Source organism: Haliotis rufescens, unplaced genomic scaffold, assembly GCF_023055435.1.
Source record: "Haliotis rufescens isolate VD_foot unplaced genomic scaffold, xgHalRufe1.0.p SCAF_11, whole genome shotgun sequence".
NCBI lineage: Eukaryota > Metazoa > Mollusca > Gastropoda > Lepetellida > Haliotidae > Haliotis > Haliotis rufescens.
In genome coordinates, this window is record NW_025963791.1 from 26,809,699 (window position 1) to 26,953,789 (window position 144,091).

At 39.1% G+C, this 144,091-nt stretch overlaps 9 protein-coding genes across 12 annotated transcripts in view; 7 read left to right on the forward strand and 2 right to left on the reverse strand.

The window, feature by feature from the left end:
• Positions 1-9,594: 9,594 nt before the first annotated feature.
• Positions 9,595-32,828, reverse strand: LOC124132729. Its single transcript, XM_046496798.2, has 4 exons — positions 32,499-32,828; positions 27,279-27,396; positions 21,137-21,460; positions 9,595-13,634 (listed from the first exon to the last, which is right to left on the reverse strand). The coding sequence occupies exons 2-4, from the start codon at positions 27,375-27,377 to the stop codon at positions 13,020-13,022; spliced, it is 1,038 nt and encodes a 345-aa protein (XP_046352754.2). The 5' UTR covers positions 27,378-27,396; positions 32,499-32,828; the 3' UTR covers positions 9,595-13,019.
• Positions 32,829-33,085: 257 nt separating this feature from the next.
• LOC124132728 lies at positions 33,086-62,536 on the forward strand. The gene is made up of 6 exons (XM_048392473.1): positions 33,086-33,405; positions 34,965-35,046; positions 40,516-40,915; positions 50,271-50,472; positions 53,300-55,017; positions 57,431-62,536. Exons 2-6 carry the CDS (start codon positions 35,022-35,024, stop codon positions 62,529-62,531), a joined length of 7,446 nt encoding a protein of 2,481 aa, XP_048248430.1. The 5' UTR covers positions 33,086-33,405; positions 34,965-35,021; the 3' UTR covers positions 62,532-62,536.
• An 8-nt stretch (positions 62,537-62,544) lies between these two features.
• Positions 62,545-79,483, forward strand: LOC125377995. 3 transcript variants are annotated; one of them, XR_007219962.1, is made up of 4 exons: positions 62,545-69,293; positions 69,898-70,022; positions 70,176-71,777; positions 74,062-79,483. XR_007219962.1 is itself a non-coding variant. In XM_048392475.1 (3 exons), exons 1-2 carry the CDS (start codon positions 62,595-62,597, stop codon positions 70,012-70,014), a joined length of 6,816 nt encoding a protein of 2,271 aa, XP_048248432.1. In that variant the 3' UTR covers positions 70,015-70,022; positions 70,176-79,483. The 3 variants fall into 3 exon arrangements, 2 of the variants coding, with proteins under 2 accessions (XP_048248431.1, XP_048248432.1); XM_048392475.1 differs by having other exon boundaries at positions 62,595-69,293; positions 70,176-79,483; XM_048392474.1 differs by having other exon boundaries at positions 69,898-79,483.
• Positions 79,484-89,725: 10,242 nt separating this feature from the next.
• Positions 89,726-98,251, forward strand: LOC124125066 (phenazine biosynthesis-like domain-containing protein). Its single transcript, XM_046488384.2, has 8 exons — positions 89,726-89,948; positions 90,573-90,672; positions 91,236-91,334; positions 92,788-92,897; positions 93,998-94,027; positions 94,880-94,968; positions 97,244-97,494; positions 97,998-98,251. The coding sequence occupies exons 1-8, from the start codon at positions 89,853-89,855 to the stop codon at positions 98,114-98,116; spliced, it is 894 nt and encodes a 297-aa protein (XP_046344340.2). The 5' UTR covers positions 89,726-89,852; the 3' UTR covers positions 98,117-98,251.
• A 12-nt stretch (positions 98,252-98,263) lies between these two features.
• On the forward strand, positions 98,264-106,237 carry LOC124129127 (phenazine biosynthesis-like domain-containing protein 1). The gene is made up of 8 exons (XM_048392477.1): positions 98,264-99,668; positions 101,071-101,170; positions 101,982-102,080; positions 102,214-102,323; positions 103,372-103,401; positions 103,631-103,719; positions 104,320-104,570; positions 105,940-106,237. The coding sequence occupies exons 1-8, from the start codon at positions 99,570-99,572 to the stop codon at positions 106,047-106,049; spliced, it is 888 nt and encodes a 295-aa protein (XP_048248434.1). The 5' UTR covers positions 98,264-99,569; the 3' UTR covers positions 106,050-106,237.
• A 2,729-nt stretch (positions 106,238-108,966) lies between these two features.
• Positions 108,967-114,215, forward strand: LOC124129126 (phenazine biosynthesis-like domain-containing protein 1). 2 transcript variants are annotated; one of them, XM_046492619.2, is made up of 8 exons: positions 108,967-109,165; positions 110,495-110,594; positions 111,282-111,380; positions 111,513-111,622; positions 112,516-112,545; positions 112,772-112,860; positions 113,317-113,483; positions 113,905-114,215. In XM_046492619.2, the coding sequence occupies exons 1-8, from the start codon at positions 109,067-109,069 to the stop codon at positions 114,012-114,014; spliced, it is 804 nt and encodes a 267-aa protein (XP_046348575.2). In that variant the 5' UTR covers positions 108,967-109,066; the 3' UTR covers positions 114,015-114,215. The 2 variants fall into 2 exon arrangements, with proteins under 2 accessions (XP_046348575.2, XP_046348573.2); XM_046492617.2 differs by having other exon boundaries at positions 108,969-109,165; positions 113,233-113,483.
• Positions 114,216-118,907: 4,692 nt separating this feature from the next.
• LOC124149309 (phenazine biosynthesis-like domain-containing protein 1) lies at positions 118,908-126,417 on the forward strand. The gene is made up of 8 exons (XM_048392476.1): positions 118,908-119,082; positions 121,568-121,667; positions 122,021-122,119; positions 122,249-122,358; positions 123,213-123,242; positions 123,704-123,792; positions 125,400-125,650; positions 126,115-126,417. The coding sequence occupies exons 1-8, from the start codon at positions 118,984-118,986 to the stop codon at positions 126,222-126,224; spliced, it is 888 nt and encodes a 295-aa protein (XP_048248433.1). The 5' UTR covers positions 118,908-118,983; the 3' UTR covers positions 126,225-126,417.
• Positions 126,418-130,514: 4,097 nt separating this feature from the next.
• On the reverse strand, positions 130,515-136,452 carry LOC124149312 (glycoprotein-N-acetylgalactosamine 3-beta-galactosyltransferase 1-A-like). Its single transcript, XM_046520813.2, has 3 exons — positions 134,921-136,452; positions 132,486-133,105; positions 130,515-132,021 (listed from the first exon to the last, which is right to left on the reverse strand). The coding sequence occupies exons 1-3, from the start codon at positions 135,144-135,146 to the stop codon at positions 131,890-131,892; spliced, it is 978 nt and encodes a 325-aa protein (XP_046376769.2). The 5' UTR covers positions 135,147-136,452; the 3' UTR covers positions 130,515-131,889.
• Positions 136,453-137,670: 1,218 nt separating this feature from the next.
• LOC124149313 (glycoprotein-N-acetylgalactosamine 3-beta-galactosyltransferase 1-like) overlaps positions 137,671-144,091 on the forward strand; it is an 8,978-nt gene continuing 2,557 nt past the window's right edge. The window contains exons 1-4 of the mRNA XM_046520814.2: positions 137,671-137,833; positions 140,687-140,881; positions 141,115-141,734; positions 143,679-144,091. The exon at positions 143,679-144,091 is cut by the window's right edge and continues 2,557 nt beyond it. Of these exons, the coding sequence (XP_046376770.2) occupies positions 140,698-140,881; positions 141,115-141,734; positions 143,679-143,861 (987 nt within the window). The 5' untranslated portion in view covers positions 137,671-137,833; positions 140,687-140,697 and the 3' untranslated portion in view covers positions 143,862-144,091. The remainder of the gene's footprint in view (positions 137,834-140,686; positions 140,882-141,114; positions 141,735-143,678) is intronic.

Sequence of the window (144,091 nt, forward strand, 5' to 3'; positions counted from 1 at the left end):
TGCCATGTTCCCTTCTACTCCATTTTGTGCTAGTTTTGAGAGGAGTCCGTCATGCCATACTATGTCGAAGGCTTTGCTGAAGTCCAGAAATACTGCGGCTAGGTATTGTCTGTTTAATTGAGCTTTTTTAATTTCATTTTCCAGTCTTAGAATATGATCTAGACACGAGTGTCCCTTCCTGAAGCCACTTTGGTCAGGTTTTATGTGGTTGCCAGTTTCAAGGTGGTGCCTGAGCCTTATCATAACCATGGCTTTACACATGTTTGAGGTCGGTGAGATCGGTCGATAAGAGTTTGGTAGGGCTTCGTTTTTCCATTGCTTTAGCAGCAGGATAACTGCAGCATGTTTCCATGCTTTTGGCAATGTAGTAAACTGATAATTATAGCTACATACCGAGCATCCATACCAAAAAGTCAGTGTCTTGACTGTGTCTTTTCTTTGATGAGAAGGTTTCTCGCCGACCTTAGCGTGTAGGGGTGTGATGTCCTGGGCACTTACTTACTTTGGAGATTTAACGTGAGCTTTCCGACTGATGCGTATTTCGCACACGGGCCCAGCCCAGCAATTTAATGTGTTTCCGAAAGGGGCGAAAGTGGTGTGTGCAACCCAAGAGGGGGCTTTAGGGATTGCTTATATATAATTTGGGAATTTTGAGATTTGGAATAGATGCCGATGTGGTTGGGGAGGAGAACTAAGGGAGCTGGGTATGGTGGATGTTTGTTTGTTTATGTGATTTTGATTTGGTAGATTATTGTGTTTTTAGATACATTTTATTAGTTCCGTTTTGATTAAGAATACGCCTAAGGCCTTGAAGTTTTCTAGTGTATTTTGTGGGTTTAGTATTGCTTCTAGAGTGAGAGCCTTGTTTAGATTGAGGGTGGTTTGTAATGCGGTTCGATGTGTTAGGTAGTGTGTGCAGTGGATGAGTGCGTGTTCTGGGGTTTCTAGTTGTTTGCAGTGTGGGCAGTTAACTGTAGTGTTTTTTAAAAAAATCTTTAGGTGGTTATTTAGGTTGGTGTGTTCTGTTTGGAGTTTAGTGATTACTCTGTTGATTTTTTTTGATGGATGGAGAATTTTTGGTTTGGTTAGTGGTTTCCTGAGTACTTTTTTGATTTGGCTATTTGAGTTTAGATATAGGTTATGCCATTTTTTGGTGATTTTTTGCTTGTTTACACTATTAATTTCTGATTTTGAGATGGGTAAGTTTAAGCTTATTTCTGGAATTTTGAAGGATAGTTTAGCTGCTTTATCGGCGTTTTCATTACCGTATATTCCAACATGGGCGGGGATCCAAAAGAATGTTATATGTTTGCCTGCCTAAGTTAGGTCGTTGGAGCTTTTAAGTATTTGATTTATTAATTTAGGTCGGTTTTTGGTATTTTTGTTTTGGATGGCTTGCAGTCCACTTAGGGAGTCGGTAAGTCTTAGAACTTTTTGTGGTTTTTGGATTCTTGATTATGGAGGGCTGAGGCTTAGTTCTGCCGTGAATATTGATTGGTTGTTTGGGAGTCGGAAGGATTGTGTGGTTTTAGTTGGTTGTATGGTATGGACCCCGAAACCTGTGTGTTAAGAGGTCGGATTTGAAGATCCGTCTGTGTAAATGTGACACCAATTTGGCCAATTTTCGTGTATGTATGCTAGTGTGGTGGTCTTAGCTATGTTTGGGTCGGTTTGTTTATTTATTTGGCTAGTTAGTGTTGTGTCTATTTTGGGTATTTTAAGTTTAGGGGTGAAAATATTTGACTGTTTGCAGTTATGTTTAAGATTTTTAATTTGGTGTTCATTCAGGTAGTTTGTTATTCTTTGGGATATTGGGGTAAGTAAGGGGTGTTTACGAGCTAGAGCTTGGTTTTTTTGGCTGATATTTTGGTTCAATAAGTTTGGGATGAGAGAAATTGAAGTTCAGCTGTTCCCTGCGTAGACTTAGTGGTATTTCTCCTGTTAAGGCCTGAAGTGAAGTGTAGGAGGTGCCATGTTGGGTGCGTGTAATTAGTTGGAAAGCCTGATATTGTATTGAGCCAAGTGTTTTAGATAGAAAGTTGTTTAGGGTGTTGTATATAGCGCAGCCGTAGTCTAGTTTTGATCTAATTAGTGATATGTAGAGAGAGAGGAGGGTATCTTTGGAGGCTCCCCAGTTAGAGCCAGTTAGGCATCTTAGCGTGTTTAGGTCTTTACTGCATTTAGTTGTTAGGTTTTGGATGTGAGCATCCAGGAGAGATGTTCATCGTAAATAAGTCCTTAGAATTTCAATCTCATTAAAATCAGACCTTAGTTCTTGCTACCGCTGCACAAAGATCTGAGGACATCACTTTAAGGGTCGAGTCAGAACGACCTTTCATCCAACCAATTAGAGCGTCGCTTACCAAATCATGAAAGTGACAGTCGGAATGTGTTTTCTAATCATGCAACCACGAAATATTTTACACAGGGTATTACGAACGACAGTTACGGGTTTTATGAATATATCCATACAATCCAGGCCATCTATACAGGTTCTACTACACCAAATCAGTACCAGTTTGGAGAGTGCGGATTTCGTAGGGAGCCTTCAGTGCAGATCGAGAGATATCTGCAGGCTGTGATTGGAGGATATTCTGTAAGATTTTTATGTCTTTCAAATGTACATCCATCCAGTTATTAAAACTGACCATGTTTTTCTATATTTAGTACTGTCTTTTTCAACATGATGACTTATGCTGAATGTGACCACAGCTATTTTCAAGTAGGTGACATTTGGTGCGAAACTGGGGGTGGTGTGTTTAGCTTCCGGTACTCGGAAAAGGAGCTGACTAAGCTAGTCATTTTTATTTTTTTTATTGCTGCTCTAAGGCCAAACTGTGCACACACGTACAGGTAATAGCTGTTGAATGCTTAGTTATTTAAAAAAAAATCACAACGTTACTATAGAAGTCTATGGGAAAACATTTGGTTGTGTGTAACCTGTAGGGTGAGTGCACATTTCAGTAATTCATACTTTACATGCTTTTCTGTTTATATTTCACCATGGATACACCATGGAGGCAAATTTAAAAATAATGACAGCGAAGTTGGGGACATTTTGGGTTGAATGGAGCATTTGGATGGGCTGGAAATGAATGTTGCTTCGTATTGTGGTTGAACTCAGCACGAAACGCCCCAGGGTACCTCTGTCCAACAAACCCTCCTCCTGCCTTCTGAATTTGTTGAAACTGATGAATGTGACAACAAATTAGGATAAAGTCACCACTGCCACAACAATTTCTGCCTTGTGTCAATCGCTTGCCAGTCAAGTTACGCGATGCCGTTATCTTGAATATGAAGCATGTACACTGCTGACAGCAGAATATGTCAAACATCCCCTTATTTATAGTAAACAATGTAGCATACCAATATGTCTTTCTGTTAGGTGCTCTTGTGTGAATGAATGATGCTATTTTTCTATTAAGTTTCTTAAAACAGACTTATTTTCACTCATATAACTTTCAAATAATTATTTTGTCCCCTCAAGAACTGACTCCTGGCTGTTATATCCAAACTGGTTTGCCATTTGATATTGTCTGAACACTTTTTTCAGCCTGTCACATGCCTGATGTTGACTGGGGAGGTATATGTGCACTCACGCAGAAGATGTAGGAGTTTCGACATTGAATTTGGCATTTGGAGAAGCTGATCTGAAGTCCGGTGTTGGCAGTGTGTGATCGACAACCCTTGTTTTGCCTCGCTGCGCTTTATTACCTTGTAGAAGTTGTGGAACTTGGACATGTAGGTACAGTAAGTACATTTAAGAACCCCAGTCCACTTGAGGCCCCTCTGTTGTTCACTATCTAGTGCCATAATAAGATCACCCTCATGCACTAGACATTTCTGACAGTGCTCCCTTAATGCCTCACTGTGCAGTTTTTTAGTTTGCAAACATGAAGTAAGGGCTATACACCAGTCCCAGAACCTGCTTAGATGAAAATAATATCCACTGGCTCTTTTGGAATGTAACATTATGGTTCTGAAATCATCTGAAAAGAATGTGATAGTGTTCGACAAAACTAAATTATCTCCCCTGTTTAGTAAAATGCATTGTATCTTTCATTCCCCTATAAACCCATAAATTATTGGAAAGAAACACTATTTTAAGCTGGTATTGCATGACACTGTTAATTGTGAATAAAAAGAATTACATTTATGTCAGGATAAGCTGTACATTTTCAAAATTATATGGAATTTTAACTTTGTTTCATTGAAACTGGCAAATAACTGAAATAAGCAAGTTTAGCCACCTTGAAACATTAAACAGTAAGAATGTTTGATGTCCTGTGAGTATTTTAAAGTCTTAACTAAATAAATCAATAGAGTTAAGTGTAATTTCCTTCCATGTTGTGGTTTCAAAAAGCTTTTTTCTACTTGAGGGTCCATTTCAATTTCTCGGCTTTAATAGGCGGTATGGTTCACTGGTCAGTGTTTGAGATTGCTGTTAACAATGCACCCCTTTACTTCCTATTTTCTGGTAAAGTTCATTATCCAGCCTTACATATATGATGACTTTAAAGCTGCTTAATGTGTCCCTTGCTTATTGTTGGCCTGAATTCCATGCTCTCTGTCCAATTTTGAGATTTTTTTCTGATTCCTTTCCATGTGTACTTATGTCATCAGCCTTTATCATAGAGGATTATACTTTTGATTTTTGGAGTATATGAAAGCACAAACATTTGTGATAGCCCCTCCATAGATGATTTACCAAATGCTGACAGCCATTTGAGTGTTTAATTATATAAACAATGGATGGTGTAAGTTCGAGCAATCTCAAACAATATCAATCGCATCATGTCATGAGTGTCAAAACCATATTCCATGAATGTAGCAGACTCTGCTATGTTCTGATGATGTCAGCAAAGGAAGGCAAACAACAGACCACTACTCAATTTTAAATATGTATTGTAACTGGTTTTGAGGTTTAAAGATTTGTTCATTTTTTTTAGTCGAAAAAATATTTTAGGGTGATATGATCTATGCAGCCTCAATCATTTATAGAATTGACCCCTGACCACCATCTTTTATGAAATATAAATGAACTTCCATGGTCAGTGCATGAAGGTAAAAACTTCTTTATTAATACAGAAATACCTTTTGTAAAACATTGATGAAGTGTACATCATTAAACTCTCACAACTCTTTCTGTGCATCAAAACTATGTATTCTGGTGCCATATAGACATGCTGGATAGGAACAAGTAGTGAAGTTTAATCCAATTTCCATTTTTTTTCTGAGAAGCTACATATATATACAATATATAAATCACAGATTTGACAAGTGCAAATATATTCTGATTTGTCTACAGGTTCTACTACACCAAATCAGTACCAGTTTGGAGAGTGCGGATTTCGTAGGGAGCCTTCAGTGCAGATCGAGAGATATCTGCAGGCTGTGATTGGAGGATATTCTGTAAGATTTTTATGTCTTTCAAATGTACATCCATCCAGTTATTAAAACTGACCATGTTTTTCTATATTTAGTACTGTCTTTTTCAACATGATGACTTATGCTGAATGTGACCACAGCTATTTTCAAGTAGGTGACATTTGGTGCGAAACTGGGGGTGGTGTGTTTAGCTTCCGGTACTCGGAAAAGGAGCTGACTAAGCTAGTCATTTTTATTTTTTTTATTGCTGCTCTAAGGCCAAACTGTGCACACACGTACAGGTAATAGCTGTTGAATGCTTAGTTATTTAAAAAAAAATCATAACGTTACTATAGAAGTCTATGGGAAAACATTTGGTTGTGTGTAACCTATAAGCCATTCCAGAATGTTCTTCTTAAGAGTTTTAGTTTTTTAAATCAAGAATACGTCAAAATATGTTTCAAAGCGTTGTCGCCAGTTTGAAACTAGTGTTGTAAAGCTTGAGAAAGCTGCCTTCTGTTTGGCTAATGTCGATTTCTTGTCAGTCATTTCATTGGTCAGTCAAAATTCGCGAAAGGTCGTTCTGATGTGACCCGTAATGGGATGTCCTCAGATCTTTGTTTAGCGGTAGCAGAAAAGGAAGATCTGATTTTAATGAGATTGTTAGAATTTGGTTTGTTTTTGAAATTTGATTGTTTGGTTGTTTAGCTGGAGGATTGGGGAGTTAAGGGAGAAGCCCCATTTGTCTGCCCATTGTTGTATTTTATTTAGAGAATTTTGGAGTAAATTTTCGGCTATTTGAATGCTTTTAGTGTGGATCCAGAGGGCTCCATCATCCACGAATTTTGATGTGTTTAGTTTAGGGTATAGGCCCTCATTATATCATTTATCTAATATTGAAGAGGGTGGGGCTGAGGATACTGCCCTGGGGAGTGCCATTTTCTAGGGGACATTGGTCCGATAGTGTTTGGTCTATACCCACGGTTATTTTATGATTGTTTAGGAAGTCCTGGATGTAGTTTATTATCGGACCTTTGAGTCCTATTTTTTAAAGTTTTTGTATTAGCCCGTCATGCCATACCATGTTGAAAGCTTTAGAGAAGTCTAAGAAGATGCCTGTGGTATATTGTTTATTTAGTTGTCCTGTCTTAATATCTTGCTCTAGTCGGGCGAGGTTATCTAGGGTTGAGCGGAACCTGTCCGTTTAGGAAGATGAGATTGTATAGTTTGAGTATTGCCTGGAGTAGTTTTGGGGGAGTTTTTTAATTATTTGGTAAGAAGTTAGGTCTAATCCAGGGCAGGAAATGACAGTGTTTTGACTATTCTGCTTTCATTAATTAATGTTTTTGGCATCCCTAATTAACCTTTACTAATTCATGTTAAACAAACACAGTGGATATTCGCGAATGTCATAGGGATGACACCACACATGTTAATAACTGTCAAAGCACTTCTAAAATTCCAACACATACTTTACATCTTTAGACTTATATTATATCTACCTATATAAAACTTTAGTGTCTCATATTGCGGTAGCAAACACGGTGCTCAAAGTGAAGCCCTTTTCCCTCTACATTCTCAACTTACTCTCTATCAGAAGTGTTTGGCTTGAGTTGGGTCCGACTTGGTCCGGGCTGTCAAAATTTTCTATATACACACAGATGTATCATCAAATGTGTTTACATCTCTAGATAAGTATTAAATCTACCTATAGACCACTTTATAATGTCATGGTACATCGTATTTAAAGACAACAAGGGGCTCAAAGTGAAGCCCTTTTCCCTCTACATTCTCGACATAGTCTCTATCAGAAGTGTTTGGTTTGTGTTGGGTCCGACTTGGCCCGGGTGGTCAAAATCTACTTTACACACACAGATGTATCATCAAATGTGTTTACATCTATAGATTAGTATTAAATCAACCTATATACCACTTTATAATGTCACGGTACATTGTATTTAAAGACAACAAGGTTGACGTAAGTAATGTTGAAGAATGGGATCGTCTTAGCCCTTGGGTCGCTTTGTGGAACAGGAGCCAGGTGTCATCAGTGTGAGTTTACGGGGGTGTATGTGTTTTATTCATTTGTTGTTACGTGTCAGGGAGACGAGTAAGAAAATTGGTTGGAAAATGTATAATTGACCCGAAGCAATTATACCTCTTCTTGACTATAAGTATTCCCTTGTGTGTTGCATGGAGTTGCCAAAGTGACGAAGAAGGACGTGAAATGCGCAAGCTCGTTGTCCATACTGTGAAATATTTGGAGAATTATTTTTCATTCACAACTATTTCCCATTGCGTGCAATGAACAGCCAATTGTTTGCACATTGCATTACATTGGTGAATGCATGCAATGTGCAGTTGCACAGAATGAGTGTAACATATACTTCCCCAAAAAGGAAACATGTATGTGGTTTTGGAGAGATGCATTCTTAGGCTTCCACAGGGCTTTTGTGCGTGTTTCGAAGATTAAAAGAAACAGAGATAAAAAATGTTAATGAAGAAGACTTTACAAGTGCTGGTTACCACACTATTTCCATTTCTAGATCAGAACTCCAAAATCGTTGATTATGTTTTTTATCCCCCGCCGCGCGAAAGCGCGAAGCGGGGGATATAGTATTCACGACCGTCCGTACGTCCGTCCGTCCGTCCGTCCGTCCCACCTGTTTGTTGCCGCGATATCTCAAGAACTAAACACTGGATTGTCTTCATATTTGGAACTATGGTGTATATACAGACTCCGCAGACACCAGTCGGTTTTGGTGACCTTGATCCCATTTTCAAGGTCACAGCAGACAAATCTGCTTTTAGAGTTGGAAAACAGTGTTGCCGCGATATCTCAAGAACTAAACACTGGATTGTCTTCATATTTGGAACTATGGTGTATATACAGACTCCGCAGACACCAGTCAGTTTTGGTGACCTTGACCCCATTTTAAAGGTCACAGCAGGCAAATCTGCTTTTGGAGTTGGAAAACAGTGTTGCCGCGATATCTCAAGAACTAAACACTGGATTGTCTTCATATTTGGAACTATGGTGTATATACAGACTCCGCAGACACCAGTCGGTTTTGGTGACCTTGATCCCATTTTCAAGGTCACAGCAGACAAATCTGCTTTTAGAGTTGGAAAACGGTGTTGCCACGATATCTCAAGAACTAAACACTGGATTGTCTTCATATTTGGAACTATGGTGTATATACAGACTCCGCAGACACCAGTTGGTTTTGGTGACCTTGATCCCATTTTCAAGGTCACAGCAGACAAATCTGCTTTTAGAGTTGGAAAACGGTGTTGCCGCGATATCTCAAGAACTAAACACTGGATTGTCTTCATATTTGGAACTATAGTGTATATACAGACTCCGCAGACACCAGTCGGTTTTGGTGACCTTGATCCCATTTTCAAGGTCACAGCAGACAAATCTGCTTTTAGAGTTGGAAAACGGTGTTGCCGCGATATCTCAAGAACTAAACCTCTCGATTGTCTTCATATTTGGAACTATGGTGTATATACAGACACCGCAGACACCAGTCGGTTTTGGTGACCTTGACCCCATTTTCAAGGTCACAGCAGGCAAATCTGCTTTTGGAGTTAGAAAACGGTGTTGCCGCGATATCTCAAGAACTAATCGCTGGATTGTCTTCATATTTGGAACTAAAGTGTATATACAGACACCGCATACACCTGTCAGATTTGGTGACCTTGACCCCATTTTCAAGGTCACAGCAGGCAAATCTGTTTTTGGAGTTGGAAAACGGTGTTGCCACAATATCTCAAGAACTAATCGCTGGATTGTCTTCATATTTGGTACTATGGTGTATATGGCGGGGGATATTTCGTCACTCTGTGACAAATACTTGTTTGAAACTTGGTATACAGATCGGGACATGGAACACATGATGATGGTCTGACTGTGATTTGCACAAGTTCCCATTTGTCTGCTCCGTTTTTGATACCATGATAGGTTGAGGCTATTCCAAGCACTGAGGGTGAAAATGTATGATAAAAGTAGGAACATTAAGTTTGGCTTTGTATTGTGTCCAATTCGTTCAGCATGTTTTCCTGACTGTTGAAAGAAGAATTGAAATTCCTCTTCTTTGTGCTTTCAAAAATCAACTATGCCACTGATTGTGTCTGCAACCTAAACCGCAATATAGGAGATAATCTCGCTTGGCAGAGCTACTACTGTACAGGACCAAGCAACACAATAACACAAGACGCGAGTAAATATACAGGAGTTTATTAGTCAGCTACAGAGTCAGTTAACATTAACAATCAGTTGTAGATATACATGGATATATGAACAAAGAACATCGAGCGTGACATAAAGTTATTTACAAGGATTGATAAAGATTGATGAGTACATAGTGCAATCATCATATGCCTACAACAATTTGCATATGATTGAATAGTAATCAAATAAAAAACATTGACACTTGCATTACAGGAGTAGGCATTCACACAAGATACAGTATTTGTTAACCATGATACATATTCCAACGTAAAACAACATAATAAAGTAAATATGACTGACATAATCTATTCACAACAGTATTACAAAAAGTGAGTGAGTGAGTGAGTAAATGTTTTACATCACATTGGCAATATTTCAGCAATATGGTGACGAGTATTACATAGAGAATATCTAAATTATGATGTGTTCAAATAAACATTTGAACTTGCAGGCATTGCCAAACTATTAGCAAATACTAGTTGTTCAGATTAATGAACATATATTGTACAAGTAAGTAGACCTGAGTGAATAAATTGGAGATTATTAGTCAAATTGTGCAAGTGGTGGGTGCTACTGGTAGAGCAGGACATGCCTACCCTTTTTGCCACTGGCCAGTGTTATCACTGATGTTTGGTGTTCCATTCATTATAATTCCGCCACTGTTTTGCCTTTCACACCAAATGGAAACTGTTTCAGCAGACAATCAAGTTTGATTGTTCTCTGGTATTGACGTTTTATGTTGTATGTGGTACAAGAAACTAATAATTGAATAGAGAAAAATATGGATTGGACCTAAACTATGAACTATGGATATCATGTGCCATAACATATTTGGTCAAAATATACTTCCATACCTTTTGGGGCAGTCGGATAGCCTATTTGGTTTTAAGTAGTGTTGTTAAAGATACTTCAAGAAAGGTAATCAGTCAGCTGTAATTCTTATGAGAGGAAATATACTTCCAACTTTCTCTGTGATGACTGCTGGTTAGAACAGGTCCATACTGGCTGATCAGACTGTGACTGGGATTATAGCATGTCATCATACCCGATTTCAGTGTATCATTGCTCATCCTTTCAGTCACTTGTTTTTCCTGATCATGTTTCAGTAACATTCACTTACTCATTCATGTGGGGGCGGGGGTGAGCTTTAGGGTGTTAGGGTGAGCTTCACACAATTATCATGCATTTGGTGTATAAAGTGCATATGAGGGCTGTATAATGGCAAAAACATTGTATTGCAACTTAAGTCACGTATAACTCTGCAGGTTATTACACGTTTGTATTCAATTATGCATGAATAAACATGTTAAAACAGGAAGTGATAAGAACTTGACTGATTATTCATTTCAAGTTCAACCCTTCAGGCACCTGATAGGGCGGTCGGGTAGCCTTGTGGTTAAAGCATTTGCTTGTCACACAGAAGAACTCGGTTTGATTCCCCACATGGGCAAAATGTCTGAAGCCCTTTTCTGGTGTCCCCCAACGTGATATTGCTGGATTATTCCTAAAAGCGGCATTAAACTATACTCACTCACTCATTGATAGGACTATCAACAGTTTTCTTTACAGTTTACGTTGTTAAATTGTTCACCATATAAGGAATAATTACCAGTTGATTACTAGACAAAGCCTTATCCGGGTCAGAAGGGTCCCCCGGTGGGTGACCGTGATAAGGGTCACTAAACCGGGTACTTGTGATGATCCGGAGTAGAATAGTCTTCAGTGCAACCCATGCTTGCTGTAAAGGCGACTATGCTTGTCGTAAGAGGCAACTAAGGGAATCGAGTGGGCAGACTAGATAACTTGGTTGATGAATGTCATCGTATCCCAATTGAGCGTTGATCGATGCTCATAATGTCAATCACTGGAATATTGCTGAATGCAGCGTTAAACAACAAACAAACAAAGCTATTACATGTTACTGAGTAGAGGAATTATTACTTATTATTGTATAAACAACAACAAAATAATATAGAACCAGTCATATCAATTAACTATTTTTGAAATCAATGCAATTTAAGTTCGAATCCATTGTTGTTCATACAAACCAGTTCTTGAGCTGAACAGAGGTGTTGATACATATATGACTGTATTAACTTTTATATTTTCTTTTAGAGATCAATGTAATTAACATTAGACTGAGTCCAATGTGTCAATCTATATCACTTCCTTTATTTCAATCCCATCACATTGAAACGTATAAAACAAACATCCCAACAGCTTCCTGTTCGTAACTCAGTAAAGAACCTGGAAGCAGTGAACAGGGCACAGCGTGCCCAACTGGTTCTCGGAGCCCTTCCCCAAATCCGAAACCGTGTGTTCAGGGAACTGGACTGAAGGACCATCGCGACTCCGAAAGAAAGACATCCATGCAGTTCCTAGATGCCACTGGTCACCTTATCAAATTTGGACAATAATTTACATGTGGATAATTGATTGAATGTAAAAGAATTGCCAAAACTATTGTTATATTTTTCTTCTGTGTTATATTATAAATATAACATATCCGTGATTTTCATTATGTTTTATGGTTTTACTTCATTTAAACAAGTGTTTCTCATTGTGCCTACATTGTTTTGTTGTCTCAGTATGGACCAGTTTATCTCCTATCACAGGTGAAATAGGAAACAGTCCTGTTCACTCGTGGATCACTTTCTGAGTATCAGACCGTTTCATTTCATTTCATAGATATAGGCAGACTGATTCTGTAGTGAACAGGTCATCCAAAGAAAACAACTATTCAAAATGACCATATTTGCTAAAATCACCAGGGAATATATCCTCTTATGATGATAAGATCAATTTGTATATATACAAACATTCAACACAAAAACAACAACATTTCTAACCTAATCATGTGCAAGAGCTCATGCACAGATTCATAAATTGTATACTAACTGCCCATTTCTAAAATGAACTTGGTCTTTTCCGTCCTTGGAATAACTCTAGCCTTCACTATCTAAGTACTTTCAACAACACTTCAGTACTGATGGACGCTTGACAAAGTATTCCAATGGTATAGCATTGTTATTTTACTGCCATAGGGATACCTCGACTTTATTGTGACAATACAGGTAAACACAGTGACTGCAAATATGAATCTTACTGATAAACAACAAAGTGTCTAAACAAAATATACTTCTGCTAATGAACTTTTCCCCCTGCAATACATGAAAACAGTGCTGTCAATGTTTTGTGCTTGGTTACACTTAAGATATATATTGTTTCATTATCGAAGTACCAAACTGCTGACTTGGACTTAACTTAACATAACTGCCATACTAACAAGAGTTCATATTTTGGTTTAGCGAAACATAAATCAATCAAAATGCATCATACGCATATACCCATAAAAACTACAAATCATGACCAAGTTTACTATTGTACATTTTGCAGAAGGTGAAACATTCTTCGGTTAGTAACCTTGTGAAATTAAAGATCTAACAGTGCTGATAAGAGGATTGTAGTTTTTTGCATTTCCAGCTGAAAGTTTTCCAGATTCATATATTGTCCAGCCACTTGCTGACCTAGATACTGAGCACATGATGACAGCCTGGCTATACTTGGCATGGGTAAAGCTAGTTTTGCATAGGTCATTGTGTGGTTCTTGTGCCTGATAGAAACTCAAACTAGGGTTTGGGTATTGTGCGATGTTTGGAGAATTCCATGCACTTAGGGTGAAGAAGAGATGTGTGATATTGGCAGGTATCTTTCTTAAGTACACATGAATTGTGTGATGCCCTATTCTTTGGATATCATTCATTATATCACCAGAATGCCTGATTGATCCATTTTCATTTTGTGTTCGTCCATAGTCAACTACATGCTGAATCGCCTGGCCACTGAACTGAAGGCAGCTTGCATCCAGGTAGTCCCGTCCTCTGTTCTGTGGGTAACCCCAATACAGGTCAAACACAACATGGTCAAAACCTTCAGGAATAGCAAACATCAGTATCACCAAATGTATGACAGAATTTGGTTCCACAGAATAGTCAATCAGTCGCATTCGTTGTCCTGAGTCCCCATATACCTGCAAGAGAAACATTTTTATTCACCAGATGTCACCTACAGTTAAGTGTTTTTCTAAAAGCTATATTTTCAACAAAAAAACTCCAACATGATGACATGTATTGTTATATTTGTCAAGAGACACTTTCTTAATCATCAATCAATAGCTATCATTCTTTATAATTCTATGAATTCTACCTGTATTACATCATTGCCTGTGTTTGGGCTGTCATCACACTAAAACTAAACCTTCATATACTGTTAATCTTGAAATGAACGCGAGTGTGAATTAAATGTGAAAAATGCAAGCGGTCTTTGCTCACATTAACTAACTTCTCATTTATGTCTCCAAAATGACTATCAACAATAGGACGTCTCACTGCACACTGTGTGTTGTTTTTAGGAAAACACTGTTTATTTTTTGTATGGAAGTGCTAATAAGCAGTGCTATTTGCTGTTTGACTGGATTAAGGTAAGGATAAGTGTCTTTCCACTAGGGATGGGGTGGGGGAGTCACATTGATATTAAGCCACATTTTTGGATAGTGGTCAGCAGTCGTTTTGATTTGGAGATGCATTAATTTCCAGATTTGCAGTATTCAATAGAAGTCATTTTCTGTGTCTGCTACCCACAATTAGTTGTGCCAGTAATAGCATCTTGTTTACTTAGGAAAACCTCACTTCTTTCAAATATCCACTACCAGATGCAGATGATTGGGGAGGTGGGCATCTTTCCGAGGCAAGAGAGTTAACTGACTTTAAAAGTACAGTTTCCACCCTTGCCGAACTAGGCTGGAATTCCTGGGCTTGATCGTAGCACCCCCAGTGGTTATTACATGTTATGTCCCTTCAAAGCCTCTCCTATTGACCAATCCGATTCCACCTATCGTATCACTTGCATTTGTTTTTTTTTAAAATGGCGGCGCCCAGTCAAGACGATCTGATCGATAATCAAGATCTATATTGTGATAAAACGGGACTTACATTGCGAAGTGCATCAAATCATGTGACCACCTTGATCAAAAACATGAAAAGACTTGGAAAATATCTGTTAACAATGAGTTGGCAGTCCACATGCTTTGCAAATCCTGCAATCGACCGAAATCTGCACAACAGTTTACTAACCAGATTTCGATTTCGTTGCGCAATTTTGATTGGACTATGCATGGACTCGGACAGCTAGAGTTTGCCCGGTGGAGATGAATATATGGATTGGGAGGTGTAACTATTTGAGTGGGGGTGGATTTCCTTCTGCATTTATGACAAGAGAACAAGTTTCAACAAGGAACGATAGAATGGTATTGTTCAGCCTTAGCGTCTGTTTACAACATGATGGATCTCTTGGGATCATCCTGTACTCAACAGACTTATGAAATCATTTCGCTTGGAGGATGTCCAAATGCCTAGACTTTTCCAAAATGGAATATCTTTGTCGTCCTTTCAGCTGGCATAACCGTATGAACTACTTGCAAGAGCTTCTCTTCTCCCAAATTCATGGAAAACTGTTTTTCACCTAGCCATGGCCACAGCGGCTAGAGTGTCTGCAATTCACGCTTTGGATTACCCAGGACTCACTCACACTGACTACCCGGACCCGTGAAGGTCAGGTGATATATTGTTTAATGACAAAAATTATCTAGAACACTATGGTTACACTACAAGTTACTAATGTTCGCATTTCTTTCTGACTATGTCCCCATTCCTTCTGATTTTTCATATGGTTGAATAAAGATATAACTTAATTCAACTTCAGTGTATGAATGACCAGATTGTTTAATACATGTATCTAAATACGTTTTGCGCGGGCCATGCTAAAAATGTTCCCAATAGGACATTTTGAGACATCTCCCGAGACTTACAGTCGGCAGTGCCATAGCCAGCTGGGGGGGGGGGGGGGGGGGGGGGGCGCGAAATACAAGTTGGGGACAAGTGATACTTGTACAAATATTTGACCCCCTGTCAAAAAAGTTAACTACGGCCTTGGTCGGTAGACAGGTAGGGTCGGGTAATGGGGGGGGGGTATCTGGGTAGTAAATTTGGACTCGTCCCAGCCCTAGCGCGTACAGGACACAAAATATCTCTTCAGGATCCTCAGGACTCAAGATGGAAGTCAACGACGGGACAGTACATAATCAAGCAGGTTGTCAGGGAAGTTGAATTGTGGTGGTGATTTCCCATTGCATGCACAGAAAAACTTTCCCGTGCAGAGCACATTTGAAAAGATAACTCTATTGACGTCTAGTGCATGAATCTCTCACTCGAGCAGTCGTCGTGAGATCCAAAAGTTTTAAAAGTGATATTTTCAAGCTCCTTTTGGGCAAGAGGCTCGTAATCAGACAAAATAATGACAAAGTATGATGTTAAGATCCCAGGTCAGTGGGTGGAAAAGAGATGACTGGTCTGCCAGCTTGTAAGAATGAATTAAGGATTACAATTCCGCAATCATAGACACCTTGGCACCTGTTGTAGTAGCAATGACAGAATTGATTACAGCAAAAAAATGCAGCTAAGGAAGAACCCTTAAGCTTACGTGATGACCGGAGATGCTAAAGGTATTCAGCAATTTGTTGTGGAGAAGCAGAAGCGGGTGTAGAAATATGACCTGTGCGACAATAGGCCTCAAAAGTCTTCCACTTATGGTTATACAGAGACTTGGCTGACTATCTGTGAGCCTCTGGTCTTGGCTACCTTTCTGGAATAAACCCTTGCAACAAGGAATTTCTGTTAATGCGCTGCAACATCAACAAGGGATTTTGAGTGAGTCAATTAGCTGAAAGAATTCAGAGCAAAACACAGTAGTGACACTGACTTGGTGGAGCCCATGTTGTTAATGTACCAGACAACGGATAGGCTATCTGACTAGATCATCAGGCTGGAAGCATGAAGAAGTGTCGCCCATTGTGACATGCCAAGATTTCTTGGAGAGACCACCACTCTGCCAATTGTAGCTCAATACATTGAGCTCCAAAACCCATGGTATTGACAAAAACATGTAGAATCAGGATAAATGGCTGTGAGGAGACGCCTTCACAGTCGTTTGACGGTACCAGTCACCATTGGAGATGTAGCCAAAGGTGATTTGGCAGGGAAATTAGAACCTGACAATTGTTGTTCTGAAGATAGGGCTTGAGAAAACACTATATCGGTTGCAGGGGCAGTTGTCCTCTCCTTGTAAGAGCTTGTGCCGACATCAGTAGAACGAGAAGTTGTTGCCATTGATGCAGAGAGAGTGGCTGAGTGCCTTCATCCTTGGGCATGAACATCTTGCCTAGGCGTGAGTCGAACAGGGCCCTGATAAGTGGAAGAAGTTGAGTGTGAATTGTCTCGGATATTTGCGTGAAGTTGAGATGTAGTAGAAGAATGCCTGGATCTTCGTAGGCCTGAATGCAGTTGTCAATGTATGATTCGAAAAAGATGCCTCCAACGTGTAGGAATTTGAGGATGAGGTGAGTAAATAGCCAGGGGCCGAAGAAATTCCAAATGAGAGCACTTTCCATTGGAAGTGGCAGCTGAAGAAAGTGACTGAAGGAAGTGGCTGTGCTCCCTATGGACGAGAACGTGTAAATATGTAAGAGCGAATATTATCCTATCCTATTTTTAATCCTGAGGATGAAATTCTTCCCCGGAATAATATTTAGGTAGGATATAATCTTTGCTTACAAATACATGTCTTGTAGTTCCAGACTGATCCTGAATTCGCCGGGACGAAAAATTGGATGTAGTAATGCGATATGACATCATACTGAAGTGTGGAGGTATCTCTAGATATAACTTGTTGAAAGGTTTTGTGTTGAAAATGAGAGATCCTAAGGACTCAAGACAACGGGACAGTACATAATCGATCAGGTTGTCAGGGAAGTTGATTTTTGGTGATGATTTCCCAATGCATGCACAGAAAAACTTTCCCGTGCAGAGCACGTTTGAAAAGATAACTCTATTGACGTCTAGTGCATGAATCTCACTCACTCGAACAGCCGTCGTGAGATCCAAAAGAAAGACAGTTTTAAAAGTGACATGTTCAAGCTCCTGGGCAAGTGGCTCGTAAGCAGCCCAAATAATGGCAAAGGTATTCAGCAATTTGTTGTGGAGAAGCAGAAATATCACCTAGGCCTCAAAAGCCTTCCACTTATGGTTATACAGGGACTTGGCTGACTAGAAGCTGAAGCTCTAAAATGGCCATAACCTTGTCCTGGATAAGACCTACAGCACCTTGAAATTTACTGACAAAAACATCATGGTAACACATGTACGGTTTTTGACCTGAGACAATACCTAAAAAAGTAAATGAAGTAAATGAGTTGCGTTTGATGTTTCATGTGAAAATGTTCCTTAAAGTCTCTACTTGACATGACACGTGAAACAGTCAGACGTTGGATCTGTTGATGGGTCAACAACAACCACTCCTGATGCAATGCTACTTCCCATTTGCAAAAATCTTGTACAGGAGGATCTCATGCCTATATGTGCCACCCCAGAATATCCCAAACATGTTCAAAGGGGTTCAAATCTGGGCTCATTGCTGGCCAGGGTAGAGTCATTATTGCATTGGCCCTCATGTAATCCACGATTGAATGTGATCGATGAAGCCTGGCATTGTCATCCATGTACTGAGGTCGAGTAGCAAGAGGGTGGTTGTCAAAATGAGGAACGACGACTGGCCTCAAAACGTCCCAGATGTACTGAGCTCCTGTTAAGTTGCCCCTTATGGTAACCAAATCCAACCTGCTATCATGAGAGATACACCCCAAAAACCATTACCAAGTCCCGCTGTATGTAACAGTCGGTTTATTGTTCCTGGGGGTGTAGGTCGTGTTCCGGTGCCTCCAAACTCTCGTTCTTCCATCAGTGACGTGGTGCAGAAAGTGACTTTTGTCTGACCAATGGATCCGTCTCCAAGTTCTCAGATTCCAGTTCTGTCTCGCAGTACTCCATGCTAAACGAGCAGCTTTGTGGTGATCTCTCAACATGGGACGCTTTATGACTCGTCTATGGGACGCTTTATGACTCGTCTAGCCCTCAGTCCTGCTGCTTTCAGCCGGATCCTGATGGTTCTGGTGCTGAAACGATGATTGGGCAACCACAGCTGTTTCAGACGAGTACTGGGGCGGTCGGGTAGTCTGGTGGTTAAAGCGTTCGCTTGTCACGCTGAAAACCCGGGTTCGATTCCCGACATGGGTTCAATGTGTGAAGCCCATTTCTGGTGTCCCCCGCCGTGATATTGCTGGAATATTGCTAAAAGCGGCCTAAAATCAAACTCACTCACTCACTCACTCGATGTGTTGTCACAGGAGGTCTTCCGGATCTGGAACAGTTCTGTATACGTACATCATAGGTCTGAGCATGTTTCTTGACTAAACGGCTTACGACAGTGTAATGATACCCCAAATTCCGACCAATGGCATTACAAGACATTCCTGCGTTATGCATGCCGATCATTTGCCATCTTGTTGTGTTTGGTAATAGCCTTTGTGCCATGGTCACACAATGTCATGCAATAACTGTTTAAAACCGAGCTTAAGAAAGGAATTTTAACTTTTGGATATACTGCTTTTAGAGATACTCGAGGGTAGCATGCTGCCTGGGCATACCATGCATGGCACGTGAGCTTTTCGTCACGCATGACTGATGACATCATCTCGAGAAAACATAATTCTTCCCATAATTTTATTTTTCATGACTGTAATAAATATTGGGACCAAACAATAATGAAATATATCAGGGTGTGCTTAACTTTTTTCTTTGTGTATAGAACCAAAATCAGGATTACCGTTCAACTGCCTGAGAGAGAAGCAGGGTAGGCATGAAAAGTGTGCATGACCCAGATTGTTGGGAGGTGACAATGGTGATGGTAGTTGTGTTCGGGTTGATTGCTGTATTAGAAGCTGGAAACCTTTGTGTGAGATAGGATTACCATTTTATCTTGAGTATTTTGCGCACATATTTCCCAAAAAACGCAGCTGTGTTGAAGGGGTGCACATTATACACGCCATAATGAGTTTTGATGTTTTCCCCCCCAACACAAAAACATTACCGTGAGCATGTAACTACGGAAATACCATATCAACAAATCCAAACTGAAGTATTCAAATTAATCATGTAATTACACTGTCTGGTTATTAAAAGTGTTCATTGTATATCTGTTTGTAACTTATTTCATTAATTTTATTCAAAATTCCTTTTAATATTGTTTTAATTAATTTCGGTGAAATCGTGTGTGAAGCGATTGGAAGATCGCACAACTCACCGTTATTAACGTGCTCAGATTACCGCTATTAACGCCTATAAACAAACTTTAGTCGACAGAGAATGGCTACATATATGGCTTAAAAAAATTAAAGAATTGGTTCTCGGGCAATGGTTTTTGAAAATATAGTGTGGACAGGCGGTGTCTTTTGTTTTGTTGGGTTGTTCAAACTAGTATATAACCAATAAACAGTTGTGTAATCAATAAAACAATTGTGTACAATCAACCTGGGAAAGGGCTTCCCTACATAAATGTATTCTTTGATGAGTAAAATACTGGAATACAAGTTGGACTTGGAATATTTAAGGATTTTATAGATATATTTTTTTTAAAATTTGAAACAAAAATGAAACGTGCGGCGAACTTTATGATGCGGACGGTGCCTATCATAAATGCCATATTTATTGTAGTTTGACGATTCTATGTCAAAATGTAGTTCTTGCAATCATGTAGCGGGAGCCTCAATGGTGACTGGTCAAATTGTTCCATGTGAAAAAAATAACCGGTAATTGCAATCTGCTGCACCAAAGTGCTACGCTTAGGGTTATTAATATTTTAAATATAATTAATAAAAGCTGCAACTAAAATAACATGATTAGGAATATATTATTCCTGATAAAAAATAGTTTAAAATACAATTTTTCTTGATCCTTGCATTAAGAATTATATCATTGGTTTAAGTTTTAACCGAATCACCGGTAGATTCCAAGAAAACATGTGTACAGGTGATTACTGTTTCTGGCTTAGTTTACAAGAAAATATGCAAGGTAATCTTAATCCCTGGATGTGAAACAATGCCTAGCAGAACAAAAAATAAAATTTAAACGGTAGATCAACATGTCAGGTGATTCTATATCTCAAATTTTAAATTTGTACTGATCAGGTTTCTTATCACCTGTTCGTTTACCTGAATTCGCTGAAGGGGTACGATGTAAATTTTTTCTGTGTCAAATATTCATTTTTTTCTTCTCCAAAATACTGAATCTGCTAGAGGGGGTGACGCATTATACTTTGGTGCGCACCATACTCAAGAAAATATGGTATTAAAAAAGATAAGTTTTTTTTCACGGTCATATTAAGCACTGGATTCAACCTCTTGAACAAATTGAAGGGTCACCATTTGGTGGGATCAAGAATTTGAAGTATAAGGTGCCAGTGGTTTCTTTTCAGATGCAAGACAAGCAGGCCACAACATAAGCTCATTTAACTTTCAGGTGAGATACATGTGAATGTTCCATCAGTTGTTGCATTCTCATTCTAAAATAGTGGATTTACACCTACCTTCAACTCTGTTACGTTATACAGCAGCTTCTGTTTCTGGACCTCATGCCCAAGCTTATTCTTAATTTCTTCCTTCATCTGAAGAATGGTCATGTTGGGTTTGAAAGGCAAGGTCATGGACTCGCCATTTAAGACTGTGACCTGTATGACACCTTCACTTGCACCTTGAGAAACGACATGTGGGGTGTATGACGAATCATATACTCTGAACATTTCTTTCAGGGTGTGTTGTAGGATCTCCATCATTTGACTATCGGTGGCAATTGTCTCTCCACAATCTGGATGAGGACAGGCCTCATGTTGATGCACATATGCCACAACACACTGCAATAAATAGAACCAAAATCAGGATTACAGTTCAAATGGGTTTATGCTTATATGTTATAGTCACCATAATGTATCTCTTGACTCCATTGATATTGTCTAGGATCACACACATATTTTTAGTTTCATAAACCCTGTTATCTTCCCGAGGCAAGAGAGTCAGTCCACTAGCCTATATCAAAGCCAAGTGTTCTCTTCTTCCCGAGGCAAGTGAGTTAACTGACTATAAAAGTCCAGTTTCCGCCCTTGCCGAACTAGGCTGGCATTATGGAGTTACATTTTGGCTGGACTAACGAGTCTGTGCATAGTCCAATCAAAGTCGAAATTCAGTTCGTAAACTGTCATGCAGATTTTGGTCGATTACAGGATTTGCAAAGCATGTGCAACGCTAACTTGTTGTGAACAGATATTTTCTAAATCTTTTCATGTTTTGAGAAAGGTGATCACGTGATTTGATGCATTTCGCGATGTAAGACTCGATTTATCACAATATATAGATCTTGATTATCGATCATATCGTCTTGACTGGGTGCAACCGCCGTTTTGTTGGAAGCAAATGCAAGTGATATGAGAGGTGGAATCTGATGGGTCCATAGGAGAGGCATAGAAGGGACATAACTCATAATAGCCACTGGTGGCGCTACGATCGAGCCAAGGAATTCCAGCATTGTTCGGCAAGGGTGGAAACTGGAGTTTTAATAGTCAGTTAACTCTCTTGCCTCGGGAAGATGAGTGTTCTTGGCTCAATAGTTTTGCCACCTTGTGCAGAACCCGAGTTGTGCCCAATGTGATGAAAACGTGATATTCAATCAGATCACTCTTCTCATTTTGACGAAAACAAATGACGACTGCCATAGCAGATAACCTATCTATCAGATAACGAAAAGATTTAAGATTTCATCCCTGACTGACAATCAAAATGACAGATTACCACAGTGAAGATAATGATTGCTGCCACATTTTGCTCTTAAAATTTCAGGGGTATAGAAACAACACTGTATCAATTTTACACTGCACATTGCGGCAATATTCAATCATTCAATTTAAAAAATGATGAAGTTAGCACTCAAATATATTACAGTACTTGGATGGGTTGATTGAAAACTCTGAACCACTTTGAAAATATTTGTCTTCACTATATTTTTGTAATAATCAGTGCAAATTTGATAGGCGATGGCTGTGGCTACAGCAGTGACCACATTTTTGGAACCCAGATGTTGATTTTGTAAACTGTTGATATGTGCAATAATCCTCTCACATTTTAGTACAGAAATGTAGGCTTGAAATGTAATAACACACATCATTAACAACGTTGTGGATAAGTTGTTGGAATGCTACGTTGCATTACAACCACTGGTATCAAGTATGTATATATTCATTTTTGTAAACAAAGTATTGCGAATCATTATTTACATTTGAAACCTAGTCCTTGGAATGAAATTTAATATACTTTATACGTTTAATATATACTTATATATACTAATATACTTTTACATTTGTATACTTATCCTGCATTATTTGATGCATTTACTGATGTTTCTTGACAGTAAGACGAGTAAGTTATTCTAACCTGAAGTGAGAAAGTACCATCGCACAGCCGCCACATGACCAGGAAGAGGTGACGTCGCATACAAGCACATTACTGCTTTGAAATGTAGCATCTGAAGACTTTGTGTGGAGGTAACACTGCGTTGGAGGGGCACTTAGATGAAGTAATACAGGATAAGTATACAAATGTAAAAAATATTTAGATTTGACTAAATTTTTTAACTTATCTTGCATTACTCCTTAATGCATATTTATCAGATGGTACAGAGGTGGGCATACCATCAGATGTGAGCAGAAGAAATCCATGACAAAGTCTCAGAAACTCCCTGCACGATTACCGGGAAACAATGAGTGAAAATGAAAGTGTGAGGAATATAGGAAAACTGAGTAAGGGAACAATAATAGGAAAAAAGCGTGCGCTAAAATCTAGAACTGACCTACCGAGGGAATGCTAACAGCATGTGAGCCCTCTAATCTGGGGTGATAAAAACAGGAGAGGTAGATGGGCCCGCTCAATAGTCTATGATGATCAATGACGATGAGAGTTGGTGACTTGTTGAGCCACCACCAGAGGACCGAAACTATGAGCACCAGTGACATCCTCAAATGCCACATCACATAAATAATGATTGGTGAAGACAGTATTGGAATGCCAGAAACACCCTTCCATAATAGACTTGAGGGAGCAGCTACTATTGAGAGCCATTGTCAATGCAACCGCTCTAAATTTTGAGTGGGGTGTTGGCCTTGGGAGGGACTAAACCGGCTGCCGCATACGCCTGAAGAATAATTGCAAGTAGCCATGAGATCGTATTACTGGGTAACCTCTGTCTGTGAAGTAGGAGAAACCAGGATGAAACGCTGATTCCTAGACTTGCGTTGAACCTTAGATCATCTGAGGAAACATTGCAATGCATGTACAGGGCGCAATAAAAGCTCCTCTTCGTCATCTGCTCCCACGATCAACTAGAGGGGTGTGATGGTGAAAGTCTTATCTGGCTATCCTGGGAGTTGATTCTTGGCAATAGAAATCCCAGCACAGCCCAAGATGAACAGCTCCAAGAGTGCCATGCTCAAAACAGACAGAGTGACGTCTGAGGCATGCAGTTTGCTGACCCGCCCCGCTGTAGCGAGAACCAAGAAGAAAACCATTTTCTTAGTAAGGTCGTAAAAGGATGATGAAAGTAGGGGCTCAAACAGATCCACAGGCTGGGTTCGGGACGTGGCTTCCAATTGAAACAATTGCTGCAAAGTAGACATCATCAAGGGTGGTGCAAACACTGTAGCCGCATCAGAAACATAGATCGGCGCAGACTTCACCGGTGAGATCGCTGTACCGCTGTAGGACGTAACATTAACCATCAGCTAAGCAGTTGACATAGTAGGGGTTGTAGTAGTTGTCAACTTCAAAGATGATGAGGTGGTCAACTGCAACACAGTCGTAGAGATTGGCGCAGCCGAAGTAGATGGTGTAGCTGCAAGATTGGACATCCCGGGGTGTCAGTGAGCATGCTGAGTACGGCGTTTTCTAATGGCTTTCAAATAGAGCGTGAAGTCGGCTGGAGACAGGGGAGTACAAAAACAACACATGGACTCCGTCAAGCAAGGGTTTGTGCAGTCTAAGAACAGCGGATGTTGTGTGACAGCTTGTTCGAGTGACATACAATACAACAAGGCATAAATCAGTAATATAAGCAAAGTCATATTGACAAATGTGTAAACACACAACGAGCAATGGAAAAAAACTTATTCCTCAAAAATGCAAAACATGCTAATAAGAGATAAATTTCATGAAATAAACTTCTTTCCATAAAAATTGTAAAAAATAAAAATTCGTAAAAAAATAAATTTCAAAAGGCACCACTTAAGTATGTGCCTGATAGCTTTGCCAAGTTTCGATCAAATACACTGAATGGTTTTCGAATTCTGCCCCGGAAACGAACCCCATCCCCAATTGAGTCTATGTCCAACTTTATTCCATAAAAATTGTAAAAAATAAAAATTAGAAAAATCCCAAAATATCAAAAGGCAACACTTCAGTATGTGCCTGATAGCTTTGCCAAGTTTCGTTCAAATACACTGAATGGTTTTTCGAATTCTCCCCCGGAAAAGGAAATGATTATGGACGGACGGACAGACGGACAGACTGGCTGATCGCTATATCCCCCCGCATTATATGCAGGGGGGATAAAAATAGATAAAAGTCCTAAACAGCAAAAGGCACTAGTTCAGTATGTGCCTGATAGACATGCAAAGTTTTGTAAGAAAGTATTAAACAGTTTTTGAGTTACGCTCCAGAATTGAACACCAACCTTATAGAACCTAAGTTCAACTTGTTACCATGGAAACGTAAAAAATAAAGATTTCTAAAATTCATAAATAGCAAAAGGCACCAGTATGTGCCTGTTACACATGCAAAGTTTTGTAAGAAAGTATTTAACAGTTTTTGAGTTATGCTCCAGAATCGAACTCTACCCTTCTCTAAGTCCATCTTGTTGCAATGGAAATGTAAAACACATTAACATTTCTAAAATTCCAAAATAACAAAAGGCACAACTTCACCACTTAAGTGATATAAATGCAAAGTTTGATGAAGAAATATTTAACGGTTTTTGAGTTCTGCTCCGGAAACGATTCAGACAAACAGACAGACGGACGGACAGACATGCCCATAGCTATATCGCCCCACATCAAAGCACAAACCATAGACAACAACACAATGTGATATTAATAAACAAGAGATGCTGAAAACTGTAAATCTTTTTTCTCAAAAGACACATCTCTTGTGCTTTTATGTGACGTCACTACTTTCGGGTCACGCGGAGGCTGTGCGACGGTACTACCACACTTCAGGTTGGAACAACTTTCTTTTACAGCTGAATCTCTCACAGTTTGTCTTTCTGACAAAAACAGTAGTAAATGCATTAAGGAGTAATGCAGGATAAGTTAGAAAGTTATACCTTTTCAAACCTGAAACATATCTTTAGGCATTTTCATTTATTTAACTAAAATGTGTTGATAATCCACATGTTTCAGTACAGCTGACTTTCATTCACTGGCTTTTAAAAGGAAATGAATGAAAACAAAACTCTTAAAAAAAGTAGGGGAAACTTGGAAATAACTTCAAATTTCCAAAATTGAAAGAGATATTAGTTTCTAGTAATAGTTCTATAATGATAATGAATGAATTGGGAACAAATAACTACTGGTAGTGAAGTATGTCAGCAGATGTAACAACTGCCATTGATTTCGAAGAATGATAGGAGTTAAGATCGGAAATTTCAAAACTGAGATTTTTGTTATCAGTAGTGTGTGATACCACCATGATTAATCAAACATTCATTCATACTGCATATGCGTCTCCCAATGATGATTTGAAGGAGTCAGCCCCACTCCTATTGCAGTGCCTGGCTAAGTTCAGACCGATGTGGCCGGCAGCCTATGACACTGACACACACTTCTTCCAGTCATGTCCCTGACGTGTTCAAAGGGACAAAGGTCTGCGCTCCTTGCTGGTGATGACTGATAGATGTAAATATCAAACTATGAAATTCAGAAACGATATCCAAAGCAATCTTAGTCATCTTATCATCCAAATAATCAGAAATCTACACAGGCTTTCACTTTGGGGAGATATCAAACAATAACCATCTTTTCCCTCAAAATGCATATTTCCAAATAACGATATCCAATGATATTACACCATTCTTTTTGACTGGGTTTATGTTCAATAAATTTATTAACATGTGCCCTTTATATAATAATATCGAAATTTTCACAGATCATGGGTAACCAATCAGTGTTCAGACGTGCGTACAGATATTGCCTCAAAGTACTTCTCTGTTGTCCATACAGATGGTAGCCTATAGTCTTTTGCGGTGCTCACTTTTGTTAACAAGCAAATTGACGCACATAGCAGAAAAACCCTATAGCAGAAAAACCCTATAGCAGAAAAACCCTATACCGGGTGGTGTCGGACAACAGAGCAGAAGTCAGAGCCTAGTGCTCCTTTAAGAGGCAAATCAAGGCTCAGAGCCAAAGGTATTGATAATCAGTGTCAGTCAGGTACATGTATGGTACTCGACAACTGACACCACAATAGGAGTGCTAACATACAATTTTCCGTTCTAGTTAAAAGACTTACACTATAGTTACAGTTAACCCGTTTCAAATGATCATAAATAAAGGAGACAGTTGGGATCACTTCTTATCTGTATTGTTTCTAGTTATTTGGTTTAACGAGATTAACCAGATGCAATTGTATATCTACCCTCATGCAGTGCAGTCTTGGATGTCTGCAATTTTCTGTTATCTTCCTGGGAGGAAATTCATTTGACAACTTGACAGTTTTGCACATTTGGCACTTCATTTCCACAGCAAATAGAAACCTGAAATAAAACACAAATAAGAACAATCATAAATGATTTTGTATTTTAAAACTTTAATATATCAAGAATATATTTTTGGTAAAGTCATTTAGCATAGTGACATTGAATGCAAACAGTGAAGTCTTGAACAAACTTGGCTCTTCTTGTAGATATTACTTTCACACAAAGTTTAAGCCATGTGATATTTTGCGATATTTAAAAACAAAAAAACTTACAATAAAATCACATTGATTTAAATAAGATACATGTTTTCATAAGAAGGAACTGACATGACAAATTTCACCTTCAGGAGTCAAACATTATCAGAGGATAAGATATTTAAGGGCATGGTAATGGGTAATGGTCTTTCAACTGCAGAGATCAGTGTCTGGGTTAAAGTAGTCCAGTACAAGAAGGAGACCCATGCTTGAAGTGCTGTAGGTCCCTAAGACTTGCATTGGCTTTGACCAGTCAAACTAACAAATTGTCAAAAAATGCTGGCCTGATATCCATGGACAGTTTGGGCCTGTTGAATTTCTTTTTCTATTTTCTCCAATATCAAAATGTGCCCTGTCTGGACCATCTTACCAACAGCCTCTCCCAATGTCACTGGAATCTTTCTTTTTGTAACCAAAGCAACCATATGCAAAAACCTACTTGCCATTGCTCCTGAATGTACACAGTTATTGTATGAAACATGGTGGCAGGCTAGTGTTTGTTGGGGTCTGCACCCATTTTGATTTTTATTGCCCATGACAGCATTTCACTTTGGTGGCACCCACTATTATGCCATTAAGGACAAAATGAAACACAATGACACATACATGTAAGGCCCTACCAAAAACTACAGTAATGCCAAATTGCAATACATTTTGAAAAAAAATTGGCCGATTAATTGCCATTAATCTGATCATTTATGCAAAGTTTCAGTTCCACAGGACTTGTAGTTTCAGAAGAGATGTCACAAATGCATTAATACGGTAAAAACAGAGATATGTGAGAGTTAAAGGTCTTAACTGGAACAAATATCAAACTATTTTCACATACATATATGATATTTTGAAAACCACCTACTTGCCTATCTAATTTCTTAATGATACATGCAGTTATGGCAAAAACTTTTATGTTCAACTTGAGCCCCTTGACTTTCAGTCAGGTGAGCTAAAAATGGCCATGGCTGAGATATTGAAAATAATCTTCGACCTTCTGAAAAATTTAAGTTGTAATCATTAGTGGGAACAAGACTGAAATTTCAGCTTCATTAATCCAGTGGTTTATGAGGAGATGTTTACAATGGATGACTCATGATTTTCAGATTTTCAACAAACGTCCTCTTCACTGTCAATTATGCACAACTAGTTGTCACCAAGTAGTCTCATTACTACCCATGCCATGATGTCATAATGGCAGCAACCTCACCTTTTTCCCTCATCACCTACTAGAGGTAGATGAATTGGGGAGGTGGGAGGGAGTAATTTTGTATGTAATAGAGGTAGTATTCTTAGAATTATTAACAGTGCTATTAACTATTGTTCGATAATTCTTACGAAATTATCAGCAATCTTCTTTTGGAAACCATAATGGACTGATTCTAATCCTACTGAGATAATTTCCACTGAAATTCCCCTTGAGGACTTGAAAATCAGAAACTATGTCAACAATCAGTCAAATATGTATCAGTCAATATATATTTGCTGATTTAGACCATAACAAGAGTTTATCACTAACGTGGCTGTATCCCTTGCCACTGTTGCAGAATTTATGACATAATTAAATCTAAACAAACCAAAACCTTTTTTAACCGAGGTGGAACTTGTTGTCATGGAAATTGTAAAAAAAAGAAGAGTTTGTCACTAACCTGGCCAAGTCTCCTGCCCAGCAATGAAGTGTATATTATGTCAACAACAGTGAAATTTGATCACACAAACACATACACTTTTTTTTAAATATCTAAAGAATCTTTTCTATTTATTTCGATCTACTAATATATTTTACAACATTTATATGTGAGCCATCTATCATTTATATATAACTGTAGTATTATAAATTTGCACCTTACATTGATGTAAATGACCTAACATGATTATATTGTAGCATATGTATGAAAGAAATGAGAATATATGGATGTCAACTTCTTTATTATGAGGAACACAATGTTTCTGAGTATATGCTTGATCCCCCTGATGATAGAGTAAGCATAGACTCCGAAACGTTGTGTTCCTCATAATAAAGAAGTTGACATCCATATATTCTCTTTCTCATATGTATGTTGTGTTCGAAATATAGCTGAAACACCCCTCGTTATTGTAAATTTAAATACATTTATATTTTCTTTCTTTCAATAGGTATTTTTTCACATTTTTCATGTGATACCACTTACATTCATGGCCTTGATGGTTGGTCTTGAACCCGACAACAGGTTTGACAGGAATGCAGTGTAAAATCAGAATGCAAGAAGTAGTGGATACACAGAGATGTGATGTAGGTGCAGAGGTGCGACCACCATCACAGAGACTAGTAGTCTGAGATATTGCCGGCGTCATGTCGGTTGTGTAAGGAGTCAGTGACTGAGGTTTTTAGCTCAATATGTAGGACAACAACGTTATCAGTATAACCCTATTTTACACCGAGAGGGTGACTCATGATGCCCCAACTAGAGGCGGTTGTCATAAGCAGGACTATATTGTTTTCACGTTTTGGCTGAGAGGCATATTGATGAAGAACGTATTGAACGCCATCATACTGCAGGGTGCTTATTCTACGTTATAAGTGTAGATTATGATTAACAGCTTACCATGGGTGACATTTGATCATACATTTTAGAGATCATTCATATTAATTGTTTACCGCAAACGTTCAATAGATCAACCAGCTATGATAAACTAAGCGCCTGAAAAGCGTCAGTCATGTATAATACATCTTAATAATGAGGTGCATGTTTCAATGTCACCATTCCATTCTAATTCCATTGCATTTATAAACAAGAGGCCCATGTATCGCTCACCTGGATATTTATGCAATCATGACAAAATATACATTTGCATTGTACATATATATAATACTGCAAATATTTCGTAATTTTGACTCTGTCAGCATTTAAAGAAGGTGGATGGCAAATCTGACAGCATGAACGTGTATTTCTCTTGATACAAACGTAGCATAAAGATCTGAACCATTTCCATGTTATGATCCAGGATCTAAGTTTCCAGAGGCATTGGCATAAATGTATTATTCTCTTGATTAAAAAATGTATACAATGTATCTGTTAATCATAGGGTGGGGATAATATGAGTTTGCATGTTATGGTCAAGGTTCTAACTCCTTTGGGAGCGCCGGACAGATGAACAGAAGGGCCAGTCCTGGTAGCATATGTGCATTCCTCTCATTATACTCAGCAATTGTACATATGTTTATACAGTGGGGAGTTATAAACGCTTTTTGGCCCTGTCCCTCAGCCCCTCCGTTTGTACAAATGTGAATTCCCACCATCTGAGAATATGGTTGATATCTATCTCTTAGTTCCAGAGAAGTCATTTAAAGCAATATTGCCAAATTACCTTTTTAGCCTCACCCCTCAGTCCCCAGAGGTAGGGGTGGGGTTCAGTCCCTCCATTGCTCCAATTTGAATCCCCACATTGGAGAATGCTTCCAACCAAATATGGTTGATATCTATCTCTAAGTTCCAGAGAGAAAGTCGTTTAAAGCAATATAGCCAAATTACCACTATTTGGCCCTGCCCCTCAGCCCCTTTGGGGGTGATCAGCCCTTCCATTTGTACAATTTTGAATTCTCCCCAACAGAGAATGCTTCCAAGCATATATGGTTGATATCGATCTCTAAGTTCCAGAGAAGAAGTCATTTAAAGCCAAATTACTCCAAATTGGCCCCGCCCCTCAGCCCCTTGGGGCGTCAGTCCCACTACCGGTATTTGTACAAGTTTGAATCCTCACCACCGGAGAATGCTTCAAACCATATGTGGTTGATAAGTATCTCTTAGTTTCAGAGAAGAAGTCGTTTAAAGCAATATAGCCATGTTACCCCTATTTGGCCCCATTTGTAAATTTTTAATCCCCACCACCTAGGGATGCTTCCAATCAAATATCTGGTCAGGCTCGCTGACTTGGTTGATGCATGTCATTGATCCCAACTGAGTATAGATATTAATCACTGGATTGTCTGGTCCAGACTTGATTATTTACAGACTGCCCTCATAGAGCTGGAATATTGCTGAGTGCAGCATTAAACAACAAACCAACCAACCAACCAACCAATATATGGTTGATATCTATCTCTTAGTTCTAGAGAAGAAGTCGTTTAAAGCAATATAGCCAAATTACCCCTATTTGGCCCTGCCCCTCAGCCCCTTTGGGGGTGATCAGCCCTTCCATTTGTAAAATTTTGAATTCTCCCCAACAGAGAATGCTTCCAAGCATATATATGGTTGATATCGATCTCTAAGTTCCAGAGAAGAAGTCGTTTAAAGCAATATAGCCAAATTACTCCAAATTGGCCACGCCCCTCAGCCCCTTGGGGGTTCAGTCCCACCATTTGTGTCCGAGTACTACAGGCGCTGTCGTCTAGCTCACATGTACAGTATCCAGGTTCGGGCTGAGCAAGATGTTCTTTGCCTGTTGGTCAATTTTGAAACCACCAACAGTTGTCTCCCTTTGTATATGCAATATTTCCGTTCAAATCTGACGATACATTCGTGTGTTGTATTGCGATGATTGTTATGTCTCCGGGTACTGCCTCCCCCGCTCTACATGTATTTCAAAGTGTAAGCGCTTGCTTTTTAGTTCTTCGTGGTAGTTACGCCACTGTATTATGGGGGGCCCTTTCAGCCTTATTAAATTACAGGTCTGGCTACCTGCCATAAATCATTGAGATTACAACGGCCTCATAGTCATAAGCATTGATAGGCGGGCACTCGTTGTGCACACTGTCAACAAGGATCGAGGGCCTCGTACTATATTTTTCTGTAGTTAGAGTCACAAATGAGCGCAGAGAATAACATTGCATTAATTTATCATAATGTACACACTGATAAATCCTGAGTTACTACAGAATTTAAATCAATATTTTTTCTCTAGTTTCCTAATGATTACAATATCTGCATGTCTTACCTTATGTCAGGGTAAACAACAAATAATTTCCATCAACATAGGCACATCCCACATGGACGACACGATAGGGACGTCAGTAGAAAGGGTAAGAACCTGCAAACATTGAGGTATATTATCATAGCATCAATCAATACATACGAAACATCAAGTATATATGAAATAAGTGTCGCAGCATGGCATCTGAGGTAGTCATTAATATTTTTCTTGTTCTTATTCAACCGGAATAAAATACTCCACTCCATTAACCTTTCCAGCAATGGAATGGCCCATATGACGCAAATTCACGTGATACAATTTCCAGGAAGGATACAATTTCCAGGAAGGACTGTACTTCTAGTTTCGTTTTGATGAAACAGTATCTGGAATTTACGGTACATCAGTAGGGCCACAGCGTTTCATTTTGTAACTATTATTTCAAGATATATGTTGAACTTTCAACTTAAAAACTCGAATTTTCATGATAGAAACGCGAATTTCTACTTAATTTCTTGAATTTTCATGACATTATCTCGAATTATTAGGAAAGTCTGTTGCATATTCTAGGTAATTAAAAAAATATCATTACCTTAAAAGGTTTCCGTAGAAGATTCTCTGCGGAGTTTGATCATCTGAATATTGATTGTGTGGTGTCTAACGGCAGTAACGCTCCGAGTATGGACATGCATTCAAGCATTTATGTTCGGATACATTGAACACTTTTATACTTTACTTATCTCTGAATTGTTTATTTCCTAGAATTTAGGACAAGAGGGAGTGGGGCTGTATAGCAGTCGTGGCTGTGGTCAGAGGACCTTTGGTCAGAAGTATGTGCATGGTGACGTGTCGTGTGTAACCTGCAACTCCAGGGTCGACATCGTCTACATCGCCACTCGAGGGAAATTAACAAGTACGAGATAATATCCACCAGGTGAGTATTAGAAAAGTAAACCACAACACACTCTTTGATTTTGTGACCATGCAGGAACGAGGACATGGTCTAAATTCTAGTATCCCTGAGAGAAAAACCTGCAATTTCGTCTCCTCAACGCGATCTCAGTGCTATGACGACTGCAAATACCATAAACTTTGTCATAGCAGAGACCATATACCGAGGGACACTCCTCAGCAGTAGATTATCATTAATGATCACTGCCGCGGTAATATGCCGTCAGTATATGGCCTCAGGTCATAGTGTTACAAATGTGGTAGCGCTTCACTCTCTTTGTGCAGGTTGACCATGGTTTTAGTGACTTTTACCCTATTTTAGCTCACCTTGATAAGGACATTGTCATAGTGAGCTAAATGGGTTAAGTTTGTCCTTCCATCCTAATAACTCTTCTGTTGTTAAACATGTCAATAACTTATTTCTGTAACATGTTCTAAATTTTATGTCTTTGGCTTCAGATTAGTAGACTTTACATTGATTGTTGTCAATAACTTATTTCTGTAACATGTTCTAAATTTTATGTCTTTGGCTTCAAATTAGTAGACTTTACATTGATTGTTGGAATGATTGAAGAATGCAATTAATCAAACATCACAGTTTTGAAGTTCAATGAAATGCTTGAGTCACTTGTGCTTTGTATGAATTCCTGATTGCAATAAATCTATGTTTTATTGCCTCCTCAGGTGCTATGAATTGCTGTGCAGAGTTGTGTCCCTTAGGCATGCCAGAAACCTATGATTGTGGGTTCAAATCCCTGTTCGCCACAATTATGTTTCTAGGTTTGTCAGCACCATACCCGTGCTCTTGGGTTTCACCGAAGCGGTAAACGTCTGAGACCTGCACCACTTCAGGCTTTCTTCCCACATTAAGCTGACACGCCGTGATATAATTGGAATAATGTTAAAAGCGGCTTTAAACCCAACTCACTCATCAGATCTCTCAATCTCACTGTTAAACTTCTCTGAGAATCAAAAGAGATTTCACAAAATGTTAATAGAACATAAAAAGTATTAATAAAAAGTTTGTGTGTATTTGTAAGTATGGTTTTAAGACATGTTAGCAACCCTTGCTTGCCGTAAAAGGCAACTATGCTTGTCGTAAGAGGCAACTAATTGAATCGGGTGGTCAGTCTCGTTGGCTTGGTTGATGCATGTCATCTGTCCCAATTGTGTGGATCAATGTGCATGACGTCAATCACTGGATTGTCTGGTCCAGACTCGATTATTTACAGACTGCCATCATATAGCTGGAATATTGCTGAGTACGGCGTTAAACAACAAACCAACTAACCAACCACATCTTTAACCACTCATTTTTTATAACAGAAAGTAAAGGTGATCTTCTGTATCTCTGGTACTCAGGGTCTTTTCCAAACATTTTTGACATCATAATTTTCCTGATGCCTTTTTTGCAGCAAGAATTTGATGCTCTACGTCCCTGTTATCATTAACTTGTATTGATGTCTTGGATACAACATTAAACCCCGATTCACCCCACATCTCGATCGGCTTCAGATAGTTTTCCTCTTTCTTTTTTTTCAGAGGATGACTTTAATTACATATGGTTAATGCTATCTAGCATTTGGAACAAATAAAGAAATGGCTACAAAAGGGAAAGGATTAAGTAAGTATACATATCCCTTTACCTATGTTTAATTATACCCCCGTTTACGAAGTAAATTGGGGGTATATAGCGTTCCGTCTGTCTGTCCGTCCGTCCGTCCGTCCTTTCCTTCCGAGCTTTTGTACGGCCCATACCTTTTTAACCATGCACTCTAGCTTCATCAAACGTGCTACACCTATTTACCACAATGAGTACTTGTGCTTTTGCTAGTTTGAAGATTCTGAATTTTTTAATTTTTGCCGTTTCCATGGACACATTAAGAAACTTTTAGGGTGGGTGTTTTGTACCGCCCATATCTTTTTAACTATGCATCCTAGCTTCATCAAGCTTGCTCCACACATTTACCACAATGAGTACTGTATTTCCTCATATGCCCGGCTTTCAGTACCGTAATTATGGCAGACCTTGATACAGCAGTAGAGATCAGAATGTAATGGGGGATTGAGATTTTCATTGAAACTCTGTAATCTCCCAACATTTATTGGAGACAGATTTTTGATAGATAATTCTCTGTTGCTCTTTTTCGTTTAATGTATAATAAGTATGCGTCATGCTTTGTAGTTAATTTCCAGTATCAAAGGATTCCAAGAATGTATGTTGTGCTAAGCATTGATTATCCCACACTAGATTGAATTATATTTGCAAAAACATGTGTTCATTTCAAACATAATGCATCCTCATGGGGTTACAAAGGAAAGGGCAGTTCCTCTGACTTAAAGCAACAGGTATATTTCATTAATTAACAAACTATTTACTATTTGTTGTTGACCAGCGGGGATAACAGGGGTATATGAGCTTTGCTCACTTCTTTCTTGTTCACTTAAGGTCAAAAACTTATACTACTTATACTAAGGTCAAAGTGAGCTAATACTACTGTCTATCTGTCTGTCTACTTCACCTCAGACTGCCATCATACAGCTGGCATATTGCTGAATTCAGCATTAAACAACAAGCAAATAAACAAAACATCCCCTCTGAAAGGTGGTGGGTCAGCTTAGTGGTTAAAGCGTTGGCTCGTCAACCGGAAGATGCGGATTTTGTACATGGGTAAAATGTGTAAAGCATATTTCTGGTGTACCCTGTTGTGATATTGCTGGAATATTGCTAAAATCACCCTCACTTTGTCAGCACCATACCCGGGCTCGTGGGAGACCTGCATCACTTCAAGCTTTCCTCCCACATTGAGCTGACACGCCACGATATAACTGGGATATTGTTAAAAGCAGCGTTAAACCCAACTCACTCACTCACTCACCATCTCACTCACTCTCTTCACAATTATTTTCCATTAAACGCACAATCATGTGTTGAAGTTGGTTATTAATATTAACAAATAATAATCAGTGACCTAACTAAAAATACTAGTTTTGTAATATTTCATGTCTGATTAAAAGATATTTTCTTTGTTACCATGTACATTTGTGACAGGTGACATGCAAGATTTAGTTGGTTGGTTTGTTGTTTAAAGCCGCACTCAGCAATATTCCAGCTATATGACGGCGGTCTGTAAATAATCGAGTCTGGACCAAACAATCCAGTGATTAATATCACGAGCATCGATCCGCACAATTGGGATCGATGACATGCATCAACCAAGTCAGCGAGTCTGACCACCTGATCCCATTAGTCGCCTCTTATGACAAGCATAGTCGCCTTGACATGCAAGAATGCTTGTTGCATGCATAACAACCCTAGGTCATCCCACACCTGCGTATTCCAACAGTGTTGGTATAGGCGAGAAATCTTGTGTAACGTGGAGGAGCTTTGATGTCAAAGGATGCTGGTTGTATTATTCTTTAGGTGTATTGTTTTTTAAACGTGAATCAAATTTTTAAAAATAATATCACAAGGACTTTATTCTGAATTGCCTCCCCTGATAAGTGTTTGAGCCTGCAGATGACAAAACAAATTTGGCCTTCCCCAAACTCAAGAAAGAGGAAAAGCTAGACAGTTTTGAAAGATGTCATTTCACTGATCTTATTGATGACGCAGACATTGAACTCAGATTTTTCTGAAAATATTGCATCTAAAGTAATGTCCTGACGTTCTAGTATATTATTAAGTTTTCATCTACTGAGGCAGTTAAAATCTTATTTCATGTCATAACTCTTATTATTAATGTATTTACATGTCCTTGAGACATTTCCTCTTCATAGGGCTGGTATTAAATGTTACCTTGGATCATGCATGCAAAATTATGTTTGATTTATATTATGTCATTGTTGTCAGGTGTTAAATCGTCTGTTATTACCCCAACTGCAAGGTCATGTCAGTGGTCACAAAAGTACTTTGAAATGAATAAAATATTTTTATTTGGACATGAAATATTGCAAAACTAATACTTTGTAGTTAGGTCACTAATTGTTGGTTGATCTTCACCAACTTTCGTCACATGACAAAAACGGGTGCCAGAATTATGATTGATTGACTAGATGGTGTCTCTAACAAATGCACACAGAATTACTCAGCCATTTCTACATGTGACACTATGGAATTGGTGCAGCCAAATTGTAGCATGCAGAATAACGTATAATATGTTTTGGGAAATAACATCAATGGAAAAAAAGGCATAAGAAGCTGAAACCTTACCTTAACATACAGAAGTGGATAAATTCATTTTAAGGGTCCTTGCAGGCAGTATGAGGGTCCTGTAAAGTAATGAATTGGTGTAGTGTACTGTATGTTTAGATAATTACTTTAGAGCCTGGAATGAATCAGTGATCATGTGGACTGTGGTCATGATTGATGGTTCAAAATAATACCCACAGCTGCTCTTTTTGCGCTATAGGTACTATAAAGATTTTGTGAAGTCCCTCAGGACACAGTATATTTTTATGTTATGGATCCAAAATCTATTTCACAAACTGATCCCAGAACATTGAAAGAGATATTAACTAACACACCAAATCAAAACTTACTGTTGAGGCATTCAGGAAAACATCTTCCCGAGGCAAGGTGTTAGCTGACTAGAAAAGTCCATTTTCCACCCTTGCAGAACTATGATGGAACTTCCAGGGTCGATCGTAGCGTCACCAGCAGCGGCTATTCCAAGTTTTGTCCCTTCTATGTCGATCCTATTGACAATCATATTATAGAAATTGTAGTTACTTGTTCCATGTTTGTTCATATTTTTGGCATCAGTATTTATGCAGAAATGCAATGCTGACAGCAGCTTCATTTAAGAAGCTGTCTCCGGTAATATTTTTAGAACTGTTCACTTCATATCCAGGTGTATGGGCTACAGTCATGCCTGGGACACCCATGCCCTGCCCCCCCCCCAAAAAAAAATAAATAAATAAATTAAAATAAATTAAAATAAAATAAAATTATCATTGAAAGTCCTAAGGACCTAAGTATATGCTTGGATCATTTACACTAGCAAAGGTAGATGAAGTGATGCATGGGACTCAAAATGTTTTTGTTGTTTTGACTGTTGAAATTGATATCATAATATTGTCTTAAGTTTTAAAATCTTTCCTTTCTGCAAGGATTATCAATGTGGATGAATAACTATCAGAGATGCCAACCATTACGCTTCTAAGCCTAAAATTACGCAATTATGCTTGTCATCCCCAAATTTTGATTTTTGACATTTTGTTCACGAATTATTTACATGCATAAAATATCACGGAGGTCAAATTGTTAATGCACTGGTCACATGGTGCAGTCTACAGAGATCTAATTGCATGTACACCAATATTTCTTCTGAACTCAAAACACTGTTTTTCTGCAATTCAGTTAATGCTTTGACCACATGTTTCACCAATAATGCAGGTATACTGGACAACTTCCTTCAGTTTTTCCGACACCCCTTTTTATCCCCCCGACATATTATGATGGGGGGATATAGCCATCAGTCCGTCTGTCCGTCTGTAATCATTGTTTGTCTGGAGCATATTTCCTAAACAGTACAACCTAGCTTCACAAAACTTGGTACACTTACCAGTCAGGCTCAGTAGTAGTGCCTTTTGCTACTTAGAGATTTTTAGAATTTTATATTTTTGTCGTTTCCATGGAAATATGATGAACTGAGGAAATTTGAGGGCACTGCTCTTGTCCAGAGCATATTTTCTAAACCGTACAACCTAGCTTTGCAAAACTTGGTACACTTAACAATCAGGCTCAGTAGAAGTGCCTTTTGCTATTTAGAGTTTTAGAATTTTATATTTTTGTTGTTAACATGGAAATATGATGAACTTAGGAAATTTGAGGGTAGTGCTCTTGTCCTGACCATATCTCCTGAACCATACAACTTAGCTTCTCAAACGTTTTTACACCTATCAAGCAGGTTATGTAGTGGTGCCTTTGCTATTATCTTTTTTCTTCTTTTTTCAATTTAAATTGAAAATTGATGAACTTAGGGTAATGTCCTCATCTGGAGCATATCTTCTAAACCATGCGACAGAGATTCACCAAACTTGATGCACATGTCAATCATGTTCACTAGTAGTGCAGTTTGTTATTTATAGATTTTAATCTTTTTAATTTGTAGCCACTGACATAATTCTAAGGTGTACTATTTACCGATATCATAGAGTACATTCTGTTTATGCCTTTGTGTCATGAAGCTACTACAGAGCTATTCATATGCAAATCTGCGAAGTTATTGTTATTACAATTTCATGAGATCATCAGAAAGTGAGCTACATGAACCAATATTTAATAACCTTCATTATATTTCTGGTTTTGGCATCAAGGAAAAAGATTTCCTTGCCAATCTGAATACATTTGAAGGTACACACAGTTTACCGACATGCCACGTCGGGGGGATATGTCATCTTCGGATGACTCTTGTTTTAAGATTAAGGGGGTATGGGTGGGCTTGGCCCCACAGCTTGAATTAAATGCTTTTGTAAGTAAATGTTAGCTTTAATTACCAAAATAATGCAAAATACTATGTGTTTTGTTGAAAAATGGCCCCAATGGATGCCACTGATAGGGTTGTCACACCTTGTTATGGGACCTTGTACTTTTTCAATGTTGATGTCCATTTTTCTGATGTTTATGGATTGCTTTGATATTCAATTTCGAGGTTAGTCAACATACTCCTGTTGTAAAACTTATTGATTTTAGTCATGAGCTAACAATATTAAATAGATTGCTGTGTATGTAGAAACCACATGTGAATAAAACATTATTTCCTTCATAGTTAAGTTTTGCCACATCTTCATATATATATTGAGTTGTGGTCCGATGAGACTCGTACGTGGTACGAGTTGAAAGCGCTAGCCAATTAAAACTGTGTTCAATCTTACTCCACTTATTTAATTATTACTATATATATATATATATATATATATATATATATATATATATGCCTTCAAAGTCATTACAAATGATGAATATCAAATTGAATTTATGTAAGAATATGTAACAGTAGATGTTAAAAACTGAACAGCTGGATGATCACAAGTATATAAGAATGTAATGTTTGAAATTTTCTGATGTGTACACAAATTCTTTCTTCAGCAATTGATGTTGGACTTTACCCTTGGGTAACCACAAGTGAAGGGGGAAAGAGTGACATCAGTGACATCAAGGCAGTGTATGATATCCTGAAAGATGTCCATTTACTTCAGACTCATTTAAGAGATGAGAACTATTTCAAATTGACGGGAGTTGAATCAGATGGCAAGTTTATAACCCTCAAGTGTTTGATATTTGATTTATGGGAGTTGAAAAGCCTGTCCAAGTCAGTAGAAGATGGCTCCCTTGGAAAGAAGCTGTCAAATTATGCTACAGAAAAAGGACTAAAAGTATGTCTTGGACTAGAAGTATGTCTTGGACTGAGGAAAACAGAAGTGTCATTTCAGCTTGATATCACAAAACGTGACTTCATTGATGCGGAAAGGTTTTTGAAAAAAACCAGGTATGAAAATATGTTTGACACTATTTAATTATGATTTCAGAACTATGTTACTAACCTATTCTTGACTTAATCCAAGAAAAGCATTTTCATTCAAAGTTTTAAGCTGTTGATAGGCATGCAGCCCCTTGTAAGGTCATGTCACTCAGTATGAACTAGGCGTAAAAAAGCTTTTGTACATGATAACTGGAGTATTTTTATCCCCTGCCCAACAAAGTTGGCGGGGGATATGGAAACGGGCTCCATCCGTCAGTCCGTCCGTCCGTCATGTTTTGTTTCCGGAGCATAACTCATAAACTGTTCAATATTTTTTCATGAAACTTTGCAGGTCTGTCAAGTACATGCTGAACTGGTGCCTTTTGCTATTTAGAAATTTTAGAAATTTTATTTTTTTACGTTTCCATGGCAACAAGATGGACTTAGGTTCTGTGAGGGTAGGGTTCGTTTCCGGAGCATAAGTCATAAACCGTTCAATATTTTTTCATCAAATTTTGCAGGTTTGTCAGGTACATGCTGAACTGGTGCCTTTTGCTATTTAGAAATTTTTATTTTTTACGTTTCCATGGCAACAAGATGGACTTAGGTTCCAAACTCCTCTTTTTTTTACAATTTCAATGCGAGTTCCACCTCGGTTTAAGAAGGTTAGGGTTTGTTTAGATTTAATTATGTCATCAATTCAGGGACGGAGGACATAGCCACATTAGTGGCAAACTCTTGTTTTTATAGAAATTGAACAAACTTAATATGCATGATCCCAAGGTGGGGGTCTCGATCATGTCAATTTTGATTCATGAGAATGCATTTTCCAGTCACTTATGATTGACTCTCAGTGATCAACTTAATGCCTGTCATATATCATGGCTGTGTCATATGTCAAATTTGCATGAAAGTCATTCACTCATGAATTGATTTGTAAGTAGTTTCATTCAGAAAGTATTGTCAGTTTGATATGGAGACACAAACTAAGTTTCAAAAAAGCATTGTTTTGCATGTGATTGGATGTCACTCAGTGGACAGTAGACATTCCGAAAAGCTTGCATAAATACAAATGTTACTTTATAGGGACTCATACTAATTGCTTATCTCATCCAATCATTATCAAATTCCAATCGTAAATGTATTTATTAGGGTAAAAATATACGTTATACTTATCCCAACTCATACTAATTGCTTGTCTCATCTCATTTCGAAAAGGTAGTGGAAACTCCTGTGCTGTGTTCGCAAGAACAGAGAAATACATCTCACCCGAACACACCCTTCAGTCACGCAGCCGCACTGGAAGCATGTGACCAAGCCAGGCACTCTTCACTCTCTTATTTTCACACCAACTGTGTGGTTGGATACAATTTCTGTGCTTTCATAATCCAAGCCATACTATCAAAATTAATAGTTTTTATCAAATTCCTTTGCTTGGATTATCTTTTTCAAACATTTCTGCATTGTACTATTAGTTTATTTTTATACTTTTAAGTTTTAAATTAATTTGAGTTGGACCGTAAAAGACGTGATTTTGCCAGGTTATATTCTTCAGCTGAAGCGGCTAGTGTTTCACACCTAAAAAGAAGGAAAAGAAGAGAAGTCCTTCGCTGCGTCCCTAATATAGGGTGATGGGAAGCAGGCTAAGGTGAAGAAACAGTCATCGACGAGGAAGAAGAGCAGCTCTTCATTGGTTCTGTGAAGACGTCCATGAAGGCAGCCATGAAAGCAGCCATGATGTCGACAGTATCATACTTCCATGCATGAAGACACTGACCTCCACGCAGCTCCCGTTGCTAGTAAACCAGATGTCACGCAGATGCAGACCCTCTCACACCTTCAGACCTGCATTTAACCTGTTCACACACCCCACAGCGTACACAAGCGCAGTCGTTTGCATGGCCTCCTACATTCACGTAACTAGCCTTTTGTCAACAAGATACCATACCTCCTTCATCTAATGACTACATTTGCTGATGTAACACAGCTCACATCTTTCATCAGAGGCTTCCAAGGATTACCTAAAGAAATGCCAAAAGAGGAATGTAGATCGCAGATCCAAATCAAAGGACACATAGCACGGACCTTCATCATCAAAAAAGCCTAGATGTACACCCCCAGCCACCATAACATAGCTTACAATTTGAGGATGCTGCTGTTTCAGACAGTTTTTTAGTCAGAGTTTCCCGCCAGTTCCTCCCTATCAACAAGTACCAGCGATCCATCCACTGCTACAATTTCCCAGGCTGAGAGTTGCATTTGAAGGGTCGACTTTCTCAGGAGAGATCGAGTCTCCCAAAGTCGACAACCTTAGGGACGATCTTCACGAGACTTCAATGTCGCACCAACCCTCCTAGCAGAAGGCACTTTGTCAGGAAGAGATCCATTGTATTCTTTGGCCTCAGACTCTCAACATCATTCCTACCAACACTCATCACGATGTTATGGATATGACAGGGAGATCGATAGGGATTGACATCCATCTATATCCCAGCGATACCAGCCTATCCGATACTACCTGTTACCCGTACCAAATTGATATTGGGATCATTGATATCAGCCTTACCCAGAACACCCTGCAATGCCTGACGATTATCGCTATGTCATGCCTCCCCATCGCCCTCGAGGTCGACCTTCCTCTCATTAAGGTTCTGAATCATCGGCTGATACAAATTCAGACTACCGAGCACCTGATAAGTTGTACTCTTCGGCTGTGTCGCATCCCTCTCAGACCCATGTGAGGGACCCTACTACTAATGCTGTTCCCCCAGTAACTAATCCCTTGCCGACTTCATGGGATCATAGAGATCAGACTCCACTTTGGCCTCACAGATTGGATTTCTACTACAGTCCATATTGGCGGCTTTACAGCTACGCAACAAAGGGTTGGGAACAACTCAGACTGGTACTGCTATCACGACCTCATTACAGACGACTCCTGCTACTACAGCCGTAGACAGGTCGGATAACACACCTACTCCTCCAGATAGCCAGGCTTCACCTCTTTCACAGGCAGCTATACCTAGGCTGAACCCTCTATGATTCTCCCCTGGATCGAGGACTCACTTAACCTACCTTGCAATACATCCAAGGAGGATTTACTTCAGGGATTTGTGATGACAGCTATCACGCTACTACCAGTGGCTATCATGACGGACCTCGCTAAGAAGTTGGACTTGGTCTTCGCGGCCTTGCATCGGCAGAAGGACAAGCGATCGACAAACATTTCATGTCCAAGATCTTGCGAGACTGGTATCGGCTGTCACTCATAGGAGTCCCTCCAACCACGTCCACGCCACTCCAGAGGGTTATCCGGCCCGTCAACTGACAACACTACAGGACATGATAGGTACATTGATATCAAAAGATGTCCTAGATTGTTTCGGTCACAGAACCCTGGGGTTCTACTCGCTGATATTTTTTGTTTCAAAGAAAGACAGCAAGAGATTTTGCATGATTTCAACATGAAGCTGTTCAATGCGTGGTTCTTAGAAAAAACGGCTCATTTTTGCATGACGTCAGTCGCATTCCTTCACACCCTAATTCGACAAGGGGACTACATGGTCAGCCTGGATCTACAAGACGCCTACCTGCATGTACCCATCCATCGCGAGCACTGCCATTACCCCCGGTTTATTTTCCAAGGTCGTCACTAACAGTGGAAGATGCTTCTATTTGGAATTTCTTCGGCCCCGTGGCTTTTTACCTGCCTCACAAAGCCCATCTCAAGGTTTCTATGCATCCAGACCCATGCCGACTGGAATGTTCTAATCAAGCATCTTGCCTTCACGCACAGACTACTTTGGCTAGTCAACATAGAAAAGTTGGAAACTCTCGGCAACTGAAGTTCGTCGGAGCTTCCTTTCTACACAGAAGATGATGAAGTTGTTTGTTCCGGCGGACAGGCAGAAGAAGATACAACGATTTGTTCACTCAAACAGAGTCTACATCTTCAACTTCGTCAACAGTTGCTTGGTCTTATAACGTCAACCCAACGTTTTCTCACCGAAAAAGGTCGACTACAACTACAGCCAATTCAGAGTTTTCTCAGACCTTATCTTCAAATTGACGATTGACGGGTCCCAATTCACCTCCCGATGTGCCTGTACAGACATCTGCAGTGGTGGCTATCCAAGATGAACGCCTGCTCTGGAGTTCCCCTGGAACCCTTTCTACCAATGCTTCACCTGTTTGTGAATGCATCGACAGTTGGTTGGGGATTGACCTGCAAGATCATCAGACATAAGGACTTTTGTCAGCAAACAGAATCAAACTTCCACATCAACAATCTCGAATTCAAGGTGGTCATTCTAGTGATCTCCCATTGGGCAGAAGTACTTTGGTCATCTCAACTCATGATACAGTCCAAAAACGTTGTTTGTTTGGTACAAGATGGGATCCACCATGTCAGCCTCCCTGCTGACCCTAACGATGGACTTCTTTCATCTGATCGATACATTCCGGGAGTCTGGGATCGATCTATTCAACACACAACTCCCAAGATTTGTCTGTCTGATTCCGGATCAATAGCCGTGGGAGTATGACACTTTCGACATAGTGAGAGAATCTCAAAGCTGACGCCTTTCCACCAACAGCACTTCTACCACAGGTTATTCAGAAGAGGGTCACCAGGACTCAGCTTTTCTGGATTTTGATTGTGCCTTACTGGTGAGCTCGCTGCTGGTTCACCGTGTTGGTACACCTTGCAAGAGGAAACTACTATCCACTTCCCTTGCGAAGTGATCTTCTCCTTCAACCTCACTCCAGCCTACTACATCCATCGCTGTACAACCTACATCTGTGCGTCTGCCCCAATTCCAGAAGTCCTTTGTCACAAAAGGGTACTCAAGGCGAGTAGCGAAGACCATTACACGGGCACATCATACTTCGACCAAATCCTTGTACGGACATAAATTGAAAGCCTTCGAGGGATACTGGCACGGCAGGTCTTATCACCTCTCCTACTACTGCAACTCCACTGCATGTTGCAGAATATCTTCAGCATCTTCGCTCCACTAGGAACCTGAAGGGTTCAACATAATCTACATATTTAGCAGCTCTAAATTTGCTACCACAACAAGAGTGAAGATCACTTGAGTCCCAGAACTTCTAGCTCTTCTCCGCTCTTACAAACTCGCCGACCAGTCCATATTTCGTCCAACCAAATGGGATTTGAACGTAATCCTTCGACACTTGTTGTCAGCAGAATAAGAACCACTAAAAGAGAAAGACTTCGAGCATATTACTCTCAAAACAGTCTTCCTCCTTACTTTGGCTACTGCTGCAAGGTTCAGCGAGATACCCGCCTTGGATGTCATTGGATTCGATTTGAGAGGCACAGACATGGAAAAGTCCATTTGGGTCTGCGATAGGACGTCATCGCCAAGAACCAACTCCGGGGACAGTTGGACAGGCTATTCACCATCCCATCTTTGGCCTCTATTCTACATCCTCATGATCGCCAGGCCATCTCGCTATGTGCAGTCAGAGCCTTGCAGATCGACCTGCAGGCGTCATCGACATTCCGACGATCCTGGACGAGATTGTTCATCCCCATACCCCAGGTGGTTACCTCAGAGGTTTCCTGTTCAGCGGTCTAATTTTAGTTAGGATCTACATTTCTCTGTGCCTACAACTTAGCAGAATTGCCTCCACCTCCGACATCGAATCCTCACAAGACGAGAGCTGTTGCATCCACCATGGCTCTACATAGCAAATGCTCCCTCAGTGCTATCATGGACGGATGTTTCTGGAAGTCCGACACAGTCTTTGTCTCCCATTATTAACGAGATATCCCTGTAACCGATGTTCAAGGGCTACTCCACTTTGGTCCGCTAGTCCTGGCTCAACAATTCACGACAGTCCGTCAACGCAGATGGAATGCGAGTACCACTCACGCAGTCGAGTATTTTGTATCGTGTACAACATGAATAAATAATTGTGCTACAGTCTGTCAGTACCTACGGCACCACCTCTTACACTCAACCCTCCACAGGTACACTATTCGGAGGTACTACTTTCCAAACTAACAGATACAATGGAATCACTTCTCGCCAAGGGAGCAGTAGAGGTTATTCCGCAGGATGTCCTCACCCCAGGGGTTCCATTCTCCGATTTTCTTGGTCCCAAATAAATTATCAAACGAAAACTTCAGACTGATCTACAACACGAATATTTTTAACAAGTATTATCTACAAAAGCCATAGAAATTCAGCATGCTTCTTCTACCTCAATTGCGACAGATGATAAGGCAGACGATCTAGCCAACATAGATCTGCGAGACACATGTCTACACATCCCAATTCATCTGGATTCCAGAAAATACCTCCGTATTCTTGTCAACGGCCGTCACTTTTATGGGCAGTCCTGCCTTGTGGCATTCCATGGCCCTGTTTTTTTTCCACGGATAACCAAACCAATCGTGACCTTCCTTCACAACTGGTCCTGGAAGATCACTGGATTACAATCCCAAACTGGGAATTTCAACATGCTAGCTGACCCCTTATGAAGGCCATCCAAACCATTGCTGATGGAATGGATGCTTCACCCAGAAACATTCCAGCTGACGATAAGGCCAGGAGGTTGCCCGGCAGTGGACCTATTTACAACCAGATTCAACAATCAAATAAGAACCTTTGTCTCCCCAGTTCCTCCATATTCTCTGGCATGGACAAATGATGCACTGTCAATATCATGGGAAGGACTTCATGCTTATACGAGGGCTGGCTGAAAAGTGGGATATCTCAATCGGATTGAAACAAACTTTTGCCACCAACAAGTACAATCATTTAATGAATCATAGACATAGAACTGCAACTGTAGTGTTATTATTGTCTTTGTACCAGACCATCTTGTGAACCTACCCATTGAAATCACCAGAAATGGACAAAACTGGCTATAGGGCAGTCATCAAGTACCTGCAACTGAAAGGGCTAACTCCAACACAGATACATGCTGACATGGTCTCCACTTTAGGGGATGATGCCCCTTCCTTTTCCACTGTAAAAAAGTGGGCTGTGGAATTCAAGCGTGGCAGAGAGAGCCTTGACAATGACCCGCGTCCAGGAAGGCCTTCAACAGCAACCATTCGGGAAAACATGACCTGGGTGCATGACATGGTGATGGCTGATCGATGATTGACCACTCGACATATTGCCAGTGTTGTGGGCATCTCTCATGAGAGGGTTGGGCACATTATCACCAACGAGTTGGGAATGACAAAAGTTTCTGCAAGATGGGTGCCAAAGCTCTTGACAGCGGATCAGAAACGTGTCAGATTCCTGACGTCCCTTGACAATTTATGCCATTTTGAAGCAGATCCCTATGAATTTTTGGCCCGATTTGTAACCATGGATGAGACCTGGATTCATCACTTTCAACCAGAAACCAAAATTCTGTCATAACAATGGAAGCATCTGGAATCAACCAGCCCCCCAAAAAGCCAAGTCGGTTCCTTCTGCTGGAAAGGTGATGGCTTCTTTTGGGATTCCAATGGTATTCTGCTGATTGACTATCTTGAAAAAGGCCAGACTATCAATGGAAGATATTATGAGACAGTTGCGTGAAGCTATCAAAGCTAAGCGACGGGGAATGCTCACTAAAGGAGTCTTGTTCCACCAAGACAATGCTCCTGTTCACAAATCGGTGGTTGCCATGTCAGCGACCCATGATTGTGGCTTCGAACTAATTGACCATCCCCCTTATTCACCTGATTTGGCCCCGTCAGACTTCCACCTGTTTCCCAAAATGAAAAATGAACTAGCCGGTCGCCATTTTCCTAGTAATGATGACGTCATTTCTGCTGTGAATGACTTTCTTAGGGTGGCTGAAGAAAATTTCTTCTTGACCGGCATCCAGGCCTTGCAGCATCTCTGGCAAAAGTGTGTAAACCTGGAAGGGGACTATGTGGAGAAATAAATGAAAACCATCGACTTGGTACAGGTCTTTCACAGTTAGGCTTAGAACTTTTCAGCCAGCCCTCGTATGTTCCTAGTTCCTAGTATGTTGCTAGTCTAAGGTAACAAGAACACATCTCCCAGACACACTATTCAATAAGACAAAAGTTATGTCTGGCGTTCTTTATTGTCAATGTCCTTTCGTTCTCACTGATGTTCTTTATTGTCAACATCCTTTCGTGCTCACTGACATTCTTATTTGAAAACGCCCTTTCGTGCTCACGGACGTTCTTTATTGAAAACGTCCTTTCGTGCTCACTGACGTTCTTTCGTACACATTGTTCTTTCTTTTCTTATGACGTGTTTTCGTAACATTTGACTATTTATATTGTATTTTGGCCTTTAGTAGTAACATTTAGTTTTAGTTTTCAACTTTGTATTTTTTTACCGAATGGCCGCCGATACAAATGACTTCTTCTTCTGAACCACTAATTAGAAATTAATGAAATTTGACTGGTTGGTGGGGATTCAAAATTGTACAAATGGTGGGGCTGACCCCCCAAGGGACTGAGGGGCGTGTCCAAATAGGGGTAATTTGGCTATATTGCTTTTTGACAACTTTTTCTCTGGAACTAAGAGATAAACATCAACCATATTTGGTTGGAAGTATTCTCAGGTGATGGGAATTCACAATTGTCCAAATGGAGGGGCTGAGTGTAATGAGAGGAATGTGCATATGCTGCCAGGACTGGCCCTTCTGTTCATCTGTCCGGCCCTCCCAAAGGAGTTAGAACCTTCTTTATGCATATCTTTATGCTATTCATGTATTTTTCATGCATCTTGTTTGTACCTGCTACCAATAAGACGACATGCTCACCCTTTTCGCGAACACCTTCCTGGTGTCATCACAGGTTTTCAGTGATCCATTCATATAGTTTTCACGGCTGTTTTGCCCTTTGTGTCATATGGAATCTGCTTCAGTGACTGTTTATTCTCTTTCGTTGACATTTTATACTGAGCTGGGACCCTGCTTTTGAAAGGTTTCACTCAAAATAAGTCAGAGGTCAATCTTATATCATTGTCATTCTTTTTAGGTATGGTTACCACTACAGACATTAGACTATATATTTGCTTGTATCGTTAGGAGCTTAGGGTATATAGCAGTGAAGGGTTTGCTTCTGTATTTGCAAGTATTTGCAAGTACTTGCAGGTACAATAAAAAACCTCTAGCTTTCACTAAGTAACTTGAGATTGTATGTTATAAGATATGGGGCAATCAGGACTTGAGCTGAGCTACAGAACCTTCTGAGTCTATTTAATTAACACTTTAGACAATTTAAAGAATGTTTGAGGTTTCAGTAACCACTTTTAACTTCATTCCAAAGTTGGATGACTTTATTATCCTAATTCCAACAAATCTGAATAATATTGCAAATATGAAATAAAAGATAAGCAAGAAAGTCAATTTCGTGGATATCTTTCTGTAGGTGTGAATATCAAGATAATTCTCGACAAAAGGACAATTCAGAAAATCAAGGCAGACAGGAAGAGAAAATTTCTGATGGGGAATCACAAGACAAAAGACAAAGATCATTGTCTAAAAGTCAGAATGGGACAGGAAATACTTCACAAGGAGCAGAATTGACCACATGTCAACAGGGAAGGGACACTCAACTTGGCAACACCACTGTGAGTATGCATGTATAATTAAAGGAAAGACGCCTTAGGTTAATTTCAAATTTGGTAAACAAAATTCTGTTGTCTTGGTAGTACTGTTAATTGCATTGCCGTAGCAGTCATAGTGATCGTTCTATATATTACATATTGAAATACAGTGCAATCTTACATAAAAAAATCAGAACAAACAATTTGTCTAATTATACCCCCGTTTACGAAGTAAATCGGGGGTATATAGCGTTCCGTTCGTCCGTCCGAGCTTTTGTACGGTCCATAACTTTTCAACCATGCACCCTAGCTTCACCAAACTTGCTACACACATTTACCACAATGAGTACTTGTGCCTTTTGCTAGTTTGAAGATTCTGAACTTTTTAATTTTTGCCGTTTCCATGGAAACATTAAGAAACTTAAACTTTTAGGGTGGGTGTTTTGTACGGCCTATATCTTTTTAACTATACACCCTAGCTTCACCAAACTTTCTACACACATTAACCACAATGAGTACTTGTGCCTTTTGCTAGTTTGAAGATTCTGAACTTTTTAAATTTTTGCCTTTTCCATGGAAACATTAGAAACTTAAACTTTTAGGGTGGGTGTTTTGTATGGCCTATATCTATTTAACTATGCACTCTAGATTCACCAAACTTTCTACACACATTAACCACAATGAGTACTTGTGCCATTTGCTAGTTTGAAGATTGTGAATTTTTAATTTTTGCCGTTTTACATGGAATCATGGTGAACATGGTGAAACATAAATTTTGGGTAGAGTTTTTGTGCGATCCATGCTTACAATATTATGTGTCCTAGCTTCAGCAAACTTGCTACATTAACCGCTATGATTGTTTTTTTATCTTTTATAACATTCTGAAAGTTTTGTCTTTTGCTGTTTTCTTGGAAACATGATGGAATTTAGAAATTTTGATGATTGGTTTTGTATAGCTAATATATTGTCACTGGAACTCAATCTTAGTTTTTAAAACATTGAAGTTAAAATCAGTTAGAAATATGTAATATTTCATTAATTAACGAACTATTTACTATTTGTTGTTGACCAGCGGGGATAACGGGGGTATGTGAGCTTTGCTCACTTCTTTCTTGTTTATCTCTTTTCTTCTGTATATGTTTCTTTCTATTTCCTTATTGGACAAGTAATCCTTTGTCATCTTGTGACACATGTAAATAATGTCTGTAAATATGAAGAAGGGTGTCTAAGTTCGACAACATGTTCCTAATCCTTTTCAATTTGTGAATGAAATATGTTTAAACTAAACTGTTAAGGCATTACAGCGTTCTGTTGAGGTCAGGCATTCATTGAGGCGACAGAGAAAGCAGTTGTTTCTCTCAACATCACAGTCGTCTATTGTTGAGATCTCCAAGAATACTATGAATTCCTGGTTAAGAATTCCTAGTCTGGAGGCTATATGAACATACTGGTCTACAGCCTTAGAATAAGGGCATTGACTTCTATGTTGGCTCTACACACTAACTGTTCGGTAAGAGGGTTGCTTCTAGGCTATACTGACACTACCTTCGACAACCAGTGATGTCGAGGACATCCATGGTTCAATCCTCGAAGGAGATGATGGGTACATTGTTACCATCTCTCACTGCACTCATTTTATACCTTTCATTGCTTGCCAGAGCGAGTTGATGGAGTTATTTACTGTGTTAGGGCTGTGGTGTATACTTGGTAACGAACTGTAGTCTCATTGTAGTGCCTACCATTTGTTACTGGGTACATCATTACTCCCAAGTGAATAGGGGTTTAGATGGAGACTAGTGAAGAGCGACTTACATTCGGACCTAGGATGAACATAGTCCAGTCCATAACATATGGACGTAACCACTTGGGCTTGGGTATGCATTTGACAATCCCCGCCGTCTGCTGTGAGATAATTGCAAACGGTCTAAGCAGGATAAGGAATTATTTACAGTTTTCTTATATTAATGATATTAAATACCTATCCTGCTAATATCCGTCTAACCATCCCTGCTTCTGTGGGCCTGCTTTGTGAAGTGCTCGAAGTAGGAAGAGGAAGTGGCATGGCATGAGCTGGCAGTGGTGACCACGAGTAAGGGAGTGTTTTGGCACTGTGTTATGGGATTCTTAAACAAGTGGAAATTGCAAATGGTCTCTAATCTGAATAATGCTTACAGGATATCTCCATCTTTAATTTTTTGTGTCTCATTGAAGTGGTTCAAGTATTATGGTGAAAGTTTGGGTACATAAAGCAAACATGCAGATAAAAACTGATCTTCACTGGTCTCTGAAATTGACCTTTAAACCAACGGAAAATATGAGGCTCAACCGATGCCACATAACTGATCATTCCCATTCTAACAAAAGAAGAAGAATTAAGATAAACCTTGTGTCTTTTCAACCTATTGCATTCTGTTTCGAATAAAATTACAGGTGTCAAATCTATGTTAAATACCTCTACATTGAAAACCCACTAGGTTCACCTTATAAATGAAGTTTGATACTTGTTCCTTATTTGTCAATCTTCTATTAAACAAAAACTATTTGATTGTTTTGTTTGTTAACATCACACTCAGTTATTTGACGGTAGCCAAAATGTTCTGAGAAATGACAAAATGAAAATCAATTCATGCCAAGACAAAATACAAGTTTAGAAAATCCTTCCCTTCAAAGTATATATCACTGAAAAAAGGTGAAGTTCTGTACCTCTAGGGGGATCTGGTACTTTGGTTCTTCAGGTTTATCTAAATACTTACAATAAAGTCCATCTTATTGGACTGATAAAGTGAGGTGAATTACAGAGCCTGTGTTTTTTGTGGATTAATTGACAAAATTCTTGTTTCTTCATTTTCAGGTTGTAGACACAGAATTCTATGTGTTTGTGGCATCACCAAGTAATAACAAACGTATCATCGACAAGGTGGAAATTAATGTGTTAACAATTGGATACCAATTCTATAAAATGGATCACTTCAATGGTAACATCTGGAGGTTTGCAGCAAGTTTACCATCCAATGTGGAAACAGTTTCTTACATGTATCAAGTATGTTATTTGGGAAAAGGTCGTTTTTGGAACTCCCATGAATCAACTTCTGGACTAATTAAGTTTTGCAAACGTGGAACTGTTAACCGTGACTTTTTTGATCTGTGTGATATTTCAAAAGGGTACATTGAACACGTTGCTGCCATCATTCTGCGATGCACCTCTCAGGGGTTGAAGGATTCAATCATAGAAGTTGATAACCTTTCTGACTTCCTTCATAAATGCTCTTTTTGTGTGCATTTGAAAGACATTCTTGAAGAGTTAAAAGAATACATTGACAGGAATGAGAACAATGTTTCAAGAGATGCATATGCTGTCTTATCATATATGTTTGGAAAGTTGATAGTTCTATTCAGCATTTCAAACAGAACAAAACATTTGAATACTAAAATATGTATGGAAATTCTTCACAGTTTCCAGGCAATGATGCCTGAGTCAGTTCCGGAAAATTCACTTGGTGTATTTGCAAAGGTTGCAGAATACATCATACACATTACTTCCCCTGAAGAGAAGTGTAAGGTGTTGAAACTCCTAGAATTTGCCTTCCCATTCTTGCCTACAAAGATCTTTATCAGACAAGTTAGTGAATGTATTAAGAACTTACGATCTAAGAGTTTGTGTGAAGATGTTGATTATTTGTCACAAATCATCAGAAAAATATCAGGAAATCTTTGCAGAGATAGAGAAGGTTGCCGTGAACTCTTGCTGAAAATTCTCACACACTCAACAGTACAACAGGTGAAGAAGTTGAAGGATGAATGTGCCACATGTCTTTCAAAAGAAGAAATAGAAGACTTGTTTGAAATGAAGGTCATGCAAGAGATGAAATATGCAGGAAAACAAAGGCATTTTGTGCAATTACTTGATCTGTATGTCATTATAGGGGAATCCTCAATGACAGATTCCATACATGGCCAGCTAAAAAGGACATGCTTAACTATGATAACAGATTCACAAATCAAAGATGATTTGGATGTGGAGGCAGCAATGAAGTTGGTCACATTCCAAGACTTGTTCAGTCAAACAAAAGATCGTACAGAAGTATTGAAATGCTTGGCTGGCTGTAAGAATGTTAAGCTACATCAACTGTTCATAAATCTGCTCAGAATACAGTATTTGGACAAAGACAGTACCACAGATGTCATTGCAAAGTGGGCCAAATGTTGGTTGGACACAGCTATTAGTAATCTGGGTGTGAAAAGATCCTATGGGTGCAAAGTAGATGACCTTGAAGAAGTTTACTTGAAGCTAGAATTGGCCTTGTCACTACCACAGATTGCTGAAATGGAAGATTTAACAAAGTCCCTTAAAAACAAAACATTTGATTTTCTCCAACAAATAAGTGTTCATGATTTGCTAGACAAGTTGAGCAAGGTAGACGTGTTGCAAAATTCAACTGTTTTACCAGTTTTTCAAGAGCATCTGCAAGGACACCTTTTCAAAGGAAACAACAGGTCACATAGGTCTGGAATTCTATCTGATATCACAAATAAGTCCACTAAAGATGGCAAGGTGTACGTCTGTAGAAGGTAAGATTGTCTATAATCATTTGATCAACTAGTTATAGACCAGTATAGATCTGTCTGCCCTACCTTCCTTCTGTCAGCACCATTTTGTCTGGAACTGGACTGATCCTAACTGGTACCATGCACCATTAATTTATTAACTCAAGTTTGACTGTTGCAATTGTTTTTCTCAACCATATTTGCAACAGATATTCAGACTTCATATCTGATATACCTCCTATGTAACCCTGGTTAATTTTTCTGACATATAATTTAAAGAAAAATAATGGTCTATGTCAAGCCTTCAAAAAAGCTGATATGATGTCCTGAGTATTTATGGAGTGCCATCATGGATGCTTTAACATCACAGGAATGTTTAACTGTAGCAATAGTACAACAGCCTTACTTATGTTGACACCCCATCAAAATTGTTAGTATTTGTGATTTCATTCACCTTATCAGGAACTCTTATTTCCTTGATGACTTTTTGTTGTTTGCCCATCATTAATTTTTGCATCTTCCACCTGAAACTTTGGATGAATTATCCCACCTATGGTGTCTCTGAAATTATTCACAGGATTCTGATCGAATTGTGAAACATGGTTGTCAGTTTGGGCCATAACACAGCCATTTCTGCATGTATCATGAAATTTCATACACAGCAAATTTGTGGTATGTGGAGAAACATTTGATACAATTTGGCATAGTTTGATTCCAGCTGGGTTGTCATAAAAAAAATGCACACATTGCAAATATTTCTCCGTTATTCAGGTGACCTTATAAGGGACTATTTTCATTGTTTGATGGGACTTAGGAAGACCTCAAAAGTAGAAAATCTAGAAAATTTACAAACATCACTGGTTTGCATATGCAACCAGACATCAGATCATGTCACTGAATTCACTGCATCAACTCTGATCCCATATTTGACTCAAGAGGATTCTGCCATAATGCTATTATATCTACAGAGAACAAGGATTTTTTCAAGCATCTTGCATGTTACACCTGCTAAGCAGTGTAGGGTTGCTTACAATCTTTCTAAATGTGGTGGAATCTGTCCAATTCAGACTTGTTTGGGACCAGTTAAAAAGTCTGGTTTAAGACACAAAACGAAAAGAATTGATCATTCATATTTATTCGCATACACATGTATTTGTTAATGAAATATAGACATGGGCTGGCATTAAATACACATTGAAACACTCTTTACTTGAAAAAGTCATTGAGAACAAAATCGTGTCCACAGTCATAGTTTCGAGGTGAAGGAATTGGTCCAATAAAAAAAAGAAGTCTCATCACAGCTGAAGACATCAGATGGGTCATAACCGGCTGGACTAGTACCTGTGAATGTCATTGTCAACACTAGCGTTCTCACCACTCACACTTGATTTGGTAGTGTTGCTTCCAAGGAGTAAGCCAGTCATTTGATGCCTTGAAATTGTCAATATTCAGCTGACGCAAATTTGTAAGCCTTCTCTTTTAATGTGAGACCAGATAGGGGTAGATTTTTATTCTGAACACAGAGGATACCACTCATACATGCTGCTGATAGCATCAATCTTTCCTTGAGCTTGTCTCTTCTTGTCAGGATTTAATGTCCTTCAACCTGCTGCTGATAGTCTTCAATATGTTTAAGAATATCTGAGAAAGTCTGCTTACTGATCACATATTTCTCAGCTAAATCTTTCTGCTTCAGTTGTGGGACAATTAAAGCAACTTTCTTAGCAAGTGTAAGTTTGATATGCCTTTTCTTTGATGGTCGCTCAGCCATTGCGATTGATAATGACAAGCTGTGTTTACCATTATTTATTAACACACTCACGACAGTGACTTGATCTAATTAAGCTGAGTCTATCATTAACAGGTGTGTAAATTCTAATTAACTTAGCAGACATCAAAGTGTTAAGATCAATAGGATGCAGGAGTAGGATTGTTGTTTTAGATGACAATGTTTGTTTGGTTGTTTTATGTCTCACTCAGCAATATGCCACCTAAATGATGGCAGTCTGTTGATAATGAAGTCTGAACCAGACAATCCAGTGATTGACATCATGAGCATCAATCCAAGCAATTGGGATACGATGACATGCATCAACCAAGTCAGTGAGTCTGATCACCCGATCCCGTTGGTCGCCTCTAACGACAGGCATAGTCGCCTTTTACGGTAAGCATGGGTTGCTGAAGACCTTTTCTACCCCGGATCTTCACAGATCTAGATGACAATGACTGATCTTATTTTAAATTGAGAGAACATTCGAATAGCTTCTTTTCAATCGTAAATTGATTGTTGGGAACGTAATTTTAGTCTGAAGTCCAAAGTGTACAAGTCTGAATTTGTGTACATTTATAAGTGCTTTGAAGTAAATACAATTTTACATAAATTTTCAGCATTATTCAAGATAGTTCCCCCAAATATACTCCTGTTTATTCATTTCAGGTTACATGCAAGAATCATTGTTTTGGGTGTAAACTACTCAGGTCTTGCGGAAGATTTAGATGACATTGATGCCTTGATATTGATGCTCCAGAACTGGCAGTTTTGGAGTTTGGTATTCAACATTGAAGGTGAATTCCAGAAAGACATCATGCAAAATCCACTTGCACAGAAAGCCAAGAAAATAGCAAGAGTTTTCAAGTCAAAGCTGGAAAATAAAACCCTGTTGCTAAAATTCATGAAGAAACTTATTGATGCAAAGAACAAGAACATTGATGGATTTTGTAAAATATTAGTTGCTTCAAGTTCAAATACTGACTATGAAACAATGAAAGGTGAACTAACTAAGCACATAGAAGCAATTACTGTTGCTGAAAGGGATCAACAATTGTTGACTAAAGTGCTAAAAAAGATCAGTTCTTTCGATGGCATTCATGTCCCAGATGCAAATCTTGCTCAGGATATCCTCAAGATGAAAGTATTAGAATTTCAACAAGGTGATGTACCAATGCAAAGTATTTTCGATCAAACACATTGGGAGCCATTTACAAGTTTCCTTACATGCTCAGAAACAGTGGCAACAGTAGTTCAGTCTGGCATCTATTGGCAAGTATGCATGGAATCAACAAAGGAATGGCTTTCAAAGATGGATGTTAATGAAATTGACACAGCTGCAGATCCAGTGGAGGACATTTGTTGTCTTTTTGGAAACACAAGAGTTTCAGAAATACCTGAAGTAACACTAAGAATATGTGGTGAACTTGTTAAAGATGGACTAAGTAAATACAAGAAGATCTGGGGTCCTTTATTCAAGGAAGAGGATGCAAATTTAGGTTGTCTACAAATTATTGTAGACACAAAAGATATGAAAGAAGAAATCAGAATTGCAGAAAGAATTTTCAAAGCTGACTTTCCTGAATGGATAGTGCATGCATTTGAAATAATCCGAGCCTACTCACAGTATGACAAGAAGTTGAAAGTAATCAGCAAAGTAGTATCAGTTCTTCAACATAATGCTGTAGAAGATGAGTCTTTTACTGAAACAGTACATGCATTTTCAGCACTCAGAGATGAGAATTTTGATCATATTTCCCTATTTAAGCTACGTCACATAAGAAAGCTGTTGGATGAAATTGAAAAATTAGTTACAGATGACCTCCAGCATGTTCTCAACGAACTGTCAACATCAAAACATCTGATAGACTTCTTAAAGGACAAACCCATGGATGATTTACGTAATCTTATTGATGCCGTTGAGGAACACTCAGAGCAGTCAATTCAAGAGTCGACAGTATCAGCATTGATAGCTGTGAAACGATTCCTCAGTCCCTTGATGCATTCAGGATCAGAAAAGACAGTACTTCAAGTACTTACAGTGCTGAGTAAATCCGTAAATGATTCTCAGGTTGAAAAGCTAGCAGAAAAGATAAGTGTTTGTAAGACGCATTTGCATGGCCTTAAGGCTCTGTTCAATAATGTTGCCAATAGAGGAGAAATGACAAAAGATGTTGTGAAAAACACATTGAAGAAAGGTGCAAAATTCTCATTCATGTCAGATGAAAAGGGATGCAGTGTACGATTAGCATACAAAAGTCATGGTGTTCATACAACACATACCAGAACAGATTTGAATGATCTAAGAAGCAGGGTATTACTGATGGTGAATACTGAAGCAAATAGAAAAACTCCTGGACATCAGAAGGACAAAGTTCAAATGGAATATGAATCATTCATTATGAAAGTGGATGAGGCCATCGATATTGGTAACATATTGGACAGATTGCGTCAATCAGGTTATCCAGATTGCAAAAGTTTGTTGAAAGGGACACTTGACATCAGTCATCTTGAGGCCCACCGTGAGCATCTTGAAACCACCTGGACCATCTGGCAGAGTGCCTTATCTAATTGCAGACAAACTCATTACTGGTTAAATTTTTTCTATCCTGAACAATTAAGAACAATTCACTTGTTCTTGGAGGAAGGGACTGATGAAACTACGACAAGGAATTTGCTTGGATATACTGGTTGCAAAGTTGAAAAGCTAAATTCTGCCAGAATGACCTATCAGACGGTGTCTTCTGTAGATATGAAAGATACACAAGATAATTTTGGTTTAAAGACAGTTGGGATAACCTTAGATAGAGTACTATCAGAGCTGACTTGTCAGAAAATGGCATTTCCAAAAGACACATCTGCACCAAAACAGCCTGTCCGTATAGCTGATGCTGTTCAGCCAGGAAATATCTTTGTTGCTAGTTTAGATGAAAACAGCAGCATGGTCATTCCAACAGTGCTTGCACTATATCAAAACACTACAGGACTCCTTCCTCTCCCTCATCAACTTCTCTTTTGTCTGGAAGATACACATTGGGGAGATATTGAACTTCTATTAAACAGGTGCCATGGATCCCAAAACCTAACATACCCACAGCTGTTTGTAATCGTGTCTGTTGAAAAATTATCCAATGATGTCCAATTTCAGCTTGTTGAGTGTTTGAAAAGGCTAGCGTACAGCAATGTTTTAATGGCAGTGGTTTGTGAAGGGTCTCATCACCCATTTTTGGATCATTTTGGAGAGAGAGTGAATCAGGTTCAACCATTGTCTGAATCATCAATGGAAACATGTCTTCAGAATTTGTTTCCAAATGTAATTACTGTTACTTCAGATCTTCCTGGCCAAGGCAAATCAGAAACAATACAGGAACTAGCTCACACAGAGAATCTGGACGTCTGTACTTTACACCTCAGTGGGGATGTTACACCACCAGAAATGATCAGAAAGTTAAGATGTCTTGATTTGTCACCATTCCATGTTCTCCACATTGATATTGGTTTGATTTCAAGCCCATTTGACTTAGAAAAGCTGCTTTTTCAGCTCATTGTTCTGAAGACGATTTCTCATAAATCTGACTTGTTCACTTTGGTGACAAATCATGTTTACATCGAAATTGCAAATACAATTGATAGTGTTTTGAGAAATTCACTTCAGACAGTCACATTTTTTAAACGGGAACATGTGAGATGGCAAAACTATGACAATTTCTGTGTTAGTCAAGAAATTTGTAGTCCAGTTCAAGTTGTTTGTAATTTCCTGAATGTGTATGATAAAGGAGAAATGGACATTGTTGATTTGTACTTCAGTGGTGAAAAACAGTGTAAACCACTGAAAGAACAACGTTGCCAAGAACTGTTGAGATACTATTTCTCATATGACACGGATCTGTCTTTTACAATTGTTCAAGTTTTCTTAAATCTATTGGCAGATCAGTTAAAGAAATTTTCCTGTAGTCATTACTTTCGGACACAGACTGTAGCAGGAATGCTTGGAACAAGTCAGGTAAATGATGTGAAAACCCAGGTATTGAAAGCTTTGCTTGAAATGTCCAAGGAATTTGCTGCAAGATCAGTGCAATCTAGCAGACAAAATATTAGTAGTGACCATGTCAGTGACAAGCAGCAAATAGCAAAAACATTGGCAACAGCACATGCAATGACACAGCGCGTAGACAGTATGATTCAGTGGTCACAAAGCAATCACTTGATTGTTGCCTTTCATAATCAAGATATCCATACTCTTACAGCTCTCTACAGGTCAAAACAGATGGTGGAAGTTAGTGTCAGGAAGTTATTTGAAACTCAAATAGGAAGGAAAATGCCAGAGTTTTCCGATTTGCATCAAACTGAACTGCAAAAGATATTGCAGCATGTTGCTCGCTTCAAACAAGAGTTAATTCCACAAGAGGAGTTAAAGAAAATAGATGAAATGTATGCTTTGACTCCAGATAATCTTTTGAAGATGGTATTGATTGTCCTTCGAGTGCGTGCACATATCCCAGTGATACTCATGGGTGATACAGGATGTGGCAAAACAAGTCTCATTCATTATCTGTCCAAAATTTGTGGTGTGGTTTTCAGAGTGCAAAACATCCATGCTGGTGTTGAAGAGTCTGATTTAGTTGATTTTGTGCTGGCAAATAATGCTTTTGCTTTGTCAAACATGAATGAACATGTATGGGTGTTTCTTGATGAAATCAACACATGCAATCATCTTGGATTGATTAATGATATCATATGTCATCACTGCTGTCAAGGACGAATGTTGGCACCCAATCTTATAGCAATGGCAGCCTGCAATCCTTACAAACTGAGAACTGAAGAGAGTATTTTCACTGCCGGTTTGGATAACAAAGTGGTGCCTGATGAGCAGTCAAAGCTTGTGTACAGAGTGAATCCACTGCCAGAGAGTATGGTTGACTACATTTGGGATTATGGAAGCCTCAGCAAAACTGATGAAGAATCATACATTAGAAGGATGATTTATGATGCTGTTTCAAAACACCTTGTATCTTGTCTTGTTGAACTTCTGACAATGTCACAAGAATTCATTAGAAAAAAGGAACAATCAAGTTCCTGTGTGAGCCTACGTGATGTTAACAGATGTAGAATTCTGATAAAGTGGTTTCAAGAAACACTAAAAATGAAAATTGAACTTCTGAATAAATGTTTGACTCAAAACCGACAGAAATTTGAAATAAAGGCAGTTATTTTGGCTTTGGCACATGTATATCACTCAAGACTGCCTGATACCTCAAGTAGGAAGGAGTACAGGGAGAACATGTCAAGAGTGTTTGAGAGACATGGAGACAGTGAGAGTGAAACAGACATATTCAAGATAATACATGAAGAACAAAGAGATATTATACGGAGAATGGAATTGCCGGATGGCATAGCAAAGAACACAGCTCTTCAGGAAAATGTGTTTGTTATCATGATAAGCATTCTCAATAGAATTCCAATTTTTGTTGTTGGAAAACCAGGCTGTAGCAAGTCATTATCATTGCAATTGATAAAGAGCAATTTACGAGGCCATGATTCAACTGATCCATATTTTCAGAAGTTACCTCAGTTGTACTGTGTGGCTTTTCAAGGATCAGAATCATCTACTTCAGATGGCATCATCAAAGTCTTTGAGAAAGCAGAACGTTACAGGGAGTCAACTAAGGAAGAAAATGTCCTACCTGTGGTTATATTAGATGAAATTGGTTTGGCAGAAACATCAAAATTTAACCCTTTGAAAGTTCTTCACAGTCGGCTAGAACCTTGACATGGGGAAGTCCCGAATGTTGCAGTTGTTGGGATATCCAACTGGGCACTTGATGCAGCAAAGATGAATAGAGCTATCCATCTATCTAGGCCGGATATGGATGCAGATGAACTCGTTCAGACGGGATTGTCTATTAGTGAAGCAACTCTTGAAGATGGTGACGAAGAAGGGAGTCTATTACATCTGAATGATAACAACAGCAGCAATCAAATAGATGAAGCACTGATAAGAGCAATAGCTGAGGCCTATTCCAAATATGTCAATGACCAGCGTTTCAAAAACTTTCATGGTCTTCGAGACTTCTACTCTCTTGTGAAGTATGTGTCTCGAAAATTCAAGTCAATGACAGTAGAACACTTTGAAGATGACCAACGTAAAGTTGATCTGGTTGTGAGAGGCTTACTCCGCAACTTTGGAGGTCTTTCATCGGAAGTTAATTCTGTTATATCTGTGTTCAAAGAGCATCTAGGTGTGATACTAACTGATGGCACTGTTTCTGATGAACTTGTGTTACCCTCCACCCTTGAGCTGGTACAGGAAAACATTGAAGACAGATCAGCACGTCACTTACTTCTGGTGACAAGAGGGGAGTCAGCTCTGAGCATTGTTGAAGATTTACTCAGGCAAAATGAACGTCAGACTGTCACAATTTTAGGAAGCCATTTTGATGAAGATCTCAATGATGACTACAGCTATCGCATTCTTAGCAAAATAATACTTTGCATGGAACAGGGAGTTGTTTTGATATTGAAAGACCTTGATAGCATTTATGGGAGCTTGTATGACATGTTGAACCAAAACTACTCAAAAGTTGGCATAAAGAAAACATGCAGAGTAGCGCATGGAGCCTATAGTAACCCAGTGTGTCATGTTCATGATGATTTCCGGTGCATTGTTTTGGTTGAGGAAAACAAACTTGACTTGTCAGATCCACCATTTCTGAACAGATTTGAAAAACAGTGTATCCGACTTTCAGATATGTTGACAGCTAGTGAGAAAAAAATTGCTGAAGAATTGGAGGCATGGATGATTAGTGTCTCAAAGATTCCAGGGCATAAATTCAGAAGAAATGATATGATACCTTTTGATAACCCTGACTTGATTGCATCTTTGGTCCATTATTATTTTTCTCATTGCAATACAAACATTGAACATGAAAGCTTAGTTGAGAATTGTAAGATGTTTCTGATAAAAACATGCACACCAGAGGGGATAGTTCGCCTTCAACTAAGTGAAAGGCATAGTGAAGAACCCTTAGAAGTAAAGAAATGGCAGAACTATTACTACAAGTTGCCTATACATGGGGGACTTCAGAAATTTGTTGACTATGCTCTTACTGATTCTGAAACAACCATACAGAAGGGCAAGGAAATGATTTTCAGTCACACCAATATTCATACCAATATTCAGTCATGTCTGGATGTGTCTTCTGAAGAGTGCCAAGTTGAGAAATTGAGCTCATTCAAGTCTGAGAAACAGTTGTCATCCAGGCTTCATGCATTTTGGTGTCTCCCTGGAAAGAAATTTCTTATTATTCAATGCTTAACAAGCTATGATCAAGACAACATTCTTTTGATGAAATCACTAATTGAGAAAGAACAGGGTGAATACAAATCTGAGAATGAACCAGGTCAAGAGAAATATGTGTTTATTATCCTTCATATGGACAGAAATGATTCTGATGAATCATTTAATCTTTTGAATTACCTAAGTGGATGGAATTTGACAGTTGTTGATACTCTTGAGCCCAAGAAAATTTCCTTGACTGACTTTCTAGTTAAACAAAAACTGGAAATTGTCCATGAACTGAAGCAAATGGTACCATTAGCTCACTATCTCTTTTGGTCATTCACCTTGATAAAATACCACAGCTATGCCAGGAGTTTGACAAGTCTTAAAAGCCTGGTTGAAAACATTTCTACCAATTCACATCTCATGGCATTCATAGAGGGAGAAGTGTTTTCTATTCTTGAAACACAATTGAACAAGTCTGAATTAAAGAACTGGCAGATCAATGTGGCATGTGATCAGTTGAAACTTTACACCTGTCTTACATTACATGTAGCACTTGAGAATGACATGATGGAATGTATGAAATATCCTCTGGCTGCAATGGTCTATAAACTTGAGGCAGCAAATACTTGGGATTGTGTTGTTGGACAAGTGGAGTTTCAACAAAAGACTGAATGCTGGAGGCAGCTTGCTAAAACTTCATCAGTTTTAGACATTAGTGATGTGCCTCACCCACAAGGACCAGAGTCTTACCCAATTATGGATCCAGCTTTGTTTCTTTTGTGTCCTTTTAGCAAAATGTTCATTGAAAGAATTGAAAGCCTAAGAGGATTGTGCACAGAAACTATTGCAATGGAATACCCAGGCATGGAAATCGATGAGATTGAAGAAAATCTCACAAATGAATTCAGTAGCAGACTTCAAGACCAAGTTTATGACATGGCAAGTGAATTGTTTGAATATTCATATGGAGAACAACATTTCAGTGATTATCTCCATGACTTTGTAAGCATAATGTATTCAAATGTCAACATTGGTATGGAGGAAAGTCTAAAAGTCAAGGTTGTAGAATGGTCATTTTTAATGAGATTTCAAATAGAAGGATTACCATTTGAAGCTGCAGTGACAAGACTGCATGTTACAAATTGGCTTCATTTTGACAAAATAGAAGCAGAATTGAGACTTGTAGATGCTTGTTTAAGTATTAGTAAAGTGAGTTTGGATGACATCCTTGGAAGTTCAAAGCCAGTGCACATGTTGTGCTTTAGTTCAACTGCAGATGAACATTCATCACCAGAAACCCAAGTTCACATGACTGACACAAAAGGGAAATCAATTGGTGACTTGAAAGTCATAGAAGCCATAGACATGGATATGAAAGGTCAAGTTGGTACATATCAAGACATTAAAGAAGATCAGGATGTTGAAGACATTGGAAACGTAATGATCACTGAAAGTTGCTCTACAAATGTCAAACCACAGTTTGATGCTGTCAGTACTGAACAGCATCATACTGTTTCACATGAAACACAGGAATTTGAACTGGACGCCAGTACCAATTTGGTTACATTTGCTTGTCAGAAACTAATTCCTACAGAAAATCTGCTTGAGAACTCTACTTTTCAGTCATGGGTAAACGGAGTCAGCCTTGTTTTGTCTTTGGCAAGTGAAGTGTCATTAGAATCCAAAGTATTTCAGTCATTACGGTTGTGTAATGAATTTGCATTGCTTGTGTCAGTTCCACACAACACGGACAGAAGATATCTCTCTGAGATAGGGCATGCACTTGAATCAAACCAGGTTGAAAGTGATGTCATATTCAAAAAAATTCTTCAGATCATAAACAAAGTGAATGAAGAGAAGTTAGTTCCTGAAGAAGCACTACAACATTTCTTTGCTTGTTACATAAGCATATGTCTTGCTGCTGATCCGGAAACATCAGTAGTAGCTTTGGGACTTGAGGTACTTAAAGATTTGACAATTTTTCAAAGCAGCTTAAACTATTTTGGTCCAACACTTTGTCAGATTTTGATGATAGAAATGGAAGAATGTGATTTGATAAATGATGACCTTCTTGAATACCCTGTTCTAAGAAATCTAGACAATTGCATTCTAGCATTCCAAGAGAAAGGTGAACCAGACTCACAGTTAGCATGTCTTTGCATAGATGTCATTGAGACACATTTTACGCAAGAGATATTGGACTTTGATGATGAAAACCTAGATACCATGTTAATGTGTGATGAAATTTACAGATCTGAGGGGTTTTCACTGAAACACCTTATATCTTTGGCATATTTGAAAACCTGTCTATCAATTTTAGCATCTGATATGAGACAGAAAGACACTGTTGAAATACATATATTACAAAAGGTGAATGGCATCCTACAGTTGGATTCAGATACCAGTGGATCAACCAGAGATATCAGAACTAAAGCCTTGCAGAACTATTTTGTCAAGGTACTTTCACAAAATGATGGGTTGAAAACATTTGAGGATATTCTGAGTCATCATTCACAACATTTGCCATTCACAAAAGAAGTGAAAATAGCAGATGAAGATAGACTGGTAGCACTTGAACTATGCCCAATGCAGATGACATGGTCTGATATCTATTTTTCTGTTTCTGATGGTTATTATGCATTACCTAAGGACAACAGCAAAGTGAAAAGTGTATTTAAAGCTGCCAGAACAAACCCTCAGTTCACCTACTGTGTGTTTGGTGTTGCCCTCCAACAAATCTACCTTGTAAAGACTATCAACCCTCTGACAGACAGTGAAAGAACAGAAAGAGCAAAGATGTTCTGTGACTTATCAAAAGGAGACATTCATAAGAACCAACTAAAAATGCTGGAGTCGTTATGCACATGTGATGAATTTAAGTTCCCACTACTGCAGATGGGTGGCCAAAAATCAGTCAGAGACCAACATCTTGCAATCTGGATTCTTCACCTAACATGCTCAGTGCTTGCCTTCAATCCCACTGAAAACCAAATAAGCAGCACTGCTCCTTTGTGGTTAAGACTTATTATGAATCCAGATCAAATAACAACATTGTACATGCCAGGAGCAGGATATGATGAGAACAGTTTGCATATGAGCAAATTTGCATGTATGAAAGCCAAATTGAAAGAATGTCATTTTATAAGGTGTAAGTGTGGGATGACCACTGTTCTTACCAATGAAGAAGCCTCAGTCTGCCATGGGTGCCAGGAGAGTTTTGAATCCAGTAAGGAAAGCGTGGAGCTGTCAGGCATTTCTCAGATGTCCACAAGAAAGCAGGGATACATCTACACTGATAGCAGTCATATGGGAAATGTGTTTCTATCTGTAGGCACCTTGTCACCTGCTGCATTTCGACTTTTACAGATTGCTATTCATGGGTGCCTTGCTGTGTCACAAGCTCTTGGCTTCATTACCACTTCTGATCTCTCTGTGATAATGAAAATCCCTGAGGAGGTAGATGTAGTGCATTACATCAACAAGCATTTACAATGTCACTGGGATGCTCTCTCTGTTATGGCAGAAATGGGACATGCACAACTTGGTAAGCTTTTGAACTTCACAGTGAAAGAAGGGATGTCATCTTGGGTTCATGATACATCTCAATTTTGTGTCCCCGAAGAAAGAGACAGTTTTGAAGATAGCTTCAGTGATTATTTCAATGAAATTATGGTCAGGAGGTTTGGCATTATAAAGGAAGAGGTAATATGTTTCCAAAAGAACAACCCACATAGCTCTGCTTCATCCTGGGAAATGATATTTGCTGAGGCTTCTGATGAAGACAATATGTGTGAAAGATTGCCGAGGTTGATGAGGGAAAATATGGCCCCCAGTATGGAAAATATGGAAAAGGAATATGTCATTCAGCAGAAAACTGACAAGTTTCCAATTATGGCTTTAGTATTTGAAAAGAAGAAAGCACTGTCATTGCTAAGACATCTCATTCCACTTATACAGTGGCACATGTGTACTATTCGGCACTCAAGTAATAACTCAAGAGTAGTGGAATGCAAAACTGTTGAGGACTTTATCCTTACTTGTCAAAAAGAAGTAGCAGCTTGTGAGAAGTCAGATTTGATGAAAACATTTGAGACCTTCAAGCAATCTTGGAATCAACTGAGAGAAGAGATTGTCTTATTGAAACACTATAATGAATTCATATCAGACATACCTAGGGTGCACATAAGAGGTCCTCTTGAAACATGCATAATGAAAAGTTCCTCTGCACCAGTTATGCAAGTGTTGAAGGCTTTGCAGTCTATTCAGAACCAGTTTTTAACAGACTCTGTTATAGTTACTTTATCACTGAACAACTTGTCAACCAGTTTTCTGAAACTAAATGATGGGATTGCAACTCTGCATGGAACAGCTATTGAAAATGTTGCACCAAGACATGTTGTTACCCTGCCAGATTTACGTGACATGCCAAAGTTTTCTCAGATAAACACAGAATTAGGGCATGGTAGAGAAAGACAATATGATATGTATCAAATTGAACTTCAAGTTGTGGCAGAATGCCTGGTGAATAAGCCATTATTATTAATAGGACCTAAATTTCCTATGATCCGTTTTTATGGCGAAATATTACACAGGACTGACCAGCTTCTGGAAGATATCATCAACATTGTTGGCCATGAAGATATTGACAAAGATATCATTAAGTCTGTCATTTCACTGAAAGAGAAGAATCCATCAAATATGCAAACACTGACTGACTACTTAGAAATGACCTTCACTCTTCTCAAAAGAGCACCACTTTCTGGTCGCCAGAAACAGCAAACCCTAAATGACTTTCTGATGGCTTGGCAATCTTTCTTCCCAAATAGAGTTGCTGACATAGATGCCTTTTGTAAAAGAATCCGTTTGACTCAGTTGATATCTCTCTATGAATATGTTGAAGACCTAGTGGCTGAAGTAATCATTGACCGTTTAGAAGACACATATCGAGTCCAAATGCCTGAAGAATGTCAATCACACATGAACACTGTTCTCGGCATCATGAATTTGAAGTTGCAAGAAGCCCTTCTGTCAGCTTTGAAGAAGACTGTCATCAGGTATATCCGATTTCAGTATGCAAAATCAACTGATCCCTTGTCACCATTACTTATGGAAAACACCATGTGGCCAGAGGGTGTTTTAGCAGATGTAACATCCAAAACTGACAACCTGGACGCTGGACTGCTTCATCCCTGCCTTTGTGTGGAGAATATCTGTGATGCCATTGACTTCACAACACAGGCTGTTGAGGTATGTTGAGTTAAGAATAATCTATTTATGTATATATTGAATTGTGAGCTAAATTGGCCAAGAGACTATTAAGATAAAGTTACAAGAATACACATAAGCAGATAAAAGTTACCTTCATGGTAAGTGGTTGGATTTTCTCAGCATTATATGAGGACAGTTTTTAAATTCAACACATCATGGCCAGAGAATAATCAGTCACTATTATCTGCAGAAACAGAATTCATTGATCAAAATGGTGATGAAAATTATATGAATGGAACACTGAAAATCAGTCATGACACCAGGGTGTTCGCAAAAAGCATTAGCGTGTTCTCTACCGATAGCACCCAACAATATTGTTGTCTAACGTCGCATCCAGTAGTATTCCAGCTATATGACAGCGACCTATAAACAATTGAGTTTGGACCAGACATTTTTAAGCCATTTTTGGTTGCAAATTTGGTGACAAGTGAAATTGAGCAATGCTCGTTCAATCATTATCTCTGGTAACCCACATCCATTTTGTTTTGGTACAAGCAGATTTATAGACTTTTTGTGTATTATTAATATGCTGTAGGAACGTTTTACGTCACTCTTGATCAAATGAATAAGTTTATTTTTTCAGGAACTAAAGATGAAGGATGGCAGAAACAGTTCCCAATATGCAGTAATAAGCCAAAAGAAGTCAGGAACTGTACAACAGAGGAAGAAGAATTTGGCAAAGAAATTTAGAAAGCGCTAATATATTTTGTAAGTAAAATGGGAGCTCCATAATATTTCTGAAACATATTTCATTTCTAAATGCCAGGTGAGGATTAATTGGCTATAGACAGATATACTTTCTTTACTTTGCTGTTCTTCACAAGGACAGTGATTCATTACTTTTGATGATCTGTCTTTCAGGTGTCAGGTTGCTATGGGACATGAACCAGTATCTTTCGACCAAGATAACTGACATAGGAACAGATTCAAACTTTCAAGTGTGAATGTCTTTCTCATAATATGTGATGTTTTGTAGAACTGTAAATATTCAGTGTGAATTTGTAAATGGGCACATATTGTTAAAAAACAATATGGCTTTGCATAACTTTATCATTTGCTTTTAATACATAGCTTTTGTGTATTGAATCTTGTATTGTTAGAATGTTCACCCAAAAGGATAGTATCAACTTGTGTTACTATGCCTATAAACATTTAAATATTACAAACCATTGAATAAGGTGAAAATATTTGTTGCCCTTATCTCATAAAACATATCCACAAAATAACTCATCTTTTCTTAGCATGCATTTTTTTGTTTTATTTGAACTACATCCCTGTATTATGGACTGTACACATGCAGACATGATGTAAGCTTTTGTACAATAACTCTCACTTATACATATTATTTTGTAAACATAGACTGATGGCAAGGACAATTCAATTTGTACAACAGACAGTGAAGGGACATTTGTTAAATTTATGCATTGAGACATGAGTACACGTAAATATGGACATGTGGATGGAATAAACTGTCATGTACATGTATATAGTGGAACAAACCAACTTTAATTAATACATCCAAAATATTTCTTGTATATTCATGCATCATTTTTGTGTGATTGAGTAACACAGAACTGTTAATATGTCGACATTGTAACAGCTGTTTATACAATTTGTGTTATTTATTTGGAGTTACTTGTAAATATGGACTGATAATTCAATATCTGTGATACATATCCCACAATCCAACACAAAAAACACCACAGTTAATAAGGTTCCGTTGGATATCTGTAAATAACATATAGGACTATTGATAGTGCTGGTAGTTTTGTACAGATACTTTAGAATTATGCTTTGAGATATCTGAGTACATGTTGTAAATATGGACGACATTTGAATGCTACAAACCATTGTGAATTAAGGGGCAATATATGTTTAATAACTCTCATTTGTACATATTTGCTTGTAAACATGGACTGATGTCAAAGCTATTTTAATCAGTCAACATTCAAGGAGCGTTTGTTAAGTTAATGCTTTGAGATGTCATGTAAATATGGTCTGACAACTCAATATCACCTACATTATTTATGTTTCCCAAAAAAGAATAATAAAACCGAACGTTAACCAGGTTCCCTGGGACATCTCTAAATAAAATATATCACTTCTGATGGTACTGGTAGTTTTGTACAGATAATGGCAAAGAATGATACTTTAGAATAATGCTTTGAGATATCTAAGTACATGTTGTAAATATGGACATTTGGATGGTATAAACTGTCATGAATATAGTGGAACAAACCAACTTTAATTAACACATCCAAAATATTTCTTGTATAATGATACATCATTTTTGTGTGATTGAGTTACACAGAACTGTTAGACATAATAACAGCTGTTTATACAATTTATCTTATGTATTTGGAATTACGTGTAAATAGGGACTGATAATTCAATATCTGCAATTTTACTTACATATCCCACAATCCAACCAAAAAACACCACCAAAAACACCACAGTGATAAGGTTCCTTGGGATATCTGTAAATAAAATATAGGACTATTGATAGTGCTGGTAGTTTTGTACAGATAATGGCAAAGAATGATACTTTAGAATAATGCTTTGAGATATCTGAGTACATGTTGTAAATATGGACATTTGGATGGTATAAACTGTCATGAATATAGTGGCAATATATGTTTAATAACTCTCATTTGTACATATTTGCTTGTAAACATGGACTGATGTCAAAGATATTTTAATCAGTCAACATTCAAGGAGCGTTTGTTAAATTAATGCTTTGAGATGTCATGTAAATATGGTCAGACAACTCAATATCACCTACATTATTTATGTTTCCCACAAAAGAATGATAAAACCCACAGTCCCTGTGACATCTGTAAAAAAGGTATATGACTTCTGATGGTACTGGTAGTTTTGTACAGACTAAAGCAAAGAATGAGGCTTTAGAATAATGCTTTGAGATTTCTAAGTACATGTTGTAAATATGGACATTTGGATGGTATAAACTGTCATGAATATAGTAGAACAAACCAACTTTAATAAACACATCCAAAATATTTCTTGTATAATTATGCATCATTTTTGTGTGATTGAGTAACACAGAACTGTTAATATGTAGACATAGTAACAGCTGTTTATACAATTTGTGTTATTTATTTGGAGTTACTTGTAAATATGGACTGATAATTCAATATCTCCGATATTACTTATGTATCCCACAATTCAACCACACAAAAAACGCCTGCAAAAAACACCACAGTTAAAAAGGTTCAGTGGGATATCTGTAAATAAAATATATGATTTCTGATGGCACTGGTAGTTTTGTACAGATAATGGCAAAGAATGATACTTTAGAATTATGCTTCGAGATATCTGAGTACATGTTGTAAATATGGACGACATTTGAATGCTACAAACCATTGTGAATTAAGTGACAATATATGTTTAATAACTCTCATTTGTACATATTTGCTTGTAAACATGGACTGATGTCAAAGATATTTTAATCAGTCAACATTCAAGGAGCGTTTGTTAAATTAATGCTTTGAGATGTCTTGTAAATATGGTCTGACAACTCAATACCACCTACATTATTTATGTTTCCCACAAAAGAATGATAAAACCCACAGTCCCTGTGACATCTGTAAAAAAGGTATATGACTTCTGATGGTACTGGTAGTTTTGTACAGACAAAAGCAAAGAATGAGGCTTTAGAATAATGCTTTGAGATATCTAAGTACATGTTGTAAATATGGACATTTGGATGGTATAAACTGTCATGAATATAGTAGAACAAACCAACTTTAATTAACACATCCAAAATATTTCTTGTATAATGATACATCATTTTTGTGCGATTGAGTTACACAGAACTGTTAGACATAATAACAGCTGTTTATACAATTTATCTTATGTATTTGGAATTACGTGTAAATATGGACTGATAATTCAATATCTGAAATTTTACTTACATATCCCACAATCCAACCAAAAAACACCACCAAAAACACCACAGTGATAAGGTTCCTTGGGATATCTGTAAATAAAATATAGGACTATTGATAGTGCTGGTAGTTTTGTACAGATAATGGCAAAGAATGATACTTTAGAATAATGCTTTGAGATATCTAAGTACATGTTGTAAATATGGACATTTGGATGGTATAAACTGTCATGAATATAGTGGCAATATATGTTTAATAACTCTCATTTGTACATATTTGCTTGTAAACATGGACTGATGTCAAAGATATTTTAATCAGTCAACATTCAAGGAGCGTTTGTTAAATTAATGCTTTGAGATGTCATGTAAATATGGTCAGACAACTCAATATCACCTACATTATTTATGTTTCCCACAAAAGAATGATAAAACCCACAGTCCCTGTGACATCTGTAAAAAAGGTATATGACTTCTGATGGTACTGGTAGTTTTGTACAGACAAAAGCAAAGAATGAGGCTTTAGAATAATGCTTTGAGATATCTTAGTACATGTTGTAAATATGGACATTTTGATGGTATAAACTGTCATAAATATAGTGGAACAAACCAACTTTAATTAACACATCCAAAATATTTCTTGTATAATGATACATCATTTTTGTGCGATTGAGTTACACAGAACTGTTAGACATAATAACAGCTGTTTATACAATTTATCTTATGTATTTGGAATTACGTGTAAATATGGACTGATAATTCAATATCTGCAATTTTCCTTACGTATCCCACAATCCAACCAAAAAACACCACCAAAAACACCACCAAAAACACCACAGTGATAAGGTTCCTTGGGATATCTGTAAATAAAATATAGGACTATTGATAGTGCTGGTAGTTTTGTACAGATAATGGCAAAGAATGATACTTTAGAATAATGCTTTGAGATATCTAAGTACATGTTGTAAATATGGACATTTGGATGGTATAAACTGTCATGAATATAGTGGAACAAACCAACTTTAATTAACACATCCAAAATATTTCTTGTATAATTATACATCATTTTTGTGTGATTGAGTAACACAGAACTGTTAATATGTCAACATTGTAACAGCTGTTTATACAATTTGTGTTATTTATTTGGAGTTACTTGTAAATATGGACTGATAATTCAATATCTCCGATATTACTTATGTATCCCACAATTCAACCACACAAAAAACGCCTGCAAAAAACACCACAGTTAATAAGGTTCCGTGGGATATCTGTAAATAAAATATATGATTTCTGATGGCACTGGTAGTTTTGTACCGATAATGGCAAAGAATGATACTTTAGAATTATGCTTCGAGACATCTGAGTACATGTTGTAAATATGGACGACATTTGAATGCTACAAACCATTGTGAATTAAGGGGCAATATATGTTTAATAACTCTCATTTGTACATATTTGCTTGTAAACATGGACTGATGTCAAAGATATTTTAATCAGTCAACATTCAAGGAGCGTTTGCTAAATTAATGCTCTGAGATGTCTTGTAAATATGGTCTGACAACTCAATACCACCTACATTATTTATGTTTCCCAAAAAAGAATAATAAAACCCACAGTTAACCAGGTTCCTTGGGATATCTATAAATAAAATATAGGACTATTGATAGTGCTGGTAGTTTTGTACAGATAATGGCAAAGAATGATACTTTAGAATAATGCTTTGAGATATCTAAGTATATGTTGTAAATATGGACATTTGGATGGTATAAACTGTCATGAATATAGTGGAACAAACCAACTTTAATTAACACATCCAAAATATTTCTTGTATAATTATACATCATTTTTGTGTGATTGAGTAACACAGAACTGTTAATATGTCGACATTGTAACAGCTGTTTATACAATTTGTGTTATTTATTTGGAGTTACTTGTAAATATGGACTGATAATTCAATATCTCTGATATTACTTATGTATCCCACAATTCAACCACACAAAAAACGCCTGCAAAAAACACCACAGTAAATAAGGTTCCCTGCCATATCTGTAAATAAAATATATGACTTCTGATAGTACTGGTAGTTTTGTACCGATAATGGCAAAGAATGAAACTTGAGAATTATGCTTCGTGATATCTGAGTACATGTTGTAAATATGGACGACATTTGAATGCTACAAACCATTGTGGATTAAGTGGCAATATATGTTTAATAACTCTCATTTGTACGTATTTGCTTGTAAACATGGACTGATGTAAAAGATATTTTAATCAGTCAACATTCAAGGAGTGTTTGTTAAATTAATGCTTTGAGATGTCTTGTAAATATGGTCTGACAACTCAATATCACCAACATTATTTATGTTTCTCACAAAAGAATGATAAAACCCACAGTTAGCGAGGTCCCCTGGGACATCTCTAAATAAAATATATGACTTCTGATGGTACTGGTAGTTTTGTACAGATAATGGCAAAGAATTATACTTGAGAATAATGCTTTGAGATATCTGAGTACATGTTGCAAATATGGACGACATTTGAATGCTACAAACCATTGTGAATTAAGTGGCAATATATGTTTAATAACTCTCATTTGTACATATTTGCTTGTAAACATGGACTGATGTCAAAGATATTTCTAATCAGTCAACATTCAAGGAGTGTTTGTTAAATTAATGCTTTGAGATGTCATGTAAATATGGTCTGACAACTCAATATCACCTACATTATTTATGTTTCCCACAAAAGAATGATAAAACCCACAGTTAACGAGGTTCCCTGGGACATCTATAAATAAAATATAGGACTTTTGATAGTGGTGGTAGTTTTGTACAGATAATGGCAAAGAATGATACTTTTGAATAATGCTTTGAGATATCTAAGTACATATTGTAAATATGGACATTTGGATGGTATAAACTGTCATGAATATAGTGGAACAAACCAACTTTAATTAACACATCCAAAATATTTCTTGTATAATGATACATCATTTTTGTGCGATTGAGTTACACAGAACTGTTAGACATAATAACAGCTGTTTATACAATTTATCTTATGTATTTGGAATTACGTGTAAATATGGACTGATAATTCAATATCTGCAATTTTACTTACATATCCCACAATCCAACCAAAAAACACCACCAAAAACACCACAGTGATAAGGTTCCTTGGGATATCTGTAAACAAAATATAGGACTATTGATAGTGCTGGTAGTTTTGTACAGATAATGGCAAAGAATGATACTTTAGAATAATGCTTTGAGATATCTAAGTACATGTTGTAAATATGGACGACATATGAATGTTACAAACCATTGTGAATATAGTGGCAATATATGTATAATAACTCTCATTTGTACATATTAGCTTGTAAACATGGACTGATGTCAAAGATATTTTAATCAGTCAACATTCAAGGAGTGTTTGTTAAATTAATGCTCTGAGATGTCATGTAAATATGGTCTGACAACTCAATACCACCTACATTATTTATGTTTCCCAAAAAAGAATAATAAAACCCACAGTTAACCAGGTTCCATGGGACATCTATAAATAAAATATAGGACTATTGATTGTGCTTGTAGTTTTGTACAGATAATGGCAAAGAATGATACTTTAGAATAATGCTTTGAGATATCTAAGTACATGTTGTAAATATGGACATTTGGATGGTATAAACTGTCATGAATATAGTGGAACAAACCAACTTTAATTAACACATCCAAAATATTTCTTGTATAATTATACATCATTTTTGTGTGATTGAGTAACACAGAACTGTTAATATGTCGACATTGTAACAGCTGTTTATACAATTTGTGTTATTCATTTGGAGTTACTTGTAAATATGGACTGATAATTCAATATCTCCGATATTACTTATGTATCCCACAATTCAACCACACAAAAAACGCCTGCAAAAAACACCACAGTTAATAAGGTTCCGTGGGATATCTGTAAATAAAATATATGATTTCTGATGGCACTGGTAATTTTGTATAGATAATGGCAAAGAATGATACTTTAGAATAATTCTTTGAGATATCTGAGCACATGTTGTAAATATCGTCATATAGCTTGAATATTGCTGAGTGCGGCGTTAAACAACAAACCAACCAACCAATGATTGCAGTATTCATTTGTGTGAATGGTGAAATACTTGTAAAATAAATCCATATTCTTTGTAATATCAGAAAGGTTTTTGTAAGTATATGTCAATGAACTTACTCAGAATGCTTATTTCAAATCTACCATTTAACAGATTTTGTGTATGTATTAAAATGTTTTTGTATTACTGCTAAGAAGAAGGAAAAAAACTATAATTTATTTATGTTTATACTTTTCAGGAGATGTGTGAAGGATATACATGTATATTATATCCTTCACACATCCTATATATATATATAGATATTATAGACACACGCACACAATAGTGTCAGGTCATGCCATATCTATGCCAGTTTTCCTGACGGATTAGTCGTTACATGTTGTTTTAAGATTAAGATATGTATAATGTGTAGGTATTTGGTATATGAAGGAATAATGTGTTGCTTTGTTAAAATATACCCCATAGAGGATCTGTTGAGGAATTTAGAAAGTGCAGTTCAAAGCAAACAGTAGAAAGAATGTGTGTTTGAATGTAAATGAGAAGGTAGGATGAGGGACATTTTTTAACCATGGAATATTCATAATTTAAAAAAAGAGAAAAATCTTTTGAAAGTGTAATGAAAATTATCCGATGTCATTCATATGAATGAGAATTAGAGTTTGTTCATTTCAACAATTGCATGTTTCGGACATATGACAAGACTAAATGCATTGGTACAAGCTAAAATGTGTCCAAAAGGATGATTTTAGAGGTTTTCAGGAAGTGTTTTTCTAATATCTAAACATTACAAAGTCTTTGACCCAGCTTATTTGTTTATGAGATGTAGATAAAAACAGAACAAATTTGAGGTAAAAATTCATCTTAATGAAATTAAATTATTGGAATTTGCATCATGTTTGTTTAAGGTAGTTGCTTATGCTATGTTTTTGTTCATACAGGGCTTATGTTGTCATAGTTGATATCTGAAAAGAAATAGCAATTGTTTAAGCTGGGTTTTTTATCCTGTTTACTAATTTGTAGTCAATTTCATAGGAAATTTTAGGCATATAGCCTGCCCCGTATCATGATTGTATTTTGTGAGAAAGGTATCTTACATAACTGGTCTTTTCTAAAAGATACAACATATGTTTTACGTGAGATAAAACATGTGAATAATATATATCTTTGTTCTGTTATACACAAGTTTTCTATTTTTGATTGACTTTGATGTTTTGCTCATCTGACTGAAAGTCAAGTGAGCATATGTCGTGGGTTGTTTGTCCAGTGACCATCTTTTCCGAAATCCCTGATGAAGCTGCTTGTACTCAATGATGACACAATCAAGAGGTTCTGAACTGATTTTCAATGTGGCTAACCTCAGCCATATTAAAAACATGTTTGGTCCAGGCGAGTTACAGTACCATGGCACTATTATATATGCATTACTTTAAGTGAGAGTTGGTACTTTATTTATTAATCAAGCTTGTAAGTAGACTTTCCAATATAGATCTTTTGAAATTAAGTTGATTAAACACACACCTCCCCACACACCCCAAGAATGATAAAAAAAGTAATCAACTGCATGTAGTAGTATTTAATTCATGTTAGATCAAATACCAAGGTTACATTATTTGAAGCTAACAGAATTGTAAGGGCAAAAGGCTCTTTGTATTCCACCTGTCCTGAGGTGTGCTGGCTCCAAAGAGGTGATGACTAGTGCTTGTGTCATTATGCTGCTGCATATGTTGAACAGTGTGTCAAATAATAGATTGTTAGAAAAGCTCAATATTTATTACAGAAAGATTATATTGATGATTTTAGTGGTGTTATCCAATCATGTATTCTAGTTGCTTATGTAATTAATAATGTTGATATTAATATTAATTAACAGAGGTTGAAATATTTTCTAACCTAGCATCATTTGTCTTGATTTTGGCCTATCACTTGGGAGACGGGAAACAACCTACAATTTCTTTCATTTTAATTTGAAATTGATGTGCATCCTAATAAAAACAATGCAAATTAAATGTGAGATGCAAAGTAGAGCATCAAATAAAGAAAAGACATTTGTGAAGACCAGAGAAACTATCCTGTTTCACCCTCTGCAAAGCTTTGATTTGGGGTTTCTATACGTTTTTGTGAATTTGTTTTTTATTTAATAAACTGTAAATCGAATTAAATGTTTTCTGTTGTATATTTAACCCTTGTTGATCACAAGACAATTCACCTTAGTCAGACAGTTATTCAACCCTGTGGAGATTTTGGTCAGTATATACATGTCCTTTGTACCAATGACCTGGTGCATTAGCCTGCCTGGTCTATTGTTTACAGGTGGCTGCTATGAACCTGGAATATTTCTGACTGTAAAGTAAATCAAGAAGAGATTAGATATTCTTCAGCCACAGCTGCTGATATTTCTCTTTAATGTTAAATTAAGGCTGCTAAGATGATGGTTTAGGGAAGCCAAGTGACCCCTGTGTGGTGTCACGGGGATAAGATCCAACCAAAGTTTCGGTCATTTGCAGATGACATATATACTCTCCCAAAAAGTAGGGGATCATGAAATATACATGATTGGTCACAGGAAGAAAGACCAGCTTTAGAAAATGACTGCTTCAGAAACGAACCAACTTCAACTCTGTCAAAACATTAATTTTCAATTGATCCATGGGGCATTTGCCTTATGGTAACCATAGATATAGTTACTTACCAATATTAACGGGGAAACGTAACTGTGCTTCACATAAAGTTCAATAACCATGATTTATTTTATTAATTAATTAAATTATGTATCTTTCAAAGGGTCATTCCCAGGACGGTGACCAAATGAATTTCAGTAGTCCCCTTCTTGGACGTCGTGCGATGCTTTGTCAAAATCAGTCATGCAGGTGTTTGCTTAATCCGGATTGAGAGAGGGGTCGTCGCCGAAGCAAAGAGTAAATATTTAAGGGTTACCAAATGAGATGTTTTATGACATACCATACATGAACATATTCATTGATGTACATTCATTATTATTTTTTGCAAAACACATATACAAACGTACAGTCAAATAGTTCATAAGTGTTCATTTATACTTTCAAATTGTATATGATATTGATGTCATGGCCTCAGAGAAATTACACTCTTTGATTTACCAAACATTCGGTATATATATGATAATGATAACGATTTTTAACCATGTCAGATAGTAGATGATACTTACTCATCTTACTTACGTCAACGGAAAGAGATTAGATATTCTTCAGCCACAGCTGCTGATATTTCTCTTTAATGTTAAATTAAGGCTGCCAAGATGATGGTTTAGGGAAGCCAAGTGACCCCTATGTGGTGTCACGGGGATAAGATCCAACCAGTAGATCCATAAGTAGCAACAGGCACAGCGTCGAACAAATCTCCGGATCTCGGGATTTGCACTGTAGTCGACCTGGAGTCCGCATTGTTGGGTTTTTCTCCATACACACTGGATGAAATGGAAGAAACAACCTTCCCAGTCTGTATTTTGGAAAGCTGCACAACATTGTTTCCTGCGACTAACTGAAGTCCTTCTGAAATACATGTAATGATAAAACAATAAAAAATATATATTTAAATTTAGAATAGAATATATTTACTTAATCATATTAATAACGACAATAACGTTTTGTGACATGATGTAACATACCTGAACAACTTGAGGAAGCAACTGTAGACCTTGCTGGGTACATAAGGAGAAGGAAAGCTCGGTCGTATGTTTCTTGTTTCTTCTCTGGGAGAAAAAGTAAACGAGAGGAAACATCTGGTCGCCAATACTGGAAAGAAGGTGTAGAGCTGGTAGAATAGATGTGGTGTTACATGGAAAGTAGCATCTCCGTAGACTGTGTCGCGGCTCAAACATGCTGGAGATTGGCAGTATTGCAGATTGCTTAACTTCTTACAATCTCAGAAAAGGACCAGGTTCAGTTCTGTCAAAATGGATAGCTCAAAATAGGAGAAAGTGCTACGCAGTGTAAAATCTGAACTTTGCTTTGTTAACATTTCAAGCAAGTGCAGTTTTCCGAGCACAGCGTTCGTTTTCACACTAAATTTATTTCGCTTGATTTCATCTTGACACTTTATATTGGTGAGAAAGACTATTTGTAATTTGATTCTAAAATGTATGAGGAAGTTCATTTCGGCGTTCGCGTTTGCCTATTTTCCAAAACATCGCCATGTTGTCCTATGTGTGCCTGCACAAGATTACCCTAATTTGCGTAAGTAATATTGCAAAACTGAAGTGAAAGTTCATTATATAAAAAAAGTGGAAAATACAATATCAGAGTTTATGCAAGTCTTGTTTGAACCTAGATTGTCATATGCTACCTATGATTGTTGTTGCGTTTATTCTCTATTTTCTAAACAACTGCAGGTTCACCTTCCGTTTTCAATGTAGGAAGGTGTCTACTTTTTGTGTGGGTATGTCTCTCTTCACACAATATTTCCGAAACAGAAAAGTTGCAAACTCTAAGCATGTCTTTAGACCGTGGTTTCGTCACTTGTCTGTAATGAATCCATGGCTTAACAATTGTTATAATTCAACACGCGTGTTTAACTGGCTTTTATGGTTTGTTTGTTTGTTTGTTGTTTTACGCCGCACTGGGCAATATTCCAGCTATATGAAGGCGGTCTGTAAATAATCGAGTCTGGACCAGACAATCCAATGGTCGACATCATGAGCATCGATCCACGCAATTGGGATACGATGACATGCATCAACAAAGTCAGCGAGCCTGACCACCCGATCCCGTTAGTCGCCTCTTACGACAAGCATAGTCGTCTTTTACGGCAAGCATGGGTTGCTTATGACCTATTCTACCCCGGATGTTCACGGGTCAACTGGGACATATCACTTTACTGGGACAATGTAGAATAGATCTAAATCGTGTAACAGCGTAGGCCATTCAACTTCAGGAGTAAAAGATTCAAAAGTCGGAATTTTGATTTGTCACATACACTCAGTTCAAATTAAGAATGGGATTGAATGAAGCTCAGACATGTATATCTTATGTAACTATACTTGTGTCTGTTTACACTTGGTTGGCCCTGTCTCTAATCATGGAAGGAGTTCATACGTCATGCAGCATGTGTTCGTTCCAAACGAACATATTCCATCATTTCACAAGCCATACTGGCCGCATACACGTTAATGATCCGAGCTTTAAAGTCAAATGTGAAATTGACAGCTGTGGATTCAGTACTAGAAGTTGGTCAGGTTTTAAGTCACATGTCAGTCACAAACACAGGCATGATATAGGTCTAGATAATGCTGTTGAACTCATAACTGTACAAAATGACAACATCCTTGGCAGTAAGTCCGATTCGGAAGTTCACCCAGCAGGGAATGGGTACCCAATGTGTAGATGTAAAAACCTTCTAGCGCCCCTGGGCAGCTTAGGTTTTATACACCACAGGGAGATGAGAATGATAATTGGAATGGAAACGGATCCACTGGTCGGGAAACAAATAAAAACGCATTTGAGCAGATACTGGGAACCTGGATACCTGCGGTATATAAATTATCATATAATTACATAATAATAATACGACCCTAATATGCTGAACAAAAAACACAACATAGGGTGAGTCATAAAGTGATATCAAATACAGAATTAATACTACACCAGCAGCTCAGATTTCAAGCATCAAGCAAAGCAATTTCTTGACAATCCTAACCCTGAGGAAATGCTTGACACAACTGAAAAATCTCCTTCTCTACACTATCTGAAAACTGAACACAAAAGATAACGTCTTAAACAGTTCATGTGGGGAAACGATAAATTAAAAAAAGACAACTTAAGGATTTTTGTGTCATAATACCTTTCCTCAAATCAGTTTAACGGGTTAGGTCTACTATTGCCTACAGTGCACTTTGCCTACAGTATTATCAAAACAATGTTATGCACCAGTGGCTGTCAATAATGAGCTCCCATTACCTTCAGTATGAATGGACTCTCCCACTATGAGAGACTGAGAAAATAAAAACCCTTGATACGTGATTACAATTTTATTTATACTTGGCGACAAGAAAAAAACATTACAAATCATGACATCAAGACATCACTTGATATGACCATGTCCCACTCATTAAAATAGCACATCACTGCGTCAGAAAATAATAAATATTGATTAAATGTCCACTCTTTTCCCTACATCACTTCTCACTTATTACAATAGCACATTAATAACTTGTCACTCTCCATTGATCAAGTCTTTCACTCAGTCAAGCTTAATGATGTGACCAGCAGCATCAAGGAATTCGAGGGGGCTTTTGTGTCCATTTGATAGCTGATCTTTCAGTCTTTGCAGTCTCTGCTCAAGTTCAACATGCTGGAACTGTACCAGTTTGTTACTCTCGGTCTTCTCCAGTTGCTGCAACACTCGGATCAAGGCGAAAATGTTTGGATGGGCACGCTGGGCCGTCTTGTTGAGGTGACTGTGCCATCGTTCTAGATGATTGTTTGTCCTTGGACCTGTGTTGTCACTGTGGTTCCAAATTGATGGCTTGAACCGGGCGTCGTCATCCACCCATATGGTCACCATGTAATCGTTGAAGGGGATGGCTTGAGGGATGTTGGGAGTGTGGTCCATGGCATCAAACCAGGTACTTGGACTTGGCATTGTCTCTTCCTGGACTAAGGAATCTGGTATTGGCCTCATCTTCGGGAGGATGGTTGTGGGGCGTACTGTTTGAGTCCTTAGTCCCTATTACTCAATGTAGCTTAACTCCAGTTTGAGTCCTTAATCCCTATTACTTACTGTAGCTGCATTTTTGGACTAACCAGTATCATCTTGCTTGATTAAATGTTGTTACTTATATTATACTTTGTTGTTTATTATATGCTGGCTTCTCTCTTCTCATGAGAGATACTCAGGTAAATACATTGTAACAACATAACAAGGCAAAGTGACTGTAGCCAAAGTGCACTGTAGGCGACAGTAGACTCCACCGTTTAACGCCTTTTGCAGATTCCGGAAGTTCTCCATTTCCTTGAAACTAGTCATGCGTGATACAGTTATGAGGGATATCTGCGATGGTAGTTATTTGAGAAACAATCCTTATTTTGCAGAAACATTGCAGTTGGGATACGATGACATGCATCAACCAAGTCAGCGAGCCTGACCACCCGATCCCGTTAGTTGCCTTTTACAAGCATAGTCGCCTTTTACGGCAAGCATGGGTTGTTGAAGACCTATTCTACACTGGATCTTCACAGGTGACCACACTAAGAATGAGTGAGTGTGTGAGTATGGTTTTACGCCGCTTTTAGCAATATTCCAGCAATATCACGGCGGGGGACACCAGAAATTGGCTTCACACATTGTACCCATGTCGGGAATCGAACCCGGGTCTTCGGCGTGACGAGCGAACGCTTTAACCACTAGGCTACCCGACCGCCCCCACACTAAGAAGGCTGAGATGGACACAATATGTACGTGATGCACGATGACCACATTTGCCACCATTGTGACTGTCATTGGAACCGTGTACTCCGTTGACAAGCGTTGACTGCAATTACTGAAAACAGAAATGCCCCCTCAACGACGTCGTTTGACAGTCGAGGAATTAGCCAGATGCGTTGGGATGCATGAAACTTGGGCAACACAACGCCACCTTGCCAACGTCCTTGGTGTAAGTCAAAGCGTGGTCTGCAGGGCATGGAATCGGTGTCAGACCCATGGTTCAGCTACCCAGCGACATTGAGGCCATCGCGAACGTTCCACCATGCAACGAGATGACCGGTTTCTCTTGCTCTCAACAAGACGTCATCACTTTGTTTAGATAATTTTGGCAAGTCTAGATTACCTCAGCTCTACCATGTCTCCTGAAATTAAGAAAACTGCAAGACTCCTTCTGAATATTATTTTGAAAATAGTGACATTTGTTTTTATGAATTCATTGTTGTCTATCAAGGGCCTGAAATTTCATTTCAGCTATTAGCAAAGCATTAAATCAAAATGCAAATATTAACTTAAAAATATGGAACCGCATCCTACTGAATTGACTTTGTGATTGAGTGTTGGATAAATAGCATACACATATTTAGGAGACCAAAACGATCGAGAAGAAATTTAAGGTCAAATGGAAATTTCATATTTCCTCGATAATAGAGGCCTTTGCGGCTATTAATTTCAGCTGTTGACCCCGCGTCCATTCTCTTTAACGCTGGCACAGTCGCAACTCACTACCTTATCAAATCCCAACTATGCAGGTGCGTTGATGTAATTGATCTGGAAGATTCAATAAAGAAGCTGAATCCATGTAATAACAACTTTATGAGATCATATTTGTACTGACACCAAACAGAAAAGCTAAGTGTTGATAGAGAACCCCCATGCGCATTCTCAACTGTGTAAGAAACTGTTCATTCCTGGGATTAGGAGGAAGTTTTCTCCTTGGTCCATCTTGTTTATAGGGAGATATGTCAGGATGACTGCAATCAGTGTTTCAGTACACAAGTAAGTTCACAGCAGGACCAAGAAAATTCCATAAACACATGGAGAACAGTTAATCCAGTGTAAAACTTAAACTGCTTCTTACCCTTCATGCTACTTTCTACAACCATCAAAACACTTGCTTTACTGGGTTTGTCTTCATCATGTACATGCTCGTGAACAGACTTACTGTCATTTAACTTAAAATTATGAAGTTCAAGTTTACTCTTAGGAAGATCAAATTTAGATTTCAAAAGTGTATTTTCATTCTCAAGCGCAATATTGTCAATCCTGACACCAACATCAACACTTAGAAGTCTCCCTGTATGCACAGTGGTATCCCAGGTAGTCAGCTGTTCTCCACTTGCCTTGTCAGCGTAGGGGTTGTCAGTCACTGCAGATGTCTTTGGAAAACTGTTTTAGGTAGAAGTCTTTTGGCTGGTACAGAACGTGAAGATGGAGCCTTTCTCTTTCTAGAGAACTTGTCAACCTATATATATATATATATATTATTTATTTATTTATTTAACCCCTAAAATTCCCCTACTGAATTCTCATAAATTATTGATCTATTGTCCAAAAAATATTGATCTACCACACAGCTAAAATCAGTGTAATATATACCCTATGATCTTATCACAAGTGTAACTTGTCATCCTACAAGCGAGATATACCACCATTATCATGTACATAAACATATTAATCAACATATATGTTTTTAATAGGATATAATATATTATTGCATGCTTACTCATGTAACTTATTGGTTAGTTATTTAGGATCTACATATGTGTAATATTTAACACAAATGTAGCATGTTTAGATCCAGTTTCTATTTAAATAAACATATTTCTACAACTATGATCCAAATCTGTTGATAATTACCCCCTTTCCACTGTAAAAGAAGTGGGCTGCGGAATTCAAGCGTGGCAGAGAGAGCCTTGACCTGCGTCCAGGAAGGCCTTCAACAGCAACCATTCCGGAAAATATTACCTGGGTGCATGACATTGTGATGGCTGATCGACGATTGAACACTCGACATATTGCCAGTGTTGTGGGAATCCCACATGAGAGGGTTGAGCACATTATCACCAACGAGTTGGGAATGACAAAAGTTTCTGCAAGATGGGTGCCAAAGCTCTTGACAGCGGATCAGAAACGTGTCAGATTCCTGATGTCCCGTGACACTTTATGCCGTTTTGAAGCAGATACCGATGATTTTTTTACCCGATTTGTAACCACGGATGAGAGCTGGATTCATCACTTTCAACCAGAAACCAAAAATCAGTCTAAACAATGGAAGCATCCGGAATCACAAGGCCCCCAAAAAGCCAAGTCGGTTCCTTCTGCTGGAAAGGTGATGGCTTCAGTCTTTTGGGATTCCAATGGTATTCTGCTGATTGACTATCTTTAAAAAGGCCAGACTATCAATGGAAGATATTATGCTGGCCTACAGAGACAGTTGCGTGAAGCTATCAAAGCTAAGCGACGGGGAATGCTCACTAAAGGAGTCCTGTTCCACCAAGACAATGTTCCTGTTCACAAATCGGTGGTTGCCATGTCAGCGGTGCTTGATTGTGGCTTCGAACTCATTGACCTTCCCCCTTATTCACCCGATTTGGCCCCGTCAGACTTCCACCTGTTTCCCAAAATGAAAAAGGAACTAGCCGGTCGCAATTTTCCTTGTAATCATGACGTCATTTCCGCCGTGAACGACTTTTTTAGGGTGGCTGAAGAAAATTTCTTCTTGACCGGCATACAGGCCTTGCAGCATCTCTGGCAAAAAGTGTGTAAACCTGGAAGGGGACTATGTGCACGTGGAGAAATAAATGAAAACCATCGACTTGGTACGGGTCTTTCACAGTTAGGCTTAGAACTTTTTAGGCAACCCTCGTAGGCCACAAAATGTATGAACCTTTGATAATCTGTTTGTTTGAACATTCAATTTGTTTACATAAGAAAAGTTTTTAGTGTCGTATTCGATATTTCTTTTAGACAGGTGTTAGAAGATGAAATGTAACTGCAACACGTACGTATTCCTTTGGAGTGTCATAGTCAGTATTGTAATTTCATATAAACGGGTTAAAGAATAGCCGTTTCGTCTATTTTAAAACTATAACTGAATACATTAATTTGGATAATATTTTTTTGTTAAAATATATGCACTGATTTTTAGAAGAATTGTCTTGGTCTTGGAATCTTTTTTTTATGTCGTTTGATAGACAGAACGGTGATGTCTAATGATTTGCCAGGTGCGCGATTTACGAATTATTCCTCTCGTTTTGTATCACTGGGTTCACCCTTTTTTATATATTGTGTGTATTAGACTGTTTATTTTATTTTCTCCAATAATTGTAAAAAGTATAAAATATATAAACAGTGACATGTATTCCCCGTTGGTCGAACTTTATACGATTATCCTGATAATTCTATACCCAAGGAGCTTTCTGAGACGAGATAAAGAGAAATAATCACATAATAATGAACAAAGAGATGTCTAATATTGAGGATAATATTGTTTGTTTAGAAATATACGTTTGGGTATTTGATTACGTATGATTTATGCCAAACAGGTGCGTATCTTGTCCAATTAAGTTTTACCCTGAACTATCTAATGGTGTATTTATACACGACATTATTTGCATGGTAAAAGCAGTCATTTTATGTTGTGTCGAAAAAGCCTCAAATTCCATTTTACTCATGGACATTTTCCATACCATGAACGAAAATTAGGGCAGATATATATTAATCAAAATACCAATGTCGTCTTTCTCCGACATAAACCCAGCCACGACGTCAAATATAATGGTGTCACTTTTTCATAAATTCATTAGATTTTATGAAAAGGCAAGTGCTCCCCTTTGAATGGTGCAACATAAGTCAAATTACAATTGCACAATCAGGAGAATGTTGGAATCTGAGGACTAATTAGTAAGTTAGATAGGGCCATCCATTTCACTATTACTTCCTTTTATAAGAAGTACGATTTTAAAATGTCTTACCGGTTCTTTTTTATACCTTAAAGTATTGGAATAGCTTGGTTCCTCGTGAACAAAACACCACGAAAAGATATTATCCTTATCCACAGCTTATCCATTTCTCACCAAGTGACCTGAGTTACATAATAACCTAGGGCTAAGAATAGCTGAGTTATGACCCTTTTATGTGTATGTGTGTAACCTCTCTGTCGTCTTTTGACGTAATCCACGAAAATCAGTTTTCGTCATATACGACAGGCTATATTTTTTATTGAATGCATAACGTTATACACAAGCATATAAATCCATTTGATATACATTTATGTCGTTCAGATATCAGGCAGTTTTTTGTACTCACACAGTTTCCGTTAAGCTGCTTAATAAAAAAACACGTCAGTGCGTTTATCGGTGTACGATAAAAAGCGGAGAAAGCAATGCAGAATACATTCTCGAACAACACTTAGCAGTGTCTTGTTTTCAAACCGGCTTAATATTTACAGTAAAATATACACCTTCAGATAGGAAATTTAATATTCTAGATCTCTGCGTAATTTTATCGCCGGAGGTAGATGCCATTACTTTTCAGATCTTAGGAAAATGTGCGTCAAAAAAAATACACTGCATCCAGCGGTATAAACGTGTATCATTACGCAACGAGTTGACAATTCTTTCACCGAAGCCCGTTTACGCTTAGACGGAACCCAGTCGCCAAAATGTCCACGAGAGGGGCACGAGCCGCTTTTCGGCTTGTCCCGAAATATCACGAGTTGGTCACGAATGTTACCCAGCGCTGACACCTCGCCAAATCACGATGTGGTTTCGGAAAACGAATAAAAAAGACCTCTTTCATGTAATCCGGCTCAGTAAATCGGCTGTCACTATTGCATCGGCCACAGCAACAGTGTTTCGTTCCTCCTTCCTTGCAGATTTGGCCATTTTCGCGCCGCCTCTGTCAGTGTTATATCTGTCCGCATTTCGACCGCCGGAAGTGACTGCCGTTACGTCACTATCTATTTACAGCTCACATTTGCGATTCGTACAAATGATTCTAAACTGGTTATTGCCTCGTCATTGCAGTGGCCGGCAACCAACATACCATATACACCGTGTACAGGATGGCCCTGTCCCTTCGGATGTTTGTGGTCGACACTTTTGCTGATGAAGCATTTAAGGGAAATCCTGCGCCCATATGTCTACTCCCGCTAGGATGTGTGAGTTGACCAAGTTTTTCTTGATTGTACAAGACATGATATGGCTGACATATTGCCGGTGTGAAATTATATTGAGATAACTTGATTATAATATGAATATATAGCAATTATATAAACGAATCCAACCAACATATAAACCATCGTATCACAATTACGTGGATCGATGCTCATGATGTCAATCACTGGTTTGTATGGCCTGGTTGTCACTCGGCAATATTCGAGCTATATGACGGCGGTCTGTAAATAATCGAATCTGGACCAGGAAGTCCAGTGATCGATATCATGAGCATTTGTCCACGCAATTGAGATACAATGACATGCATCAACCACGTCAGCGAGCCAGACCACCCGATCCCGTTAGTCGCCTCTTACGACAAGCATAGATGTCTTTTACGGCAGGCATGGGTTGCTGAAGACGTGTTCTACCCCGGATCTTCAAGGGCATGCTGTGTGTTCAGGCAGTGCATGAAATAATATCTTAGTCACGTGATGGACATGTAATACCATTGCCTAAAACATAGTGCAACCATACAATTATATAATCATATTATAATTAAGACAAATCACTGAAGTCATAACATATCTGTATGCACAGTTTGCAACTGAAGCGTGTGTCATTTTCAGGATCTGACGAACACCGTCATGCAGGAGATTGCCAGCGAGCTGGGCATGGGTGAAACTACATTTGTCCAACCTATCAGCGAATCAGGCACCTTTCAATCTGGTGATGTAGACAAATGGTCTAAGTGTTTTTAAGAGAAATAATAAAAATCAAATTTGTTGTGGTAAATTCTAAAAAGTATAAAAATGCGTTCGTCACGATCTATATCAATTTCTATGTTTATATCTAGGGGGCCTTCAAAGCACTGGGTGTCCACCGCCGTGATATTGCTGGAATATTGCTAAAAGCTGCGTAAAACCCCACTCACTCACTCACAAAAAAAATCGTCATTTTGGCTATGACATTTAAGAACGTACGACAGCAAGCATCCTACTTTTCTCAATTTAAGGGCTATTATATGATTTCCGAATCTGTTTTTATCCGTATCATGTAAAACGTCGTTCTGTCGTTACCAGATTATTCTTTAACAATTGCGACAATACATGTCGTAAAGGGAACGAATTACAAAGAACACAAAGGCATACTGTAAATTGTCAGTGATTGTTTTACTATTTCCATAATGATGAGATGTTTGCTTTCTTGTTCTAGCTCCATATTGAACATAAGCATACATTGGTATTTAAACTCGGACTGTAATAACGTGGATGCTTGCTGTTTTTCACCAGGCATGACGTTCAAACTCCGATCTTTAACCAGATCCAATGAAGCACGGCTATGTGGCCATGGCGCACTCGGGTCTGCTGCAGTTCTGTTCAGGAAAATGAGTAAGGATATACCCCATGTTGTGATCTCTGCAAACTGGTATACCTGTTACTGTATTCTACTCAATCCGAACAGAATACCCAAGTACGATTATGACGTGGTACGTTTTCCCTCTGTTGTAGACATTTACATAAGTCATAGGAAGCTAACCTTCATGCAAGACCAACGATGCTTTTGTATTTTCATATTCTTGATTACCTTTGTATTATACTATTAAAAACACAAGGGTATACTCGGGGATACCTTAATTTCCAGATATTAGTTTCTAGTATTAGTTGTATGATAATAATGAACGAACGAGGAACACATCACAACCGGTCGTGAAGTTTGACAGTAGACGTTATGACCGCCAACAATCTTGAAGGATGATAGGGGTAAGATGAGTATTTCAAAGTTGACGTTTTTTGATGAACTGTGCGCAGTACCGCCATGATTTGTGGCATCCTTTCACCCGACAAGGCATACTGCTTGTGCGTCTCCAAATGGTGATTGGAGGGAGTCTGACCCACTCCTCTTGCAGCGCCTGACCAAGTTCAGATAATGTGATCGGCAGCCTCTGACGTTGACGTACACTTATTCCTATCATGTCCCAGATGTGTTGAAGGGAAAACAGTCAGGACTCATTGCTGGCCATGGCATTCTATGGATGTTGTGCTGCTGGAGGCGGTTCGTGTACGGTGAGCATGGGCGTACCGAAAGACAAAACGCCGACCTACAGACTTGCAAATGGGACAACACAGGGCGTCAATACGTTGTTCTAACGGTACTCTACAGTGACCGTCCCTTGCACGATGGAGCTTAGTGTGGTCAGTCCCAGCGATGCCACCCCACAACATAACAGATCCACCGCCAAATCTGCCATGAGGTCTCAGGTTGGAAGGGGGGGGGGGGGGGGGGGGGGGGGGGCTTATCTTTGTTCTTATACTTGGCATTAACATATTTATATTTCGTGATCCCCAACTTTTTAAAGAATATATATTTGTACGTCAGAGAATACCCGCCAGCCGTCATATAGCTGGAATGTTAAACAACAAACCAACAAACAAGAATATCCGCTGATAAAGAGTTTTACGGATTAAGCCCACCATAGCGGAGAAAATAATATGAATGGATCACTGAAAGTCATTAATCACACCAGGTGTTAGCGATAAGGGTAAGTATGTCCTGTCTTACCGGCACGTTTGATCGTGTGTTGCAAATATCTCCGAAAAAATGCATTTGAGTTTCAAAGCAGTGGCTTTATGTTTATATCATACTGATATCTGATTCTATACTTCACTTGCTTCCAATATGTCTTATCTCACAATGTGTATCGTATCTATCATTACCACATTGGAATTCTTTACACAAAAGGGGGACGGTGGGGTAGCTTGGCAGTTAACGCGTTGCCTTCTCCAGCCAAAGACCCTAAATTGATGCTCTACAAAATATCATGAAATGCGTCTATATTTGTAGGAAATACAAACGCCTGTATCGTATTCAAAACATTCGTGGGAGACCTATTCGTGAAACAGGAGGATGAATATTTCTCGTTGGATCTTCCTATTGGGCACACTGTCAAAGAGGTAAATATCCATATGCAGAACCAGTATCATATGTAAGTGTCAAAACCCAACAGCCAGGTTTCCACTGCAGATTACGGTGACAATTGAAATCTTTTATCAAACAGAAGAGGAAGTGTGTTATTCGTACATATTGGCCAATCTTACATTGTCATCTTCACTGATCCTGAGGCTGCTCAGTGTTGTATTATGAACGGACACATGTCGGAGCCATACGTCGGATCTGCTACCAACACTGCAGTGGTTTCATTCGTAGACTATGTTAGAGTGAGTGAGTGAGTTGGGTTTAACACAGCTTTTTAACAGTATTCCAGTTATATCGCGGTGTGTCAGCTTAATGTGGAGGATAGCCCGAAATGACGCAGGTCTCAGACGTTTACCACTTCGGTGAAACCCACGAGCACGGGTATCCTGCTGACAACCCTAGGAACATAATCGGGGGCGAACCGGGATTCGAACCCACAATCGTAGGTTTCTGGCGTGCCCAAGGGACGCATTTCTGCACAGCGAATCGTGGCGCCTTAGACGACTAGGCCACCGTAACCACCACCACCCTCCATCCCCACACACACACACACACACACACACACACACACACACACACACACACACACACACACACACACACCTATGTTAGATGACCTCTCTCTTAGTAATGGGTGAAAGTGAGTTCTAGCCTATGGTAATTCATAACCTCGTCTCCTTAAATGTGTTACCCCGTGCATATTTAGATTATTATTCGCCACTGACATCTAATTTTGAATAGTCCAGCAGTACAGTGCGTTAAAAGCAGGGGCAAGAGTCTTTTTAACTCCTGGTTAATGTAAGACATTCTGAATTTTTTTTGCACCAAGGATCACCTGAATGCATGCATACTAAAATGCAAAGTAGAGTTTATCCAACATATTTGGAACAACACACGAATTAGAATACTTGACTTTCATCATTTGTATTTAACTTCCTCATATTTTCACTTTTCACTGTCATCAGTCTTATTGTTGTTGTTGTTTATCATCATCGTCGTCGTGGTAGTAGTAGTATGAAATATAATTCACCCACTCACTCAGGCCGTTTACATGAATAAGGTGGTTATCTGTTTTCAGGAGCTACGGGATCATTCGGCTATTCTATCGGTACGTATAAGCTTGTTACAAATAGCAAGTTGTGGTTAACGCGACTGTGAGTGTCAGCGTATTGTCAGTGAAAGCCCAAAGATGTGCAGATGTTCGTCGTCGACGTTTACCACTTTTGGATAACCCAGGAACATGGGTAGGGTGCTAAAATACCAAAAATCAGAATCTTGGCGACTATTGGATTCCAACCACTGATCACCGGATCCGGGGACGTCTAAAGGAAGCAGGACATTAAACCACTTGACTACTTATGTCCCCTTGTTGCAATTGGTTATCATTATATTTTCATGATGATCAAGAAATATCAGGAAATCAATCTCATTAAGATCAGATCTTAGCTTTCGCTACCGCTAAACAAAGATCTGAGGACATCTCACGTCAGAACGATCTTTCTCAAACTTTGACCGATCAATGAAATGACTGACAAGAAATCGTTAGCCAATCAGGAGGCAGCTTTCTCGAGCTTTATGACACTTAGTTTCAAACTGGCGACTACACTTCGAAACATATTTTGACGTATTCTCGATTAAAATTTTTAAAACTGATAAAAAGAACATTCTGGAATGGCTTATAGATGGCCAAGATCGTATGGACATAATCATAAAACCCTATCTGTCGTTCGGAATACCCAGTTAAATATTTCGAGGTTGCATGATTAGAAAACTTATTCCGTCTGTCACTTTCATGATCTGGTAAGCGACGCTCTGATTGGTTGGATGAAAGGTCGTTCTGACGTGACCCGTAATGGGATGTCCTCAGATCTCCTTTTAGCGATAGCGAGAACTAAGATCTCATTTTAATGAGATTGATCAGGAAAATTATTATTGGTGGATTTTCATATGTGTTTCCAAGGCTCTCGGGGACGTTCCCGGGGTCAGGGATGTCGCCTACTGTCAGCCTCTACGGTTCCTGCTAGTCAGACTACAAGATGGCTGGTCAAGGTACGTCGCAATTTTCTAAATCCTTAGTTGGCTTTTAAAAGCAATAGTATAATGTGCCCAACAGACAGCCCACAACATCTAGCGATCCTGTACGGACATGGTAAATGTTCAAAGCTTCTAAGATGTTATGTATCAAAACTGCATAACAACGAATTAACCACAGTTGTTTCATTCACGAACGTGGTCTAGTGGTAGAGCGTCCCCCCCCCCCCCCCCCCCCCCCACCCCCTGAGTCTTAACAGGCTTCACGAGAGGATCATCAGACAAATAAATGATAATGTGTGCAAAAGTGCACAAAACAATTCTATCACGAAGAGCCTCCACATTAATCAAACCAAGTCATCCCATCATAATTGGTAAGTATAAGCGATTGAGCGATTTACAGATTAAAATAAAAAATGCAGCAAAGAGGGTTTGGGTGATCCTGGCACAGTCAGTCTGGTTAGGCTCATCATCAGCTCAGGGCCCTTGCCCCCTCTACACGCAGCCCAGACAGCGAAAGGGACTTCTCCCAGGAAGCGCTGCCTTGTCAAACCCACCCAGAACCTTTCGGAGAATGTGAAGACCCCCCAACACTGCAGCCTTCTGCATTACCCAGATTGTCAGAAGGGCTGTATTCCTCGTACCTGGTACTCTCCCAGTGTCAGTCAACAGATTGGGAGGTACCAAACCTAAGGCACCGAGAACAAGGGGGAGTCGGACAACTTGGTACTTGGGATGCAATCGTGACATTTCAAAAGCGAGGTCTGCATATTTACCATTTTTTTTCCTCAACTTTGTCAATCACAATACTGTCAAAGGGGACAGAAAATTCAATGATATAAATGATTTCATTGGATGTATCAAGGGCAAGATCAGGTTTGTTGGCCTGGATACGCCTAAGGCTGTAAATGGGCCTATTCCAAAGAATTTTGTATTTATCATTTTCCATGACGTCCACTACATATTCCGGGCTGTACCATGGGTGGACCTATGTGTCAAAACCACAAGCATGGCGAATACGGTAATAAAATGATCGAGCTACAACATCATGTCGTTTAAGATACTGTGTTTGTGCCAAAGCTTGGTATCCACTGACAATCTGTTGGACAGTCTCATTAAATTCATTATATAATTTACATTTCATATTTACATTGATGAAAATCACACATTGACGGTTTCGAGTGGGAATTGACTGGTCCTGAGCAGCAAACAGAAAGCCTTCATTTCGACTTTTCAGGCCAGACGACTTCATCCAAGCGGAGGACTCTGCACTCGTTTCTGTACCGTACAGCAGTACAGAACCATCAACAAAATCAACACTGACACTGAGATTATGTCCCACATCCTTGGCTCGTTTTATAAAACTGTGGAATACCTTGTTTTCATCATGAGTCTTGACGTGCTTCACAAGAGCATCATCAGACAAATAAATGTGTGCAAAAGTGCACATGAAGAGCCTCCACATTAAACCACGCCCTCCCATCATAATTGGTAAATATATGCGATTGAGGGAAGAGCGAGAGTGGTGGGATCTATTGTCTGACATGATTCTTCGTGTGAGGGTGTCAGTACCCAGTATTTCTTGTTTCGTCCAATCAACAACACATAAGAATACGAAAGGACAGGCACAGCATAAGTATTTGTGGCTTTTACTTTTTTGCGAGCGTTCAGCTCGGAACTCCAGATTTTCTTTAGTCTACATTTGTACTCGACCCGAAGTTTGCCCTTTATATGGGCATTCTGGAGTTTGTCCCAAATCTGCATCCCTAAGTACGTATAGGCCTGACCTTCCACAATATAACTATTCCTCTAAGTACTAAACTGACTGATCCTCCCTCCCTCATTTGTCGGGTCCAAAGGACATGCCGATATCATTAAAATGACTCGACAAGCAGAATCTGTTATTTTAGTGTAGATCCACCATTGGAAATAAGTTCAAGGTCGTCCATGTAAAGGAGGTGAGTAAGGGGTGTTGGGGATCTGTGCTTAGGAGGAGGTCCGGGTGATAACCTTCCTTTTTGCTGAGCAAAGAGCTGAAAGGATTTAGTGACAAACAGAAAAGCAAAGGGCTAAAAGAATCGCCCTGAAATATTCCTCTTCTGATAGAAATGGGTTCCGAAGTCACCACCTGCCGCTGCGAATACATCTCCAGTTGAGTTGACAAGCTATTCATTAAAGACTTGAGTAAAACAAGTAGTCTAATGTCATTAGATGCGCACTATGATGTCACAATATCTTACTTTTTTTGTTTACAGATTAATATTATTGTTTTTATTTCAATGTTAACTTGCAGACATCAGTTTGAATCTTGGCAACCAGACATTGGATCAATAGAAACATCAACAAACAAATTAAGGGTTCTTATTATCACAACAAGAGGCTCTACCGAGGAAGGATATGTTGATAAGTCCGGCGCTCCGTATGATTTTGTCTCCCGGTGTTTTTCTCCATGGACAAGCTCCAGAGAAGATGCTGTGACGGGATCTGCACAGACGGTCCTTGCGCATTACTGGTCACAACAGTTAGGCAAGACAGATTTCCATGGTAAGAGCGTGACGTTGTCAACTTACAATCTTACTGAAAGAATCTTGAAGTGAGGGGTTGGTGGTAAGTGAGCTGTGCTTTTGTTTGGGTGGACACCATCTGTAATGATACATAAGTAACTGAATGTATAAGCTGGTGTGGGTTAAGCTGGTTTGAGTAATATTCGAATAAATCTCGGCACAAATAGCAAAACCGGGCTTCCCGCACGTGGAAAATCGACCCGGGTTCGGCGTGACGGTCTAACGTTTCAACCACGAGGTTACCTGATAGCCATGGATAGGATTGGTATAATTATTACAATGAATCAAGTATGGGTATTAAGCTGTTGCTATTAGAAGACCTTTTGACATTTAATTGAACGTTTGTCAGCGTCATATGACGAAAAACATCAAATATTTGTTTATTTTTTTCAGAATGTTTTATTGCATTTGATCACTAATTGCATCAACAAGTACAGTTTGTCTAAAGCACCCGATCGTATTATTTAGCCGTATCATTTTCAGCGAGACAGTGTTCCAAACGTGGAGGCGACATCATCATCAGACTTCGAGATGACCGTGTGGAAATACTGGGTAAAGCCAGGTTCACCATGGATATTACACTGACGCTGGACAAGAACTGATCTGATGAGGCTATTACCATGCCTTCCTCCAACATAATCAGACTGACAGGCTGAGGCCGATTGCACAATACTATCGGAACCAACCTGTAAATAAGATCATATTCATAAAAACAAACCGTTGTTGTTGTTGTTATTATTATTATTATCATGTAATAGGCAGGGTATTTAGCATTATGGCATTCAATAACAGGGTTCTGTTTTTATACACACGATGACAAGTAATAATTTCTTTTGGACATATCACCATCGTATTTCGAAATCGTGTTTTCCTATATCCAAATACAAACATGTTATGGTAATATCTCTCAAAGTGGATTACATACGTACATGGTGATTTCATTGGCAGAAAGGTGGAAACTATCGTAATAACCCTATTCTTTCCCAGCCAGCCGTCTTCCAAAGTCAGAGTGCCGTACAAGAAAAGTTGGCAGTTTTTCCCACCGACAAGGCCTCAAATAAGATAACCAGTTTTGCCCTTGGTGTTCACATTTCACAATGTTTGAGGTACAAATCGAACATGCCCTTTCTACCAAGATTCAAAGAGCGTCATACGAGATTGCTCATGAATATGGAGAGTGTTTTGTGCTTTTATTTTATGTAAGCGTTGCTTGATCAAAGAACTGATATGAGTGACATATAAAAGATGCCAAAGATAAGGCCAGTTTGTTAATTGAGGAAGAAATCTGACTCTAAAACCTGAAGACATACAAAGACGTACAGACATACAAACGTATATATAAACGAAGATAAAGTAGCGAAAGTCCCGGGTTGTCGCATTAGAAGAGAGGTGATGCACAAAATAATGTTTAAACGTAAGATGACGGAATACCATTGGCTGGTTGACCATCGTACATTGGCTTCGTCAGTGTATGTAAATATCTTCTGAGAAACCTCTCGACCAGTGAAGTTGAAATTTATGTACCCTCCACAAAAATCTACAGCCAAAGCAACACTGGCCATGGTTCACCAGACTGTTACAGTAAAGTGGATTCGTCATGTAGCTACATGGTGACGTTGTACGTTGGAGTGTTTTGTTCCCACCGATGATTATTAGCATTATGTTCGAATCAAACGGACAACCCGTCCATGATATGTGTGATAGGACGGAAAGAGACACGCTGCTAGGAATGACCAGGAAAGTAAAGTAAAATGACATCGTACAAAGGACAACAAAGTAATTACATAATATTAGGTGAGATTAATAGACGCCACAGAGTTGTGGAGTATCAAAGTGCATCCTGGCAATGTCTTTGTTGCCGTTCAACTCGCCGTGTTCACTTCTATTGCTGATATCACAATTCATTTGCAATATTAGAGACTTGATGATATCAGAAATATTGTCGCTATTTAAACTGGTACTATATCGTAGTAGCGGCCCCACAAGGTGAAAATAGGTCAGGCCACGCACAGCCCAGTCGCCGGCCTCTGTTGTGTACAACACTGAAGTTAGAACATGGCCGGTGTCACCCTCCAGCTCTACACTGTCGATGCCTTCACTGACGTCCCCTTCAAAGGCAACCCGGCCGCCATCTGTCCCTTGCCGTCCGATGTTGTAAGTTTCTACTGTGGATTTCGCCACAAATAGCTTCTCAAATTCAACGAGAGCATCCCCGCTGCGTTTTCATTTGATAATAACAATGATATTGGGGAGGCATTATGTTGGTTATGTGAAGACAAAAGTACATGATCTATATTCCCTGGTGAAGAGTCAGTTTATGATTGCAAGAACAAGTCCAGTTCCTGATTGTGAGATTAATCTCATCCACCTGTGTACACACAGTGTTTAGTGAGTATTAAAGGGAGGAAACTCTAATAGCTTTCCTCACACAGCGATGTCCCTGTGTCCCAAACGCGACCTACATTCAATTTCTCCTACCACTGACACATTCCTCATCTGCGCAAGTGGAACCTTGAATTGTCCTTGTCGCCCCTAAAATGTCAAAATCAGCCATCATACATTGCCCGTGATTTCGTTAATTGTAATTGTGCTTTTTTGTGTGTGAAAATGCTACAATATATTAAATAATTATAACGACACCACTATATAAATAACTATCACTGCTACAATATATTAAACAACTATCACCACACCACTATATAAGTTACTGTCACTGCTACAATATATTAAATAACTATCACGGCACCACTATATAAATAACTATCACTGCTACAATATATTAAATAACTATCACGGCACCACTATATAAATAACTATCACTGCTACAATATATTAAATAACTATCACCACACCACTATATAAATAACTATCACTGCTACAATATATTAAATAACTATCACCACACCACTATATAAATAACTATCACTGCTACAATATATTAAATAACTATCACCACACCACTATATAAATAACTGTCACTGCTACAATATATTAAAAAAACTATCACCACACCACTATATAAATAACTATCACTGCTACAATATATTAAATAACTATCACCACACCACTATATAAATAACTGTCACTGCTACAATATATTAAATAACTATCACCACACCACTATATACATAACTGTCACTGCTACAATATATTAAATAACTATCACGGCACCACTATATAAATAACTATCACTGCTACAATATATTAAATAACTATCACGGCACCACTATATAAATAACTATCACTGCTACAATATATTAAATAACTATCACCACACCACTATATAAATAACTATCACTGCTACAATATATTAAATAACTATCACCACACCACTATATAAATAACTATCACTGCTACAATATATTAAATAACTATCACCACACCACTATATAAATAACTGTCACTGCTACAATATATTAAGTATATTACTACATTAAGGAAATGGTCAGGTTTGTACTTTTCCATGATGTGATATTTTGTTTTAATCTTGTTTTTCTACATTTGTGTGACAGATGCGATCAGTGCTTTCATGTATTTGGCTAAAATATGTCCACAGAATCTAGACGATGATATTCTGCAGAAGATTGCCATGGAGATGAACCTGTCTGAAACTGCATTAATCAAACTTATAGATAAATCGGATAGTTTTAAAGAAAGTAAGTTTCGCTTGTACGGGTATCCAATCCTTCTCTTTGTTGGATTATGAGTCTGTCAGTAGAAAAGTAACAGAACTTATTTCACACAAGTCTCTCACATAATTGAAATTACCATGTAATGGTTAGTATTATCCTTGCAAGAAGCCAAACTGGTATCACATCCCATAAATATGTAAATATTGTGGCACAGAATTCTACATAATTGTTACTTTGACCAACACTGAATCTTCTTTAATACCAGCACTTTTATCTGTAAAATAAACTTGAAATTCGTATATGAGTGAATGTTTATGATATGTCGTGACCATGACTCTGTAGCGATCATATTCTTATGACTATAAGGAAAGTAGATTGTATTTTAAACTACGTTATGTTGGACATGTATCTCATATCGCCACTATGTGTCTTGTGTTTGAAACTTGACTTGATCTGAATGGGCAGATGAAAGAGTTAAGGTTGATTTTTGCTGCATTTGTACTGCATTCGAATCTATATCACGGCGTCCTGGGAGGCTTAGCCACGCGAACCAGTGGTTGATAGTATGAGCAACAATCCACGCCGTCCGGGCACGATGTCACTATCACCCACATCACACATTAACACAAAATTGTGTCCGGGACTCTTTTTGAAATATATAATTTTACCTGAGGTTTCACCCCCCTCCCCACAACAATATTGTACGCATGATAAATAGGGAAAAAATGTTCTGATCCTCTTTTTACATAAACATGCATGTATTCAAGCAATTGACCAAAAATATTCTGTCTCTAACAAACACGATAATGGTGTACACCATAATATCCCTTCACAGGTAACACGTTTGGTTTGAGGTGGTTCACTACAAAAGAAGAAGTCAAACTATGCGGCCATGCTACTTTGGCATCGACAGCTGTTTTGTTCGGGAAATTAGGTGAGTAGAAAACACGAATATCGAAGGGACCTTCCTTTATTTTGACTGATGAAGTATATTGCCAACTGTATACTGCTCGCCAACGGGGCATACTCCATTCAACGTCAAATTTAAACTTGTTTTGTTTCCACAGACAACAAACATGATCGCATCGTGTTTAAGACACTAAGTGGAGATTTGATCGTTAAACGCGAGGGGCTGTCGATTCACATGGATTTCCCCGTTGGCACTACTGTGAAAGAGGTGGGTTTGATACATTGTGTACTTTCATATTATGACCTGGACAGTTGAACATCAAGATAACATAGTGGCGAGTGGGTGAGAACTTAATGTGGGAGAGAAGCCGAACGTGACGCGGGTAATAGATGTTTGCATTGTACCTGAAATATGAAACCAAACGAGCACTGCTGACACTGACAGACCAAGGATCATAATCGGGATGAATCCGAGTTTCGAACCCACGATCAGCGGATCCTAATTAGGTATGCAACTGCACAGATCACTTAGACAACTTGGCCACCTGTTTCAGTAAGATATTGTTTGTTGTATCGAATGACCACAAAACCTACCCAGATTCGATTATTTATAGACCGCCGTCATGTAGCTGGAATATTGCTGAGTGCGGTGTAAAACAAAAAACAAACAAATACAGATTTGTAAGCCTCGCGGTTAAATAGAACAGCGGGAGTTAAGTGCGATCTTTTACCATAATTAGTGTCTACTACATTTTAAGGCGAAAGGTCAATTTTGATAGGCAGTTAATATTTCGATAAGCAGTACTCCAATAAATATAAATAAATGCATCCAAATGGAGTCCGTGTATATAGCTGTTTTTGTGTGTAAATTTGAATGTTTGTATCATTTTACTTTTATAATGCCTGAAATACATTGTTGGTAAAATTTCATTAATATTACAACAGGGGCGATCGGGTAGCCTAGTGGTTAAAGCGTTTGCTTGTCACGACCCGCAAAGACCCGGGTTCGATTCCAGACATGGGTACAATGTGTAAAGCCCATTTCTGGTGTGCCCCGCCGTGATATTGCTGGAATATTGCTAAAAGCGGCGTAAACCGAACTCACTCGCTAAAACAGACCGAGGTCTAACGGCTGAGGTACATTTATCTTTACTAATGATAACAAAGTTGAACAAGTCAAAACTATTTATTTCCACTTACGGATTTACCAACTACAATTTACGAAACGGAGTTTGCTGTGACACAATTATGCCGAGAAGCTTAGAAACATTCTATTTCGGTTCTGAGAGTTGAAGATTTTACTGGGCTTTTTTCAGGACCAAAGTCAACATGAGCAGATTGTAGCGGTATGTATTCTTCTGTTACCACACATTGCACACTTTACAACATTGCATGTACTGAGTATTGGTGTTCCAAGGATCAGTAGGATTGATCTGTGCCCATAGCTTTGTAAGGAAAACGATTGACTGAATACAACATAATGATGAAACATCAACATCAACATCAGCACCAACAGAAACACCAGTACTAACAACATTAACAACATCATATGTCTTCACTTGTACTCTACTTCAGTCGTTGGGGGATGTATCGGGTGTTAGCGACATCGTCTACTGCGATTCCCTGCGTTATCTACTCATACGACTTCACGACGGATGGTCCAGGTAAGTTGCTCATTCTTAGATAACATTCTTAGATGTACTTCCAGCCTAGTTTGTTTGTTTGTTTGTTTAGCGCCGCACTCAGCAATATCCTCAGCTATATGACGGCGGGCTGTCGACAATCGAGTCTAGACCAGACAAACCATGTCTAGTGGTGATATCATGAACATCGATCCAACTGGGATACGATCACATGCATCAAGCAAGTCAGCGAGCCGGACCACCCGATCCATCTAGTCGCCTCTTGCGACCAGCATAGTCTCCCCTTACGACAAGCATCAGTTGCTGAAGACCCGGATCTCAACTGGTAAAATAACCCAAGAGATTTATATTATGAGCAACGTCCCACAGTGTCCGCGTACGATGACACCAATTATTTCCTATTTAGTCGCCTGTAACTACATGCAATAGAGTGGTGGAACATATTCTGAACCCGGATCCCCAAGGGGTTATAAAAACAGGAAGCTTGATATGGATAAAACTAATGTCTTTGTTTTCTTCATCTCAATGTATTTGAACAGGGTGCTCGATACTTGAGAACTGACTTCGTGCAAACAAATATTGAACGTATGCAGCAGTGAATGTTTTTCTTTCTAATGACAGAGAAGAATTTGAGTCCTGGACGCCTGATATATCAGCCATGAAGAGATCCAGCGGTAGGGTGTTTCTTGTAATTGTCACCACCAGAGGGCCTCCTGGAGATGGTTACCAGAGTGATGATGGCGCCACCTACGACTTTGTGTCTCGTTGTTTTGTACCTTGGGACGATGTACCGGAAGACCCTGTTACCGGTTCTGCGCAGACAGTTCTAGCGCATTACTGGGCACAACAATTAGGAAAGAATGATTTCTTTAGTAAGTTTTGTCTCAGGGAAATGAAAGATAATACATGTTATAGGTCACTTTGAATTGTTGGTTGTGATTTGAGAATTGTTTGTGACGTGTATGTTACGAGTTCATTCCAGGTTGAAACACGTAGATTGACCCTGAAATGGGTTCGTTCAAAACTAAATTGTGAACTCGGTAAATGACCAAAATCAATGAACAAATTATGGTGAAACACACTTGATTATGTACATAACCTATTATGTTGCCATATAACAATTAACATGTTACAAACGCATGTTACGAATGGCATGGGACCCGTGAAGATCCGGGGTAGAATAGGTCTTCAGCAACCCATGCTTGCCGTAAAAGGCGACTATGCTTGTCGTAAGAGGCGACTAACGGGATTGGGTGATCAGGCTTGCTGACTTAGTTGATGCATGTCATCGTATCCCAATTGCGTGGAGACCGCCTCCGTGGTCTTGTGGTAGAGCGTCCGCCCGGAGAGCGGAAGGTCCAGGGTTCGATCCCGGGCCGCGTCATACAAAAAGACGTTAAAAGATTGTACTTGTTGTTACCCTGTCTGGCGCTCGGCATTAAGGGGCTAAAACAAGGACTGGTCGGCTCGGAGTCAGTATACTGTGTCTGAGTGGGGTATTCATGTTAAACTGCGGCATGGCATCTCAGTGAGCTAGCACTATAAATCGGCATCAGTCCGGACTAGTACAAGCAGCCACACACACACATACACGTGCATGCACGTCGCTATATAAGTGCAATAATCTTGGACGCGACGTTAAACCCAATTTCACCTCACTTCACCCCAATTGCGTGGATCGATGCTCATGATGTCGACCACTGGATTGTCTGGTCCAGACTCGATTATTTACAGACCGCCGTCATATAGCTGGAATATTGCTGAGTGCGGCGTTAAACAACAAACAAACATACGAATGGCATGGTAGAACACGTTGTTTTCTTTGAATAGCTGATTGGCTACCTGACTCATACTGATATGAAATATAATGTCCCCACCACTATAGCCGTACTAATCGGCTTCATTGAAGCAATAAACGCCTGCAACATGCGTCACTTTGGGATTTCTCCCTAAGTGGTACGCAGTGACATTAACAGAAATACTGCTGAAAGTGTTCTTAAACCAAGCACCCTCACTCATCAATACATTTGGGCCTACGACCGCGGACGACTGATAGATTAAAATACCCATGGAACTGCATATATAGCCAGGTGTCTGATACATGTATGAGCTGTGAACTGCCGTACAGAGGGGCGAAAGTGAGTGGGCTGTTACTAGTGTTGAAGTCGTTTCGCCTGTCATGTCGCGTAGCTGTGATAACTGAAACAATTCTTTTTCAAAACAATCTCTGATTTCTTCCAGCCAGACAGTGTTCTGCACGAGGTGGGGAGATTGTGGTCAAGCTGAGAGGTGACCGGGTTGAACTGCTGGGTAAAGCCGCCTTTGTCATGGATGGAGTGCTGAAACTGTAGCCGCAATAACTAGAAGCAGCTGGAAAAAACTACAATAGTTCAGTGATAAAAGGAACGGCTTGGCAATGTGTTGCCAATAGTGCCTTGGTCGCTTATCATTACGCAACATGTGCTTGTTGTCAGTAATATCTGAACTGAGGAGGAAATGGTCTTTATATGTTGCTTTAATAAAATTGATACTCTCATAATTACTTAAAGTGTTTTTATTAAAAACATGTCAGCTATACCAGAATGTCGAATACTACAATTACATTTATGACATGAGTATAATCTGTTCTGGTTGGTCGGTCAATTACATCACAACTGTGATAAATCTCTTATTAAAACTGCTAAGGTATTTAAATAGGAATGGTGATCACAGATCTAGTTACATTTCTATCTTCAAAAGCATCTGTCTACATTCTTGTTAATGTTAGAAAGATGTCTTGTTTTGCACCAAGGATCATCCGAAGTAGTAGTAGTAGTAGTAGTAGTAGTAGTAGTGGTAGTAGCAAATTCGATTAATAACATGCCGCTGTGACATTTCAGATGGAAATGCTTATTTTGGTATGAACTAATATTCACTCACGGCGTTTACAGGAATAGGTGGTTATTCATTTTCAGGAGCCTTCCACTATTCTAATGGTACGTATGAACTTGTGCAAATCCTCGTTGTCGACATTGACAACTTTTGTGAAACCCAAGAGCATGGGTATGGAGCTAATAAAGCAAGAATCAGAATCTTGGCGAATATATGATTCATACAACCGATCACCGGATCCTGACACGACTAAAGGAAGCAGTACATTAAACCACTTGTTTACATGTCCCCTTGTCCATTGACACATTTAATTATCATTTCATTTTAATGATTATCAAGAAATATCGCGAATATTGACACTAGAATGTGATTACTCGTGGATTATCACACTTGCTTCAAAGGCCTGCGGCGACGTTCCCACCTTCATTGATGTCGCCCAGTGTCACTTTCTACGGTATCTCCTCATGAGAATAACAGACTACTGGTCATTTTTAAAAACCTTAGGTGGGTCTTAAAAGCAGTAGTACAGTGTGTCAAACAGCCCATCCGTTTTAAGTTTAGCACATGATCTACGCACGACCTCTGTCAAATTCAAAGCTTCTAAAATGTTGTGTATCAGTATATACAATATAACGTATAAACGGGATGCTTCATTCGTGAAGAATTGCGTGTAAACCTTTCAGAACCAGAGTGTAAGCCTTCTTTTAAGTCCATGCTAGCCATCTCTTAGGATCAGGGTGTAAGTATTCCTACGAGACTTTTATGTAGGAGGAGGTATCCTGAGAGTTGTTGAACATCAACTGGCAATCTGTTCTGTTTGTCCTTGGCGCCCATGAGATAGACGTAAGGGAATGTATAGTGGACCATACGTGCAGGATTGCAAGGCTAGATTCTTGAAGTGGGATTCGTAATTATAAGGGATTGGCTAGATAAACAGGATTGCTGAATATATATATATCAGGTAGTTTATCTTGTTTGACAGAGAAATGATATATAATGGATTTAAAATAAAAACATATATAAAATGAGTTTCCGCCATGTACATATGACCTTATACACATTTCGTACTCGGATGATAATTGCAATGATAACAAGTCAACCGATGTTTGATAAACAGTCAACCGCATTCAAATGTAATTTGAAGTTCTTTTAGCGGACGTATATCATTAAAATATATCAAAACAGGAACTGCGCAGACGATCATTGCGCATGACTGGACACAACAGCTAGGGAAAAGAGATTTCTGGCGTTGTCTGTTAACAATGTTCCTGAATGAATAAAGATGTGAGGGGATGGTGGTAAGTGAGTTTGTAGTTTGGTGTTAACCATCTGTTGTAATACATAAGCCGTATTCGAATGGTAACGTGGCAGGGATCATTAAAATGGGCTTACTCGTGTGGAGAATCCACCCGGGTTTTCGGCTTGACGATCAAACACTTCAGCCGCAAAGCTTCAAACAACATGGATGTCAGAATTCATTTTTTTAAATGTGCGCACAACTTGCATTAACAAACACTGGTTTGTGAGGTTTCATTTTCAACGAGACAGTGTTCCTAACGTGGAGGCGACATCATCATCAGACCTGGAGACGACGGTGTGGAAATACTGGGTAGAGCCAGGTTCACCGTGGATATTACCCTAACGCTGGACCAGGACTGATCGTATGACACTCTTACCATGCCTTCCCCAAACGTAAGCTGACAGGCTGAGACCGTTGGTCAAACGTTCGGATCCCACCTGTCTTGTCCGACAATCTCACATGTCAATCAAATACCAAACACAAAAACAAACCAGTCTTTTTGGTATGTTGTGTTGTTATATTTCTTTTGGTTTCAAATAATGTGGTATCTAACATTATGGAATTCCATAACAGGATAATGTCTTGTTATGATCTGCTTATAGCATACACTTTTTGCAATTATCGTCATTACTACTTGTCAATGTAACTCAGTGACCAAAATGTTCTCTTGTATAGTAATAACCAGAGATCTTCAGTGAATATATACAGAGGCCAAATTACCTTGTTTGGACTTTTCCAATCCGAGCAGAGAATCTGATTCATATTCATAAAGAAACTGATCAGCCAGAAGGGGAGCACACGTGTTATTGAAATCATTAATTCTGTCCTGATTTTATTAAAATATTTAATATCAGTTGGTGATATTAAATGAATTCATGCCAGAAACCTACGATTGTGGGTTCGAATCCCGGTTCGCCCCGATTATGTTTCTAGGTTTGTCAGCACCATACCCGTGCCCGTGGGTTTCACCGAAGTGGTAAACGTCTGAGACTTGCATCACTTCAGGCTTTCCTCCCACATTAAGCTGACACGCCGCAATATAACTGGAATACTGTTAAACGCGGCGTAAACCCAACTCGCTCACTCACTATTTAGACTCGTTCTATGCCCTAGTTGCGGCCCTTTAGGGCTAAAATAGGTCAGGCCACACACCGCCCAGTCGCCGACCTCCGTTGTGTACAACACTGAAGTTAGAACATGGCCGGTGTCACCCTCCAGCTCTACACTGTCGATGCCTTCACTGACGTCCCCTTCAAAGGCAACCCGGCCGCCATCTGTCCCTTGCCGTCCGATGTTGTAAGTTTCTACTGTGGATATCGCTACAAATAGCTTCTCAAATTCAACGAGAGCATCCCCGCTGTGTTTTCATTTGATAATAACAATGATATTGGGCAGGTATTATGTTGGTTATGTGACGACAGAAGTTCATGATCTATATTCTCTGATAAAGAATCAGTTTGTAACTGCAAAATCAAGTCCAATTCCTGATTGTGAAATTAATCTCATCCACCTGTGGAGACACAGTGTGTAAACAAACCAGTGAGTATTGAAGGGAGGTAACTCCAATAGCTAGCTCACAGCGCGCCCCGTTAGCTCAATCGCGACCTGAATTCAGCCTCTACTACTACTCATAATTTGCTGTGCTGGCCGAATGGGGACATCGCTTTATCGACTTATATTTATTAATTATTTTCAACATTTTGTAGTAGATGCATTTCTTAGATGTAGCAACAGATTGCTATCTCGTTTGTATATACGCATGAAGACAGCGTAGTACATTAGTAGAGATCCGCATACACTATAACGTAAAAGTCTTTTACTTTATTTCTAAAAAACTCCTCAGAAACTCCGAGGATTATTCGCGAATATTTGCGATTTTTGCGGAACATCATTGACTCTTTTATGGAACTAACTATTTGTATGCTCAATATGCTTGTATCCTTAAACTTGAACATGATCTCGGATACTGAATGTTTTGCGCTCTTCGTATTTTGATTTTATTCATAATACCACCCCATTCTTCCCTGAATCTTAAATCTGAAACTTAAAAGATATACTGAACTTGAGCAAATAATGTATCACATATAGATTCTACAATGGCAAATTACTGTCAGTATTATTCACCACTGTTGGTATTGTTTGCATTGTCCACATAATTATTTTGTCGGCCATTTTGCAGATTTGTACTTGACGCTGAATATGTGCTCGTCCGATTTAGAAATGACAATATTATTGATTATAATGAAAATGTATATTGCAGACAAAGGTTCTGTACACTGTTATGTTTCCTTTAAGAAATACAGATAAATCTGATAAAATAACTTCACATAAAAATCACAAATACGACTTTTAAGATCGTCATTACCTCATTCTTATAGGAATGGAATACTTTGTAAAAAAGTATTAATTTCTTGTTATTCCTTATTGTTTTATTTATATACTGTTATGCGTGTAGAAACACGTGACACATGCTCCCCATATAGCATCTCCCCGTGGCAAGGAACTTTGACAGTATATTAAGTACATGTAACTGTCATTTCAACAATATATAGAGTTCCTGTTTTTCTACATTTTGGTGACGGGTGCGGTCAGTGCTTTCATGTATTTTGCTGAAAATGTTTACAGAATCTAGACGATGATATCCTGCAGAAGATTGCCGTGGAGATGAACCTGTCTGATACTGCATTTATCAAACTTTTACATAAGTCGGATAGTTTTAAAGAAAGTAAGTTTCACATCGACATACACAAAAGAAGTTCACTTTGTAAAATAGATTATTGCACAAGTCTCTGAGGGGAGTACAAACTTATAATGAAATTGTCATGTAATTGATAGTGTTGATGCAATAAAGCCAATCTGATCAAGTTGGTGTCACCATCCCATAAATATGTCAATGGTGCTCACATAAAATCTACACAATTATAACGTAGACAAACAGTGAATCTTTTTAATACTTTTTTTATCCTTCAAATAAACATGTGTCTATATTTTAATCTTGACCAGATCTCACTGAGTAGATGATAAGACAGTTAATGTTTATTATTGCCGTGTTTGGCAATATTCCCGCTATATCACGACAGCCTGTATATAATTATGGCTGAGACAGTCAAACTAGTGATTAATAGCACGAGTAACACACAGTGCCGTCCGCTCACGATGTCACTATCACCCACGTCACACATTACCTCAAGGGTGTGGGGATCATGGGAATTTAATAAATAAAATAACTTGTCCTCCATCACCCCTAAACATATATTGTCCGCTGGATGTGTGGCATGTTCTGAAAACAAATACCTTATGAAAAATAAAACGTTCGGCATTTTACCATAATAAATGCCATTTTAAAGCAATTGACGAAACATCTTTTCTCTAACAAAATCGATAATAGTGTACATCATAATATCCTTTACAGGTAATACGTTTGGTTTGAGGTGGTTCACTCCAAAGGACGAGGTCAAACTATGCGGTCACGCAACTTTGGCTTCAGCAGCTGTTTTGTTCGGGAAATTGGGTGAGTAGAAAACACAAATTCCCAAAGAACCGCCCTCTATTGACTGATGAAGGATTATTGTCAAGTGTTGCAGCCCGCCGAACAGGGCATACTCCATTCAACGTCAAATTCAAATTTATTTTGTTTCCACAGACAACAAACATGACCGTATCGTGTTTAAGACACTAAGTGGAGATTTGATCGTTCAACGGGAGGGTCAGTCGATTCACATGGATTTCCCCGTTGGCACTACTGTGAAAGAGGTGGGTTTGATACATCGTAGTCTTTTAAATTTATGACCTGGACAGTTGAACATCAAGATAACATAGTGGCGAGTGGGTGAGAACTTATGTGGGAGAGAAGCCGAACGTGACGCGGGTAATAGATGTTTGCATTGTACCTGAAATATGAAACCAAACGAGCACTGCTGACACTGACAGACCAAGGATCATAATCGGGATGAATCCGAGTTTCGAACCCACGATCAGCGGATCCTAATTGAGTATGCAACTGCACAGATCACTTAGACAACTTAACCACCTGTTTCAGTAAAATAAATATTGTCTGGTGACAACAAAATCTACATACATGCATACATACATACATACATACATACATACATACATGCATACATGCATACACATGCATGCATGCAATCATACATACATACATACATACATACATACATACATACATACATACATACATACATACATACATACATACATACATACATATAAAGTCTCAAGGCTTAAATAAATGCGGTAGTTAACTGTGACATTTTATCATAATTAACGTCTACTGCATTTTAAGGTGAATGGTCAGTTTTGATATATAGTTAAAATTCTGATGATATATCAACAATAATGTTAAATTCATTTCGGACACATTGAACAAACATTTAGTGCAACCAAATGGAGTCTAGCTTTTTTGTGAATATAATATAATTTTTTTAACATGCCTGAAATACTTTGTCTGTGGAATTCCATTATTAAAGCAGGCTGAGGTAGCAATGATAATGATAACAAAGTTATCACATGTCATATGTCAAAACTATTTATTTCTACTTGACACAATTATGCCGAGAAGCTGAGAAACATTCTATTTCGGTTGTGAGCGTTGAAGATTCAAAAACAGATTTTACTGTTGTTTTCAGGACCAAAGTCAACATGAGCAGATTGTAGCGGTATGTATTCTTCTGTTACCACACATGGTTCCCTTTACATCATTGCGTGTACTGAGTATGAGTGTTCCAAGGATCAGTAGGATTGATCTGTGGTTACACTTTCTATTAGGAGATAAAAGGGTTTACACCAACATGCAAAATGTATTGAACACAAAAAATGATTTCATGAGACACAATCATGAAACATAATATTAACAACCCCAAATGTGCTCACTTTACTCTTCAGTCGTTAGGGGATGTGTCCGGTATTAGCGACATCGTCTACTGCGACTCCCTGCGTTATCTACTTGTACGACTTCACGACGGATGGTCCAGGTAAGTTGTCCATTCTTAGTTTACCTTGAACGTCAAGCCGATGAGACAATGTCTACCTATGTTAGGACCCAAAGTCTAAGATAGCTTTCAAGAATGTCATTTTCGTACTATGTATGGAATTCGTATTTTATCAAATTCAGTATTCGCGTTTTCACCTTACATGCCCAGGGATACCCAGTCTTTATTGTTTTGCGTCAGCAATATTCCAGCTACAACGATTGATTGATGACTTCTGAGCCTCACATAGAAGGAACTGCGTAATGGTGAAATCTTTTGTTGTGGACATAATATGATGTCATTGTGGTATATCCACACACAAACTTGAATATATTGAAAATATGCGCCACTGAATGTTTTTCTTTCTCATGACAGAGAAGAATTTGAGACTTGGACGCCTGATATATCAGCCATGGAGAGATCCGCTGATAGACTGTTTGGTCTAATTGTCACCACCAGAGGGCCTCCCGGAGATGGTTACCAGAGTGACGGTGGCGCCCCCTACGACTTTGTGTCTCGTTGTTTTGTACCTTGGGGAAATATACCGGAAGACCCTGTTACCGGATCTGCGCAGACAGTTCTAGCGCATTACTGGGCACAACAGTTAGGAAAGAATGATTTCTTTAGTAAGTGTTGTCTCAGCGAAATGAAAGCTACTTCATGTTATTGGTTATATTGAATGGTTGGTTGCGATGTTGGACATGAACTTGCATGTGGCCTGTTTGATATTTCATGTATACCATTCAAAAGAAGTAGAAGAATATCCGGTGAGGCATATATGTATTTATTTTCCCCAGCACTATACCCGTGCGAGTACGCTTCACTAACGTGATAAAACGTCTTTGGGATTTCCCTCAAGCTGACGACTGATAGATTAATATACCCATGGCACTGGGTATATAGCCAGGTGTGTGTTTTACGAACTGTGAACTGCCATATATGAGGGGTGAAAGTGAGTTACCAGTTTTAATGTCGTTACGTCTGTCATGTCTCGTAGCTGTGATGACTGAAACAAATTGTTTCAAAACAATCTCTGATTTCTTCCAGCGAGACAGTGTTCTGCACGAGGTGGGGAGATTGTGGTCAAGCTGAGAGGTGACCGGGTGGAACTGCTGGGTAAAGCCGCCTTTGTCATGGATGGAGTGATGAAACTGTAGCCACAATAACTAGAAGCAGCTCGACAATCTGAATAGTTCAGCGGTAACAGGACCACTCATCCAGCTTGGCAATGATGCAATGCTTTTCCAGTAGTGTCATAGTCGCTTATCATTACGAAACAGGTGCTTGTTGTCAAGAATACCTTCATTGATGGGGGAAAGGCCTAGTTGTGTTGCTTTGAATAAAGAATTATTTCTCATGATCATTGCAAGTGGTTTTTCTTAAAGAAATGTATGCAGTGCCAGGATTTCGAATACTTCAATTCCATTTCTAACATGACTATGTTTGTTGTTTAACGCCGCACTCAGCAATATTCCAGCTTACTGACGGCGGTCTGTATATAATCGAGTCTGGACCAGACAATCCAGTGATGGACATCATGAACATCGATCCACGCAATTGGGATACGATGACATGCATCAACCAAGTCAGCGAGCCTGACCACCCGATCCCGTTTGTCGCGTCTAACGACAAGCATAGTCGCCTGTTACGGCAAGCATGGGTTGCTGATGACCTATTCCACCCCTAACATGACTATGGAGCATACTCTGTTCGGTATGGCTGGTCAATCAAATAATTATTGTGATATCTCTCATTAACAATGCAGATTTATTAATTGTCAATGATGACAACAGGTCTAGTTACATCTAGTTACATTTCGAAGGTTCATGTCTCAGTATTGGATGAATACAGCATCAGTATTAAGTATTCCGATGTTTACTTGCAGACAAATTAAGTTCTTATTGTTACCACAAGAGGCTCTGCTGAGGACGGATACCTTGATAAGTCCTGCAGTCCGTATGATTGTTTCTACCGGTGTTTTTCGCCATGGACAAAACTGCGGTGACGGGATCTGCTCAGACGAGCCATGCGCATTACTGGTCACAACAGTTAGGCAAAATAGATACCCATGGGCCTGATGTTTCTGCTTTCAATGTTGCTGAAAGAATCTATGCGTGAGGTGTTGGTGGTAAGTGAGTTGTGCTGGTAGTTTGGTGTAAACCATCTGTAGTAATACATTTGCCGTATTCGAAAAGTATCATGGCAGGGATACCTAAAATAGGCTTTCTCATGTGGAGAATCCACCCGGGTTTTCGGCGTGACTATCAAACGCTTCAAGCACGAGGCTACCTGACAACCATGGAGAGATGTCTGTAGATGTTTACTTTGAATCAAGTATCAATATCAAATTGTTTCTATTAGAAGTCTTTCTCGACTGAAAACTACTAATTTATGTTCAAATGACATCACAGTTAAGCCTTACTTTTTCAAGAATTCATTTTTAAGTGTGAACACTACTTGCATTAACAAATACAGTTTATTATTCTGTTTCATTTTCAGCGAGACAGTGTTCCAAACGTGAAGGCGACATCATCATGAGACTTCGAGACGACCGTGTGGAAATACTGCGTAGAGCCAGGTTCACCATGGATGTTGCACTAACATCCGACAAGCACTGATCTGATGAGGCTATTACCATGCCTTCTTCCAACATAATCAGATTGACAGGCTGAGGCGATTGTACAATTAGTTCGGATCTCACCTGCCTTGTTGGACAATCTCAAATTATTAGATACAATTCTTTAAAACAAACTTGTCAACTAGTTTATTGTATTATATTCTGTATCAAATAATGTGGTATTTAACATTCAATGTGGTATTGGTATTCAATAATAAGGTCCACGGGGTTATGTCTTCTTTAAATTTATATTTTGCTTATGACATATGATGAACAGTAATAAAACTATATGTGTCGTCATGACTTACTTGCCAATGTTACTCAGTCACCACTATGTACACTTGCATAGTATTGATCGGTTAACTTTTATCCACATCGTGTTTCTGAATCGTATTTTCTTCCTGTACCCAAATACAAACACATAGCTTCCGATGATGATATGTCACAATGCTTTAAATAAATTCAAATAAGCTGTGAAGCTCTCTGTCATCTGCCTTCATGTTTGTTGACGATTTCTCCACATACCAATCAGTGAACTGTTCACTTATTTTATTGCCTTTGAACTTCCGTAATGTCAGTCAACAGAATAAACATATATACTGTGTGTTGTTTTTAGGAAAACACAGTTTATTGTTTTTTACGGAAGTGCTCTACTCAGCGGTTTGATTGGATTAAGGTAAGGATATATATCATTCCACTGGGGATGGGGGGAAGTCGCATTAATATTGAGTCGCATTGTTTGGTTACGGGTCAGCAGTCGTATTAATTTGGAGACTCATTAATTTCAAGATTTACAGTATTTCATTATGGCAATACACGTCCATGTACATTGGTCCTTCAAGTCACATCACCATCAAGTCTTTTGGTGGTCTTTAGCAACCCATACTTGTAAGGGGTGATTAACGGGATCGGGTGGTCAGGCTCGCTGACTTGGTTGATGCATGGCATCATATCCCATTTGCGTGGATCGACGCTCATGCCTCCTCATAGTCCAGACTCTATTATGTTCAGACCGCCGTTAAAACCTATTGGGTTTTTTCTAACGTTTTATAGCCCAACAAGTGATCTTTAACGTGCATGTCATGTTGGTGTGTTTCGGCGCCAGGCTATCACATGGTTGTGTTTTTGCGAGTTTCACCAAATTTCTGCATTACCCCTGTTTCCAGACAAATCAATCCCAGAAATGAATTTTATTTTTGGTATTAATTTTGTATGGATGTCGGCAACACTGTTTCAGATATTTACGATTTTATTACTTTAGCGTTTCTTATTTTGCAGAGTATATATGGTCACGGTGTGCGTGGAATGTTTTGTTCCCACCGATGACAACACCTCGATTATTGGAAATATATTCGAATCCAGCGGACAACAGGGTCATGAAATGTGTGATGGAAAGGAAAGAGACATGCTGCTTGGAATAAAAATATACAAAAACAAAAAAGAAATGACATACTATCACTTGGCGTTCGGCCAGGTGAGCTAAATAGACAGTTTAGAGTAATGGTGTATCAAAGTGCATCCTGGCAAGGTCTCAGCTGTCGTACAACAAGCCGAGTTCACATCTCTTACTGATATCACTAATTATTTTCATGTTATCGGTATTTATTTTATGATATCTTTAAGTATTTGGTAATATTAAATTAAGTCATGATATTATTAAATGAGTAAATAATATCATATTAGTACAATACACATTACTAATAAGCATATCTTTTATTTGGTTGCAGTATTAGATAAGTTGATACTGTTGCTATTTAGACTGGTACTGTGTCCTAAAAAAGGTTCTGTCCGGAATGCTAGAAAAATGGTTTTTGGCCGTTGAAGCAAGATAAGAATTCGTGGACTGTTGCTATTGAAAGATCGAGTAACTACCGATCTACCTGTGGTTTGAGTGAGTGAGTGAGTGAGTATGGTTTTACGCCGCTTTAGCAATATTCCAGCAATATCACGGCGGGGGACACCAGAAATAGGCTTCACACATTGTACCCATGTCGGGAATCGAACCCGGGTCTTCAGCGTGACGATCCAACGCTTTAACCACTAGGCTACCCGACCGCCCCACCTGTGGTTTGAAGTATTTCAGTCCCAAATAGTCCTATCGACAATTTTACGGAACAAAAATTAGAAAGAAAACAGCAAGTTCAGATTATTATGTCCATTGAGGGGATGTGTTCAATTACACTTGCATTGCCATAGTCATGGTACACGGCATAGAGTCTGTAGTGGAAAATGTATACATGCTTTTTACGCTTGAGAGAGATTATTATTATTTGTTAGTTTAGATAGGGTGTACTCTATTCTTGTGGAATTCGGGAGGAAATCAAAGACACAATCCCTGGCCACATTAATGTATGCTATCCAAGAGACTGAATTTCGATACACTACACGTGGCAATGACTGAGCAGTTTTGTCAGGGGGAAATATTCTATCCTGTCTATGGGGTCCCATTATCTACGCACCATTCATGACTATCGCAGTCAGGGCTTCCAGGTTATTTACCTTGGTGAAATTTGGGTGAATGAGAATCATTGCACTGACCACATGTGGCTGCCGTCAGATGGACGAAAAGTACCCATGGTGCCATCAGGTCATTGTCTTGCACGCCGGAACCGTGATCTGGGGCTTAGTTTTCGAGGAGAAAAAGAAAACTGGTGATTATCATAAGGAAATGAATGGTGATGTGTTCTGAGACTGGTTGGAACATCAGCTTCTACCCAATCTAAGCAATCCCAGTGTCACTGTCATGGATAACACCAGTTATCATAACGCCCGGGAACCAGATACTGTTGTGCCAACCACGAGTAGTCTGAAGGTGACCATGCAGGAATATCTACCTCAGACCATCTGAAAAGAAAGTTCAACTCACTGAGAAAATTCGCCTGAATAAGTAACCAGTAAAGTACAAGACATATGTCCTGGCGGCACAATACGATCACGTTGTTTTACGTACGCCAGTTAGAAATCAGCTCAACCCTATTGAGGTTATCTGGGCTAACTGAAAAGGGTTCGTGGCAAGACATACTAAAACATTCAAAATCACACATATCAAATGGTTGATCAACGCAGCGTATGCTAGGATCACACCAGAGGCATGGCAAGAGGCCTACGATCACGTTCCTGACATAGAACGGCAGTATCTCCAACGTGACGGCATTGATATCAGCCTTGGTGCACCAGTTATATCTTTGGGTGAAAGTACAGATTCAGAAACGTCATCAGCTGAGTCATGTGCTGGCTAAAGAAAAACAATACTCTTAAAGAAATACCCGCAAAGGTACCTTTTTAGGCTAATCACAATGTCAGTTAGGACAGGCTGGATTAGATACATTTGCGTCATTTTGATATAATCCATGTTCATAGATTCGGATTTGTTAAATGGAGCCAGAAATGTTTTTCCGACAGCACTGTAGTTGCGGCCCCTTATCAAGGCTAATATAGGTCAGGCCACACACAGCCCAGTCGCCGGCTTCTGTTGTGTACAACACTGTGTAAAACACTGAAGTTAGAACATGGCCAGTGTCACCCTCCAGCTCTACACTGTCGATGCCTTCACTGACGTCCCCTTCAAAGGCAACCCGGCCGCCATCTGTCCCTTGCCGTCCGATGTTGTAAGTTTCTATTCTTTACTTCGCCACAAATAGCATCTCAAATTCAACGAGAGCATCCCCGCTGCGTTTTCATTTGATAATAACAATGGTATTGGGGAGGCATTATGTTGGTTATGTGAAGACAAAAGTACATGATCTTTATTCCCTGATAAAAATTGTGATTGTGATTGCAAGAACAAGTCCAGTTCCTGATTGTGAGATCAATCTCATCTACCTGTGGACACACAGTGTGTAAACAAACAAGTGAGTATTAAAGGGAGGTAACTCCAATAGCTCACACAGCGCTCTCCGTGTTGCCAAACACTACCTTAGCAACACATTTTTAATATATATTTTATATATAACAAATCACTACAGAAATCTGTACATTATAAAATTCAAAAGCAAACATTAGCAAACTTTAAATTACCAAATTGCAACTACAGGGCTAATTCAGAGATTAGTTCTAACTAACTAAGATGTATATGTTTTTTCCTATAAACGAAAAGTATGCCAAACAAAATAAAGTTATTAACTCAAGATACACTCTGCAAAAAAGAAACGCAAAATACATTTTAGATGTGTATTTTTTATATATCATATCAATAATCAAGAGATGGTAATCGATTGTTCAAAACTGGCACACACCATTGTCATTGACCCAGGTTCCATATGGCACACATGGAACAGTAGATCATCTGTTCTCAATATCTTGTGTGGCCACCATTAGAGTGCAAAACTGACTGACATCGTCGTCCCATGGAAGCATCAGATTTCGAATTGTGTCCTGGGGAATGTTCACCAACTCCACCTGCAGTGCTTCAGCCGGAGGTCCAGTGGTTGTTGCTGACGAGCTCGCAGTCGTTGATCCAGTGCATCCCATAAATGTTCCATTGTAGACCTGGGGGGTCATGACAGGACCTGGATGTTGTGATTTCTGACAAAAGGCTGTTGTCAATCTTGTCGTGTGCGGTCGGGCGTTGTCTTGTTGGAAAATGACCCGAAGAATCTCTTCCGTGTAACGTTGTGTTTTAAATACCCCAGAACTTGCACCAAGTCTGTTCTACCACATCATCACACTACCACCACCAAATCTGTCCACTTCCTGTATGCCATTTCGGGCAGAACATAACCCGACACCTGTAAACACGACGTCAACCATCCGCACGGCGAAGCATAAAACTTGACTCGTCACCAAACCAAACATGTCTCGATCGCAGCGGTGGCCATACTCGGTCACCTTGACACCATTGACGTCGCATCCGACGACGCAGTTCCCTCGAACAGGTCGTCTTGCTCGAATACCTTCAACATGTAAGTGGTTCCTCACTGACTGGGCTGATGATATCTTACGCAATCCTGGTACTGCCGTAGTTGTAGAAGTGGCGCGGGGGTTCTTTCACGTAAGTGTCGTAGTCGTATGAATTTGTCCTGTGCTCTTGTGGTCGACCAGATCTGGGAAAGGCCTGTGTTGTCCCGTGTGTCTGATAAAGGTTTCACAGTCTTGTAATGGTGCTTGGTGCCACGTGGAAAAACCTGGCTACAGCTGAAGATGATTCTCCTGTTTGCAGTCGGCCGATGGCGTTGTCGCATTGGGCTTCCGTCAGTCGTGTTTTCGCTATTCAGTTGCTGTAAGATTGTAATGGCTACAGATGAAAACACAACGTTTTTATAGCCTAACATGTGATGTTGAACGTGCATGTCATGATGTCATGTTTTTGCGATGTTCCCACCTTTTCACCAAATTTCTGCAGTACCTCATTCTTTCCACACAAATCAATCCCAATCCTTGAAGAAATGACCAATAATTGTTTTTAGTAATTTTATGTGGATATCGGCAACACTGTCAGTCATTGTTATTTTTGCAGAGTATATGAAAAGTATGTGTCAATATTGCCACTTTTGTTAGAATATCCCAAACTTGTTCTTGCTGTAGAGGTGATATTGAAAGTGTACTTGGTTCGTACCTCCGCGATGTAACAAAGACAGCTCTCTGAATACCTACCATGTTTGTGACAAATTCACATATCTCTGAAAATATGTGCACAATTTGGTACAAACAGAAAGCTCAATATTCTCGTAAGCAGCTGAGGTGGAAACTTGAGTTGTTTTGATTACCAAAAGGTTTATTTGTTACTTTATCCGGGTAGAAATATAATCCTGTTGTACCTGAGTAGATTATTTTACCAATAAACTTCAAAATGTCTGTATTTATTTGATCTTAGATATACAGATTTAAGAATGTTAAGTCTGTTACAACAGGTACATCTCATAATTTTTGACAAGACCTCTCTACTCCACTGTCTAACAACTGGGGTGTCTAAAAAACGGGGTATGACCAAGTAACTATAAATGCAAGAATATATTAAGTAACTATCACAACATTAAGTAAAATATATAGTTTGTCCTTTGCCTTGATGTACTATTTTGTATCAATTTCTGTTTTCCACCACGTATATAACAGATGCGGTCAGCGATTTTATATATTTGCTGAAAATATTTACAGAATCTAGACGATGATATTCTGCAGAAGACTGCCGTGGAGATGAACCTGTCTGAAACTGCATTTATCAAACTTATAGATAAGTCGGATAGTTTTAAAGAAAGTAAGTTTCGCATCGACATATACAAAATAAAGATACACTTTGTAACAGAAATGTCTTTCGCACAAATCTCTGAGGGGAGTTCAAACTTATAATGAAATTGTCATGTAATTGATAGTGTTATCGATGCAATAAAGCCAATCTGATAAAGTTGATGTCAACATCCCATAAATATGTAAATGGTGTGAACACAAAACTCTCCAGATTTAAAACGTTGACCAACCAGTGATTAATAGCATGAGCAAGAATCCACGCCGTCCCGTCACGATGTCACTATCTCTAACGTCACACATTGCTTAAAAATACATGTTTGAAAGCAATTGCCGAAACATATCCTGTCTCTAATAAAATTACAGGTAATACGTTTGGTTTGAGGTGGTTCACTCCCAAAGACGAGATCAAACTATGCGGCCACGCAACTTTGGCATCAGCAGCTGTTTTGTTCGGGAAATTAGGTGAGTAGAAAACACGAATACCGAAGGAACCGCCTTCTATATTGACTGGTGAAGCGATATTGCCATGCGTATACTGCCCGCCAAACAGGGCATACTCCATTCAACGTGAAATTTATTTTGTTTCCACAGACAACAAACATGACCGTATCGTGTTTAAGACACTAAGTGGAGATTTGATCGTTAAACGTGAGGGGGAATGGATTCACATGGATTTCCCCGTTGGCGATGCTGTGAAGGAGGTGAGTTTGATACATTGTGGTCTGACATCCAGATAACAGTGATGAGTGGATGAGAGTATTTGTTATATCACGGCGTGCTAACCTAATTTTGCTGTAAAGCTGAACGTGACGCGGGTAATAGTTTCGAACCCACGATCAGCGGACCCTAATTGAGTATGCAACTGCACAGAAACTTAGACAACTTGACTACTCGTTTCAGTAAAAAAAACATTATCGGGTGACATACACAGTTTATTAAATCTTAAAGTTTAAATGCTGTTGTTAACTGTGACATTTTACCAAAATTAGCGTCTACTGTATGAACATTTATGTAGTCATGACCAAACTGAATGGACGCCGGAGCTTGCGAGGACGTTCATACAATGTTTGGTCCTCACTCGAGAGGTTCATACTCCGTCAGTTTCGCGATCATGTGACCGGCCTCTCTTCCAATAAAAAAAGCCATATATCGTGTAAACATCAAATATGAAACATTATTACATTTTAAGGTGAAATGTCATTTTTGATAGGCCGTTGAGATTCCGATAAATCACACACAAATATTAACTTCATTTCGGATACATTGAACAGATATTATTAATATATGCAACCAAATGGAGTCTCTATATAGTTTCTTGATGAATATGATTTATTTTATCATGCCTGAAATACATTGTCGGTAGAATGTCATCTTCAAAACAGGCCAAAGACTAACGCCTGAGCACTTATTTTCAATAATGATAACAAAGTTTAATATGTCAAAACTATTATTTCCACTTAGAATTGCTTACTACAATCAGCGAAACGGCTATTGCTGACGCACTGTAACTTTTTATTTCTGAGGGTTGGAGGTTATTTTACTGTGTTGTTTTCAGGACCAAAGTCAGGACGAGCAGTTATTAGCGGTATGTATGCTTCTGTTACCACACATTGTTCACTTTACATTATTGCATGTTCTGAGTATGAGTGTTCCAAGGATCAGTAGGATTGATATGTGCCCATACCTTTATAAGGTCCAAAGTCCAACACCATCATGCAACTTGTATTGTTGCGACACAAAAAATGATTTAATGTTACACAATCATGAAACGTTATTGCTTGATAAATCAGAAATTACACATGCACTAACAACATGAACATCAGTACTAATAACATTAACAACGCTGTATGTGCTCACTTATACACTTCGGGGCGGTGGGGTAGCCTAGTGGTTAAAGCGTTCGCTCATCACGCCGAAGACCCGAGTTCGATTCCCCACATGGGTACAATGTGTGAAGCCCATTTGCGGTGTCCCCCGCCGTGATATTGCTGGAATATTGCTAAAGCGTCGTAAAACCATACTCACTCACTCACTTATACACTTCAGTCGTTAGGGGATGTATCCGGTATTAGCGACATCGTCTACTGCGATTCCCTGCGTTATCTACTTGTACGACTTCAAGACGGATGGTCAAGGTAAGTTGCTCACTGTACCTTGTACTTCTAGACCATGAGACAATGTCTACCAATGTTATAACCCAAAGTCAAAGATCTTTTAAAAATGTAATTTTCGTACTATGTTTGAGATTCGTATTTGATCAAATTCAGTATATACAATGTGTTTTCACCTAACATGCCCAGGGATACCCCGTCTTTATTGTTTAACGTCAGCAATATTCTACCTAGGACGTTGACTGATAAGGTTTGAGCCTCACTTAGAAGGTACTGCGTAATGCTGATATCTTTTGTTGTGGACATTATTTGATGTCATTGTGGAACATCCACACACAAACTTGAATCAATTGAGCTATGACAAGTCAGTTAAATGAGCAGGGAAAATGGACAAACTTGAGGAACGCGCAGTGACCAAGTATTTACAGCAAATGGACTTTACACCCAAAGTCATCCATGATGTGTGAGTTCAACACGAGGGAAGGGAATAATGACCCTTCCTATGCCAGCGTAAAGAGGTCTACAGCAGAGCATAAGAATGGTAGGGATTACGCTCGTCCTGGAAGGCTTGTGACGTCAGCAACACCAGAAATGGTCCAGAAATGAAGGGACGCGGAGGGAGTCATCATGGGCGACTTTGTTCAAGAGGCCAGACGAGGCAATGAGAGGGACGTGGGAAACTGAGGAAATGTGTACACTGATAGTTTATATGATGATCCGGGTACGGTGACGCGCAATTAACTTAGTCACTAAGCCTGAATACCCAATCCAGTTTTAGGGACCGTTCATTTATTACAGGAGGTCGCTTGGTCAGAGGTTTTTGATGCACTGATTTACTGAAAATAATTTTTCTCCCCCATGCTCTTGTACATTATCATGGCTCTCCCCGAAAACACAAAATGTAAAAGTACTTTATATCTTATTAGAAGGGGCACGGGTGGCCCACTCGTCTAAGGCGTCGCGATTCGCTGTGCAGAGCTACGTCCCTTGGGCACGCCAGAAACCTATGATTGTGGGTCCGAATCCCGGTGCGCCCCAATTATGTTTTTAGGTTTGTCAGCACCATACCCTTGCTCGTGGGTTTAACCGAACTGGTAAACGTCTGAGACCTGCATCACTTCGGGCTTTCCTCCCACAATTAAGCTGACACGCCGCGATATAACTGGAATACTGTTAAAAGTGGTGTTAAACCCAACTCACTCACTCACTCACTCACTCACTATATCTTATAAGAAACCGTCCATTTTGTCATGACCCCAACAATAATTGACCAGACCCTTAGTCGCCTTTAAGTTCAAACAATAAAACGGTGGAAAACATTTTTGACTGGGGTCCCCACCCAAAGCAAGACATGGATAAAACTTTAAAAGGATCATATTCTTGTTTTCTTCATCTAATTGTATTTGAAATGGATGCTCGACACTTGTGAACTGACTTAGTGACCCCATTAATAATTGACCCGACCCTTAAAAAAATTATAAAATGGATACAACATCAAAAGGATAATACACTATATTCTTGTTTTCTTAATCTCAATGTATTAGAAATAAATGCTCGCTATTTGAGAACTGACTCAGTGCCAAGAAATATTGAAAATATGCGCCACTGAATGTTTTTCTTTCTCATGACAGAGAAGAATTTGAGACCTGGACGCCTGATATATCAGCCATGGAGAGATCCGCCGATAGACTGGTTGGTCTAATTGTCACCACCAGAGGGCCGCCCGGAGATGGTTACCAGAGTGACGGTGGCGCCCCCTACGACTTTGTATCTCGTTTCTTTGCACCTTGGGCAAATATACCGGAAGACCCTGTTACCGGATCTGCGCAGACAGTTCTAGCGCATTACTGGGCACAACAGTTAGGAAAGAATGATTTCTTTAGTAAGTGTTGTCTCAGCGTAAGTAAAGCTCCTTCATGTTATTTGTCATATTGAATGGTTGTGACATGTTTGTTATTTCATCTATACTATTCCAAAGAAACAGAATTACAACCGGTGATGCATATATGTATTTATTTCTCCCAAGAATAACATGATTAAACGTCTTCAACTTGCGTCATTTTGGAATTTCCCTCAAGATTACACGCAGTGGCAAATACTGCTGACACCAAGCGCGCTAACTCATTGACACATTAATTTTGGTCCTACGACCTGGGACGACTTATCAATTAGATAACCCATGGCACTGCATATGTAGCCAAGTTTATGTTAAACGATCTGTAAACTCGTATACACGGGGTTAAATTGAGCGAGCTGTTACAAGCACAGAAGTCGTTACGCCTGTCATGTCGCGTAGCTGTGATGACTGAAACAAATTGTTTCAAAACAATCTCTGATTTCTTCCAGCCAGACAGTGTTCTGCACGAGGTGGGGAGATTGTGGTCAAGTTGAGAGGTGACCGGGTGGAACTGCTGGGTAAAGCCGCCTTTGTCATGGATGGAGTGATGAAACTGTAGCCACAATAACTAGAAGCAGCTGGACAGTCTATAATAGTTCAGTAATAAAAGGACCAGCTTGGCAATGATGCAATGCTTTTCCAGTGTCATAGTCGCTTATCATTACGAAACAGGTGCTTGTTGTCAAGAATACCTTCACTGAGGGGGAAAAGGCCTTTTTGTGTTGCTTTCAATAAAATCTTATTTCTAATGATCACTGTAAGTGTTTTTTCTTAAAGAAATGTATGCAGTGCCAGGATTTCGAATACATTTCATTTCTAACATGACCCTGTTACCGGATCTGCGCAGACAGTTCTAGCGCATTACTGGACACAACCGTTAGGAAAGAATGATTTTTTTTAGTAAGTTTGTCTCAGTGAAATGAAAGTTAATTCATGTTGCAGGTCATCTTGAATGGTTGGTTGACATTTTGTTATTTCATGTTTATGATGTTATGAGATCATTCCAGGTTGAAACACGAAGTCTAAATTGTGAACTCAGTAAATAACTACTCAAAAGAAATAAAAGGACACCCGATAAGGCATACATGTATCTGTTTTCCCAAGCACTATATCGGCTTCACTGACGTGATAAACGTCTTCAACCTGCGTCATTTTGGGATTTCCCTCAAACAGACACGCCGTGACAGAAATACTGCTGAAAGTGTTCTTAAACCCAGCGCGCTCACTCATTGATACTTATGGTCCTACGACCTGGGACAAATTTATTTCATAACAATCTCTGATTTCTTCCAGCGAGACAATGTTCTGCACTAGGTGGGAGAGATTGTGGTCAAGCTGAGAGGTGACCGGGTGGAACTGCTGGGTAAAGCCGCCTTTGTCATGGGTGGAGGGATGAAACTGTAGCCGCAATATCACGGAGGTGGACACCCGAAATGTGATACGCACATTGTACCCATTTTGGGAATCGAACCCGGGCCTTCGGCCTGACGAGCGAACGCTTTAACCACTAGGCTACCTCACTGCCCCCATAACTAGAAGCAACTACAATAGTTCAGTAATGAAAGGAACACCTACCCAGCTTGGATTTGATGCAATGTTTTGTCCAAGAGCCATGATCGCATTTCAATATGAAATAGGTCTTCAAGTTATTCTCAATTATATCTCAACTGAAGAGGAAATGGCATTTATACTGCTTTGAATAAAATCTTATTTCTCAAGATCACTTCACTTGTTTTTCAAGAAACGTATGCTGTACTGGGATTTCGAATATTCAATTCCTCTTCTACAATGGCCATGGAGTATATTCTCAATTAAAAATATGATTCTTATGTTGGAATTTGGGGACGAAACAACCTTAAAATGTCAAGGCACAAATTCCACCAACACAAACCACGATATTACAACACGTTGTCTGTCTAGTCATCTACTATTCTGCATTTCTTCGCTAAAGATGGGATCCATGAGACTGTTTCGTTGAAATGAATGCTTAGCTTTACTGGCTGCTACAACTATTCCTGAGTAGAAATATCTTTATTTATTTGCATAGGTTTCTGTTTGGAGTTGGGCCGTATGGTAGAACCAGTTTGCTACTTCTTGTCCTACAAACCGAATAAACTTGGGAACGGTGGTTGTAATCACTGGGCTCGTGTGGCACTGTACCCGCATGTAATAAATTATCAAGCATGTCAAGAAATCAAACGCAAGCGACAGAAGTGTTGCACATTCGCGTACATAGACACAATAGAAATGATTACTGTGTAGCAGGGCGTGGAGTAATCCCACAGATGACATCCTTACCTTGTCAGCTTGCTGACGGGGTTAACCTCTTTGGTCATGTTGACAAGGCGTCCGACCTCGGATCAGAAGGTCCGTGGTTCGAATTCCATCACGGGACTCGGAAATTTTATGGCCGCTACAACTGTACGACAGAAGGGACATTGCCGGTGGCATTGGTGTTGCGCCCCTAAGCATGCCAGGATGTACTGGTCGTGTGACAGCCTGGTTCCCTTGGTATGCTGCGCTGGCGCTACACTGACCTAGGCAATGACTAGACAATGGCCGCCTCCACTAGACGAACAAACATGGCGGACACGACATGTATTTAATATAGAAAAATGCTAGAACGGGTGGTTATAATTTTTTCTTAGCCTTTTCATGAATGCCCTGGCAATGTATACGTCACGAGAATAACGTCCATTGTTACTCTTAGTGAAGGAAAACATTCTTTAAGCTGTTTCGAGACTCGAAAGTGGTCGTCACATCGGTGAAATGTAAACAATGACACACACCCCAATTTTGACAGTGATATTTTCGCGTCAGCTCACTTTTGTCAAGAAACCGTACACATGATACATGGAATTAAACGACTGTGTTAATGAAATACCGTTAGCATCTTTATTTTAGAAAATCTGATGACGCAAATGTCGCCGATTATGCCCCGTTTTCTCCCATTGTAAAGTGTTGGGTTTAGCGGTGTTATTGAACGCCCAGTATAATAACTAGAAAATAAAAAACACAGTTTTTCCCGTAATAATGATATTAAATGATAGGGTCTGTCATTGGTTCTGACATTTGGCCTTTGGATCTTATTCACATGAAAAGCCATTTATTTGGCATTTGGTTTCTTATAACACAATGAAATTCTCTTGCCATGCTTGTATGACCGATGACACGTCCACCTGTACTTATGTATGACCATGCCTCCACTGAAGTCCACTCGACCCTGTGATCGTGGGTGGCCCAATTGTCCAAGGCTCCGACATTCGCTGTGCTGTGCTGTGCTGTGCTGTGCTGTGCAGAGATGCTGTAAATCGACCCCTGAAGATCCTAGGTAGAATAGGTCATCAGCAACCCATGCTTACCGTAAAAGGCAACTATGCTAGTCGTAAGAGACGACTAACGGAATCAGGTGGTTAGGCTTGGTTATTGGTTATTACATGTTATCATATCCCAAGATGCTCATGATGTCAGTCACTGGATTGTATGGTCCAGACTCGATTATTTACAGACCGCCGTCGTAAAACTGTAATATTGCTGAGTGCGGCGTTAAACAACAAACAAACAAACATAAGTTATCAAACTCTCCACCCCTGTACCTAGCCCCCTGATAATAGTCCAGCAAAAACAATAGGTCGTCAGTTCAGCTGTTTATGGATAGAATGACCATACCACAAGTTACTCAGGATGGGGAAAGAAAATGTGTAACTTAAAGTTTTCTATCTAGATTCAAATGTGTGTCTGTGTTTATCGTACGAGCTATATGCATTACATCGGTATGGGCGCTATTTATTAAAAATGTATTGTTTCTTTTTCTAGGAATAAACACCGAATTCTTCTTCCTTTGTCCTTTTGACTGAAACCCACACGAGGCCTTGAAAAATGCCAATTATAAAATCAAGACTTCCGAGTTATCCTAAGCCCTTGTGACATTCTGGGTACAATTTAATAATGGGCTCAATGAATTCTACCACAGGTACAAAGTAGGAATAGGCTGGATGAATTCAGCAGCAGGCACAGTGCATGTATTAACGTGTATCCGAGTCCTAAGTATTAGCTAGCCTATTGTAAAGACTAACGATGGACAGGCAGTTAATCGGTGTGCTTGTTGTATATGTCGCATAAAGGAAATTGAACTCTGTGTCGGCCAAACCTTAAGTGGGACAGGAGTTAATTTAAAACGAAAAGAAACTATTGACAGTAAATATCATTTTTAGGATTCCAAAGTAAGACCTGGGTGTCGTTGTACAAAGCGATCTTAGCGCTAATGTTAAATACCTTAACATGGGCTTACGATCGTTATAGCGCTAAGGTTGTTTTGTACAAATACACACAAATTAGGGGTGACATCCCCCGGCTTATAAGCCATCGAAACAAATCAAAAACCTGGAAGACTATACGCACCAGGTGACCGAATACGTCAACTTGGAATTGTCTTTCTCCACATGTGACCTGTATGCATGGGAAAACAACACAGCATTCGAGTAAACATCGTGCCCCGTGTCACAAAGCCTACATCAAAATCGTTCGATGAAATGAACGATCAATGACTACCTTTAACCCGTCTATTCGAGTCGGAACACTGCATGGTTAATCAGTGATGCACACACATGTTGATAATGATATTCTGACAATAAGCATTATTGAGCCCCAAGTTTTGTTCAATTAAGGCTGTGTTTCACAAGCATAGATCAAATCAGTATTGATTCTTTTGAAATAAGTACGACCATCTGTTATTCGCATTCCATGCCAACCTGACAGGCACTTTGTGGCAGATGTTAGATCAAATAGCCAGGACGGTATCATTCATAAACAACAAAACTGTAACGAAACAAATTCATTAAACCGTTTAATGAGATATCTATTTCAATCCAAAGAGACCCAAAAAGTTGCCATATGAAAATACAAGATGTAATTGTGTATTATTGTATCTGCAATGTTTTCATTGTTAGGCAAGACATTGTTTAGCACGTTTATTTTTCAGGCAAAATGTCCATGGTTCGAATCTTTATATCATACATATCTACATGTGAACACCAAATGCCGTAAAGCTGCGTACAGTACCTTGTCTAGTAGTCTTCCCCTGCCACGTTATATGTGCGAAACACGCGTTTCTCGAACACCTAATGTCAATACATCACTCGTAACTTTAGCGATCTGTGGATTAAAGTTCTTGGTGTGTTGCTTTCATTTTGTTTGGACAGTCTTCTTTTTTTCTTTTGACAGAGAAACAATTATGACAATAATTCCTAAAGGGCTATCCGTTTTCGTTTCTGAACAGCGGATACACAAGCATGGCCATTTTTAAGTTCAACTCCTGAAGGGAACAGACTACTTGACAGAAATACAAACATGGCCGCTCCTGTGTGCTACCTCTTTCTGTTTCTAAGGAGAACAGATGTCTTATGTCTATTGAGTCTTGAGTCTTTTTTGTGTCACGTTGCTCAGCGTCTGCTGCCACAATGAAACACTGCAAGTACAAGCCCTCTTTTTATAGGCAGATTGAGGAGGCACAACGGGTATCTCAAAGGAGGCAGAAAAGAGGCATGGTTGCCGTGGTCGCCTTAAGGAGGCACGGCGGTCGCCACAGTCATCGTTCAATGCACCCTGTTGGTCGCCCAAAGGAGGCACAAGGGAGGTAGAAGCATTGCCCAGATTGACGGGACAATCTGCAGCAGAACGCATCTATTACCAGGCGACGATTGGGCAACCACTGTGCCTCCCTTCTACATCCTTTGAGCCGACTTTGAGCAACCAACCTCCTCGGTGACCTTTGTGCGTCTGTTTTGAACATTTTCAAAACTTCACGGCGACCATGGCGTCCATGGCGATGTCTGAACCTCCTGTGTACCACCTTGGAACGACCTAGGCAACCATTCTGCCTCCTTTGAGCCTCCAACGACGACCTGGCAAAGTTTATGGCCGCACACGGGAGGCACAAAGGCCCGTTTCTGCACTGAGCGGATACACAACCATGACCATTCTTACGTTCAACTCCTGTCTGTTTCTGAGGAGAACAGCCAACATGACAGAGACACAAACATGACCACTCCTAAGTACTTCCTCTGTCTGTTTCTGAGGAGAACAGAGAACCAAACATGAAAACTCCTAAGTACGACCTCTGTCTGTTTCTGAGGAGAACAGAGAACCAAACATGAAAACTCCTAACTACGACCTCTGTCTGTTTCTGAGGAGAACAGAGAACCAAACATGAAAACTCCTAAGTGCTACCTGCTTGTGCCAGGTTTGTGGTATCCATGTACGTTGAGGTTGTTCAGAAGGTAATGCAGGGCTCGCATGTCCCCCTGCATCATGTAATGAAACGATACTGACACTTCGCTCAGTTTATTGTTAGACTTCTGAAATATAAAAGAAAATATGTATGTATCAAAACACGCACGTTTATCGGCCGGTTAGAAGAGTATGCTTTCTATTTGATGACTGAACTTATTTCTAACAGTTAATGTATGTACAACTGTCCCAGTGTACGTGATTTATGTATGCACTTTGTGTTTTTTTGAGAGAAAACCGAGATGAATGAAGGGATGAAATGTTAATCCCAAATTAATTAGCAAACTTTACTTTTGTCATCTTATATTGAAAATACACCAGCACCCTGCTAAAAATATAACTCCAGTGTAGACACGTTGGGGTGTCACGTGACTAGTTCAGGTAATCCAAAATACAAAATGATAACTTTCATTCGAAATGTTAAAAAGCTGTAAAAGCTGACAACTCGGTGGTATATGTTTGACTTTCGGCAATATTCCAGCTAAATGACGGTGTGTGTTTGAGCAGACACAACAAAGGATGAACCACCTACCCAAAATGGCTGACGCAAGCGTACCCAAGAGGGTGTCGTGTCCGTTTGTCCTCGGATAAAATAATCAGCAGATGACCAGTGAAAGACTTCCAGGTTATTGTTGTCGGTACTATTACCCGTCACACCTCCAAGGGCCTTCACACACATCCCCATCCGAACATCCTCAGGACCGGTCTCTTCGCACTCTTGTGTGCCCTTACTGTGAAGTGCTATGTTCCTTATCATCTTCCTGCTCATCACATAACCTGCTCCTCCACTGTGATACGTGAAATCTTCTAAACGAAATTTGGAGCCATAGTAAACATGCTCATCCGGGTCCTTGTCTTTCAGGAAGTGACGTAGGTTGTCTACAACGACGTACGTATCGTCGTCAGCTTTGAGGAACCAATCAGCTCGGTGTAAGTAGTTTTTGAAAATGTAGCGCAATGCACCCATTGTTTTCTTGATTAGATTTCTACGTTTTTCTTCAAACCCAAGTCCGATCGTAGGGAATGTAGAGTCATTTAAAGAGCTGAAGAACAGTGTTATATCACATTCACGTCCCCATGTTTCTTTCACTGAAGCAGTTCTGTTTTTGAGATGTTTTGGTTGTGTGAGTATCCAGCACAATAGCCGAGGAGCTGGGTGAGAAAAGGGTACATATCACAAAGGTATCAATATATCGTCTACAGCGGTTAATCTATCGCACTGTACTGGGAAAGAAGAATGATGTGTGAGGAGTAAACTACTGGGACAAAGACAGTATGCACTCATGTTTGGTGGCTAAAAATGAAACAAACAAGAAACGGTATTTCGATGGTGCATTTGGGAAAAATGTTAAAGGTCTTTGAAAGGCATTTTAAAAAGGGATACACATAAGGAAGAGAATATATGGATGTCAAATGCTTTATCATGAGAAACACAACGTTTCGGAGTATATGCTTACTCCTTCATCAGGTGACGTTGTGTTCCTCATAATAAGAGATTGACATCCATGTATTCTCTTCCTTATGTTAATGAAGGTAAGTTACAGATTATCATGATGGATAACTGTCACTGCTGACAAATCACGTTTACTGCGATTCACCATCGTTCAGCTTGCTGCATCTGTTATGGAGGTCTTCTTGGATGTGCCTGTGGCTTCTAATATTTCGCCTATATTTTTGCCATACTTTTAGGTATCAGTACACGTTTGTTTTCACCATAGCGCTTGTACAGGTTTTTAGAAAAATCCTCCTTAAATCCCATTTTGGAAATGTGAGGGAGTATATACTGTCAGAAATTTTATACCTTGAATATCGCCACAACAACGTGTATAGCTTGTTTTAACGCATTTTACATTTGTTATATTGACACTGTAAAGAATAATTTAACAATGAATAAAACACATCAACCAGTGTGTTCTATATGTTTAGACTTTTCACAGTTAACTTAGTGAACATCAAAGTGGAATCACGTTTGTACGCTGTGGTGACAGCAATGACCATGTGTAGTTACAACAACAAGTGTTCTTCATAGTATTAAGCATAAAGGAGACAGTCACGCCTATACTAAAGTTGATTTGATTACAGTGTTGGCTAGTTGACCATCAACCAGGTAACAAACATGTGCATATGTTGTTGTTTTTAAAAATCTTTTCTTTTTTAATAAACTCTTTAACAATGTTACACTGGTACTAGAGAGAATAATTCTTCTAACGACCATGAAAGAAATAGTTTCCGGAATATGTCTAAAAAAAAAGTGTTGTTAAATCAGGGAATATGTATAATACCTGAAACTTCAGGGATTATGTCTATTCCCTGCGGATATTTCCGTATAAACAACGGACAAGGTTTAGTACAGCTTCTCACAACAGGACACCTATATTTTCACCAAAACAAACACTATTAACAAAGTTTGGAGTAACTATGATTATGTTTTCATGTATACTTTGTACAGGTGTATATATATGGAAGGAAATAATGAGTGAGTGAGTTGGGTTTAACGCTGCTTTTAACAGTATTCCAGTTATATCGCGGAGTGTCAGCTTAATGTGGGAGGAAAGCCCGAAGTGATGCAGGTCTCAGACGTTTACCACTTCGGTGAAACCAACGAGCACGGGTATGGTGCTGACAAACCTAGAAACATTATCGGGGCGAACCGGGATTCGAACCCACAATCATAGGTTTCTGGCGTGCCCAAGGGACGCAACTCTGCACAGCGAATAGCGGCACCTTAGACGACTGGACCACCCATGTGCCCCTACGAAATAATGAAATGGCTACAAAAGAGGACATCTGTTTAATACATGTCACATGCACCCCAAAAGAAAAGACTATTCGCCAATATAATGAACAATTAGAAACAAAAATTCGTTTGCTTACTTTGATTTTTACTGGGTACAACAAGACACATCTTTAATATGTTATGTATTTTCATATTGAATTTAATTCCATCATTATGCGTATAATACGTACACTTTCCACTGTGTTGTGTTTCGTCCGTGTCTCGTCTTTGCACGACAAAGGGTCTGTTTGGTGCGCAACCTTCCTCGCTGTTCATCAGATGGAGCTTGAAGTTGTAACTAAGGAGGACAAGTGTCAGACCAAGAGTAACGCCTCGAGCAGCATATACAGTCATGTTGAGCTGTTGTGATACACTAGTACATAGGATCTCCAGCATGTCCGACTTAACAGCCTCCATGTTCCTGATACGTCATCGTCAACATGTGTCCAAAACGGTGGTGCATGTATTAAGCGTATCTACTGTACAGCTATTTTTAGGTACCATGCTATAATACAATGCTTGTTAAGCACACTGTCGTTTGAACCGTCGTGTTAAGCACTTGTATCTTGAACTGTCTTGTCGTTAAGCACTCTGTAGTTGGAATAGTCTTGTCGTTAAGCACTCTGTAGTGGGAACTGTCTTGTTGTTAAGCACTCTGTAGTGGGAACTGACTTGTTGTATGCACTCTGTAGTGGGAACTGTCTTGTTGTTAAGCACTCTGTAGTTGGAACTGTCTTGTTGTTAAGCACTCTGTAGTGGGAACTGTCTTGTTGATAAGCACTGTAGTTGGAGCCTTCTTGTTATTAAGCACTCTGTAGTGGGAACTGTCTTGTTGTTAAGCACTCTGTAGTGGGAACTGTCTCGTTGTTAAGCACTCTGTAGTGGGAACTGTCTTGTTGATAAGCACTGTAGTTGGAACCTTCTTGTTGTCATGCACTCTTTAGTTGGAACTGTCTTGTTGTTAAGCACTCTGTAGTCGGAACTGTGTTGTTGTTAAACACTCTGTGTAGTTCGAACTGTCTTGTTGTTAAAGCTCTGTAGTTGGAACTGTCTTGTCGTTAAGCACTCTGTAGTTGGAACTGTCTTGTTGTTAAGCGCTCTGTAGTTGGAACTGTCTTGTTGTTAAACACTCTGTAGTTGGAACTGTCTTGTTGTTAAGCACTCTGTAGTTGGAACTGTCTTGTTGTTAAGCACTCTGTAGTTGGAACTGTCTTGTTGTTAAGCACTCTGTAGTGGGAACTGTCTTGTTGATAAGCACTGTAGTTGGAGCCTTCTTGTTGTCATGCACTCTTTAGTTGGAACTGTCTTGTTGTTAAGCACTCTGTAGTCGCAACTGTCTTGTTGTTAAGCACTCTGTAGTGGGATCTGTCTTGTTGTTAAGCACTCTGTGGTTGGATTTGTCTTGTTGTTAAGCACTCTTAAATGGGACCTGTCTTGTTGTCATGCACTCTGTAGTTGGAACTGTCTTGTTGTTAAGCATCCTACAGTTGGATCTGTCTTGTTGTTAAGCACCCTACAGTTGGATCTGTCTTGTTGTTAAGCACTCTAGATGGGAGCTGTCTTATTGTCATGCACTCTGTAGTTGGAACAGTTTTGCTGATTCGCAATCTGTTGCTTGAACACTCAGTATCTCCAAATGCCTTTCGGGTCTGAATTAAGTCTCTAAATGTGCTTTTCTGTTTATTAATCAGTACTTGTTGTTTGACACGCAGTGGCTCGAACCATTCTGTCGTGTGTCACTCATCAAGTGTGTTCAACACTCAGCAGATGGTTGTATTGATATGTCCGGTCGGTATCATACACACAGTCGGTCGTAGTTTACTATTGAACTATTCTTCATCCTCTAATCAGATGAATGGTACACGACATGTTATGGAATCCACAAGAGCTATGAAGAGGAAACATTGTCCGTGTGGTCCATATAACGATATCCGATCCAATTCAGGATATAACAGCTATACTGCATAGGTTAGTCTTATAATTCCTAACCCAATGCGTGGACAATATTTTGTTATAAATTCTAGATTGTTCTTCTGATAAGGTACCCCACGCTGGACCACGTTGGTGGGTCTGGGACGTACACTCTCCGCCCGAAAACATAACACAGATGCTCTATTGGAGCATATAAGGGGACTTAACAGGCCAGTCCAACGTTCGTATAGCTTCTCGTCGGAGATAATCGGTGACGACATGGGCTGATCCATCGAGCCGGTTTTTAACATTAGATGTTTAAATTCGCCTTCCAGTTATTGGTTATTGTACGAAATTCTCAATAACAGAACCATCCAGAGGGAGGTGTGTGTGTGTGTGTGTGTGTGTGTGTGTGTGTGTGTGTGTGTGTGTGTGTGTGTGTGTGTGTGTGTGTGTGTGTGTGTGTGTGTGTGTGTGTGTGTGTGTGTGCTTGAGATCTCTACAAAACCAATATTTGGTGTGTATATTATGAAGAAAAAGGAGATGCCCCCAGTTTAAGTCTCAATGGTACGATTCTACACAATGGAACTATCTTCAATATGAAGCATATTCAATTAACACCAACAGTCTAATTCACTATCGCCAAGTACTGAACATTTAGTTAGTTGGAAGGAAGACATTGAGCGACATTGTGTCATTTTCGCGAACATCTGGTGGGGTGAGGGGAAATGGGGTTTAACGTCGCGTCCAAGATTATTGCACTTATGCAGCCACGTGTGTGTGTGTGTGTGTGTGTGTGTGTGTGTGTGTGTGTGTGTGTGTGTGTGTGTGTGTGTGTGTGTGTGTGTGTGTGTGTGTGTGTGTGTTTTAGAAGAACAGTATAGTACATATTTGTTCAGAACAAACACCGGAGCATCGACCATGTCATGCGCTACAAGCTCCCGATCGCATTACAATTATCTGAAACCTGTTGCCACGTCGAAGGTTGTTCCGCATATTAGTAATCAAACACGCTGACATGGGAAGTTGATCATGCATTAGCGCATGAGGTTGGTTACAGCGAGTCAAATACAAACTCAGGGAAATGTATGTGCGTTTTGCGGGTACAAAACAAGTATTTTCACTTGTTTACCATTGTGTATTGGAGGATGCGTTCTTTGTGGTTTGTGTCAAATCCTAATTTGATGTGAAAGGTAAGATTGTTCTTTTACACATTTCAGTTGTTTCAAATATTGATGGTTGTGTATCTGTAACACGTGTTCCCACTATATGTATTCCACATACACTTGCTCGTTAAGTTCCTAAATGTGTGTGAGTGTCAGTGAGTGTAAACGTCATTATGAAACTATATCCTAATATTCGTGTTAAATCACATTGTACTTCACAAGAAGGAATCGATTGATCAATACATTGATCCACAACATACACATTTCTAACCTCAGTGCAACCATAAATTAGTATATAAATACTACAATGCTTCAGTAAATGTCAAAATGATAATCGTAACTCGCAACGATTCAAGGTTACATTTAGTTAGCCAACGATTCACAATGACACACATTTGGCTGATGATGTACGATGACACACAATTGAGCAACGATTCAAGATGACGCACAATTTACTAACGATTCACGGTATCACACAATTAGCCAAGGATTCACGATGACACACAATTAACAAATGAACCACGATGACACACCATTAGCTAACGATTTACTATGAGACACAATTAGCCAACGATTCACGGTGAAACACAATTAGCCAACGATTCAAGATGACACACATTTGGCCGATGATGCACAATGACACAGAATCAACCAACGATTCACGATGACGCACAATTTACTAACGATTCACGATGACGCACAATTAACCAAGGATTCACGATGGCACACAATTAACCAACGATTTACAATGATGCACAATTAACCAAAGATTCACGATGGCACACAATTAACCAACGATTTACAATGATGCACAATTAACCAACGATTTACGATGATGCACAATTGACCAAGGATTCACGACGACACACAATTAACAAATGATCCACGATGACACACCATTAGCTAACGATTTACTGTGAGCCACAATTAGCCAACGATTCACCATTACACACATGACCAGTGATTCACAATGACACACAATTAGCCAAGACACAAACCCTGGTTACTTGATGAGTTACTTGAGGAAGTACTGTTCTGTCTGGAGTAAGATTGTTAAGTCATTCCACCATCACACATATGTATTGATTCTTTGACATGAAATGTTTTATGAATCGGTTAAATTTTGATTTTGTGTGTCTTATCAAATTACAGTAAACTACGGTTATAACGAACTCAAAGGGACCACTAATTTTAGTTCGTTATAACCTTAGTTCGTAAAACAGCATATATACAACAAATGGCCGGGACTAAAAATAAGTTCGTTATATCGGTCAGTTCGTTATAAGCGTGTTCGTTATAACCGTAGATTACTGTAACTCCAATTTATCAATGGTGATTATTTTTGGTTAGTGCGATACAGTCACAAAGTAAGAGAATTGGGTACAGATAATAATTCAAAACGTTTGATAGATAATCGCCAGGGCAGGGTGTAAAGCTAGTAAACGTTGAGCTAGTGCATCTAAGGTCAGGGTGAACGCCGTTATTGAATTACGAGGCAAGGGCTGCCAACCTGGTGCAGTAGATAGCGCGTCTACCAGGACAGTGGAAGGTATGTGGTTCGATCCCCGGCCGCAACATAGCAAAAGACATCAAATGATTTTGTACGTGTTGTTACCCTGCCTGGTGGTCGGCATGAAGTTGGTTGGTTGGTTGGTTTGTTGTTTTACGCCGCACTCAGCAATATTCCAGCTATGTGACGGCGGTCTGTAAATAATCGAGTTTGGACCAGACAATCCAATGATTAAAGTCATGAGCATCGATCCACGCCATTGGGATAGATGACATGCATCAACCAAGTCATCGAGCCTGACCACCCGATCCCGTTAGTCGCCTTTTACGACAAGCATAGTCACCTTTTACGGCAAGCATGGGTTGCTGAAGACCTATTCTACTCCGGAATCTTCACGGGTCCTGCATGAAGCGGATAAAACGAGGACTGGTCGGCCCAGAATCAGTATGCTTTGCCTAAGTTGGATATTTCCAAGTGAAGCACTATAAAATTGGCAATAGTCCGCTCCAGTACAAGCAGACACACCGAACACCTTACCGAATGTTATGTCCATTTTATGAGTGTGTTAATTAGTTTGGATTGAGACTATTTTTAACAATTCTATCACTAGTGTATATCATGGCGTGTCAGTTTAATGTAGAAAGAAATTAATTATTACCACTGTGATAATCGTGTCGAATGTGGGGTTCTCACCCGTGGCCGGGGAATTCAGGCACAAGAAGTAAATTTACATTCACAATGAAAGAGAATAGTTGTAAAGAATATAAATACAGCGACAAAACTATTTCCATAATCATAAGAACTTATACCATTCCGACTTTATCACGAGCATGTGTATATGAATCACTATTAAATAGTGATGATACCAGGTTAAGTACCCAAAACAAGGACTGGTCGGCTCCGAGTCAGTATACTGTGTCTGTGGGGTATTTGTGGTAAACTGCGGAATGGTATCTCAGTGTGCTAGCACTATAAATCGGCATCAGTCCGGACAAGTAGAAGCAGCCAAACACACACACACACACACACACACACACACACACACACACACACACACACACACACACACACACACACACACACACACACACACACACACACATTCAGACAGACACAGACACAGACACACACGCACACACGTTTCTCCTCACCTCACCAGAAGTTCGCGAAAATAACACAATGTCGCTCAATATCTTCCTTCCAACTAACTAAATGTTCTGTACTTGGCGATAGTGAATTAGACTGTTGGTGTTAATTGAATAGGCTTCCTATTGAAGATGGTTCCATTGTGTAGAATCGTACCATTGAGACTTAAACTCGGGGCATCTCCCTTTTCTTCATAATATACACACCAAATTTTGGTTTTGTAGAGAACTCGAGCATGAAAACATCTTGGACTTTCTACGTTGGCATGGTAACGGGCATCCTTGTTGTTCTGACTTTGGTTCTCATCAAGATGAATACCTCAAAATGGAAGGGTGGATTATTTCCACGAGATATGCAGGATGGCTTGAAACACACGCTTCTCACCGAGGAACCTGGGACATCCCCTCCTGGCATGCGAGGTGACATACTATAAACCACAAACAAGATGTACAAGATACACAGTCTGATACATAAAGCAAGTCTTTATCGCATCGTTTTCGCAGTCTGAAACCAAAACCAGTTACATCCTTTCCATTCATACCTGTGCAAAAGCTAGTTCAGAAAATGAAACATTCAGATGGTGTACGTTACTTTTAATGTGATTATGCTTTCAATTTGTTGACAGTACGTAATATAACACTGTTGTTTCCAGGACAACGGATATTGTGTTGGATACTTACCCAACCAAAGAATTTGAAGAACAGAACTCTTGCTGTCAAAGAAACATGGGGAGGTGACTGTGATATAACGCTGTATTTCAGTTCCGTCACGGACCGTCAGTTCCCAACAATAGGATTAGGCATACCAGAAAAAAGGAAGAACCTAATCAAGAAGGTTATCGCTGCTTTACAATACATTGACAAGTTCTATTCGGACAAAGCCGATTGGTTCTTAAAAGCTGATGATGACACATTCATCATTGTGGACAACTTACGTCATTTCCTGAGGACCAAAGACCCGGATGCACCAGTGTATTATGGGTGTAAACTCGAGGGGAAGCGTCTACACTACCACAGTGGTGGGGGAGGATATGTGATGAGCAAAAATGTTCTCAGGAAATTTGTTCAAAATGTAAATAAATCACCGGAATGTACAATGCAGGGAGCAGAGGACGCTGCTGTAGGGAGATGCTTGAACTCCCTCGGCGTCCATCCATCTTACAGTGTCGATCAAAATGGATACTTCGTGTTCCACTGGTCTTCGGTTTTCTTGTACCTGGTTGGAATCACAGAGGACACTCCTAACTGGGTGATACAAAGACAACCATTCTGGGTGAGGAATTGAGAGATGCTTTTCATAAATTTGGGGAATATACAGTGAGGCTAATTAAATTAAAATTCTATGGTTGATCGAAGACCCGGTTTCCGGTTAAGGATTGGCCCCTAGGTACGAAGGCGACGTAATGGATCGGGGGGTCAGGTTTGGTGCTTGGGTGATTGTATGTTATCGTTTCTCGATGGCGTGGGTCGCTGCTCACAATGTCAACCACTGGTTTGCCTGAACCAGACACGATTGATTACAGTCTTCAATATTGCCGAGTGCAGCATTGAACACCAACAATCATAAACATCGATATATGTTTTCAGTTATCCGTAGTTCGACACATGCTGAGTGTCGATATTAAACCACAGTGTCGGTTAGGAGTCTCCTTAGAGTGAAATCTCGTTAGTCCGGACTCTGTCAGGCAGGTTCCAGACTAACGGAGTCTGGAGTGTCATAAATACAGAAACATAATTGGTGAATCAGGGTGATTTCATTAGAAATCTAAAAATTCCGGATTAGCGGAGTTTCGCGGTATCGAGATGATTGAGTTGAAGTGATATCACTGTTGTCCATCCCTTCAAATGTATCATAACAATGAGGATGAATTATTTCCTGATGTGCCGATGTCACATCCAGTGACGGTATAATATAAACAGCCGGGCATAGGAAAGTATGAACTTGAAAATTTCGATTTGACCGACAAGTTGGACGTGTTGTCAAAACGTTACTCAGCTGAAAACAGTCACCGAAACACCGCAAACCTAAGGTCCAAAAACACAACTATGATACCAATATCAAATACATAACCATCGAATAATCAATGTGTGGGTGTAAACTTTTGTATCTGGCAGTTTAGATATCATTCTCCCTGATACATGTTTAAACATGGCTAGAAAACAAAACACAACTCTGAATCCGTTCTCCATCATGTTTCATCCCTGTCATCAAGGAAAAGTCTATCCATATATACTGTCGCTGGATATGTAACCGAAACCAGGAAGCAACACATATTTTGTTTTTCGGAATGTCCTTTCTTTTTTAAACGTTTTTCTTTACTGATAAGCAGCAGAATTCCTGCACATGTAAACAGAAGACTAACTCAAAATTGACGTATAGTCTTTAGTTTCAACAAAATCAGTAAATGCGCTATTGTGTCACGGGAATTTCTGGTCCATCCATCACTTGAGTGTCTGGCTTGGTTACAGCCCGCACTGGCATGGCAGGTGGACTGCTGTGCGGCGTCTGTCATTAAACACTTTTTTATGCATTTTTGTATGAGTGGCTGGTGCTACTGGTAAGGCGGTAGGTGCTAACCTCCATATAGCTTGAATATGGCTGAAACAACAAACAAACCCATTTAAACCGTCCACGAATTTTCAGATCAACTGAATTATAAAACTGAATAATTCACCCTGTATATAAATATACGGATCGATGCTAATGATGTCGATAACTGGATTGTCTGGTCCAGATTTGATTATTTACAGACCACCGTTATATAGCTGGAATATTGCTGTGTGCGGCGTTAAACAACAAACAAACAAACAAAAGCATATAGCCTTTGTGTTGTATGCCATACCATATTGCAAGATCCGGGGTAGAATAGGTCTTCAGCAACCCATGCTTGCCTTAAAGGCGACTGTGCTTGTGAGAGGCGACTAACGGGATCGGGTGGTCAGGCTCGCTGACTTGCTTGATGCATGTCATTGTATCCTAATTGCGTGGATCGATGCACATGATGTCAATGACTGGATTGTCTGGTCCAGATTTGATTATTTACAGACCACCGTTATATAGCTGGAATTTTGCTAAGTGCGGCGTTAAACAAACACACTGCTTGAGACGTTTGGTGTCATGTTCAATCTATGTGTCAGTAGTTACTTTCCTGATGAATTTCCTCCTCATTGCCCATGTATAAACCCTCAGTGCCAAAGAAGAGGCTTTACATTTCAGAGTCGTCACAACGTTGCAAGCAATGTATCCGTCAGTTTCCACTATGCACGGAATGGTGGTATGAGAGCGATGCACTTTCTCCTCAACAATCTCACTGTGCATGGTTATCGGAAACCAACAGTCTACCGCCTGCAGGGGGAGTCACGTCAAACAGTACCTACATCAGGGAACAGACTCCGTTAAAACTTCCCCTTTAAACTTCACACGGGACTTGAAGTATATGACATGAAGGACAAGACTTGAAGTATATGACATGAAAGACAAGACTTGAAGTATATGACATGAAGGACAAGACTTGAAGTAGATGACATGAAGTACAAGACTTGAAGTATATGACATGAAGGACAAGACTTGAAGTATATGACATGAAGGACAAGACTTGAAGTAGATGACATGAAGTACGAGACTTGAAG

Bases quoted from the DNA above. Each gene is read 5' to 3' on its own strand.
- LOC124132729 (XM_046496798.2), bottom strand. From the start codon at position 27,377: ATGAAGTGCCAAATGTGCAAAACTGTCAAGTTGTCAAATGAATTTCCT. The intron at 21,461-27,278 runs GTAGATATACAA...TATTTATTGCAG, and splicing joins CAAGACTGCACTGCATGAGG to TGTGTTGTGGCATATGTGCA. The intron at 13,635-21,136 runs GTAGGTGTAAAT...TTTCTCTTGCAG, and splicing joins ATAACGTAACAGAGTTGAAG to GTATATGGGGACTCAGGACA.
- LOC124132728 (XM_048392473.1), top strand. From the start codon at position 35,022: ATGGCTACAAAAGGGAAAGGATTAA. The intron at 35,047-40,515 runs GTAAGTATACAT...TTCTTTCTTCAG, and splicing joins TACAAAAGGGAAAGGATTAA to CAATTGATGTTGGACTTTAC. The intron at 55,018-57,430 runs GTAAGATTGTCT...TATTCATTTCAG, and splicing joins AAGGTGTACGTCTGTAGAAG to GTTACATGCAAGAATCATTG.
- LOC125377995 (XM_048392474.1), top strand. From the start codon at position 62,595: ATGAATAGAGCTATCCATCTATCTAGGCCGGATATGGATGCAGATGAA. The intron at 69,294-69,897 runs GTATGTTGAGTT...TTATTTTTTCAG, and splicing joins TCACAACACAGGCTGTTGAG to GAACTAAAGATGAAGGATGG.
- LOC124125066 (XM_046488384.2), top strand. From the start codon at position 89,853: ATGGCCCTGTCCCTTCGGATGTTTGTGGTCGACACTTTTGCTGATGAA. The intron at 89,949-90,572 runs GTGAGTTGACCA...TGTCATTTTCAG, and splicing joins GTCTACTCCCGCTAGGATGT to GATCTGACGAACACCGTCAT. The intron at 92,898-93,997 runs GTAAATATCCAT...ATCTGTTTTCAG, and splicing joins TTGGGCACACTGTCAAAGAG to GAGCTACGGGATCATTCGGC.
- LOC124129127 (XM_048392477.1), top strand. From the start codon at position 99,570: ATGGCCGGTGTCACCCTCCAGCTCTACACTGTCGATGCCTTCACTGAC. The intron at 102,081-102,213 runs GTGAGTAGAAAA...TTGTTTCCACAG, and splicing joins TGTTTTGTTCGGGAAATTAG to ACAACAAACATGATCGCATC. The intron at 103,720-104,319 runs GTAAGTTGCTCA...TTCTAATGACAG, and splicing joins CTTCACGACGGATGGTCCAG to AGAAGAATTTGAGTCCTGGA.
- LOC124129126 (XM_046492617.2), top strand. From the start codon at position 109,067: ATGGCCGGTGTCACCCTCCAGCTCTACACTGTCGATGCCTTCACTGAC. The intron at 111,381-111,512 runs GTGAGTAGAAAA...TTGTTTCCACAG, and splicing joins TGTTTTGTTCGGGAAATTGG to ACAACAAACATGACCGTATC. The intron at 112,861-113,232 runs GTAAGTTGTCCA...TTCTCATGACAG, and splicing joins CTTCACGACGGATGGTCCAG to AGAAGAATTTGAGACTTGGA.
- LOC124149309 (XM_048392476.1), top strand. From the start codon at position 118,984: ATGGCCAGTGTCACCCTCCAGCTCTACACTGTCGATGCCTTCACTGAC. The intron at 122,359-123,212 runs GTGAGTTTGATA...TGTTGTTTTCAG, and splicing joins TTGGCGATGCTGTGAAGGAG to GACCAAAGTCAGGACGAGCA. The intron at 123,793-125,399 runs GTAAGTTGCTCA...TTCTCATGACAG, and splicing joins CTTCAAGACGGATGGTCAAG to AGAAGAATTTGAGACCTGGA.
- LOC124149312 (XM_046520813.2), bottom strand. From the start codon at position 135,146: ATGGAGGCTGTTAAGTCGGACATGCTGGAGATCCTATGTACTAGTGTA. The intron at 133,106-134,920 runs GTACGTATTATA...TTTCTCACCCAG, and splicing joins AACACAACACAGTGGAAAGT to CTCCTCGGCTATTGTGCTGG. The intron at 132,022-132,485 runs GTAGGTGGTTCA...TTTATATTTCAG, and splicing joins GCTTGCGTCAGCCATTTTGG to AAGTCTAACAATAAACTGAG.